This window comes from Accipiter gentilis, chromosome Z, assembly GCF_929443795.1.
Source record: "Accipiter gentilis chromosome Z, bAccGen1.1, whole genome shotgun sequence".
Taxonomy (NCBI): domain Eukaryota; kingdom Metazoa; phylum Chordata; class Aves; order Accipitriformes; family Accipitridae; genus Astur; species Astur gentilis.
The window spans coordinates 42353714-42497892 of NC_064919.1; the positions used below are offsets into that span (position 1 = coordinate 42353714).

Here is a 144179-nt window from a genome sequence, read left to right on the forward strand (position 1 = left end):
TACCCAGCTCTGCCAGCAGGGAATCAGGGAGCACTCTGTTATCAGTCTGTCTCCGGTGATAATCTCTGACACGGGGCAATTGAAAACGGTGGCAGGGAGTAGCCCTGTTAGACACTGAAGACTTCCACTGCAGCCTTAGGCATTGCAGCCTGCATCTGGGGAGGGAACATTTTACAACCGAGTCAATCAGTTGTGGTCACTTACCTTGCTTGAAACTCTTCTTCAACACCCATACAGGCAAAGTTTGACTCCTGTAGAAGACCATGAATGTAATCAGCTCATACAATAGGAAAGGCATTAAATTCTTATAACTAGATTATGGTGGAACAATTAAACCAACAGTAAAAATGCAAATTTGTCACAGTGAAGGAAGAACACGGTAAATAACCCCAACTGCAATGGAAGATCTTAAAATACATTTGTGTTGCACTAGACTTTCATATGATTCTGAGATTAAGGATACCAAGTAGCATGTGTTAAAAATCTCCAGTTGCAAACAAATCAAATCCAATTTTTGTGTCATACAGAAATGTATTCTTTTGCTATAGCACGTTTGAATCTACAGCCAAGAATGTCTAAAATATGCCACAAACATTTGGGCAAATAGGAGATGAGGTTAAAGTTGAAGCAAAATCATCCTCCCAGAAATCTGGCATGCGGTAAAGTCATGCTGGAATCATTTAAGTTTCTCTCATGTAGTAGTGGAGACACTTCGAATGGCAGAAGGACATCCAGTCCTGCAGATGTTCAGATAACAAATGTTTTCAAGGCACTTTGAAGATGAAGCACATAAATAAAAGGTTTCATTATTAGATATTAGGAAGAGTAATAAAAATAAATACCGTTCATGCTAAAGAACATCTGAAGGCTCTTTTATGAGACACAACATCGGGGTCTTTCCAAACTAGTGATTTATTTTTTCACATGACTTCTTTTCATTAGCAGAGTTCAGAAATTAATTTGAAAATTTCTGTTTCATTCAATCCAGCAGTGTCAAACATTTTTGCCAAAGAAAGACACAACTACTAAGACAGCGTAAAGAAGCTTGTAAAAAGCTACTAGACAGAGAAGTTTACTCAACCACTAGCAGCACTGATTGGATCCAGAGCCACAATAAAAATAGATAGACATTATATGCCCTTACCTTAAACCATCTCAAATACCACACAAAGGAAGGGGGGACAAAGGAGCAAAAGAGCGTACTGTAGAAAAACAAAGTGAAAGCCATAGACCTAACATCTCAATTTTGAACAGTTGTGTAGAAACATCTGGAAGTTGCAAATCTTGAAGAACCCAGCAGTCCCCTGGTCTCCTGTTTCACCCAAGCATGCCATATTTGGTCTCTATGAACTACAGAACAGGAACAAAAAGAAGTATAGCGTGTCAAATCTAGAGATTTGTTGGCTTCATTACAAAATAATCAATTTTCTGTGTGATGAATGAGAAATGTCCTACAAATTTGGGCTGTGAGAGCAGTGTACTGCAAAATTCCTTTGTTATATGGATAGGCATTGGAAGGGGATCTTACAGCCTGAGGCTTAGATCCGTAAGCGTGATCTTTCAGCCGTGTCCCTAAAGTTCTGTAAACTTATACTGTATCTAGTCAACCTTTTGCTTTTCCAGTGATGATTATATGTAATGACAATTTTGATGAATATATCCTCAAGAAGGGAAATACCAGTAAGATCATAGAAGTGCCTTTGAAGTAAAGAATATACTGAATGATAGCCATTAAAAATTTATGAGGTTTCCTTTACTGGTAGAAGACAAAGCTCTGTGGTATTTGATAGACCTGAAGTGAGACATACTGCCAATTTAAGTACCACTTACAAGAAATGATGAGAAAGCAACTCGTACTGTATTAGGAAAAGAATGTACAACCTTGTGCATAGTATGAGGCAATTTTTGTGAATGTTAATATTATCAGGGAAATCCTTTCATTCAAATAACAGACAGGACATCCTCACAAAGAAGAGCAGGGCAGGGAGTAGCGAGGTAGGAACAAAGCAGATGCTAAATAATTGCCAACCAGCTAAGTAAATGACCACTTACAGAACTGAGAACCAGAGAAGGTAAAACGGGCAATCCTAGGGAATGCAAAGGTTTTGATTTTCCTTGTGATTCTGGAGGGAGGGAGGGAGAGTGGGTGTGTCTGTGAACAATTGTGTCTCTTATTTCTCTAATTCGGAGAGATTACATGATGTAGAAAACCCACAAGTAGCTTTCTAGTGAAAGAGAAGCCTAGGAATATAAGGAATATTTCAGGAACCTCCAATTAGGGTTAGGTCCTGAAAAGCAAAGCTATTAGGGACAGCAGTATTTTGCATGTGTGGTGCACACATGTAGAACTAAAAATACACAATGAAGTTGCAGATTCAATTCTTTAAAATTAAGAACACCAGAACTTCCCCCGCCCATAAAATCTTCCTTGAGTTCACTTGCGTGTGTGCCGCAGGGTATGGTGAGGGCTTACAGACTGGGCTGCTAGTCATCAGCCTGTCCCATCCCCAATGTTCTGCATGTGCCTTCTGCATAATTCAGACACAACTTTGAAGACTGAAGTGTTAAGTTGCTTGCAGGTCTCTCTGTTTTCCTTCTTATTATAATACTTGTGTGCTTCACAGACTGCATTTATAACAAGCCTACGAAATGAGGAACTGGTATAAAAGATGGGAATTGAAGCACAAACAGATTAATGTCCAAGAGGCCCACCTCTTCTGGGTGCCTAAATTAAGGCTCTTAGGATTATTTTTTTTTCCAGACTTTTTGGCACTAGCAGGCACTTTACATTTTCCAGACACCACTTCCATTGACTTCCATGGCTCTTGTGAGTGCTCTGCAGTTCTGCAAGTGAGACCCCTGCAAACAGTGAGCAATTACCTGCTAAATTCTCGGCGATATGCTGCACATTAAATGTGTTAGAGAGAGAATTCAGTTGTCAGTGGCAGCATTTCACCAGCCGAGCTCTGCTTCATTCAGTAAATACCTTCCCGTTTCCTCAACAATGAAGGCTAAAAAAAAAAAGATAAAGTCTTTCATTAAAGGGTCCTGTCCCTTGTGCTACCACATTCAGTGTGCTGAATAGGCCCACTCAGATCGATGCCAGAAAGAGTGTCCCATGCAAACTGAAAGTAGCAGTTTTCTCCTATTATTCCAATGAGTTTCTTCTCTTTCGTAAAGAATTTCTAAAATCTCACTGAGGAAAAAGAGTCCAGTCATGATCTCGGCAGCATATCACCGAGAACTCCATATTGGAGTTCCCATTGGAAATCCTACTTAGCAATTTCAAACCTAAGCAAGGTAGTAGGATGTAGTCTGGAAAATATGGATCCCTGTATTCTTGTTTCCAGAGGAAAAAACATAAAATTAACTGGTTTATGGAAATCAGTTTTCTTGGTTTTGCCATTGTGTGCAGTTGAGTAAGAATGGATGATGGAATCGCTCCCCTCAAATCTTGTGTTCTTGATACAGAAAAATAATATGGAAAAACTCGCTGGCTTTTGGATACTAAGAATTTCTAATTATAATGAACATCTGAAGGCTATTTATGCATATGTTGCTCTGGCCAGTCTTGAAAGTATAAAGCACAGTGAAAGCTGTTTTAAGTTCCTGTACACTTAATGCACTAATAGCAAATGAAATTCAATGGTTGTGAAAGAAGCTAATGGTCCCTTTTGGCTTTAAACTCTATGAATCTATAAAAAAAGATATTAAAAAGTTACAGAAGCATTACTATCAATAAAATAAAATAAAATTTCCCCCTTAGTTGTATATGAGTACCTGGTTACGTATTTCAAAACCTTTTGATTCAGCATCTTCCTAAGACCTTGATGTGGCTTGGAGTGTAAAAGACCCACGATTCACAGGAACAATCATCTGAAAAAACAAGTGAGCTCCTCCAGCTTGTTTTCAACTAAAGAAGGCTACAAACAGTTGTTTCTGTATATGAGTCAAACTTTTTGCCATACCACACTACAGTTTAGCCAACATGGGGTCATATTAAATCTTGCCCCATCACATCAGACTATGCCATAAATTGACTGTCTCCAGGTTCTTGTCACTATTGCTGCCTCCTGCTTCCACTGGCAAACAACCAACACTTGCAACTTGATTGATAGCTTGAAGTGAATAATGTAACAGCTGGTGCCATAAATGACCACATTTCTCTGTCATTCTCATAACACCTTTACATGTAGTCCTAGAGCAAGATTTAGAAATTGGCTATTTGCAATAGGAGAAAATAATTTCCTACCCAGCAGCCCCTAGTAGCTGCTAAGTTCCTCTGTCAACACAAGCACAGTGACATTTGCTGATGTGGAAGACTGAAATGCAATGACAGGAAAGACCTTCCAGCACGTGGTATGCCTCTAGTCCATGTGGGAAAACGTACCATGGGTTTCTTGGACTTCGTGAAGTTTTGATCCAACACTGACACACCTGAAACTGGAGCTCCATTTTTATTTGGGTAGGAATTATTTTCTTTTCCTCTTCCTTTCTAAGCCCTTAGGCACTCTGGGCCATATTCACTGACACTGCATGCCTGTTACAGCCTCCAAATTCAAGAGCATAATGAGTGATTCAGACCAAAGCTTGAGCGGGGGGAAGGCAGTGAGATTCAGCACCTAATTTAGGCTTCATAGAAAGCTGTCTGGATATTCTGTACTTCAGTAGATCAGATGAATATCCTTTTGCCACCCTCTGCCAAAGAACGCAGCACTCCTGCACTTCACGAGTTTTAGCCTCAGCTTTTTACAACTACATGTGAACCTTACTGTAATAACACCCAAGAGAAAGAGATGGATTTCCCCTGTTTAAATTGCTCATAGCATCAAGATTTTTTAAATAGTCATCCCTCTAGGTTGTGACAGTCTAGCTGTGAAGTTAGAGGAAGCACGGAGGATATACCAAGCTCTGCTTTCACTCCTGTTTAATAACATGGTGATTATTGTTGCATCACGTAACAGTTGCAGAATTGCTACAAGATTTTCAGCCAGTTCTGTGCTGTCACCTGCAACCTGATGAATCCAAAATACCCTGGCATTGTCTTCCTGAAAGGCTCACATTGACCTGCATATTTTTTGAATTTGTTCCAATTTCCAGCAGTTTCTTCAAGGTTTGTTCGAACAAATAAGCATTTGCATTTGAGGCTGTTTCCCACAACAAAAGGACTCAGTCCCTGAATGTGGTCTTTGTGCTTTCTCTTTGACCCCAGTTATTTGTTGCACAGACGACATGCCGCTGTTGCAGTTCCCTGGCATCTGCAGTTACTGTCGCCACTAATCCACTAATTTCTAGTGCACATTTTAGGGCCATGCCAGCCAATCACTGCTTTTTGATTGCCTGCTTTTGCACACCACACAGTAACCAAGCCTGAAAAACAACATTGAAACTCTGGAGCTCTACATGGCTCCATTAATTTTCTTAATTGAATCAAGCAGTCAGAATTTCCTTTGTTTCACTCGTTCTCCATTTGGAGACATATTTTTTCACTAATAATACAGACGAACTACATAGATTCACCATGACCTTTAATAATTGTACTTAGTAAATACACAGCCTCGTGAAGATTAGCTTTTTACAGGCTATCTTGTCTGGCTTCTCAAGTGGGACACAGCAAGCATCAGCAGCCATTCAGATAATTTTAGAAAAGCTCCCATCAAATGTTTGTATGTCACTACACTATGCTTCAGTCTTCTGACCTGACAGCTTCCTGTATGTGCTGAAGAGTATATGCAAATTTTGATAAATACCTGCATTTGTGGCACTTTGATGACATATCTGCAGAACAACAGCACAGAGAAGGAATGAGAGGAAATTTTTCCACAGGAGACAGGCATGCTGGCGTGGTGTGGGATCGTTTGTTTTTCCACACAAGACTGGAAGCCTAGCCCTCCTGAAGTCAAAACGTGTTTTGCTGTAGATTACAGCTACAGATCTTGATTATTACAGCATTTTGCTTCCTTCAGTGTTTTTCTAGAATAAGGCTCAACAGAAGCAAATCCCATGACAGATGCATATCCTACCCCAGAGGCCTTACTTGAGATTTTGCTGCACCCAGTAATATTTGCCATACATGTTTAAATAGTACAAAGGACTTTGTGGGAGAAACTGGTCAACAAATATGTCAACTTAAATGTTAAAATAGCATTTGACATCAGGATGGTCTCTAGACGAGGCTCTTCCCTACACTGAAAGCTCCTGATAGTCATCTGAAAGAGAAAAGGAGAAGTAAATATAAGCATATTCTACAATTATCATATCATTAGGCACAGAGGAATTAAAAATTAGTTTGGGTTGGGTTCCAGCAAGCTGACCTCACTCCAAGTAGAAAACTGCCAATAGGGTGGTAATGGAGATATCCTGAGGAGACATTTCAATTGGGAGAGAACTAGCCATCAGGAATGGAGGCAAAGGGCCAGAATGAAGCTGAGGACCTGGGGGACATATGCTGTTAGTGTTGGATAAAGGGTATAGATGACTTTGGAACAGTAACTCAGGCCTTCACATAGCTGTACCAAGATGCCTGCCATGCTCTGAAGTTACAGAAAGGTACACTTTAAGCATTAAGAATATATTAATATTGAACAAAGCCACAATATTTCCTGAAAGCAGTTACTGCTTACAGACCATTATCTATCCTCTGCAGAAAATTGTCAACCTTTCTGTTTAGTGTTTTTCTCAGATTTAATACATGCATCCTGAAAAACACCCCCACCCACAGGGTCTGGGAATGAAGTAGAGAATACAGCAAACCCCTTGCAGTGAGTAGAGAAGCAGAAAGCAGAAAAAGCCAAGGAAGATGTGCTGTCTTGCGGGGATTTCAAAACCATGATTTAATTTTTTTTTTGGCATGAGGTAGTTATGCTTTTCAGTGAACATGAGAAGATTCAGGAGAAGAATTCTCAGCATTTAGGAGCCTTTAAATTATGGATAAATGTTATACATAGAATGCTGTATTCGCTTTTCCGCATTTCTCTCTCTCACTCACCCCTCTGGCACTTCTTCCTCAGAGCTTCTCACCTCAGTGGTTGAGAGGCATTTATTGCCAGGATCTTCTACCCCTATTTATTTGAGCAGAAGAAACATACCTTACCTCTACTGCCCAGAGAGAAGGAAAATCATGGAAGTGAAAAAAAGCTACAAAACCTCACTACTTAAAGGCCTTGCAAAATAGAAAAGAACTACCTGGCAAGAAAATAGAAGAGCAGGCAGTAATGCTTAAAATCCCTAGGTTACTGCTTCAGCCTGTGTATAAATTATCCCTCTAGAGGCCAGCAGAGTATCAAAAAACAGTTACCATGGACTAGACCATAAAACCACTGTAGACCCAACTCTTACCCAAATTATTAACACTTTAAACTTCTTCCAGCTGTCCAAAGGCTGCCTTTTGCATTGAGGCTGAACTGTCCTGCAATTATAGTAGGAACACAGGAAGCATGCCATAGTATTACCTTTATCATGGATCTAAATTCCTTACATGGGGTCATGGATGTTAGTAGACAGAGCTCACCAAAACAGATAACATTGCCTTCATTCATACAGGGAAGATCTGCTCATTTAAAGAGTGTGTTTGACATTAGTGCTTACTTAGGAGAAACAGTGTGTATTGCGGTCAGAGTCAAGAATGGGACTCTGCCATATGCTGGCATGGATTTGCTGTCTCTGAACTTTGTGTCTCACCATCTGTAAAATAGATACTGTAATACTTACAATGCACAGCTGACCTGGCAGAAACACCTCCTGCCCCATAGAAGTGATGGAAACATTAATTACTGTAATCAGTTACATGGAAAAGCTTCAGTAAAAAGTGCAATGGGAAGGCAAAGCAATGAGACATTTGGCAAATGAAATAGGTATACGCATGCCTTAGTATTTTTCTTCTAACGAGTGCACTTAGTATTTTTCTTCTAACGAGTGCACTAATCTAATGCTTTCACTTTGGGCAGGTCTTACTCTGAGGCTTGTTCCTGCAGCCCTCACACAGCCACATTCCCACAGAAGTTTGCTTGAGGAAGGCCTTGAGATTCAGCTTTGCGTGTTTTGTCTTGGTGCCAGGAAATATTATCCTTTTAATTAGCAGGTCCATTTCTTTGATAAGTGTTTAAGTGGCTTCACTGCAATTTCATCTCTTCAGTTGTCATCCAGCACCTGGGAGGTAAGAAAAAAGGAAGCAAGCACTGAATTTTTCCATCAGTTCTACAGAGGCATATTTCTGAGACACTGTACTTGTGTGGGTGGGCGGATGGATGGATAGACAGATGGAAAAGGGAGTTTCCTTTATGGGATTCCAATAATTGGTATGTGGTTTACATTCCATTCATCTGAAAGACTCTTATTTTAATCAGAAACAGGCCTGGGCTACTAAACTACCTCTAGTGTTCAAAACATGCCCCTGCTTTCAGCTGGTGACTTTTCTCACATGCATCTTTTCTTTGACACCCACAGCCCAAAGAGTAATGTGGTCATTTACCACCAAGAACCCAGTGTCAGGTCCTATAATAGCAGTTGGTTTAGAACACTCTTCCAGGCAGAGGTTTTCTGATTGCTAGCTTCACAAGCAGAAGCACTTTAAAGTGTGGTATTTGAAGTTGGCATTGATTTCTCGAAGAGGGTTTTGGTTTTGGTGTCTTTTTCCTAGGCTCATCCAACTCTGGAAAAGCCTTGTCTGGACAGTGTTGTGGAGGTCTGGCAGCACAGCTTGGTCTTAGTAGCAAGACGTTAGTACAGACAACTGCTGAGAAAAGCCCCATTTTCGGCAGCTGGACTTGCTGCTGTGCATTAAGCACAAATGAATGAGGGGCTAACACCTTGTCCAGAACTAGTCAGACTAAATAAATACCATCACAAGACAAATTTCAGCTTTGGAGCTAGTGAAAATGTAGAGAACTTCAATATCAACTGCTGCCATCCAAGAGCAGGGGAAACATACATACTGCATTGTTATGCTGTTATTCAGAACTCTCTCCGGACCATTTGTGATATGCCTGTAGTACACCTTAAAAATTTCTTCAAATCCCACCCTTCCCCATTAGCTAATTGTTCCGCTGTCCAGAGCTGTTTAGCCTCAACTTTTAATTATGCATGCCCCAACACATTTATCTGTTCTGGGCCTATGTTGACTAACCTGTGCACACACTTTGGAGATTTCCCTGACCACACAAAGTGCTTCATGTCACAACCCCCTCCAGTGCTCGCCCTTCAGCAGGTCTGTCAGCCAGCCCAGCGGGAGATCTGCTGCACGATGCTACACAACCTAAGAAAGGAAGAACAGTTTTGCAGCTCAGGTCTATGGCAGCCTGAGTCCATCACAGACTTTTTGCAGCATTTAACTGCCTTGTGCCTCAGTTTCCCCATGGGGAGAGGGTAACTAGGACAGGTGCAGATCAAACATCAAAGGGAAGGCTAAACTCGCCCCCTCCTTCCCGTATGGAAGATGTGGGCGGGGGGGAGGTCTGTGGCACTGGGCTGTGGACACAGACAAGAACTGCACAGCGTCACCAGTTCTTTCTGGCTCTGTGCATCCTGCAAAGACAACATGCAACATGGCTTTGGCAATTCATCAGTCTTCGGCCTGCACTAGGCAAGTAAGAATTGATAATGTCATGAAGGAAGCAAAACCATCAAATGCCTCTTCCTTCTCCTTTGTGATTCAACAGCCTTTTGGCAACATTCATTTTTCCTCTGTTTATTCAGAACGTGAGACCCTTGGGACCTAATTTAACATTGGCACTGGCAGGTGAGAAGTATTTGAAGTTGCGTTTTGGGTTGCAGAGACCTTGGCAAAATTTTCCATCTACAACCTGATGATTTCCTCTCTCATGCAACAGTGAAGCAGGAACCTCTTTCCTGGGGCAAACACCTTTAGCCCTGCACTCTGCTAGACCTCCGAGAGGTGTGGGTCCGCCCTGTGTTACCCAGGGCAAGACCATTGCTGCATACCTGTCACAGGATGCCTTAACCAAATTATGTTGCCGTGCTTTGCCCTGCCTGAGCTTTCACAGATCCTGATCTCTCAGGCTCCAAGATTTCTAAGATTCACTTTGAAAGAGATTCTTCCATCTTGATTTAGCTCAGAGCAGCAACAAAGTTAGTCCTGCAAAAACACGGGTTGGACAATTGGGGTGTTGGCTACATTGTTAATTTGGTGTAAATCTATCAAGATCAGTGATATTCTGATCACTGAACACTGGATTGAAAACCTAATTTGGAGTATTCAACCCTGTTCTGGCCAAATGATTTCCAATTAGGTGAATACTAACATTTTGTAAGGCTCCCTGGTTCTGTCCTGTCATTTGGGTTTCACCCACAGTTGCTAGTTTGGTTCATTAGCATCCTGACTGCATTCTGGAATTTTTTGTTGTTGTTGTTGGTTTTGGTTTTTGGTTTTGGTTTTTGGTTTTTTTTTTTTCTGCTGTGAAATAAACCGTAATTTACTTTTGATGCTAAGATTTAGCACAGAGCTAGCATTTGCTACAATAATGCTTTGCTGCTGAACGCCCATGATTTTCCAGGGTAGAACCATTTACTTATGGTGGACACCAACACAGCTTGATATAAGGAGTCTTTGGATTCATCTTTTTGGGGGTGACGATAATGAGCTTGCACCACATTTGATTAAAGGAAGGTGAAATGCTGAATAAACTATGACCAGCACACCGCACAGGACTCCTAGAAGCACAGTCAGTTTGTTTAATCATTCACCGGTGTTCTCTCTGGACTGATCAGACAGCACCTTCACACACCAAAAGCTATAATCCAGCCTTTAATGTTAATTAAGGTGTGATTGCTTAAACTTGTGGTTTTTTCCCCTTCTCTTCCTTTGGCTGGCCACAACTGTTCCAGTGTTGCTGAAAGTTATTCTGTTTAAATATTAAAAAATGCTTAGCTAAATAGGTTAGCTTATTTGCTTTTGCTGATAGTAGCAGTCCACCCACAGAGCCCTTTCAAATCTCTTCAGTGTTTTGGAAACTGGATAAGGGACTTATTCAGTGACGTGCAAGTTTTGCCTGAGCCAGGAATGAAGCGTGCATTTCATGAAATGAGAAATAACCTCAGACCACACACAGAGTGTAATTTCTGAACTCCGGTTTGGGCTCTCTTCCACTTGTCCCTCTGCACACATACACACACTTCTGCTAAAAAACAAGATGATGACTGACATCCCTAAATCCTTTAAGCATTCTTCTACAGCTAAGAGCAGAAGGAGGTTTTCAGAGCTTAGGTGGCTCATTATTAGCAACAAGCTGATGAAAAAATGGATTACTACAGTATGTGCATACCATGCTAAAGAGAAATAGCAAAAAGCCTATGCCATCTAAACACAGCTTTTGAGAGGAGAAACTGCTGATGCAAACATATTAAAGCTATTTTTATTGCACAGGGAGATGAGGAAAAGCCCTCCCCACAATTTTCCTAAAGAATAATGTTGATTCTGTGATTCCTTGTTTAGTTAAGCTAAAATCACCGAGTGTTTCAGATGTTATTTTCCATTATAATCCAGAGAAGTAAAACAGACAGATAAGTCTATTGCATATAAAAAAACTCACATCCTTTCCTCACCCAAGCATAGGAACTATGTTGAATGGCTTTGAGAAAAAACTACACACAGAATAGGCAAAGGGCAAACTTTTCCACAGCTGTTACTCCATTGCTTCAGTATCACCTCCAGAGCTTAATTCTCCACAGCCTTACAGTGAGCCAGTGCACTTAAAACACTGAGACATTGGCCAAGCTCCTGCTCAGGTCTCCTTAAATATTTCCTTTATGCTGGTCTAAAAGAAGTAGCTTCATTGTGCTCAACAGGTAAGGAGTTCTCCTGTGTTAAATTGTAGCACCTCTGCTGAACTGCCCCTGCAGAGCTTAAAATGAACAATCAAAGGTGCTTACAGACTCACTTCAGTACCTCAGTCATTGCTTTGTACCTGATCAGTAATACCATCATACAGCTGAGCCATTGATATCCACTCTAACATCCTCGATACTCTAGATCTGCTTATGCATACAAATGTACATGTACCATACACAGTGCTGAGTGCTGTTACTTCCACCAATAGTTAAGCTTGCTTAACACTTTCCATTATAGGACCCTGCTTTCAGTTGTTTATAACTTTGCCAAACTCTAAGTGCTCAAGCTGAAATTTTCCATGCTGAGTGCCTGTATCAGGCTGAATTTTTCTGGTAAGTTTCAACTAAATAGTACAGCTGTTCTGAATATGGGGTTAAAGGGGAGCAATCTCCCTTTTCCCCATGTTTTTCTTACAGCCATTTCAATGAGATCTTTTGCCTGCATGCTTTGGGAGAGATAATGGGTGTGGGAAAAGGGGTTACCTTACTGTAAGGGATCAGACTGTCAGGTTCATGCCCAGCAACAGCCTTCTGAAAACCTGCCAAACTTTGGCCAAGTTACAAAGTTCTAAAAACTGTGTTTTATCCATGCTCCATGTAATTCTGCTGGAGAGTAGCACCATGTATTTTCTGAACACGCCACTGAAACAGAAGAAAACCTTGACCTCACACACCTCCTCCATGTCCATCACCAGACTGTGCGTGCATCCTTCCCACAGATGAACTGAGCATCATCCCAGTTACAAAAGGATCTATAGGGCAGTTTGGGACTTCTCATGCAATTTCTGGTCCTGCCCCCCAGGAACTGCTGTGGCACCAGAACTGAGAGCTGAGTAATTCTGCCTGTTGCACCATCAATACCCGTTGATGGTGCCCACGCAGTACACCTGAGAAAGTTTGTTAGCTTGGAAACAAGCCAAAGAGCTTGGGGTAACAAGAAAGAAATGGAAAAGCAGAGCAGACTCCAAGAGACAGATGCAACATAGCCAGGGCGTAGTGATCCATTGTGTTAAATACATTGACAGACTGTAGAATGGAACCAAGAATTCACAAATGCCAGCACTCTTTTGTTTTCAACCAGTTTCTGTGACATCCACTAGCAGCTACATCCTTTCTTCCCCTAACTGGCTGGTGCACAGAAGAGATTGTAACCTACTGCTTCCTGCTACTAGCCACTCCAATCGGTCAAGTAATGGAAATTGTGATTCTAAGTGTTGATGACGGTCCATGTGGGAATCAATCACTGCCGAGTAACAGAATTCTTTTGCTTTTTGGTTTGGTTTTATCTGAAAGTTTTCAAAAAGCACACTGTCAAAACTGCGCTGGAAATTTGAAGTTATTAAACCACCCAAAAGTTAGGAAATGCCAGCATTACAAATGCTCAGGCAAACTGGTGTAAATGCATTATGGCATAGTCTTCAACTGTATGCTCACCAATACTCACTTTTTCCCAAGGACATCACGCTTCTTCTCTGCAAAGTACTTCACATTTCTGGAAAGAGCCCTTTATTTCTTTCCCTTTCAGATTTGGAGTTTTTCACTATGACTGTCCCAGCACAAAGCCAAGAATGAAGAAATTCCAGGTTGCAACCCAGATCAGCTGCAGCCTCTGCAGCTGTGAGGAGGCCACAGCTGCACAGTGGCTACTATCTCAACTCATCCAAACCAAGCTACTGGGTAGCTATAATCTTTTCTAGTTAATTCCCGGTTCCCTGCCTGAACAAAAACAAAAGGTAAAGCCAGACACATCACAGACTTCATCTGTTACCCTGTAATCCGTCAAAGCTAAAAATGGAAGTTCTCTGCTACCAGGAGGAACAGACTCACTGCAGTTTCCCAGCAGTTCTGAACACTCACTTCTTGCCTCTGAAGGAATGAAACAACAAAAGATAAACCAGTGACATCTTAAACTACAGTAACTCAGTTACAGAGGGTTTTATTGCTTGCTCTGACTCTTAAACACAAAGTCTTCCATTAAGATGACTCTTGGGATTTCCATGGTGAGGAAAGTAAAATAAAAATGTCTCATTCTATTTTTTTAAACTCCCTTAAACTTTCTAAAATTATTTTCTTACCATGATTTTTTTTTTCCAGATACATCATCCTCAAGACTACCAGGAGACAGCTGTCTCTTCTCATAGTAGAGGCTAAGACTTCATGTATGAGATGAAAAACTGTAACCACACTGAACCTACCACCGTGGTCTAAATACCTAACCATGCAGAGAAAACACTGCAGCATTGCAAAAAGGCCTAAACCTTTACCTTTCTTGAGGTAAGGGTGGCAGAACAGTTTGACATTCTGGACATCATGGTTGCCAGGTACAAACAGGTTCCATATCTTCTGCTTTTTCAGTCACTAGCTAGGATATTCCTCTCTTTACTGGTATTCACAAATGTTAATATGCAGAGAGCCTGAACCAAAGGGTAAAGGAAAGGATTAAAAACCCCCAACTTTAAACAGCTTGTGTCATTATTACTGAGGATTTTAACCTTTCCACTACATAAGCAATAGCAAGTCCAACCTTCCCCTTTAAGTGTCTTCCTACTGCTTCTATCTCTTTCAATGAAGTGGAATCTATGAAGAGAATCCCTTCAGACATATCCAGAAATGTTTCAAGAGAAATACCACAGTCTAGGCCAAGCGCATTTTCCTATTTAATTTCTTCTTCCTTGTTCATGTGTGCAGCTTACAAAGAATCAGAGAGATGAATGCCACTGAACTGACGTATTTCCTATGGATGCAAAAGTATGATTTTTCAGTGTTTTCTTAGCAGGCTAAGGTTTCTAAGTTTGAAGCAAGGTGCCATCAGATGGTAAATTACCCAATTATAAAAGTCTGATAGAACCACAAAATTCTAAATGACAAAATTTTTCTACATTCCCAAGGTTCAAACAACAGTATGTCAACTATGTAGGTAAAATGCCTGTTATTTGTTTTGCCACAGGCTTAAAATATCTATTTCATACAATCAGAATTTCCTTCCATGTAAGTTAAAAGCTGATTATATTGTACAGATAATCCACAATATAATTGTAATTTATGCTATACATATGTATGTTTTATATAACAGTATGTAATACATAGAATATATATATCATATACATAAGTATATATATCAGTGTATATATATAATATATTATCTACCTCTAATAATAAGGGCATGTAGTAATGTAAAGTAATAATGTCCATTACAGGGAACTTAGGTTCTGGTTTTTTCAAGTACTGCAAAGAGTGATATGTCAGAGACAGAACAGAACCTTAACATTTGATTAAAGAGAAAATACTCTCAATATTCCCTCCAAGTATAAGACTCTTAAATTAGAAGTCTTGTATTGTAATACAGCAATATATATAACCACAACTACAAAACAGTGGGGGGCAGAGAGAGAGGCAAGAGGAGCCTGAATTACTCTAGCTATGCTAGTACAGTATCTGCATGTAGAAGGACTAAGCCAGGTTCACATCCAAATCTACTGCAGAGGTGATGAGACCAAAGCACAAAAGAGAAGTTTTAAGAAAACAGCTTTCTCAGAGGTACTTATATTACATTCCCAATTAGATCATGGTATGAATTTGTTTTCTCTGCCATTGAATTATAAACCAGAACAACTAGAAACTGTGCTGGAACTTCCATCACAGCCTGAATCACAGAGAGGCCAGTGCTGCCGATGGTTGTGAGCATTTACCTCAAACAATATAAACAGACATCTGGTATTTGTTTTTAAAGTAATTGGCATAGAATGATTTTCAGGGTGATACAGGAGATCATGTTTACTTGAGCGTTCACTTGATGGAAACAACTTAATATCAAACCACAGGGGAAGAAAATCCCTTTAGTATAAACAGTTCTGTTGAAGTAAAACACAGACTCATTCTGAGTTGAGTCAGTATTTTAGCATCTGAGCTATCCCCACGACTTTGCCATTGTCTTTAATGGGTGCAGCATTAGGAATCGCGAATGTTGATATCAAATATACAACCAATGTTCAGCCATTGGAACATGCTACAACAGACTAGTGCAAATTCTAATGTAATACACTGTGTGTGTGCATTTTCAGAAAACAATGCTTTAGCGCAACAGACCTGCTCATGCTCCAGTTTGTGTTAAATTATGTGAGCAATCTCAATTCAATCACACTGCATGTAAACACATAGACACAAGGCCAAGTTCTGGCCACTCGATTCCGTTCTCTCAGCTCAAGCAAACTCAAAGAACAATTGAGATAATCTGTCCTCAAGTATCATGCATATACAACATACGTACATTCAATTATGTCTTTCATTTTAGAGCACAATCCTCCCTCGGTCTTTGATAAAGGAAATTCAGCTTTTTGGATGACAACTAAACAAAGGTTAGGATGCCAGGCAAACAACTCTGAAGCCCTCCAATCATCTTGTTTAGATGTACTTTCCTCCTCTTTCAGAGTTACCTGGCAGAATCACGTAAGAGACAGACTCATTTAACATCACAAGGATCCTCCTATGATCCACGTGTGATCTATAGGAAAACAGGCATACCTCTTAAATGCTCTGAATCACTGCCTACCTCTCTCATCTGCACATCTAGATGTCCAGTTCGGATAGCAGAAATTGAATTTCCTGAGTTACCTTAAGCCAGTTATCTACTTTTCAGGTGCCTTAATCAGGAATGTAGATGCTGGCATGAAGTCTACTTAGAAGGTCATTACTCTTTTTCTATAGGATGCACCAAGTCAAGATGTACTCAACCGGGGAATGTGCAAATGCAAGGACAAGAGTTTTCATAATAGTATTACCTCATTTGTTGCATAAGCTGGAAGGTATGCAATGAATAAAATATGCAGGGCACTGCAGGAATGGAAAAATATGTAGCAGCAAAGCCAGTTAAATGCTTCCGTGGAAGAACAGAATCCTCCTTCTGCTGTTAAGATTCCTAAGCAAGTAACTTAAACCATTGTTTTCATACATAGTGAATGTATTATCATCTTTGAATTATCCAGTGATACTTTGATTATGCTACTACCAATTTCCCTTCCCTCCTATTAAAGCTGCTTTCACTCACTGTGCTGAAGCCAAGGCACTGGCATCAGTCTGCCTTTCAGTGCTTGAAGTCACGACCTGCTAAAGCTGAGCAAATACATCCTTTCAAACTGCCTTAACACGTTGATGAAATGTTTGTATGTACACCCTGGCTTTCTCAAACATACTCATTATCTGAAATTATCCATTCTTCCTCCCCCAGACCAAATATGAAATCTGTGTACCACATGGCTACTCCCAAATGTAGTTATAAGCATAGCTCTAGTTTGCAAAACATACTTAAGAGCCGAACTACACTGCAAATCAGGCCCAGGACACACACAGTGTTTTTAACCAAGTCTAGTGACAGTTTTGTAAACAAGTTGCTGACAGAGCTGCATTTGTTAGCATAGGCAGGGTCAGATTTCTTGCTATATCACTGGCAACCTACTTTTTTTTCTAGTCAAAGAACTTCCATTGAAGGCAATGGGAACTACTGGTACCCCATTAGGTCACGGACCCAGAGCCAGACCCATAGGAACCCCACTGAGTAAAAGAACAAGGAAACTGCAATAAGGAACAGGAAAAACCCAGAAAGCCATTTTCAGCTGAAAGCAATGACAAAAAAGACACCCTTCTCTCCATGGCTGATTTATGTTGAGATCAGGTGACAACTACTATGAAGCTATTTCCTTATGCTAGGAGGCTGTTACAGTTTCCCTATACCCTTTGCCTCCCTGCAACCACGTAGGAACTTGCACGTGGAATCTGTATGAACTCCATTCTACCATAATCCTAAACACAGCATCCCCCAAAGCCTCCTTCATTTTTAAAGCCAAACAAAATGATAATCACAGCTTTCCAAGAAGACAAAACTGCTATCTCCTTTTAGTATTTGAAGGATATGCCTTCAAATATAGGTCAAATTCTTCGTTTTTTAATTTGTTCAGATTCTTTAATTCGTACAGACATCTTCTTCTTGGCAAAAATACTTTATACACAGATCCCCAGGGCGCTAAATTGCAGTATTTATGGCTTAGGTGATAGTCCCTAGTAAAATATGTTAAATTTACACAGGAAGCTACGGAGTGACATAAATCTTACTTTGAGACATCTTCCTGTAGCTCAATTCAATTGCAGATAAAAAAATGTATTTCCACAAATATATCATCCGTATTTGGCATACAGGTGAATAAAACATGCACTTTTATGGAGGTTTTGATTTATGTGGATCATCACCTTATAGATGAGAAACATAATTTTCTGATTACTTCAGGAAAATGATGATGGCTTTATATTTGGGAATCAGCCCTACAGTTCAGCCTTCTACCCATACAGTTCCACTGCTCTGAGGTTCTTCCAAAAGAAGTAAGATGAGAAATCTTACCTAAGTCAATCAGATTTTGCTCTCCCCAGTATCTACTGATTCAGACCGTGACTGACAAACTAGTGGTGGTCAGATGAAGCCTCTGTCTAGCACCCCAACACAAGCTGAAATCAACAAGGTTATTTAGCCCCTACTGGCCCACAGACTGAGAAGTTACCAGTCCCTCCATCTGGCCTAAAAAGAAAAGTCAGTTTTACCTATGCAACTTGTAACAGATATTTGTCTTTCCTATTCTTGGTGATGTCCAACATTGGCACTACACGACCCATTATACAACATTTACCTTTATAGAGTTTCCCTATTCTCTAACTTCAATTATCTCTGGTATAGCTTAAGCCACTTAACTCTTCCCTTTTTGCTGTGGACACAAAGGTACTATTCCCTTTCCCTATGCAGCAGACTTTTTACACATTTGATGACCATATTCTTTATCCCACCAAATCCTCTCTTCTTAGCTAAGCAGCAGTTTGCCTCTCTAAGCAGAAGAATGCTATTCTGTAAAGAAAATCAGTACTGACGCCACCAATAAAAGCCTTAATTTATTCTGTTTATTAACATCAAGAAGGGTGCAGATATAACCTGCCTTAAAGTTGACTTCCTTCAGCTGTACATAATTCAAATGTACCAAAACCTAACAGTTTATGGCTTTTTATTTTCTCAGTTGAGACTTTTTTTTAAAAAGCTGTTCCAATTGACTATCCTAAATGTCATTTGGGATCTTAAATACCATTGGGTATAATAAAGTGGTAACAGCATGGATTCAGGGCGAGAAAAACAGTTAGGGAACACATTTATCTTACTTATGCTAGCTGCCTGTAAAGAACAAGGCTTTTACTACTTTATCATGTATGTTAAATACTGAACTCCTTGTTCCAGGTAGTTAAGTCAGATTCCCCAGTTAGGTTTTTAGATGGCTTCCACTTACAATAAGCGCATAATGGTTAACACAGAGATAGAGCAAACCCTACAACAGCTTCCCATGACCTAAAGTAGAAGCTGCTCCAGATTAAATTTAAGCTTATTTTCCAATGGGCAGCCATCCAGACCACAAAAACTACCACCATTCACAGACTGCTGCTGTGCAGCTTCAGTGTCCAAGGTTTTAAAATTTCATAACATTTAGTCTTCACATAAAACAATTTATACAGTATACTCAATGTAAACCCCTACACTAATAGAGCATTACATCTGAGATTTCAAAGCTTACAAAAATCGAAGATTAGGGTTAAGGTTTCCAGAGCAACATGAAGCCCTGGCCTCTTTTGGTTATAAGGTACTCCTTCACATGATCCCATAGTATTGAGAAATGTGACAGACTATTTGGCAAATGAGGTATGGCATTGCTTATCTTATAAGCACTCCTCCAATCTGTGAAAAACAGTTTTCATTTGGAAATTTTATTACAGCCAGCATTTCAGGACTAAGATGCTAACTTGTCAGTACACAGAAACTCCTTATTCCATTCATACTGTATTGCATATTCTTAACAACTGACAAGGTGAACCACTCCGTTCTGAAATAATAGTAGTATTGGAATAAAGATGAGATCCAGCAGCTTTTTTTTTTGGCGCCCCGAGCACACCTTGGAAAGTATTTATTATGTTCTCAGAGATGTATAGATTTTTCTATGTTTTGCTTCCAAAATGCTGAACAGAACCCTGAGGTCATGTTCCTCACCATCTTAGGAGGAAGAACGAAGATGTTCTGTTACAAAAGTAGTTGAATGGGGTGCACAACTGGGTAAAAAACATTATCTACCATTCCATTTGATAACGCATGCATTTGATACACGCATCAGAGCAATTATGGTTGAACCTGATCCCAGTTTTACACTTCTTCATCCTGAAAGCTTGGGACTGCAAACCCACACAGCAGTAGCGAAGTGTTGGGCAAAACTAATGTCCAAAAAGCCCGACATAAAAATTATTTGCTCTGAAAGCTGAGTGCGAAGTAATAGTATAAAAATTTGATGTTATGAGAAGTGCTATGATCATAACCAGGCTCATTCCAACTCCGGTGTTGAGATTAAAGTAAAATGTGGAAGACACATGTAAATAATTTGCTTTGGCTGAAACACAGCAGCCAGAACAGGCACCCAGCAGCTGTCATGTTAAAGTCAGAGGAACACACAATACACAGCACTACAGAGAGAAATCTGCCTAAAAAGCAGAGGTGGCATGAAGCAGGGACTTCCACCAGTGCCTTCCTCAAGCATATACTGCTGTATAAACAGGCTCAAAGGGTAATGGAGTTAAATAACTTGTCAGGTATGATCAGGAACATGGATTCTCTGTGCTTTCAATGGTGGAGGGACCTGTGGTGCACACACCCAGTCTATTCGAGTCATTATTCCTTGAATTACAAGTCATCTGCATAGGTGAGGTAACGGTCTGACTTGAAACTGGATGGTTGGCTGAATCTTCGTAATTGTGACTGATCACTACAGGAATCCTCCAGGTGGCAATTTTGGATAACAATTCTCCCCTTCTACTCCACTCTCACAAGACCCCACCTGGACTACTGCACCCAGATCTGGGGTCCCCAGTACAAGGAAGACATGGATCTGCTAGAGCACGTTAAGAGGAGGGCCACAAAAATGTCAGAGGGATAGACTGAGAGAGTTGGGGTTGTTCAGCTTGGAGAAGAGAAGACTCCAGGGAGACCTTATTGCAGCCTTTCAGTACTTGAAGGGGTCTTAAAAGAAAGACTGAGAAAGATTTTTTACCAGGGCCTGCATGACAGGACAAGGGGTAATGGTTTTAAACTGAGAGAGGGTTAGATTTAGAACAGACATGAGAAGGACATTGTTTTTGTGATGAAGGTGGTGAGACACTGGAACAGGTTGCCCAGAGAAGTTGTGGATGCCCTGTTCTTGGAAGTGTTCAAGGCCAGGTTGGACGGGGCTTTGAGCAACCTGATCTAGTGAAAGATGTTCCTGCCCATGGCAGGACGGGTTAGCCTAGATGATCTTTGAACGTCCCTTTCAACTCAAACCATTCCTTGATTCTACGATCCCATGGTTCTTGAAATTCCCTCAGGCAGCTAACCTCTGTGCCTAGTCCAATTTGTGTACTTCAAATGTGGTAAGCAAAATCCTTGGTGAAATGTCCAAGACACTCAGGCTGTTCCTGCTGCAGAAACAATTAAAGCATCATAGCGGAGCAAACTGACATCGCACAACAAGAACTACAATTAAGTAAGCATAATATGAATGACAAACCTTTTGACTACCAGCAGAAGCTGAATTCAAGCTGCAATACACTCAACAGTAACGTTCAATGTTAACAGCAGACTAATTCAACAGAAGATTAGTTAATTTTATCACAAAGTTACCTAACTGTGATTTTAAGAGTATGGACAGCCTGAGGTTAAAAAAAAATGTATCCACACAAATGCCCACAAAATTGCTCATACTAAATATTCATGTTTTAAATAATTAAAGAAAAAAAAAATCAATCAACAATCTGCATGTTAATTGCATGATATTTCTAAGTGCACATGCAATAACAATAATGCACTCAAATTTTTTTCAGAATACAATACTCACAAAATTAAACTTGTTTCATTTCTTAAGCTGAGCAAGAAATAAGAGTTTTCCCAGTATAAACCATATTTGGGTTTTTTCCTATCAGATACTCAAATGTATGAAATAGAGACAACAGTGAATCTGAATTACTGAATGGCATTAGAATTTTCCTGAAATTCACTAGGAAAAAGTGTATTTTTAAAAAATTTTATTTTAAAAGACTATTGCCTCTCCTCTTCCCTTGCATAGAACAGTGAGTAACAGCAACACATTGGCCAGACCACATCATCTCACAAAGACATGATGAAAGTCCATAAAAATAAAAAATGGGAGATGAAAGTGCAATGAGAGACGAAATTTGATACCCAGCATCATTTAATGTGCTGTAGGTCTTGCACTGAAAAAGAGCAAACAAACAAAAATTCATGATTCTTCACATCAAACAAGCTGAGAAATTCACTGCCGTAAGATACTGAAGACAATTAGAAGTGCCACAGCTTCAAAGAGAGACTGAGCAAAATCACAGGGGAACAATAAAAAAGAAAGAGAAAAAAAAAAAAGAAAAAATTCAAAGGCTATTAGGCACAAAGATATCATCCCTGTCTCATGAAGTCCCTGAGTCTCTAGTAGCTCAGAAAATATGTGGAATATAATTGTCAAATCCGGTTAATATCATTATATTCTGCCAAGATGACTGAGGGTGTCTAAAGGTATGTAAAGGGGAAAAATTACTTACTAATGCTACTGAGTCTAGGAATATAATCAGAATTCAAGAAAACAAAGTGCAGTCAGAACATTCAAAAAAGTTTAATTTAAAATTAATATATCATAGCTTACAATACATAGTACATAAGCACCATTATACACATACGTACTATACAGATGTAATTACATATATATTCACATCTGTAAAATGTGTATCTGTATCATCATAAATATGAATTCATCACTTTGCTTTTAATTTCATGGAGGTATCACGTTTTGCTGCATACTGCTGAAGTTGTGGATATTCTAGCAGAACATTAAAATAATTACAACTCACATAAAAAACTTTCATTTTACTACATTACAAGATGTAGCAGTGGATGGTTCATCTGAATCATCTGGACTGTATTTTTTCCACAGAAAATTTTCATTTTTTTTCCAAAGAGAACTTTCACACACTTCTCTCTCTTCTGTCACTGGGGGATGAGGTGCTCTTTCACATAGCTTCTCTATGACTGTTATGTCCGTGAGCTTTCTGAGGCTCTCCTCATTCTTCTCATTCAGCATGTCCCAGAAATCTTTTGGTCTCTCCTTTGATTTTTCTGCTTGCCCTGAAGGGAATCTCCTTGGTGATTCTGTAGGCCCATTTCCATCATTTCTGAAGAGGTCATCGAGAATAGAGGTATCTCCAAGCAAGTCCACAAAAGACTTTTTCTTACAAGTCTGAGCTTTTCTCTCCCCATTTTCTGACTGAGACGGGGATCTTTTTCTTGGCAGCCGTGTTCCTTCCGAGTCCTGCTGTCCTTCACAACTTTTTACAGGCAGCACCTCAATTATTTCTGATTTACTGCTTAATGAGCCAGATGCCATAAAATCCTTGAATGCCTGACTGTTTCTCCTTTCGATATGTTGAGTAGCAACAGTGGGTGATTGTTTACATTTTGCATCAACACACACATCTTGCAAGTAGGAGTCATTGTGAAGCTGCTCTACTCCTCCTTTACAGCTCTGCTGGCTCTGTGTTTCCGTAGTTCCACTCAGACATAGGCCTTCAGCTGATGAAGATCTAGATCTTCCAAAATTAACAATGGCTTTTCTTTTTCTGGAGTGTGTTGTACCCAGTTCTCTTTCCTCATAGTCGTGTGAAGCTTGTTCTGATATTTCAACTGGGAAGAAAGACTCCATCTCTGGATGCTTGGAAATGTAGAATTCCTTCAACATCTTCTGCCTTGTTTCTGATGTAGCTTTTGCAATATGTTCTGCGAGTTCTTCCACTGATCTCATATTAAAGTGGGATACCATTTCCTCAAATTGCCTCCTGTAATTATCAAGAAGTAAAAATATGTTATTTTGATACTGTTAGCTAGAAAAAAAAGCAGCTTCCAAGCAATTAATTCAATTCACCTACTTCCCATATCCCAGAAAGTAATCACTAAAAGTAACTTCCTTATTAGGAGCATTGTTTGCTTTTATTAGCAAAGAGAAGGAAGAACGATGACCTTAGAAGAACTGAAGTGCCTTCTGAATCCCGGATTCCAGTGTAATTTCCTCAGTTTACGATCCAAAGGGTTACTGACTTTCAGCGTAGGTAAGCTATCACACCAAAGGACCAAATTTCAGAAGGTCTTTAGCTACCAAAAGGATGCAGATGGACTAATGGTTGAATGATGGTGGGTTTGTTGGTTTTTTGTTGTTTGGGGTTTTTTTTTTGTTTTTTTTTTTTTTTGTTTTTTTGGGGGGGGGGGGGGGGGGCGACGACAGGGGACAGACAGGCAGGAAGTAGTAGCTCAAACTCCTTTTAAAAGGCTTGATAAACAAGAGCTGGAGAAACACATTCACAGGAGGCAGAGACTGTCCCCTCCATCCTATCCAGTAAGCTATGGAATATTTGTTTCCACTAAGAGGCCAAGCTCTAACTAAAGGAGGTCCCCCTAATTGAGTTAGCCATAGTCTAGGGTCAGGTAACCTAACTGGAAGGCTGGAGAGGTGGGTTTATGCTACCTTGTCAGAGAAAGGACATGAAACATGTTGCCTTTCCTGTATGAGGGCTCCAATAAGCAGTGAGATTTAACCCTGTTTAGCCTCAAATACCACTTGACTGGCTAGCTCCAACTATACCCCTTGTGTGTGGTGGCTGCAGACAGCTTCCCACTCTCCCTTACAACTACAACACAAACTGAGGCACCTACTCATCCTCATTCATTGCACAGCATATCCAGATGTACTAAGTCTAACTGCAAGCCAGGTTTTAACATATGACCTGCTTAATGTTTAAGAGAGAATTTGCTTAAGCTTTTTGCTAGATAATGGCTTTAGGATCTTAGAATAACACCCTTAGTTATTTCATTGCCTTTGAAAATTTTACCTCAACAAATTATTGATAACTACGATTACAATTTTGAACATTTTTGGCATGAAGGGTTCTCTACCTGCCTCTTAAATATTTAGAATTTTCAGTATCTATAATAGTAAGCAAGTCTGGCACTTCAACAGTAACAGTTTGGACAGCTGAGGCCAGCTGGCTAATATGACAGATTCTGAACACTTACAGGTATTACCTAGATACCAACTCTGATATAGTAATTTAATTATCTCAAGGACAAATTGAAAGTATATACCAAATCCCAGTTCTATAGGTTTGCCTAGTTAGCTACAGCTTTCCACTTTCTAGTTCCACATACCATATGGCTATTGTTAATGAACTTCAATCTATATACCAATGGAATTTAAGTATTTGTATTAATAATAGCAACAGTTTGGGGAAAAAGGGAAAACAAGGAGATAGAAAAATTATTATCCTTCCAAAAATGAGGGGGGAAACAAAACGTTGAAAGAAATATTAAAAAATATTGAGCACCAAGTTAAAAAATAAACACAGAGTCCAATTTTTTTAATAGTCCTTCAGTGAAAGTAATGAGATCTGGGCAAAACCAGTAGCCAGTCAGAAGCTCACACTATAGAATTTGTTTCTATACAGTTTAAACATTGGTTTGTAGTACTTCATGATGCACATACCAGGAACACTCATGGTGATGACATCTGCACAGCTATGTAATATATGACACATTGAATCAACACATTAAAGTGATTTCTGGGTTCGGTTCATTTTCTTAATCAATTATGGTACTCTTTGTATAGTGTGAGTGTAAGTTTCTCATTAGTTCTGCTCTTGCCGTAGAAAATAATCAGTATTCCCTGAGTATGGTTGAAACGAAGACAAAAGCAACTGCCCAGAGGAAAGTTCATTTCAACCTTAGAATTTTATTTGCATCTGACCAAAACAGTCTTACCTGCGGATTCCTTTCGGTGTCTTTCCAATCAAGAAAGTGGTTGAACCTACTCTGTGTACTTTTTTGTTTTTCTGGGTCACAGGATGCATAACATACAGGTGATGTTGATTACTGTTTGCCAACATTTCTTGCCCTCTCTTAACAATGTTGTTCTCTGCTGTATTGTCTTCTGGGGTTTCTTCATTTTTCTAGTAAAATGAGACATGGAAATCATCAAAACAGCTGTGTCTCTGACATAATGATGAGTTCTATTGCACTCAATTCTGTCGCTCTTAGCTAGCACTCAATCTTGTGAATGTTAAGACTGGGACTGAAAGCTGCAGTGTAGACTCCCTATTCCATCACAAACATCCAGGGACACTGAACGCAAGTCTTGATTCTCTAAGAGTAAGGTGGGATATTTTTCCAAACAGGTTAATTGTGAGGCTAAATGAAAAATCTCTGTAAGTTCTCCAATGCAAAACCAGGGGTTATATAAATACCTAATCCTGTGCCACAGGACCCAAATCTCAGTTACAACCTCCAAATATTACTATAAAATAGAAAATGCCTGTGTCAATAGCTTACAGTCTTAATAGATACATAACAACTTCCTGGATTAATTTATAAAGATTAATGGCTAATTTGGATTCACTGCTTCCTGCTTGTTAATGTATTTTACACAATTCTTGCACAGTATTTATTCAGAACTCTTAGTCACTTTAGCAAAGTACTAAGTTTGAGTTACTTACTCAAAAAAAACCTATAAATAATCACAACACCAAATTCAATGACACCAAAGTTAAGGTATAAACATTTTTGTCAGTATCACAATCTCCAACACACACGCGCGCACACAATTACTCAGAATTGTAAAGATACTTTTGGAAGAGGTATCACTATATTAATGTATAAAGGAACAGGACAAAAAAGTTACACATTACGCTTTTGTTGTAATACTGGTAAGATTAAAAGCTAATGTTTTAATCAAATTCAAGAAGATTGTGCTACAGATCAACTCATCACGCATTGACAGTCAGTGTCTTGCACAAAAATATTATCCTATTTACACCTTAGTTATTTTTAAGAAACTCTCACAAGTTCTTATCAAAATCTTCCCTTTGCCAAAAGGCAAGCCAAGGGAAACATGAAAATTAAAGAACATGTTTGAAAAGCCAGGAAAAATGGAAAAAAACGAACTGGAAGAGCAACATTACTTTTTTTTTTTAAATGAGATCAGGGAAAGAATAACTGCTTAGTGATGTCCTCAGTCCCTCTACTAACACTGCTTTAGAGATGAAAACACAAACTGTGTTCACACCTTGTCATCTGCAGTTCAAAATTTGGTTTTGGATCTACAATGTTTCTTCCCAATGTGTTTCTATTTGATCCATGTCCACTTCCTTTATTTCCACAGGCTGTTCACAATGTTCTTCAACTTTAGGATCCCACATCTGTTCTCAATCCATTACTTTGGCAAGTAACCTCAAACTAGCATACAGAGAGAGATGTTAATATTAAGCAACCTACAGGCATAATTTTTCACTCTTTAAGCTAGATGCACAACTCCAAAGACTAAAATTTCACTGCACTATTAAAAGTTATAATACACAAAAGTGAAACCAGGGCCCCAATTAAGATAAAAACCTTATTCTCCCAATAATGTTATGATGATAGTAACAAAATTAAGATTGAATTAGCAGATGTTATCTACAGCATAAATATTCTACAGTTATCCTACTAATTCTGTATACATTTAAGATGTTCACAAATTTTATTTTATTATTATTTTTTTTTAAGATATGCAGGGATAATACAGATCTTTACTTGGGAAAGGTATTTTAAAAGAGGAAAACAATGCTAGTTTTAAAATATATGTATTTTGATAGAATTTTTGCATGAAAAATATTCATAGTATTCAGCTTGCACTAAGATAAGACCTAGTGTATGTGTCACTATCAGGAAATCAGGATTGTATAATTTAATTCAAGCAGGGATAACTTGCATAGAATACAAGCCTAACCATGTCAATGCCTGTCTTAAAGTATTTTAAAACACCCATATGTGTGCATCCATCTACCTCTTATTAAACAAGACCAAAGTATATGAGGCAGCAATACTTTGGTTTACACATCTATTCAAACACAGGAGATTAAAAATCTCTTTTGGAAAAAAGCCAAATGTTGTAAACACACTGAAAGTTGTAAAATTGCTTGTCTTTGCAGAATTAATGTAAAAAGTACTGCTAATTGCAAATAAACTCACAAATGGCATATTTAGTTCTGGAAGTACAAAACTTGTAAGTACATTGACCCACACTACCAAACCCAAAAGAACAACAGCAAAATACCACCATATACACACAAAGAGCTCCTCTTCTACCTAAATTAGCTGCTCAAAGTTTTTCCCTTAAGGTAGAAAAAGTTGTTATAAACAAGTTACCCCAGGAGCTTGCTGCAGCTAATGCCAGTAAAAGCCCATGGCCACAGTGAGTTACTACTGAAAACTTATCTCAGCTCTCTGGCGCAAAGCCAATTGGTTAAATGGCACCCAGTTAGGCTGAAACACAACAACTGGCTCTGTTGAACTTCTGAACATTTTTGAAATTTTGCCAACTTAAATCCAGCCCCCAACTCCGAAATCCAATAATATATTTTTAAAAAACGATAAACATTTTGTCAGTAAAACTAAAACACTTATTTTGGTTTTTCTTAAGACGTGTCCATGTTCGCTAAAGGTCAAATCTGAAGTTTGTTACTCTAAGCAACACATGGATGAGGCTCTGGGTAGAGAGAAAGTTTACACACATAGATGAAAATATTCCCTGTATCTTTCTACTAGCATTACCATTAAAAAAAGTGAAAACTTCAGTCAACATTCCAGCACTGTCTACATTCCACACTATTTTGCTTTCTTTTGAATTTGACTTAATCTATTAGTATCCCTAATTATCGCCTCTCATGGCTGCTTTCTTTCTGATTCTCTTCAATATTTGCCTTCTCACTCATCATTGAAATCTATTTCATGATGAAAATTTCCTTTTAACAGCTCTATTTGCTGCTCCTTAAGCACTGTCTCTACCAAACTATTTTGTATATGTTCCTATTATTTGCTTGTACATGAAATCCCATGTTGACTTTACAGCATTGGTCTTGTTCAGCTGAATTATCATGTATATCATACATGTAAGACAATCTCACAAAGCAAAACGGAAATTACTAGAATTTGATTCAGCTAGGAACCTCTGACTCTTGTTCTTATATTACTGATACCAGTGCATTTAATCTATTTATATTCTTGAATGTCAGACCCTTTATGAATTAATAAATCTTATGACCGAAAGAATGGAGTAATAAAGACAATAAAAATCCTTCCAACACAAGAAGTATTCTGTGCATTTGGAAGTGCACATTATCTTTGTATCTTATTTTTGTTTTATCTTTAATTTAAACAAAGTACTGTATATTAATAAATATACTGAAGTACAAGTGTTGCTGAACTTCTTGAAAGGAGATTGTTATGATACAAGATCTGATTATAATGCATTTGAATCATTATTGGAAAACTGGAAAGACAATAATGGTCAGTCCACAAGTAGAAAAAAAGAAAGGAGAATTAAGAACAAGTAAATTGTTTTTGTAAAAAAAAAAATCCAACTCTTTTGCCAAATAGCAAGTCCAGCTTTGCTTTATGCTTCAGCCACATAACTAGTGAAAAACTGTTAACCAATTTAACACAGGGAGGAAAAAAATAGTTAACTCAAATGGCACAAACAGCGAGACAAATTCTTTCTCCTGAAATTAAAATTCCATCCAGTACCTAAATAAGTAATAGCATATGTTTTTCTCACACTAAAATGTAAATACGCCTAAAAGTTTCAAATACCTGATTATGGGCAAGTTATTCTGAATGACAACTAAAATCACAGTACAGAAATCCAAAAGCATTCTTGCCAAACATTATACCATCACACATATACAGTGTGTTAAAACATATTCTTTATGTACTGCATAGTGTGTCTTCTGATAAGCCTTCCGAAATATGTGACACAAAGCTAAAGAAGTATGTAGTATAGAATACAGTATCTGTTACATGTATTTAAAAAGAATTTTTACAAAAAGATTGACAGCAATCATGAAAGCAGCTAGTGTTTACTAAATGTTTAACTACATTAAAGACAATATGCATTTGCAGTGCATGTTATGAAATATCCATTGTTCAAAGTGGAAAGGTTTCACTTAGACTTGACCACATACTTAGAGGCCGTCTGATAAGTTAAGTGCACCTATACTGAATAATCCCTAACACCATTGCACATTTCTGTATTCTTCACATTTTCTCCTTTCTCAAACTAGTACCTTGACAGGGGAAAAAAGGTGCAGCAAAATAACTCCTTCAACATCAAAGATAAAAAAAATTTCAATTCCGTTACTGAATTTAACATTTTTACTACTTTGTTCAACTTTGTGCACTTCCACTTTTGAAGAAAAACTTCACACAAAGTTCAAAAGAAATAACTTATTTTCAAAGGCATACATATAAGACAAAGATACAAGTTGTTTAGCAGAAGGCAACATTTTTTTTTATTCAAAAAATTACACGAGAAAAGGTTACACCACAGAAATTATCCCAGCAAAGGGAAAGAAATATATCTAATGAAAGTACAGTAAAATGAAACTGTGAAGTGTTACTGCGAACTAGGGAAAATAACATGTATAAGTGCAGCCACTCCTTCCCGTCTTACACTTGTTTTCTTATCCTACCCCTACTTCATTTACTGCACTTACTCTGACAAGGCTTTCCATATACTGCAACAGGATAGAAGAGGATTTATTACATAGTTGTGCAGAAAATAGTTTTTAAGGTATTCAGAAAACTCAGGGACTCTTACCACACATGAAAAAATACTTCAAAGAAAGCATTTAGCTTCACCCTTCACAGTTCAATTTAGTCTATGGGTTTTCAACATAAACATGTTACATTTTCCTACCACAGAAGATACTTCCCTCCATTCCTTCTTCTTTTGTTATGTATGTCTCTTATTCTTAAAAGTATGTATCAAGTTTGGGATACCAATAATGAGTTTCCATTTCTTTGAGTTACATATTATATACAGGCTGTAGTCAAGAGTCCAGCAAAAATGGTAGCATCTGCACATTTAGAGTCCCACACCAGTTCATATTTAAGGGTAATGCTCTTCAAGAAGAGCAAAACCATGCAGCTGAGCATCAAGCGAAAATTTAAGTGCCACAGTGCAGCAGTCACTTCTAGAGATTCCACCTAGAATCTGCAACAACTCTTGGATCTGTTTGCTTCACGTGACAATCTGTCTCCTGCTGCATAGTTAGAGAAGTTTTAAAAATAGTAGACACCTACCAAAACCAATCTTTGTCTAACTTTGACAGCACAAAACTTCAGTATCTGTTCTTCCTACAACAGGTATAAAGAGGTGGCTCTATGCTCTGGAGCAACAAATGCTAATCCACATATAGGCGTTCTTAGACACGACTGAGATGACTGGACACTTCAAGCCTCTGACTTCCCTCTTCCTCTCTTTAGCCCCTTCAAGAAAGGCAAAAGAACAATATTCATCTTTTTAAGTACAACAAGATGAAAATGTATAGGAGAGTAAGTGACCACAGGCTAGCAGTAAGCAGAGCTGTCTAACATTTGTGGCAATTCCTCAAGTCACCAGACTTAAAGAGAATAATGAACTTCCTTCAAAAGCCTGAATCTGAAGTTGAAAACACATTTGCATAATTATTCCTCAGCCACAGTTGTACTTTGTCTGAGCATCTTCCTCTCTTTTACTGCCTGACTACCAAAAGTATCACTATGGTAAGTATCTTGACAGATACTGACTTCCACTCAGCAATAAACCTCTCTGACTTCTCCACTCACAGCTGAAACAGTGTTAACAGGCTTTTCTCTTCAGGTATGCATGAAACAACTGCTGCCAGATATCCAGGATACTTTCCATTGCATAGTTTCATTGTTTGTTTTCATTTCTAAAACAAACAAAAAAGGCTGCCTCAAAACTCTAGCTGCCTTACAGTCACCCATACCATACAAAAGCATGAAACACGCTGAAATCAGTATGACTGTCCTCTTAAAACACAGCTTACAAGCAAACAACAAACCCTTATGCCATATTCTACTTTTATATTTTCCCACTCCCCTCAAAACCTGAAAAAACACTTGACTTTCCAGATATAGTGTAAGTTGCAGTGGGTTTTTGATGATTGTTATTATTTTGATGAGGTGATAATTACTGCATTCCAGTGAATTTATCTACCCAAATTACAGTTCTAAATGATTTCATCTAATCTTTTTTTGCTTTATAGTTTTCATTGTTTTTTTCCCTGGGTACTTTTCCCATAATATGTATGAATTACTATGACCCTTCTATATGTTTTTCTTGAACACATGTTATTCCTAGATATTGTTTTTATCTTACCTATGTTTTCTCTACTTGTCAGGACATATATAAGTACTCTGAAACGTTTGCTACCCAACTGCTCATTCTTGGTCTTGTTTCCTTTTCTCTTCTACATGTACACACGTCAAACAAGAATTTCTTCCTAAATTATTCTGCATGCCAAGGAAGACAAAGTCTAATAATGTCCACATAAAACTTCATGTACTTTCTCTAAAAATGAGGTCCACATGGTCAAGATAATAAAAAAAGTTATCAAACAATGAGACTGTCTCTACCTTCATGTGATTCTTAAATAAACCAGAATTACTTTTCTACTTACAGAGGACACACTACTGAACTTCAGAGGGTTATGGTGAGTTACACACTCCACAGTTTGAAATAAGCCTGAATCTTATCATATTCTAGAATGATTTCTGATGTGGACATTAATTTTTCCCTCTGAATTTAATTTCCTTAATTGAAAAGCAGTCTCACTCAGACTGAATTTGTCTACTGTTCTAACAAAATAGGATTGTAGAACGAGAATTAGAGGTAATGGTATAGCTAATGGTCAGTACCACAATTGCCTTAGAAAATTAAGCTAACCTATCTTAAAATTTTAGAATACTCTAGGACAACTGCATTTATAGTTGTACTTTCTGAACTAAACAAAGCTACTCAGCATATTAGCTATGAATACAAAGTTATCTAATATTTGATAGTATCACAGCAGACCAATAGCTGAAATATTCTTCAAGCTACGAAAACAGTTAAGACTTATTCTGGGTCTAAATTACTCATCCAAAAAACTCTGTCAACACTAAAAGACCAGTACTTAGCTATACCTGCTCATAAAAGTAAAGAAATTTTATCAGAGTAATATGCAGTTATTTTCCCCTGTTGTCATATCTAGCTTTTCTGCTTGTATAAACTGAGACCAAGGACATTCTGTAAACTCTAATCTTTTGCTTGGTAGCGAAGAACTGACTACTAAGTCAATTGAGGACGGATAGTGTTCCCTCTATTTTCCATCTACTTCTGAGTCTGTTTCTTCTCCAATCAGGTAACAGAGCAAGAATTTATCATTGGGAGCAGTTTTATTTAATTTGTTGACTCTTTAACAAAAATAATTCCTATAAGCCATATCACTTTCTTGCACCAAAAATCTGATCATCAATCAACAGTTATTACTACTGTTTAGAATGAGAGGAGATAATCAGCCTATCTCAGAATTCAAAGCTAAGATAATTGCTTACTCCAGCAGAAGCCTGTGGATTTGCACCTATCTTCTTTCACTCTCTCAACCCTCCATCAAACAGTAGCAAAACCAAAAGCCATGCACATACACCATAATGAAAATGCAACTACATGCTTCACAGAATGCCATATATGAACACACTGCATCTAAAAAATACAACTAAAAGCCATACTGAAATGGTTAATTCCATTGTAAACTGAAACACTAAACTCAATAAAGCAGCGTTACAGGCCAATCATTTGGGAACAATTATTTTAAAGCTGAACAGCATTTCCCACCCTAGAAGAGCAAGGATAATGGAATGTTATCTCCCAAAAGTCTAGTCTTTGTAAACAACTATCTAAACTTGTTGAATCTGAAAGCTGTGCAAACACGCTGCGATCAGAGTTACTATAACTGATAGAAAGTCTTTGTTTAAATAATCTACAAAATGTCAATGTAATACAAATAAGATAAAGAGGAGTTCTTAATGACACAACTTTTGTATTTACAGTATTCTCAACAGCACTTAAATCTGCATTGGAGATACAAAGGGCACATTTTTTCCGAGGCTGACAGCGTGCTTAGTTCTCTCATTTACACCACATTGCAATAACATAAAGAGGGGTTTACCATTAATCCAGGTTTTACTACAAAGAATCCCGTTATTTCTCTGTCAAACACTGGCAAGAGTGCCAAATGTCTGTCATCCAATTCAGAGGATTAAGTCTTCTTTTATAGTGTGATTCTTGTACGAATTTAAAAAAATACAGATATAGTTTCTTAGAGCTGGTCACAGTCTATATTTTGGCCTGAATTCATGCCGCAGAGGTTGAATATGACAGCTGGCAGGAAGCTGAGGGGAGAATACATCCTCCCCCTTTTCAGTCACCACATTTCTGTTGCCATAGTGATTAATCCTCAATTGAAAGGCTCTCTTTGTATATTTCTTTTCAGTAAAACTTTAAGTAAACTTAAGTTGAAAACATGCAGTTGACTGGGGAAAAAAAAAAAAAAAGAAAAAAAAGAGTCCATATATTCAACAGGTACAGTACAAGTTCTTGTGACTAACACTTTTCCACATATTAAAAAGTGCAAATTAGGGCTAATGTGGGACTTCATCAGTTTTTTAAATTATTTAGTTTGTCCTGCTCCCATTTTTTGTCTTTTTTGTGAAGCTTCCCAAGCCTTCTCCAAAGTCTTCCCCATGCTCCAACCCCCCACCCCAAGGTTCCTATTGAAGAAATACTACACAAATTCAGCTTTATAGAAACTAGAGAAAGCCTGTTCCAGACTTCTGTACTTGTGTAAAACTTTTCAGGTAGGCTGGTTTTGCTAATTAACACAAAAATTAATTAGGAAATTAATTAAGTAATACAGTAATTTAATTCAGAACAGACTAGAAATATTAGCAGAAGATATTTCACCTTGCCTCTGGGAGGCTTCTATTTCTTATGGTAGGTAAAAAAAAAAGCTTCACAAATAACAGTGCAAGTTATCCAAAAAACAAAGTAAGTAAAAAGCTGCACTGAAAATCAGCCAGGTTGCTTTGGAACTTGGAACCCACCAGAAAAAAAAGGATCAAAAAAAAAATCAAAACCTCTAAAAATAGTTAGTAGATGATTAAGGTCTTAGAGAAGTTGTTAACACTTCCATTTTTTCCCCCAAATTAATAATGTCAGAATAACTTTGAGCAAAATATCACATGAATTACTCGAGACATTTCCCCCCTCCCCCTTCCTGAAAGGCTGAAATAACTGTAGGTCTGCTCTGAAAATTATAGTCTGGCTTTGTAAGTCCACCATGTCCAGTCTACAGGTTCATTTCACATGTTTTCTTTTAGAAGTTTTTGTTTTCAATATCCTTCCTTCTGTAGCTACACAAGATAGTTGTTCTTTTTGGTTTTCAGCTACCTTCACAGACAGCGATGGGGTAAGAGACAATAATCTTCCACTTTTTTCATGAAAAAACAATGAATTTTTAATTAAGTCTATTTGCACACGTGTAAACAGACGACTTGAATTTAAACTAAAACACAGAACACAGATTACTCCATGTCATTAAATCAGGCTAAAACCAACAAAATAATGCAGGAAAAAAAAGTTATTTATTCTAGTAGGCTAACTTTTAGTATAATCATCTTCCCTTACACTTCTACACAAAAGACCAGAAAACCCTTCTTAGGAATAATCTTCTGTGAAATAGCATAGCAAGTGTGTTTTGTGGTCATATGCATAAGGAAGCAACAAAGGCCAGATGTAAGTAATTTTTACTGGAGTGGATCTCTGCCACACTAAGTGACATGCATTTTCTACCCTTAGGTGTTTACAATACTGAAGCCTGGTGTGATTCTCCCTGCATCATAGCATCACAGATCTGACCATAATTTCTGCCTTAACACTTATGACTTGCTATGAAAGATTACAAATAGCCAGAGATCTTAGACTGCAAAGAGCTATTTGACTGCTTTCTGAAATACTTAGGTTCTGTGATGTACAGTAACTTCCTAGAACTAAAGAAGTTGAGAAGTGTTATTAACCTATAATACAGTATGATCTGTATCTCCAAAATTTCTTCAGGAACAGCTGTCTGCCATGCTTCTGCATGGAACAGGCTCTTAAACACCTCTAATTATTGATACTTCAGTGCCTTCCACATAACCAGCACCACAGGAAACATCAGCTGTTTGAGGGAAGATTATCATGCTGTTATTATGTCCTTTCTTCTCAAAATCTACATAGATCTGACACTGCCAGTTGTGGTCAATGGTCAGAATACGGACAATCTTCAGATACAGGATAATACGTACAGTTCAGAAACTGCTGGTAGTAAGTTAAAATATTTTTACTGTAATTCTAAGTATACTACATTTAAGGTATATGAAGTATATAAATGTGCTATCTAAAAAAAATATAATAATTGTTAGTCTTTTTAAGTACCTTCCTGATTATACTTGCAAAATAAAGTATAAGCAGATCTCCACTGCTGTAGATGACTATTTATGAAAGCCCCCTCTATAACAAGACAAAGTATCTCTCTTCATTGAAAATGCTGCTCCAGCTCACTTAACAGCTACAGAATCTTCTTCTACCTTTATGCAATCCCATGGACTTCTGTGATAAAGGGAATATATTCCCCAAAACACAACTGATTTTCCTTTCTTCAGAATCATGTGATAAAAAAATCCTTTCACATTTCTTTGCTTCTACTACTGTCATATACAAACTACCTTCAGATAGTTATCTTTAATTCAGATGCTGGACAGGATTTATTTGACTAATGATATTCAACCAAAATATGGTTTATTCTCTTGCTTGTACAATTAATGCATACTTTATACTGTTACTACTTTTAGCTTTTATCTCACCTTTTATAGCTGATAAGTTGTAACAGAGCTTTCATGATATCCTACTTTATTTCTTGATGCCAGACTTCATATTCTGGTTGCTGTTACCTAACTGTATTTTCAATAGCCATAAAGAATTTATGGAAGGAAATACACACTAAACAAGCATTCAGTACCATAAACATGAACATTCTAGCTAAACTAGTCTGTCTGCACAATTCCTTTTAAAACGAACAAAAATACAGAGTATGACTGCATTCCCTACCACCTCTAGAGAAAGAAAAGTCAAAGGCTCTGCTGCAGTCTTGAAGCCAAATACCAGGACTGTTATGGAACCTGGAGCACAAAGCAAGCCAGAACAGAAAAGATAGTAGCAAGACCTATTTCTCACAAAAAGAACCAAGATTTTGTTCCCTTAGGCCTTTAAAGGTACAGAGCATAGCAGGTTAAAACAGTATGTTCTGTTACTTCAGAGAAAAGGAGGCTGGGATATATGAAAACCAGCACAGGTAACATTAAGGACAGATGGACTATTTATTACTGGATAAAAAGTACACTTGATTAAAACCTACAGTTTAAAAGGTTAAGAGATATTTGACTGAATTACATTAGTGCCAGCTGTCCAGATCCAATGCAGACCTTCTGAAGTCAAATTAAGGAAAGAAACTATCACCAAGACAAACACCTTTTCTTACCTCAAAGTTCAAATCTTACACTTTTAATAATCAATTTAAACCCAAACTTATTTATTCATTAGTTACTCATGTTCTTAAACAAGATGTTCTACACACCTTTAAAGCTCTCTTTTGAGGAACAAAACTCTCTGCCCCCACCGTTTCTACCTTGGCTCTCAAGGAACTTCTTCCCATGCAAACTCTCTCACTCTGAAGGAAGAGTCCTCACAGATTTTGCAGTCTGCTCCAGATTTAAGCAGTTTCTACAACTCAAGTGACTACATTAGTCTCCATGCTCCGGCAATAAAGGAAGGACTAATAAACCTAATTTATACTCCTTTTAGTACTACTAGTAGTAGTACTGCAGGGAGAAAACCAGGAAGAAGACTTTTTTTTTTTAATATTGCTTTCCAGCAACTTATTTTTGCTGTTACTCATATTCACCTAATTTCCATAAATTAGCTACTGAAACTAAAGAGCTTAACCTAGGATGCAAAAGTTCATTGGAATTTAGTGAAGCCAAATGTGATTAGGTGACTAGTCAACAGCAAGAAATCAACAAAATGTCAATGTTCTTAGAAGAGGTTGCCTTAACTGATTACTTTTGCATATTATTTATTATATTTTACTTATTGCTTATTACAACATTGGTTTTTATGCCTGTCATTCTAGGCTCACATGTAAGCAGGAAACAAAAATGTTTCACTCAGTCTTCAACCAAGATTTGTAGGACAAGCTGTATTTCCCAACTTACAACACATCAACTTCAGTGGAATACTTTGTTATTTTTTAAGTACTCTTGCATCCCTTTCCCAAATACATCAGTCATTTATTGAAAAATGTATTTAAACTTTAAGTCAGAAATGCATTATTATAGACAAATTGCAGAGTAAAACTGCAAAGCAGGAAGACAGAGTTGACATAGGTAAAAGGAACAGTGCAAAGGATATTTTACTTTTGTCCCAAATAGACCTATCTATGAAATGAAAAGAAGAGATGCCTCCCCCTCCTTTTTTTTTTTGATCCCTCCTACTTAGAGATAAGACAATTTGATTAAGTGTGCTTAAAAAGGGACAGAAATATTATCGGGGCATTATTCAGGAGCCTTCATGATGCTATCAAATAAAGCTTCAATATAAATACACTGTAAAAAAAGCTTCTAATTACGAATGTGATCATTGATAAGCAGAGCAAACAGAAACAGCTATACAGTTTCTGAGAACCAGTGTTAGACCAGTGATGCTAGAAAGTGACATCAGTGAGAAAATTTCAGCTGACAATTTTTTTCTTTAAATAACTATCAATTTATAATTAATATTCCAGTATTTAATACTATAATTTTATTTACCTAAAATAATGATGGAAATTTAAACTGTACAGCTGTATTTTTAATATTACACATAATGCTACTGTAATCTGCTGAAAAACTTTTTTATTAAACTTCACTTGAAATCAGGATTCTCTTTAAAACACAATTAGTTGCTTTGACAGCGAATGTCCTAACTTGAACTGATGGCAAATGAGTGAAAAATGACCAGCAAGGAATGATAGCCAGAAGCACAACGATGATGTTTTTCACAGAACACCTTCTAAAATAAAAATAAAATAATGAAGAAAGGAAAATAGTAGCAGTAACATTTTAAGTAGATCATATTTCAAAGTTGTCTATGAAGATCTGGCAGCTCTTTTAAGCAGAGCACAAAAAATTCAAAGCTCCGCATTTAAGAATAGGCAGCTATCTAGGGATTATTTCCAGATTAGTGCCTATACGTAAAAGAAAGAACAGGAAGCAAAGGCAGAGGCAGCCTTCTCCATAATTATTGATGTTTTTCTTCCTACTTAGATCTCCAGGAGGATTGACACTACTGTTGCTTCTGAGTGAAAAATAGATACCTTAGAAAAACTGACAAGTTAATCAAGAGAAGTTAATTTGTAATACTTGTAGTCACACAAACTCTAAACAATGAGATGTGAGTTACATGAACAAGACAAATGAACTCCCACAAACTAGTTTTGAACATAAGTGGATCAACAGACATTTACTCAAAGTAGTCTCTTCAAAGTTTTCTTTCATTTATATTTAGCTTTATAATGTTGTCATTGCCATTAAGTAAGTACCTTTCTACAGTATTCTTGAGTATTTTTGACCAACTTTTCTGTTAATAAGGGACATTCTTATGCAAATGTGTTAGAATTGAAAAGGCCTCACTTTTACTGGTTGGCCTGGTTTGATCTTCCCAGAGTAAAAATTCTTTGGCATCCCTGCTAATGGCTTAATTAAATACAGTACATCAACAACACTGGAAGAAACTCCTCTAGCCACCACGGATGTTCAACACCCCAGAACAACATAGTCTTATGTCTACAACTTCTATAGTGCTTGCTAACATGTCTGTAAAGACTAAACTGCACGTTTACCAATTACTTATTCTACGCTGTGGTTTATCTTAAAAATCAAGTCTAGGAAACTGCCAATGTTTATTACAAGGCAAACAACAAAGTGTCCAGATAACTAGAGTAGATTAAAACCACTATGTAATATGAACAAAAATCTGGAAGCTGTACCTGAATCTATTCCAGATTTGTATGTATTCCAAATGTAACTAAACAAGATGCACGACCAACAAAAAGCATAAAACATATCTGTTGCTGCAAATGAGTACCCACAGTAAACTCTAGTTTTACGTTTCAGACATTAAGCATGGAGAATTTAATGCATTGTAGCAACTGCATGTGTTCCCTCCCTACCCGCCCCCTCCAGAAAAATACCCCCAACCAACCTGTCTGCAAACTGATTTATGTTTGACTTTCTATGCTACAGAGATTCTGGCATGTACTGTGGCAACTGGATTTTTCTTAACTAGATCCAGGACAAACTTAAGTTTTTTCAAGCCTCAAACAGGGCAAACATGGCACAGAATTTGATTTCAAACACTCAATCTTTAATCTCACCATTTCTCTCACAGAAAAATCCCACAGAGGGTGCTGTGCTGCTTAATTCCCAACTCTCTCAGAGTTGGCCAATGTAGAAACTACCCCAAAAAACAAAACACAAATGTAATTTATTAGACCTCCATTTGAGCCTCCTCCTCCTCCCCCAGTGGCTTTGATCATTCACGGTGGCCATTAACAGAAAAACAAGTTTGTTAGAGCTTTTTAACATGAAAAATGAGGATAAAAAAAGAGCAAAAACAACATTTCCCAAACATTTCTCTTTACCTTGGCACTACAGACTGCTACATTAGCAGGGAGCTGGGAAAACTGCTTCAACTTAAATACATCTCGTACTGCCCACCGGCTCAAGCGATTCTCAGCCTTGCTGGATCCAACCACGTTCTGATTTGAATGAATATATGCCACTTCTTGAACACCATCTGATATATTAGGAGAAAGATACAATCAAAGATGTTGATTATTACAAAATCCTGAAGGTACACAGTTGCACTGAAAAAGGATATTCTAATTTTTAAAAGTTTTACATGAAAGTTGTAAGATTTGTTATGATTTCACTCAGCACCAGGTTTCTCAGCTCTATGAAATTAACAATTATACTTATTTAGATTTATCCAGACAGTTTAATACTGCTTCCATTTCAGTGTGTTTTTTTCAGATGGACAAAGAAGTTTGAAAGCATCTACAATTTAACGGCTGCAGTATTGTTTAAAGTCTCTAATAGAGTAAAATCCTCTCCATGGTATTTCAAACTCCCAGGTCATGTAGTTTTGTTGTTGGTTTTTTTTTCACAGAATCATAGAACGGTTTGGGTTGGAAGGGACCTTAAAGACCATCTAGGCCAACCCCCCCTGACATGGGCAGGGACACCTTCCACTAGACCAGGATGCTCAAAGCCCCATCCAACCTGGCTTTGAACACTTCCAGGGATGGAGCATCCACAGCCTCTCTGAGCAACCTGTGCTAGCACCTCACCACCCTCATAGTGAAGAATTTCTTCCTTATATCTAATACAAATCTACCCTCTTTTCTGTTTAAAGCCATTACCCCTTGTCCTATTACTACATGCCCTTGCAAAAAATCCCTCTCTGGCTTTCTTGCAGGCCCCCTTTAGGGACTGGAAGGCTGCTGTAATGTTGCCCTGGAGCCTTCTCTTCTCCAGGCTGAACCACCCCAGCCCTCTAAGCCTGCCTTCACAGAAGAGGTTCACCACCCTTCTGATCATCTTCATGGCCCTCCTCTGGACTTGTTCCAACAGGTCCATGTCCTTCTTATGTTGGCAGCCCCAGAGATGGACACAGTACTCCAGGCGGGGTCTCACCACACCGGAGTAGAAGGGTAGAATCACCTCCCTCAACTGCTGGTTATACTTCTTTTGATGCAGCCCAGGATGCAATTGGCTTTCTGGGCTGCAAACACACATTGCCGGGTCATGCTGAGCTTCTTGTCGACCAACACCCCCAAGTCCTTCTCCACAGGGCTGCTCTCAATCCACTTATCACTCAGCCTGTATTTATATACTTGAGATTGGCCCAACGCACGTGCAGGATCTTGTGTTTGGCCTTGTTGAACTTCATGATGTTTGCATGGGCCCATCTTTCAAGACTGTCAAGGTCCGTCTGGATGGCATCCCTTCCCTCCAGCACGTCAACTGCACCACACAGCTTGGTGTCGTTGGCAAACTTGCTGAGGATGCACACAACCCCACTGTCCATGTTGCTGACAAAGATGTTAAACAGAGCCAGTCCCAATACTGACCCCTGAGGAACGCCACTCATCACTGGTCTCCACCGGGACAAGCAGCCATTGACCATAACTCTGAGTGCGACCATCTAGCCAATTCCTTATTCACCGAGTGCTCCATCCATCAAAGCCACGTATCACCAATTTAGAGACAAGGATGTCGTGCGGGTCAGCAGCAAATGCTTTGCACAAGTCCACGTAGATGACGTCAGTTGCTCTTCCTTTATCCACCAACGCTGTAAGCCCGTCATAGAAGGCCACCAAATTTGCCCTTAGTGAAGCCATGCTGGCTGTCGCCAATCTCCTCCTTGGTTTCCATGTGCCTTAGCATAGTTTCCAGAAGGATCCACTCCATGATCTTGCGTGGCACAGAGGTGAGGACTGGCCTGCAGTCCCCCAGGTCTTCCTTTTTTTCCCCTTTAAAAATAGGCGTTATGTTTCCTCCTTTCCAGTTGGTGGAGCTTCTGCAGACTGCCAGAACTTCTCAGCTATGAAGGATAGTGGCTTAGCCACTTCATCTGCCAGCTCCCTCAGGACCCAGGGATGCATCTTATCAGGTCCCATGGACTTGTGCACTTTTGGGTTTCTTAGATGGTTTCGAACCTCATCTTCTCCTAGGGTGGGTAGTTCTTCATTCTCCCAGTCCCTGCCTTTGCCTTGTGTGACTTGTGCGGTGCAGCTAGAGCACTTGCTGGTCAAGACCAAGGCAAAAAAGTCATTGACTACCTCAGCCTTCTCCATGTCCCAGGTAACCACGTCTCCCATTTCCTTCCTGAGAGGGCCCACATTTTCCCTAGTCTTCCTTCTATTACCAATGTACCTATGGAAACTTTTCTTGTTGCTCTTGATGTCTCTGGCCAGAGTTAATTTTATCAGGGCTTTAGCTTTCCTATCTTGATCCCTGGCTGCCTGGACTATTTCTCTATATTCCTCCCACACTACCTGTCCTTGCTTCCATCCTCTGTAGGCTTCCTTTTTGCATTTGAGTTTATCCAGGAGGTCCTTGTTCATCTATGCAGCCCTTCTGGTGTTTTTGCCTGACTTCCTCTTTGTTAGGATGCATCACTCCTGAGCTTGGAGGAGGTTACCCTTGAATATTAACGAGCTTTCTTGGGTCCCACTTCCCTCCAGGGCTTTATCTCATGGTACTCCACCAAACAGATGTGCACAAGTCTTTAACAGCCCTGTCAAGACTTTCAAGGTTTTACAGGTCAAATATTTAGATTTGTGAATTCTTAATAAATCTTCAATCTTAGCATCTTTCAACAGACAGTAAGTGTTTAACAAAATACTTCAAAGCAGCCCATCAACCCAGAAGACAGGAAAGTAACACTAATAGGTAAAAAGAGAGGTAGACATTACTAAATAATTTAGCAAAGCATTTATTATTATCTTGTAACACAAACTGTATAGCAGGAAGAATTTAAAACCTGCCAACAATGACAAATTAAACATATGTTACTGCTTTAGTTGAAATAAAATCAAAGAAATTAAATTACCATAGTTACCTAAATATCTGTCCATTGATTCCACTTCTTCACATTCAAATTCAGGTTTACTTGCAGAAGTTCTTCGCACAGCATAATTGCCATTCTTCGTTTGTGCAAAAGAGGTATCTTGAATAGGATGAAGCATTTTAGACCCAAACTGAACTCTGCCTTTCTGGCTTTTACACTTACAGCTTTGCTTTCTGGCATGAACTTTCTCAACTGCTAAGTTATCTTCAGACGATGAAAATTCATCTATATTCTGAGAATCACTTTCCCTTCCTTTTCTATTGTGCTTCTTTGCTTCTAGCAGAGATGTGGAGATGTTACCTAGTCCGTTGCTACGGGCATGTCTATTTTTCCATTTTGGAATGCCTAAAGTTCTTAACTTTCTTGATTCAGAATTATGGCAAATTTCAATATCATCAGACTCATCACTTACGTCACTTTCATCTTTCAAATCTCTTGTGCTGTTCTTGATGTCTTCAGAAGACATGACTTTGCTGAAATTTGACTCAGTACTATGGCATCCAAATTGCCTACTGCCTCCCTTAAACACAAACCCATCTTTTTCCTTTGCTAACTCTTCACAATTTTCAGATGTTGATCTGTATATTTCAACTTTTTTAGTAAGCACTGGTTGCTGGCATGCTGGAACTTGGGTAGGAAAGATGACATCATCACCCTCTTCAGAACTGTCTTCAGTTTCCATGATTATATCACTTTGCTTTGAAATGCCTTGATCCTGACTTTCTCTGTCCCCTTCCTCCTCAGAGCATGACAAAGCAAGCCAGTCTGTACTACACGTATCTTGTTTATCAGTTCCACCTGGTGACTGAGCAGCTTTCCCATGCTTCAAAACAGGCAGATGGTTTTGACACAGTGATTTGTGAAAATCACTGTGCTTGCTATTTACATTTGTTCTTATAGACTGATCATCAGAACCTGAATGATGAGAAGTATAATCATTATACCCTTTGGTAGTTTCAATTTCTCTCTGCAACAACTTAGAGAATCCACACTGCATTAAGGAAAGCTGTCCCTTTGTTACCATTAAATTATCTGCATTGCAAGGCTTCCTTCTGTCACATTTTTTCACAGAAGTTTCCAGAATATCATCATCACTAAAGTCATCACAAAAATCCATTTCTTCTCTTTTTAATTGTGCCTGAATGCTTTGGGGATCTCCATCTTCTTTAGAGTCTGGTTGTTCATACTAAGAAGAAAAATAATTGATGGCAAAGGTATTTAAGACATAAATAGTATATGGAACACACCTAATTCCAAAGGAGTGTAAAAAAAAAAAGTGGATTTCTACTATGTTAATCAAAAAAATATACAAAACAGTATCATAATATACAAATAGAAAGCAAATGCAAAACAAATCATAAAAAGAAATTATATGAAAGTCTTCAGGAGAACAAAATTTTTAGCAGAACAACAATTAAAATAACAAAAATATTATGTATTTGAGAACATATGCTGCACACTGCTAAAACAACCTATGTCTTCACAATCCACACCCATATTTTTCTAGCTTATACTAATCTTGTTGCAACTTTTCATCCTTCAAAGGTAGTTTGAAAAGTGACTTCATGATTCAAACCTTAATACTGTGTAATGACATTCATAAAAAAATATTCTCACAGCAGCGGTCAACCTCCTTGTATATCGGGGCTAACACAGTTCAAAAGAGCTATGAGTACATAATATTCTGCATTAAAATTAGTTGATGTCTACTGTAATCAAACAAAAATTACACCCAGGCAACCTTAAAACATTCTGAAGATACAGAAGTCCAGAATACAGCTCCAAAACTGCCTACTACTAAGCCAAAATTACACCAACATGTAAGCGGAAAGTCAGAAGGGTGAATACTAAACTTTTGTACATGAAGTTTTAAAATTAATATATGAATCCTGATATCACCCTGCTTATCAAAAAGCATTTAACATAAGCTAAAAAAGTGACTGTTTGTCACTAAGTCCAATGTGAGATCATGACCATACAGTGACATATTAGCAATGTGATGTTATGACCAACACGATGGCACACTGATTTAAATTAATACTGACATCTACCCACAGAAATCTCCAAAAAGCATAATAGACAGTGGCTAATTTTCAGTACCATTCAGTGTGATTTAATCTAACAATATTTTCACGTTAGAAGCCATATTATAGACCTAACTATTCATTTCCCAAATCACTTGAACACAGTGTTTGGTCAAAAACATTCATAAAAATGCTCCCATAAAACCCAACCTTTTCAGAAAAAAAAATATAAAAATCAATCTTGTTCCACAAGGAAACTATTAGGTATATCATTAAAAAAAAGCAAAAAAAAAAAAAGAAATCCAGCACTGAACAGACCACTGATTTGGTGGGAATGACTGTACATAATGAGTACATTAACTAAATAGCCCGTGTCTTCCAGAGCGGTCCACAAAACCTGAAGCAAGCTTTCAATCCTCTAAACAAATTGTACTCCTTTCCACCATTCCCTAACCAAAATCTTCTAAACATCAGTAGGTGTCAGATTCTCAACCGAATTCTTAATTGGAAAGCTGTCATGTCATATATCGTGTCATATCATAAGGCTGTCACTCAAGACACTAGAGAGCAATGCTTCAGTAAACAATATTGCTCTGTAATAACAGCATGTTAGTAATACCTTCATTCAGACTGAGGATATTCAAGGTTGTAAACATCACAGAACACCATATAACCAGATGTTCAAAATATTCCATTTTAAATACAGAAATACAGACAGGATGACATTATCCAATGCTTTACAATATGTAAAACCAGGGGCAAGCAGACAACAAAAGATGGCAAGTGCAATATAGGGTATTATCAGCCTAATAACATACTGTCCACATTTGCCACTCTAGTATCAGGAACTAGAGGGACTGGCACGCTTTGGTCCATAGTCCAAAAAGACATCTCACCTTTTCTGAGCTGCATGGAGGAGTCTCTTCCTTTAGCCATGTAGTTGCTGTCATGACTCCTGCTTCTACTCGCCCTTCCCTCTAAAACAATCAAGAATGTATGTAATAAAAACTGTATCTGTTCAAGTTAATAAAGGCAAGCCCAGAAAAAAAATAAATAGTTTTTCTTTCTTTCTACAAAAGGTGTAAGCACTGGACATATAATAAGCAAGTCCAGACTAAGACTTACATTTTGGCAATACACTTACTGCTCTTTGATCTAACACGTAACCTGCAGGAAAAGTAACATACTGCATAAATTGGGAGGATCTTATACATACACTGTCTTAATAATTTTAAACTTTTCCAAAGCAGAATACCTGCTACAATATTCATATCCCATACCATGTTTTAATTTAATTTAGAGAAGATTTGAGCTTAATATCCCAAAGGTGTATGTTCTTACACCACATTACTCTTTTGGGTATGCTACCTTTATACGGCTATATCACACTCCTCAGCCTCTTCCTAGCATAGGCAAAATAACAAAATGAAGAGAAGGATGGAAAGAAACCTAGAATAAAGCTGCAATAAATTGCAAGATGCAAGTTAGCTGCAGAAAACATGCTGGATAAAAAAAGGTATAATACTGCATATACTTAAAATTCATTTGCACTATATGCTAAGGAATTGGGCCAACAGCCTTTTTGGAGTAACTAAGAAATGAATCTCAATATATGAAGTCTTAGTTATTTACTCCCACCCTGTAACATTTTTAAATACAGCATTATAAAATATATTTTATTTAACAGGTTTTGACATCTCAAAATGTACTATAAAAAGTTGCTGTGATCACAAAAAAAACATTTTTATGATCAGAATCCTGTCTTAAAAAGTCACTAAAAGGTATCTGTGCACAAAGCTGACAATATGTGAAAGTATCATAAAAATAACTTACAGCATTTTTATTAGGAAAAGAAATATATTAGCAAACTTTGATTTCCAGTATTTTTTGATTTAAGGAAATTTATCTGGTCTACATCAGAGTGAGAAATTACCATGCCTATTTCATTTAAGGCGCTACATAGACAGGTACTGCTTAAGTTTCACCATTCTTTTTTATAAGGTGTTTCCATACAAAATTATGACAAATATCTCATGAGGAAAGGAAAAATGTAAAGCTAATAGCCAAAAGCAAAAGGGTAGGACTTCACACCTCCAGGATGTCTTTGGTAAGACAGGACCCATGAGTCCTGAGTTTGAAAAGATTATGGATCCCAAAAAGCTCTCCTTGATGTTCCTTTGATCCTTGCACTGCCTCGAAATACCGCTTAGCATTTTCACTTCCAACCACCGCACAGTGAAGTTGCTAAAACAGAACAACACAAAAGATTTCAAAACTGTTTGCTCCAACAACATGTCAGAATTTCCTGGCATGCACATTGTATACACAGCTTTCGCTGGAGCAGGCAGAAATTCCTAAGGGAGGATATTTTGTTTTCATTTCCCTGGCAGATGTTGGTATAATAGATTGTGGTATAATACGAACCTGTTTGAGTTTACTGAATAAAAAAATAAAAATATTTCAAGTCTTTTACTTCACTGTTGTCCAATATCAGACACCTACTATACACACCACTGCCACTCTATATCTTGACTGCTCATCTTTCCTCGATACTAAATTCTTAGTATTTTTTCATAGTCCTTTGCATTGTATGCTTACTTGGTAAAGACTAAATAAAGCCACCTGATTACTCCTACTGCTTTCTTGAATTCAATTTTAATTATCATGCACTCTTGCTAAGTTGACTCAACAGAAGTGACTTCAAAATCTTCCAGGTAAAAAGGAAAGACAAGTAAATAGTTTGTCAGGGAGAATTAAAACATTTTTTAAGTCAGACAGGTTTAGCTGCATTCCAATGACTGCAAATTTTCAACGCTTACATAATTGGTCTATTTGACTTTAAGTGGAAGAAAGTCAAACCCATGGTTTTAAGGATACCAGACCTGTAATATTTTTGTAACTGTCTCTAAGCAGTTGGTAGTTCTTCAGTTCTACTCACTTCTAGTTCTAGCACTGAACAGGTATTTTCTTAGACAGCACACCCCTTGAATTATGTAGGCCAGTAACTATACAGTAAAGTTCTAGTTTAATTTTAGCTAAGCACAGTTTGCATCTTTCTTGAATTATGCATAGTATTTACAAAAGTATACTTTAGGATACATATATAACTTACTCGGTTTTCTATTATGTTAGAGTTCAGTTTTATTTACATCAGATTCTTCAATCACCTATGACTAGGTCAGACAATCAAACACCACTAACAGAAAAAATTCAGCAATTTTAAATTCAAATAGATCTCTCAGTAAGAATACACTACAAACATGACAAAGCATTTTCACATAAATTCATTTCATGAAAAGGATGGACGACAACATTTAGCTCTCTTGAGAGCACATTTGTAGAGTTCACCAAAAGCCATACGTCCACAGGCTCTCATGGTGTCTGAATTTTCAAGACGCAGAAAATGCATTTTCTTCAAAAATTACTGAAAGTTTCCTAACTGTGCTCAAGTGTCAATAGCAGGAAATGCAATCCAACTGTTAAGTAAAAAAAAAATAATATCCCAGATTTACAATTACTCTGTTTACTGCTTCCTAATCAACCTGAAAAACACAAGTCAACTTGAAAAAAAAACCACAAGAGCCTTTCAAGAAGTTTTATATGTGCCTTTTGGAAATCCAAACAGACAATATCCAGGTGGTCTTTATCTACAAGATCACCTATTCCAAAGACATCAATGAAGCATGACTCCCCTTCTTCAGGATTTTAGTGAATATAGTCAGCAGTACTCTGCTACTGCTCATTTTGTTAGCCTTTCTGAGACCTCTCCTACTGACGCTTGCTGTTGAAATGAATCCTCAAAAGTACTTTGCACAAGAAAAATTTTGGAACAGGATGCTCTCTAAGCTTTTCTGTGAATGTGGCTATAAAAAATAAATCAAGCAGGTTTTTTGGAGTGAACACTCCTTTAAACCTTGCTAAAGTCATGCCAATACAGCAGTACAATTCCTGCCTCTGATGTGTTCGAAAACTAAATTATTAGCTTTTATGTTTTGAGACCACTGTCACCCAAGAATAGTTTTTGGACTTACTGGGTTTTATATTTAACTTGCCTCATTAGTATATGATTTCAACTATTAATACAATGTCTTCTTCATTCTGAGCTTCTGACACAGTCTCTGAAAATTGCCCAAATACCTGTGAGGGCTTCAGCCCATCACCTACTTCTTTTAATTTCTTCTTAACAAGTTTCCACTTTTTTATTTAGGTAATTTTGTAAGAATTAAACAGGACTCTAACAGCTTTTTGGCTTCTACAAAGCACTGAATTTAAATCAGATAAGAGTCACTGTAACACTTTTGAAAGTAGCATTTTAAAGCAGGCCATACACGTTACTGAGAGCAGCTTAAGATTTGATCTTCCAGCTGCAGGTTTTCTGACTATCTGCTCTGTGAAATCAGATCATCTTAGAACCTTATTCTGATTTGTCACTTACTTAAATCTTAGGACAATAATGACAATCTGTATACTACTGCATTTCCCACTCAATCAGCCTCCAACCTGCTCCTTGTAAATAACCTAGCTACAAGAGACTGCTTGTCACTGAAGACTCATTACCAAATTTTTCCTATTTATGGTCAAAAATTCAAATTATTAGGTTAATTCACCAAATTTCATAAAGCTTTCTTTAATATATAGTATCATTTGCCCACTGAGGTGACCTACTTTGTCTTTTCTATGTGATGCGTTCTTCAGGACAACTGTATCTCCATGATTTTCTTCCTTTCTCCAAGTTTCTATGCCTATAATGTCAGTATCTTAACTCAAAATCAATCACCTTACTACTTTAACTTGCAACTTTTGTTGAGAAAAACATCTTCGTATTTCATCTAGTTTCTTATTATTCTGCAGCCAGCTCTTTGTTGTTCAAGTTTGCCTATTTTTTGTTTTAATTCCGATCTCACCAGGAAACAGTTGCTAGATTATGGGTTCCTCAAACCACACGCATTGCTCTTCCCAATCTTAGGTGTTTAAACCTATCATGCAAGTAGAAAAATTTGGAGAGAGCAAGTGTTTCAGGTTGAGTATTCTGGCAAGCAACATCACTTATCATCTTTGTAACAGCAGCAACTACAAGCTGTTTCGCCCTCCTTTTATAAGCAAGTTTTCACAGTCAGGAGAGTAACAATGCCTTCTTGCTTGTCTTCTATAGCACCAGCGAGATTTTTGCTCTACTTACTCCAACCTTTCATAAGAAAAAGCTGCCTGAATCAGACTGCTGCAGATACTAAATATAACTCTCGCAGATATATTTGACAAGTCTTTAAATAAAACACTTCTCTGTATAACCCGATTAATGTTAATTTCATAATTAAACTGTCAAAAGTTACAGAAAAACTTGAATAAAAATATAATTCTTTTTTGTTCTTCGACAATCACTAAATGATATATCGCTGCTTAATAAGTTAAGACAACAGCATGTATCATACAACCAAGGTAAACTACAATTTTGCTATAGGCTAGCTTAGCTTTCAGTCATTGAAACCACTAAAAACATCTCCCAATTTAAATAGTTTGTGAACTTTACCTGTTTATAAACTTGTCGCAAGTACATCATCTCCTCCACAGTTCCCAAGGATATCAATCTAAACACTTTAACAGCTTTGTATTGGCCAATCCTATAAGCTCTGCAAGGACAGTGGCATATTAAAAACCATTTTTAATCAAGAAAAAAGTAAGAGACAGCTCTTAGGGGTAGTAAAATAAATAAAAGCATTCCAATAAAACAGGAGTATTCTAAATGATTTATAACTTGGTTGTTTGATTATTTTTTTTTAATTTTACTTTTCCAAGTTTTCCTCAGTATTTTATTCCCTTTTCCTTTACCCTTAGTTTTCCATGCTTCTTCCCAGGCCTATCCAGCTGAAAAAGCTTCGTCCTCAGTTTGTATCACAAGGCCTGTCTCCGACCTCTCTTGAAAACACATCTTCCACATTTTTCTCAGGGGTTTTTTTCCCCTCTCTGAGTCCATCTGCTCTTGCACAAGATATCCTTCTATTTGCATTATATAGGAATTAGATCACAGATTACTTGGGGCAGCCTGTTCTTTCTTATCTTTATAAAGCACTTTGTAAGTAACAACATCATAAAAACAGCTAATGGACTGGCAGCGTTCTATCTAAATAGTAAATTCTGAGACTTCTAAATACTATATTCCAAAAATTCAAGACAGACTGAACCAATTTATAGAAATGTGATCTTACAAAGATTCTTTAAAGACAGTCCCTTTCAACAATACACATTTCAAACACATATTTCTCTAGAACAGGTGCACATAAACACCTCTCAGAAGTCAGAAAGACCCTTAAAATGGAATTACATAACTGGATGGGACAACAGAAACAAGTTTATTTCTGCTTGTGAAAATGTACAAATCTACTGGATTTTGAAGGTTTCCAATATTCTTTACTTCAGCTATTCAAAAGTCTGTCCTGAATTCCTAGAAAAACATCCTATGGTCAAAAAGCCTTAAAAGAAAAACCCAGATACCTGGACATATTCCAATGGCACTTCCATCAGAGATGGAAGTGAGTGCTGAAAAGACACTAATCTCCACAAGGGTGAAACAGAAAAGAAAATAAATGTTTTTCTTCAAGGATTCTGGAATTCAAAATATCACTTGAACTAGGGTCAACTACAACCTACTCTGTCCTGGCAAAGAAAGCAAAAATGCCATCCAGTGACACACACACACACACACACACATTCTCAAGATCACAAAAAGTTACAGTAACTATGGCTTTTTTTCCTGATGACCCCACCATAACAGTGCCACAAAAATAAAATGGAAAACAAGAAGTAAAATTCAGGGTTAAAAATAAGAACAAAGCTAAAATAATATAGCTGCACATTTATTACTGGTTTGTAGACAAGTCAGACTATGTAAAAAATTTCTTCCCTGAGGAAAATTTTAGTTGGACAATCAGATTACAGAATCAAAGCAAAAGAAGAGTACAACACAGATCAAGCTCTATACTTTGAGGGTGTACCTGTCAATAGCTTGGAGATCATTTGCTGGGTTCCATGTAGGATCAAACAGTATAACAACATTGGCACCAACAAAATTAAGACCCAGTCCACCAGCCCTAAAAAACAAAAATTAAAAAATAGAACTATTTGACAGTGAGAAAAACTTTTTTTTCAGTGTATTAGGTTCATATTGGCATATCCTTCCACAACATTAAAAAAAAAGAGCACAATAGAGATACTAAAAATAGTGGGGTACAGCTTTGTGTTACTGTTGTGTTAATAACCACCAAGTACTCAAATAACCACTGGTGTAAAATGCAGTCTTCTCACCTAAGTAGCAAGAAGATTACAAACTGTATGACTAGCTGAGTCACAACCAACTGCTATCACCTTGATATAGTAGAAGACCTGATTGCTACTTCATACCCACTGAGCCCTACAGAGACCAACTCCCCCAACAATTATACTGAAATACATGACCACTTTTATGCCAGCTAACATTACAGAAGCAGGAAAACTATAGCTGAAATAAAGAGTCTGCATTAGATTTTACTTCCTCTAATCCCACTACATAGTTTTGACAATAATGCTATGCCGCTTCCACTAAAATGGTCACAGTCTAGGGTAAGTCATATCTATCAGAATTAACAACTGTCACAAGTACATTTGTACAGTATGCAAGTCAACCGTTAAAAATGAAGTTGGCCACACAGCTGCCTATGAGCAACAATCATACCGGTCATTCCAAGGAAAAAAGTCGCTGTAAGAAAATTGTCTACTGTGAGGGTTAGGAGTCACACGAGTACCAGTTACATCATCTTAAAACATTCAACAGCTGTAGTCTGCTTTCAGGTAAAGCCTGCAAGCCAGTAAAGAATTTGAGCGTATGGCTAACCTGATGTACCTAACTAATGCCCTGCTGAATCCACAAAACTGCTCAGTTACTTGGAGTTTGGCATGTGCATAGCTGAATGATTTGATAGGAACAAAAATGAGGAATATACCACTTCTCATCCAGCTGCAAAAAAAGCAAATACTGAAAACTCTTTTCAACTGGCTCAACCAGCATTCCTACAAAAAGAGGCAAGTTCCTAAATAAGTACACACTAAATACTATTATTAACTTAACTATTAAAACAATTCTTCACATTAACATAGAAAGCACTAATTTCAAGTGTGGTTTTTTCCTGAATGAAGTACCATAAGAACAAAAGTCAATCCCATTTAATTTACCAAGCAGCTAGTTTAACAGATTACATTATATTCTACTTGTTTAAAGCAGTGGGAAAGGTTTCCAGAACTTTTCCGTGGGAAAAGTTTCCACGTATAAGAATGAATGAAGACAGAAACCAAAAGCTTATGGAGCCCCACTGCTTTTTGGTCTTCATGGAATCCTTGTCAATGTAAATACAGTTGTGGCCTCTTCCTTCCAGGTGTGGTGTGGTGTTCGGTTAGTTAAATCTGGAAAGGGAGAGGATGCGGGAACCTGCCAATATTAATGGAGGTTTCCGGAGGATGAGCGTTCTCAAAGTTTGAAATGCTGAATAAAAATCTTTGTATTTTTCAGAATACCTTACTGTATTTCAGAATTTTGGTGTATTTCTTTTTAGTGAGGACAGAATTCAGCCTCTCATCTTACCAAATCAACCCTGCAGTCAGACTGAAACGTTAAGTCAACATGTTTTTCCAAATACTTTCTCATAAAAAATTGCAATATTTGGAACTGAAATATGAATTAAACCTCAGTGCAAAGCCTTAGTGCAAGTAAAACAGATTGACCATAAAGATTAACTAAACAGGATACTTAGCTTTATAAAGATTTTACCTTTCCATATTTTTAGGTATGCCGCAAAAATTCAGATATTCCAAAACAGAAAAAGAATGGCTCCTATATCCTTCATAGGCAGAATGAATGCAGTAGTTAGTTTGCGCATTGTAAAGAATATCTTCCATTTTAACTCTCATTTCAACTAGCTGCTAGTCATTACTGCAAGATGGTCCATGCAAATTACTATAATATGGCTCAAATGAAGATCCCTGTATGAAAGGTCTCATAGCAGTTGTGTTACAAACAACAGTTTTCAAAAGATCACCTTACTTAAAACTGCACACTGTGTTAAATAAATGGCTTGTTTTTCTATCCTGCCACTGACAACTTAATACCTCCATGTTCAGAAGTTACATAACAGTATCACATTAGGAAAGTTTCCATGAAAGCTTTGACTATGTAATTCTATTTACTGAGGTAAGTTTTTTATAGTTAGTAAGTTCTGTTTGAGTGATATCTCGTAGCTGAGAGTTCTTTTCAATTTGATTGCATGCTCATTAAAAATTATTTGCAACACAGCTGTGAATTCGAGTTAAAAAAAGCTCTGTAAAAGTAGCGGACAGCAGTCCAGTAATTGAGAGTGCTGCAGGTAGAATGGAAGTGTATACTGTAATGTTTCATAATAAAAAACTGTCTAAAAATTTCTGTAACCATCATCTCTTCATCATCCAAGCTCTTCTCCTTACATTAAAAAAAAAACACAGAGATGCAGAAATAGATTTTAATTTATAATTATCCCAGAGGAATTAATCTAGAGAAAGACTAGCATGGAAAACCTGAAAACAGCAATTCAGCTTTAAAGGTAGGAATACTCACTGCTTTTACTTCTTCCAGAACACTATGATGGAACAGGACTATGTAGACTTCACTATTGTACATATACAGTTCCCCTTCTTCAGGCTAATCAGTGTCAATGGAGTTGCAAGCTCTGACATTCCTCTATCAAGTTACAGCAACTCCAGCAATTATTTTAATGTTTCTAAGCATGCCTCCAAATGCCCTTCTCTTCTTCCAAATAATCATATATTTTCCCAGCAACACCAGCACAGGACTGCAGTATTCTGAAACAGATTATACTTAATGAGCCTTAGCAGTTCCAACAGATGTATACTTATTTTTCCATAGAGCTCAAGGCTGAAATTCATGACATATACCTAATGGTTTGATGGAATTTACAAGCTCTGAAGAAATCAATCATATTTTGTCAACACCCATAAAATATATTTAAGCATATAGCTGTATTAGAGTCATAGCTATCTATAAAAGCATTATGGATAGCTATATGACTGTGTTTGATACCAACATTAACTGCAAAACCTGAGGTCAAGCTATACAGATAGACAGATTTTTATTTTTTATTTTATTGTTTAAGGCCCCATTTCTCAAAAAAACTCACCAACCAATTAAAATCAGGATTTCCAAATGTTTATGGGTGATACACAGGCAATTCCAGGCAGAAACAGCATTTTGCTGGTATAGAAAAAATGGAATATAAAACCAGGAACACTGTAAATTTAATAGTGAATTCGTCACCACTGTCTGCACTGTAACTCACTAATTTATAGATTTAGCTTCCTGTTTAAAGTTGTATGTTAACTGTGCCAGTGGAATATAATGGCAGATTCAAGATCACTATGCAGGGAATTCATCCTTTGCAGAATGTATTTCTGTAGCCAGAAGACTGTGCAAGTATTTTCAGCAAAAATCAACATTTGGCTCTCCAAGCAATGGGACTTTCAGAATACATACAAGTTGACTACACAGAACAGTTGGCCAAAAACTTTGCAAGAAAGTACAGACAGAAGAGTATGACCCAATTCTGTCAACTTACCATAATATACTGTAAAGTCCTAATGCCTGAAATCTGAGTAAGAGGAAAGATGCAGAGTAGAACTAGAATAAATCACTTTCTGATTTCCAAACAATTACCAAATTAAAGCTGCTTCCATTAGTGTATATCAAGCAAGAAAAAAGATCACTTCTTGTTAACTGTGATAAACTACACAAATAATTGTACCTTCTGTTTTGCTTATTAAATGCTAGTTATATTTACTGCAATTCCATCATTGTTCGTTCCTTCCATTCACTCAGTAAGATGAGAAACACTAAAAACAACAGAATCAAGACTTGCATCTCAAGCACCACCAGCCAGCACTGAAAGCTCACCAGTCTCTGTATTCACAAGCTTTCATAACAGAGGAGAAAGTCCATCTCTGTTTACCTGACCTTCATTTGTATTTCTATGTAAGTTAATGGAAAAGAACTGAAAAGGTTATGATCACACAACTAGACTGGTAGAAGCACAAACTAGAGAGTCTTTTCTTATGCTATGGATGCGGTAATTCCCTGCTGTCTTCAGAGACAAGGAACAGGGACTCACAAAGGTCTTAGGGACCTAGGGAAGCTGATGGCCAGATTCCACAGTTGATGGTGATTACAAAGTGACTGTATAGGCAAGAACAGGACTTTCATCAAGTTTCATGGAGTTTTCCTCTGGGCAGGAAGATTAAAGCTTCTCTTTGTTCCCTTTCTGCCCTTGCCTGGTAACAAACTTCATTCAAGATGAAACACAGAGTAGCCAGAATTAAAAATAAAGAAAAAAGAAAAAAAAAAAGTCCTCAATTTCATTAATTTTAGTTGAACATATTGCTCTATTTCGAAAGAATTCACTATCCATCAGAGATTGCTAAGCAGATCTAATAGGTAGATACATTTTTAAAAGACAATCAAGGATTGTTTGAAGTATTTTAAATAGACATATGCTAATTAACATGGTTAATAAATTACAGTAACACCAAGAGATAATTTTTCAGTTCAATATAGCATTTCAAGTTCACACTCACTTGCTAATTCTACTAGTACAGTACAAGAAATTGAGTTTGTCTACAATAAAAGGAAAGCTTTTTGTGGATATGACATAATAATAATAATGAGAATAATAATAATAATAACAACAACAACAATGTTTTAATAATAATGTTTAAAACCGGTTTCCTTGCTCCTACAGCAACTGGAAATTTAAAACTAGGATTCAGAAGACCCATTTGTTTCAGATCTTAGAAGTCCTCATAAAGCAGAGGAAAGGGGAAGGGAGGAATTCTCCAGATATTTTAAGAAGCTTCAGACCACAGCAGTGAGTCTGTGTTTATTAACAGACAAGAGAACAATTCACTTCCTTAAAAAAGTGATCCCTCACAAGGTCATCAATCAAAATGCAGAGTAACCTGTTCACTAAGCACTAGAAAGGCAGAATGAAACAGACTACAAGTTAAATTTTCTTACATTGTAGATACAAGACATATGTTAATTTCTTGAATGCTGTTGAACTCTCTTACAATTCTGATCCTATCTTCTGATTTTGTATTTCCATCAAGTCTTCGGTAATCTAGCCCAGTTGCCATACAGTATTGTTCCAGCACATCTAGCAACTGGGTGGAAAAATAAAATAAAATAAAAATTAAGTGCTTACTATCATCTTTTTAATTAAACATAATCACAGAGGCCATGTTTCCCAAATATATTTGCAATAGACCAAGCATTGAAAATGAGAGTAGATCTTCACCATTTTGGTATTAACATCCTTGACTCTCGTTAGCTGTGATTCTACAGCACTCAAGGTGATTAATGTTGATCTGCTGTGGTCTCACTCAGTCCTCCAACCCTGGCTGCCTGTCCCTTCTCTAAGTGATGCTGAATCAGTTCAACCCAATAAGCTAGCAGACAACTTTTAACAGTTTCCTACCATCTTAGCAAATTACATTACTTGAAATACAGTAAATGAGCACCAGAGCCAGCACAGAAACACACTGTTATGCACAGTTGGAGTTCAGAGGGATGGAGTGAAAGACTACAGTAACCAGCAGTCGGTCTGGTCTTGAACACCCTGAAGGACAGCCTAAGAGACATGAGCATTTTACTACAGCATCTAAATATTAAACTTGCAGACTTCCTTAAAGCCACAAAATTATTAAATATTTAAGACTCTGACCTGTCATTCACACTGTTTTTTAACACTTTTTAGTCCTATCATTACAAATATTTAAGTAAAGAAAACCATACTACAGATTGCACCATTTCAGGAAACACATTATTCCCTAACAAGAAAATCAAGGAGCAAGTCCCTTAAAAGTGAAATGCACATACACCTCTAGCTCCAATTAAACACTGTTTTAAGTTCAAACCAACTAGTTTAGCAAGTCTCAGGGTATAAGTTTCATCACTGCTGATGGTCAAAAACCAGCAGAACAGAGGAAATTTAACTACTTTCAGTGCTAACACAAAGTATGGTACTTCCATCATAATTTGCTGTGACACTGCTCTAACTCAAGACATACCAGCTGAACTCAGTATGAGCTATCTACACCTGAAGTAATACAAGAATTTTAAAAAGCTCTAAGGAAGGCAGAGTGTTACATTTGTTTTGCTGTCACCATTTTTATCAAGAGATAACATAAGGTTTCAATATACTTCTGGAGTACAGCACACTGTCCTCATCATTATTTCCCATAGTACAGAGAGAAAGGAAATGTGGTTGACAGCTGTCATCTCAGTGCTTTACAATTCAGAACTCACTGCTGCAGTTAATTGATAAAAATCATACAGAGCTCACCTTTGTAGAAAAGGAGAAAAGAAGAACTTTATCCTTGGTTTTTTGGAAGTGATTTAAAAGCTGCTGAAGGACCTGTAAATGAACCACAGAATACAAATGAAGAGGTTTTATCTACAGGTCATCTCACACACACTTACTTGTGTTTTCAACCTTTAAACAGGCTACACTGTAATTAATTGTTTGTAAAACCAAACAGAGGCATAACACAAAACATTACTAACATAATGAATGTGCCAAAGGTAATGGAGATGCTGGACCTATGCATTTTTCAGTGATCTACATGGAAATCCTGCTGTAAAAAGGCAATCATATCACTAATGGGTAAATTCAGAAGCTATTTATGTCAGGGCAACAAAATATTACTTATCTCATGCACTAGCTCACCTTGTGAATTTTTGCACTTAACAAATGCACAGAACTGCCCTGAAAACATGAAGGTCTGTTTTAAGTTTTCTGTACTACATCTGAGTTCAGAACTTCTTGGAGCTTGTCTTCTTAAAATAATCAGTGAGATCTATGCCCCTCCCCGCTCCCACTCTCATCTGTTGCTCTGTTTACAGTAGGATCCAGCTTCCCAGCCTCTGCACAGACCCTGAAATGCCAATAATCCGCCCACACACAATGTTCTTCTGGTGGGGAAGCAAATAATCCAGACCCTTGTGTATAATAGTGATACTGTTATTTTCAACAGGAGCATGTCCACATCTGGCAATGGCAGCTCCAGAGTACCACGCAGAAGCAACACACAAAGAGGAAGAAGGAATTTTCTGTACCATGTCTGTTGCTTTCTCCCAATATATGGGCAATAAACATTTTAAAATTTATATTTATTCAGTGATAAACAAACAGTTAATCAACACTGATTTCAGTAAAAGCCTAACAAATCTTTGATAACCAAATAATGATGAATATTTATATTAATTTTACAGTTCTGGATAGTGTCTAGAATATAAAATAGTAATTATACATCACTTACAAGCCCTTTTGTATATGTTAGCCAGCCAGTTATAAGTGAAAACAAAGTAGAAACAAGATAATCCTTGCCTGGTTTCATTGTACAAGAACATATAAACCAGGATTTATTTTACTGAGAAAAAATCCGCATCAGGTAATTTAGCAAGAGCTAAATGACTTATATTTGCATTTCATTTAGCCACATTAAGAAAAAGAAACAGAAGAAAAACAGTGACATGCTTTTAAAGTAGAAGGAGTTTCACTACTGTATTATTGTTTTTATTATTAAAGTACAGGTCAAATAATTAATTTCCTATCGGAGAACAAACAAACAAATCCACCCAGTTTGTTTAAATAAAATGGATCAGTGTCATGCCCACTGAGATTTCAGATATTCTAGAGTAAAGAACAGCTCTGACAAACAGGGAAAAGTAACAAATGATTTTGCACCAAAGAGAAATAAATTCTGTGCTTGCGCACCAGAGTATTATCCTGAAAGCTGTTGGTCTGAAAAAGAAATACTTCTTCATACCCAAGCAAAAGTTACATGCACTTTGTAAGAGTCCACATGGATTCAAATGCCTATCTCCCCCTTACTACACATTGTGAGTTGCCTGACTGATGAAATATTTACCTCTCACATTTGAGAATACCTTGTTTGTATACAGATGCCTAAGTTACCCTACGGTGTTTTTAAACCTTCAAAACCATGCCTGCCTGGGTTAGGTTTATGTTTAATGGCAGAAATTACTATTATTTGCAAGGTGCTCTGATAGACTTCCATTTTCCCACTGAACTAATAATATGCAAGGCAAAAATAAATAAATCAATCCAGGAGATGTGTATTAAGAACAGTATTCCAAAACTGCACAAATGGATGTCTGTGGAAATATTACATGTGTAGTTTAAAAAAATAATTAAAAAATTATTTCAAGTACCCAGACATTTAATAGCCCTTTTCAATTAGAAAGCATATAGAGTCTCTCTGAGCAGACAAGGTAGTAATGAGAATTACTGCAGGTTTTTAAAACTACCCTCATTCATCTTGACTTTTTTTCCAAGCAGTCCCCAATACTTCTGTATGGAAAGTCTGCAATCTTTGTGTTTCAAAAGCAATGGAATCATTTGTCCTTGCACTTTGCAGGTCAACACTGTCTTACTTCATGATAGAAAAATGGTGGTTTCCAAACAAGGCAGCACACTCCTTTCATTTCAATTCTCAAATATTCAACTATTTCAAGTTAAAAATCTAGGCATGAAATTCACCTTGCAATAGAAAGTGTAAGCAAGTCTTCTGAAAACTGTATGTTCTGCAGTATGATTGAAAATGAGGGGATAATTCCACAAAAAAAAGCTGAAGCTTAGATCACGTTACTGCATTATTACCTATTTTCCACTGTAACAAGAACATATTGAGTCATAGGTGTACCATCAATGCTTGTATGTGTACATTTGGATTACAGGGACTGTTTCTTCCAGGCTCTTGTTACATTCTTAAATTCAGACAGAAGACCTGAGGTAGTACATTGTAAATGCTACAGCTTGCAAAACACACAGAGATGACTGCAGCCACAGCACAAGGTAGGACTTGAACACTAATATGCCATTCTCTCACACTTACATTCAAGCAATTCTAGTTTTACTGGTGGTGTAGACATATTCCATAATACAAAAAAAGTACGTTTCCCTGTGTTTTTTATCTCTGCTTGGTGAGAGAACAGAAGATACTTTAAGTTGATAGGTTAACCTTTTCAGCTCTGCAAAACAGTTAAAACTGCTTAGCTCTTAAACTTCATAGACAAAACCCAGCACCCTGAATAAATTCAAATAAATGCCACAAACTTTTCCTTTGCAAATATGCTCATCTACAAAAGAATAATCACCTGTGTCAAAACTTCTGAGTAGCCTGTAATTTAAAGGATTAGATAATACCTATTCAGTCTATACTAGCAGATGAAAGTTACAGAAGTATTTCAATTAGCTCCTAGAATTTATTTATAGAACAGAAAATGTGAAGACTACAGTGGTACATGGCTATGAAAAACATTTTACTATCATTTGTTCATTTACTTCCAAACAAACATGTTAAAAATATAAAAAGTAGTTTTCAAGCTTTAGTATCTGTTGGCTCTCCTCTGATTACTTTCTGATGGTAAGAGGACCTTCTATATTTAAATACCTTCTGAATGACTTTGCTTCCAGAGCATAAAAATCAAAATCATACCAAACAGCTTTTTTTAAAAAAAAAAATTCAGAATAGAAAACCAAAAAGTTAGACAGTATTTTCTCACAGGGCAAACCTCCAATGCAATCAGCAGAAAAACAAAAAAAACCCTAAAACAACCGAACCACCACAACACCAGACATATATGAAGTGATTTTTTGCATCACAATTATTCTGAAGACAAAATTAATGGGACTCAAAAACCACCTTATTTTTCAATGATGACTACTTGGCCCACTACATAAAAATCCTCCTTCTAGGCACAGAGATGTCACTACACAATCCAGAATATTCTGTTTACACTAAGATGTATTTAATGAACTGACCCAAAATTCAAGTTCCCCTCAAAACAGAAAGCAGGCCAATTTCTCTCAATGTAAGCAATTCTATCAATAATTCTTAGATAAATTGGGTCCAGTTTGCAAGGGACTGAAACATACTGTAGATTTCTAAAACAAAGCATCACATATACAAAACCAGAAGTCATCAATAGTGGAAAAATATTCTGTAAGTCTACTGGGCTGTCAAAAATGCAGCATTTGAAAATGCTTCTATTCTCCAATTCATAAGGTAAAAAACAAATCAAACAAGCAGAACCCCTCATAATAACATAAGATCAGAATTTCTTTGGTTGGAGGAAAGAAAGGTCCATATTGCTTTGTACCTTTGCCTACTACTACTGCAGTGTTGTGTCTGATCTGACTTTTTAAAAAGGTCAGAGTAATAGAATGTTCTGTGAAAGACTTACAGCAATTTTTTTTTTATTTCCTTTCTTAGTTTTCTACAGAAATTTATATTGCACTTACCCTCTCATCTACCAAACATACTGAAGAAATATTTTTCAATATAACCATTACTTCAAAAACACAAGATTGGATTTTAAAATCCATTTCTGCACTTTTTTTAAAAAATGGAAAATCTCCACACCTAGGCTTTTCTCAGGAATATGTGCTTATTTAGGGTTTGGGTTTTCTCTTTTGGGGGGGGACTTGTGGATTTCTTCATCTTGCTTTGGTTTTGTGTGGGGTTTTTTAAATTACCTACAACCTATATTAAAAAATACCTTGAAATATAGGAATATTGATCAGTATAGACTGATAACAAGCTAAAAGATCAAAAATTAAATAAAAAGCATAATATATCAGGAAAGTTTCTAGTGAGATAGAATGAAGATGAACATTAGATGATTCACTAACAACAAAAAAAACACAGGAGTTATGATCATGCCAGTAGCTCACTATTTTTAATCACATATTTCTCATCTCTTTCTACTTATGTTTGTGCAAATTATCCAGAAATGTAAATTGGCCTGGCACTTATCTACTGGTAGCTCAGAGACTGATCTTTCTAACTGTGTGAACCTCCTCAACATCAAAAGTAAACATTCAACCTGGCTGACATCTCATCAGTGTCAAGCCATCAGCACAAGCTCAGTATACTTAAGATGATCACAGCCTCTGCTCTCTCGCCACCTCAGTTATGCTCTTAGTCTGGCACTGCAATAGCAGAACCTTCTTCCTTACTACCCAAGGCCACTGCACAGAAGCATGAGAAGAGCCTTACTGCTACCAGCCAAGGTTACACCCAACCCACACAGCCACAGCCAGCTGCACCCCTGAGAAGACACTGCAGTCTATGTAGTCCCAGAAGCAACTCAGACTTATGGCCACAGTTTGCAACAGATTCCTCCCAATAGACAGTTCTGTAAGGAGCAGGCTTTAAAGGCACATAATTTTGGAACCTCTCTCTTAACTAAGGCATTTTTGCTTGCCTGTGTTGTTCACTACTGTCTCAGAAAACACATAATGAAAATGTTTTAAGGCGGTGCTGGAGTGAAGTATGCAATAGCCCCAAGAGACAAATTTCTAGAGAAAGGAAAACTAGTTTTAACCAGTAAAAGAAGAGCTTCATAAGCACCACTAAATATTGTGGACTTCGTTTTTACAGGTATGTATTAAATATTTGCTGGTAGCTAATTTAACAATAAAGTTGACTTTCATGAGATAATTAAGTATATATAACAAAGCTAATAAGCAGGCCTCTCACATGTAGGTAATAACAGAAAAGAAAGATGTTGCTTTCATAATAACAGATCAATAAAGTGATAACAATCATTTCTGTTAAAAAAACACAGCCCTGCCTCTGCCTCCCTGCCAGTCCCAACCAGCAACTGTGAATATCCAGGTTTATAAAGAGCAAAAATATAGTACACTCCATTCTGCATAGCTTCTCACCCTTCAGTTACTCTCAGCACAGGAACTCTCCTAAACTAGTATGGTTTTCTTTTGCATGAGCTACATTACACATCTTTTTCAGCTATTCATCCTGTTCCCCTCCAAAATCAGAGAAAGGCACAGTTTCTGATGTAAGGAGTTTTACAGGTTTACACTTAACATGTTTATTTTGTTCATCTTAGTGTGGCTCCTATTAGCTTCCTTTGATATCCAAAGGGTTAGAAAAAACAGTAAGCACTCAGTACATCTTCACCAGGTCCATGCTACTCATGATTGTGTAGGTCCCTCTCAAATCCATCCTAAGACATTTTTTCCAGGCTGGAGAGTCCCAGCCTACTTGGCTTCTTTTGTCCCACAGTACTGATCACCTTTGTGGCCCTCCTCTGAGCTCTTCAACATCTAACATATGCTTTTTGAGAGAAGGGACTGGAACTACCCACAATACTGAAGGTGTGCACAAATCATTAAGTCCATATTGATTCTGGTTTCCTCTCTTTTACTTTCCCAAATATTTCCGACTGCCACCAAGTTGATGGTTCATGGAACTACCTGTCATAATACTATGACCCCAACCCCCTTGACTGTAAGGGCCATTTCCGTGCCTATCACTGAATATGTGAAGCTAACATCTTAAGATATCTTTGCATCACAGATTATTCTTATCCAGTCTTTGCTCATAGGCACCCTATCCATGACAGGAGACACCTGCTGTGGTACCACCACCATAAACAGAATGATTAAAAAACCACAACTATTAGGTGTACATTTTCTTATATCCACATACTACAGCAGCAGATCTACTACTAATAACATATTTTTCTTCTAAAGTGCAGGGTTACCTTCATTTTTCCACTGTACTTTGGATCTGAAATTGTTTCAAAGGCTGCATCTTTGCTTAACTGCACAAAATCTGGAAAACTGGAAAATACCTGGCTGCACACCCGTTTGATATGTGCTTCCTGGAAGAAAAGCAGAAAGTTTGAATAGGCATTAAAAATTAGAGCTACATTGGATACCACTAAGCCATACAAGGAGTTAAACAGGTTGAAACAAGTGATCTGCTGAAGTAACTCAAGCAGAAAGAGTTACATGGTTTTATTCAGTTCACTACAGAAGTTCTGGATAAAACATCTCCTGGGTGTTTTGGTTTGCTTAATTAAAAAAAGAAAGAAGAAAAAGAAAAGAAAAAGAGGATCTTAATCTGAAACTGTGGATTCTAGTTACTAGAGATGCCCAAAATTTGTTCTCTAGGGCAGAGACTGAAATAGGACTGGCCAGAAGTGTCAGTATCAAGAACTCTCTTGGGTTGAGGTTTGCATTACCCAACAGTTGTGTACCAGTATTTCTCTTGACCCTCTGGCATGATAAGCTAATACGGGAATTACATATTGTCCCACCAATATGACCAAAAACATTAAGGGAAATGCATTTAAACTGTTCAAAAGCCATGTAAAGCTCCACTGCTAGAATTTGGGTAGCTCTGAACCCACACACTTCAAGCCTACTTTTCCAGAGAAAAAGAAAATATCTAATCTCTCACCTAAGAATAACACATGTGATGGACTTTAGTATTACAGGTAAGAAATAGTACAAAATATCAGAGTCTTCACTAGATTTTGGAGAGGTTAATAATTATGTATGCTGTAAAAGACAGTAAGTCTCAAAATACTTATATATTGTTATTTCCATAGCTATTTAAACTCTCCAATGTTGCTATAATAAAAAGTACATATACAATATACAAAGAAACCCACTGAAAACATTTGGGTATATAGTGCATGTAAGGCCCTGGACACTAATAGTAACATTACCTAAAAAGCAAAACTGCTTTAATGGAACAAACTTGCCAAAATTAGCTAGGCTTTTCTCATTTCCATTCCTTTGTGACTTCTGAGAGGTAGTGGTAACACCCCTAAATCCCTTTGCTCATCCTCGGATCTTAAGGTTCACACACAGGCACTTTTAAAAACTCTGCTGTTTGTGGGTCTTGTTACTTGCCACAGTAATAAGATAAGCTGATACTGTTCTCTTGTATTAGTAGATAATGCCAACATGTTTCTCATTCATTAAAGAAGCTCAACTCTGAATATAAAGTACTAGAGAAAAAAACTCCCACACATTCTAATTGCCTATTATTTATTTCTTTGCACAAAGATAATTCCTCCTACTAGGCACTTGTCATAAATGGAACAGAAATGGCACTCCTAGAAATCACTAAAAATTACTCTCCCTCCTAAAGTTCGCCAATGTTTCTATAGCCCTTATTTTCAGATATGCATCAACTAAATGAACTTACTGTTGTGTAACATCTCAATCTATAAGGGCTGCAGTCTGAATTACTGAATGGAAAACAAATTTTGCAAGATATCTTAATTTCAGTTAGTTAAGACTTAAAAATGAGGCCAGAAGCAATTTTCATTCAAGAGTTTTCATCACATTTTCCATAAGTCCATTTTTTAGATACTTCTAAAACTAACCTGCTGCTTGCTAGTGTTGTCTGTCTGCAGCAGTGCAGCATGATTTGCAACTTTCTGTAGGATTGTCAGGTAACTGAAGCACAGTGACTTAATTGTTTCACCATAAGCATTTGCCTACAAAAAAAAGAAAGAATGTTTATGCAAACAAATATTCCTGAAAATAAAAAATAATGTAAAAAATGCTATTCTTACAAGGTTTAATGCATTAGCAATTCTAAGTAGTACTATAACCGATCCCAAAGAGATGCATACTGTATTTTTAACAAAAATGCAGCATGGTTTTTTTTCCTCAGCTTTGTGATCCTATTAATAGAAAACATCTTCTCAAAAAGAAAAAAAGAACCAACAACTATGTTCATAGCTTACTAAATATTTCAGATACCACGATATCTACAGAAATTGCTAAGATAACCAAGAATTCCTGAGCAGACAGAAAGACAGTAACTTCAAAATCATCACAGAGTGGTTTGGGTAGGCTTTGGGTAACCTTGACCTGCTGGTTATGCTTCTTTTGATGCAGCCCAGGATGCAATTGGCTTTCTGGGCTGCAAACACACATTGCCGGGTCATGCTGAGCTTCTTGTCGACCAACACCCCCAAGTCCTTCTCCACAGGGCTGCTCTCAATCCACTTATCACTCAGCCTGTATTTATATACTTGGGATTGGCCCAACGCACGTGCAGGATCTTGTGTTTGGCCTTGTTGAACTTCATGATGTTTGCATGGGCCCATCTTTCAAGACTGTCAAGGTCCGTCTGGATGGCATCCCTTCCCTCCAGCACGTCAACTGCACCACACAGCTTGGTGTCGTTGGCAAACTTGCTGAGGATGCGCACAACCCCACTGTCCATGTTGCTGACAAAGATGTTAAACAGAGCCGGTCCCAATACTGACCCCTGAGGAACGCCACTCATCACTGGTCTCCACCGGGACAAGCAGCCATTGACCATAACTCTGAGTGTGACCATCTAGCCAATTCCTTATTCACCGAGTGCTCCATCCATCAAAGCCACGTATCACCAATTTAGAGACAAGGATGTCGTGCGGGACAGCAGCAAATGCTTTGCACAAGTCCACGTAGATGACGTCAGTTGCTCTTCCTTTATCCACCAACGCTGTAAGCCCGTCATAGAAGGCCACCAAATTTGCCCTTAGTGAAGCCATGCTGGCTGTCACCAATCTCCTCCTTGGTTTCCATGTGCCTTAGCATAGTTTCCAGAAGGATCCACTCCATGATCTTGCGTGGCACAGAGGTGAGGACTGGCCTGCAGTCCCCCAGGTCTTCCTTTTTTCCCCCTTTTTAAAAATAGGTGTTATGTTTCCTCCTTTCCAGTTGGTGGAGCTTCTGCAGACTGCCAGAACTTCTCAGCTATGAAGGACAGTGGCTTAGCCACTTCATCTGCCAGCTCCCTCAGGACCCAGGGATGCATCTTATCAGGTCCCATGGACTTGTGCACTTTTGAGTTTCTTAGATGGTTTCGAACCTCATCTTCTCCTAGGGTGGGTAGTTCTTCATTCTCCCAGTCCCTGCCTTTGCTTTCTGTGACTTGTGCGGTGCGGCTGGAGCACTTGCCAGTGATTTAAATGTAAATCACATCAAGAACCGTTTGAATGACTTCTTATCCTACAACAGTTAACTTTATACATTTTTGCAGTTAACTTTATACATTTTTGCTGTAGAGAATAGTAAAGCTTTATAAACATCTCAAGTAACGTATGTCAAACAACTTCAAAAGTTCTACAATGCAGCAGCAGCAACGGCATCAGCTATTTTTCTGGTTATGGTTGGCTGATTCGACCAATATTCATTTCCGTTTCCCTTCTCAAGTTACTAAATTTCACGGTTAACTTTGAAATAAGACAGTCCATAAGAGCACTTAAGCATCTGCAGGCCTGTCTACTGCCCTTTGTGAATCAAGTAAAACAGCATTTTACTTTTTGTACAAAACATCACAAGAAACAGAAGCCTGCAGAGAACTCATGCTAGTATCCATGGAATATTAAACAGGCTGAGAGGGGGATTGTTTTTAAAGAAAGATGCAGAAGACTGAACAAGCTACATCATTTGGAGAAAAAACCCAAACCACTACACAAGAATCAAAACAGGATAGAACGAAAATAGGGAGAAGCAAGTATGACACATATGCTTCTAAAAGTTTAATAGAAGACGTACTTCCTTTGAGCCTACTGAATGATGTGGGTGAAACAAATACAAAGCTAGACTAATCGAGTGTTAAAGAAGTCCAGAGAAGATAGAAGCAATCTGCAAAGCTTTTACTAGTGAACAAAAGTTCTGCTTGTGCTCGATGGCTACTGTTCTCCCTTCAATGAAGCAAAGCAAAGTGCATGTTTAGTGCCGCAGAAAGGCACAATCCAACTGCAGTTATAACACAAGCAAAGCCCACATGACCTGCTGGGTCCAGGATGCCAGGATTTGCAGCTTCTGCATGGACCACCTGAGACGCATGGGAGCAGAGCGCCTGACATACTGAACATCCCAATGCAATACCCTTGCCAACATAAACTATATCACAGGTGCACTCACTAATACAACACATCCAGAATCTACTGCATAAATAACAACCACTTGCTCAGGGCATGCGAAGCAGCTTTGCTGTAATCCCAAAGAACCTAATTTAATCACACTTGCGACGCAGCCACCTGTCCAGTTTCCAGTCAGGATCTCCCAAACAGATGGCCTATGACCATGCAGACATTTCAATCAGCTCTTCATTGGCAGAGTCTCTTGAGAAAACCAGAAAGGCTACATTCTACAATCCAAACAGTGCAAGTTCTTACTTTGTAACAACAGTTCTTCCTTTTACGGCCGCTGTTGCAGCTACAAGGCTCTCCTGCTCTTAGTACTAAGTTTACATCCTCTGTCTGTAGCACAGCCTGGTACACTGCTTTCTGGAACTCAGTCAGTGAACAGTACACCATCTGTCAAAGAGAACCCAAAAAACACAACTATGTGCAGTATACAATGAAAAGCCAAACAGCACTGCATCAAATAACACAAATGAGGGAACATCAAAAATAAAAGTAGAAAACAAGAGTGTATTTGCCTAAATGGTTACAGGAAACACCCAATGAAAAAATGTGGATCTTGACACCAAAATAGAATGAAATTTTAGCCAAAATGTATGTATACTTATTTTATTGCCTCGCAAAATTCTACAAAAAATATTAACATCAAGCTACAAGAATTTGCCGTTAGATTTCTATAAACCTTTCGATCTGGCTTTTCTGGGGGTATAGGAAGAAGAGGGAAAAAACGAGAGAAATAAATGGATAATTGTAATTACAGATTCCCCTCTGCTTTGCCAGCTGCTTAATTTATGCTTTCTTTCCTCTTTTTAGGCACTAGCTGTTGTAGGGCACTACCAAAGGCAGGACAAACACAGTAAGCAACAGGAAGGCAAGGATCTACACAGTGCTATGGCCAAAACTCTTATCCCTCTTCTTAGCGACCATGGGTGGCATCTCCATGACATCTTTAGTCTTAAACAGCAGGAGACAGAAATCCCAAGATCATTCCTCAACCTAGGCCACCCACACAGCAGCAGCACCATGCTGAGCTATAATAATACAGCAGTAACTTGAACATATACTCACATTAACAAGAGAATGAAAAGAATAAAACCTGCTAGATTTAGAAAAGCTATTGACTGACGTTTGTGTTAATCTTTCCTTCCAAAGACAGTTTAGATAACATTATTATACACTGAGAATGAAGAACAATACCAAGTTTTGAAAACAAAACCAGCTGCAAACTTACATGTTTGCCTACTTGGGAAGAAAGCACAATATATGTAACGAGAATTTATCAGAACGCTTACCTATAGTCATAAAGTATTATCACTTCATATAATGTTTACATTAGCACTGGATGGCCAGGATTACAGACCTATCAACAATCAGCTTTAGGTTTGGGGGTTTACTTTTATTTAGTGACCTAAAATGAAGGAGTTAAAAAATAAAAGCATACTGTTCCATGCATAAAGTGTCAAGCTGCAAATTCAGCAGTCCTACATAGACTTTCAAGAGATCTGCATACATTGCATTGGGTTTGCATGGATAAGTACAAAAGTCCACATAAAATACATGTGTAAATCACTAGTCAGAAGTCTAGCTGAGCATTTTCATGCTTGATTAACTCCATTTCAACATGCAATCATAGTAATTATGTGAACAAAGCACACTACTGCTTGTGCATTTTTTCCAAGGCTCTGGATCTTCTTAAGTTTTTAAGTCCAAAAGAAAACCATAAACTACTACAGGCATGATGAAAGAGAGAAAATACAACGAGAACAAAAAAGAATAGATATATTCATTAGCACTGTATTTGAAATGTGCAGGCACTCTTACTCTGTCTTCCTTTTTTGGCAACTGATCACTGATAAGCGCTTTTGTACGTCTCAGAAACCAGCCAGACATTTTTCTTGCTAGCTTCATCATGGCCTTACGACCTGTTGCTAGCTCTCTTTTAGTTGCAGTGTGCCTCTGGCCATGCTCCACTGGATCAGAAAATTTCTTCTTGAAATGTACTCTGCTACCCAAAAGTCCTGGTACGGCCCTATTAAAAAACAAAGGGGGCTGGTCGGTGTGTGAAGAAATAACACCATTTTCTTTGCTCCAAGGCAGTCTATCCTTTTCCATGGATTAAAAGCACACCATAAATTGCTTCTGGCTAACAGAAGGAGATCTTCAATTAACAATCACTAGAGAAATTAATAAAAATTATGTATATAAATAGAAACACACACTACTTCCAGACACACCATTTTGTCATTTACTTTCTGTGACCCTCAAATATTAAGAGATTCCCCTTAGGAAAAGGGTTGCCATCTCCAGAAAAAAGAAAGCTCAGCAGACTAACAGAAGTCACAAATATACAGAACCTTTAAACCACAAGGCTGCTACTGTTCAGGGGCCTAACTGGAAGCTAAGCAGTCATGTTTTCAATTTTTACTGTTTTTGTTAAAATCATGTTATCCAGATATCACAATTTACTAAATAAAATCTTAAGAAACTCAATAGCAAAAAGAATTTAGTAATCATTAGCAGCACTACATATTGGAACAATCTATTAACAACATCAGCACAGTTCAAATGGACCAGATGCAACACTAAGCTTACTGTTAAAGTACTTCTTTCCTGGTATTTCAATTCAACATGCATATCCCTTGTATCTAAGGTATGTTTGCTTTTGTTCCTCCTCCAGCAAGTCTTCTATGTTTAGATTTATATCTAGGGTTACTTCCACCCCTCCCTGTCCATTAAAAATTTTCCTGGACAAGAATGTTGCTTTGCAAATATGCACACTTGTGCATTTTGAAAAACAGCAAAATATTATTACTTTCATCTTCCAAGTCAGTCAGAATGACCTGCACATATTGGACAGAGCAAAGGCACAATGTTGTTCAAAGTTGTGTAATAACTGTCCATCTACTGTGTGGAGGGAGGACAGAAGAAGAAAAAAACAGTGTCCTTAGAAAAGGAAGGTAAACAAGGAGGGGGGGAAGAAAGTAATTTTAACTGTTTCTCAAATTCCCCAAAGAAGCTATATAAGAGGAGGTCCAAATGTATTAAATAACTGTAAAATTCATACCAGGAGCTTATGTCCATAGATGTATTGGAAAAACATACTTACATTCTCACAAAATGTTGCGTTTTTTTAGGGGGAGGGCTGTGGTTTGTTGTTGTTTGACTCTATCCCAGCAGCTCTATCCCAGTCCCACTGCATGGTTAACATAGAGGTGCTTGACCATAAAAAAAGATATTTTATTTACCAGTCCATAACACACCAAAGTTCCTTCATATTGTTTTGAAGAATGGTTCCAGTAAGACCTATGCGAACACTGCATTTTAATGACTTCATGGTTTGAGTTATTTGAGCCTTTGGATTCTTGATTCTATGTGCTTCATCCACTATCACAGCAGACCATGCTATACTGCAGATCAACAAGAAATATTTTATTAACTGAAACTACTTATTCCCTCATCCCACATACACATTAAAAGTGAAATCAGACACACAAGTAGCTGTGATTATTATAAGACTCTGTTACTTTTTTATTTTTCTGTTTTACATTGTATTATACTACTCAGTTTCTTCATATTCTGTTTAGTAAATTCAATTGCCATAGTTAAATATAATGGCTAAACTACACAGTCAAATAAATAAACTACTGATAACCGTACGAACTGCTTTCTGTGAAGAATGCAGCTTCAATCTCTGGAGCAATCAATCCATTAAATCGCAGCAGCACTAATTCCACTCATACATAAGATTTAGAAAAATTAAATAAATCTCCGAAGCTAAACTACTGAAACATGCTTAACACAGGTATGCTTCATTTTCTCAACAAAATCTTTCCAGTATAACTATAAGTAGACTGAAATAATTTCAATCTGTGTGGTTTCCTACATGAATGCATCACTAAACTTCTTTAATATCTATATGATACCAATATGGCAGGGAAGTTTTAATATTTTGTGATTCTGTGACTAGGAGGAACATATCTAGAAGCAGGGACTGAAAGGTACTTTGCAGCTAAGTTCAAGCATAAAACTTGGAGGTAGAATGACCTGTATACTGTTTAAGTCATCAAGTCCCCAGGAAGAGATGTATTAGCTTTATAAGATTGCTAAACTATATATATATGAATGAGTATTTCAGAACACAGTCATATGTACTTTGATGATACTTCAAGCAGCAAAAAGCTGAAACAGACATGTTTAGAGGGAAACCTCCCTCCTGAGCAGGCTGCATTTAGTTCACTAATCTGAAGGCTGATCTTGTGGCATTTTTGATGCCTGCTAAATACATTCATTCATATCCGAGTCCCTTACATTCCTAAAATCTGCTAAAAAATTGGGAGTTTCTGAAAGGAGCCTAACAGATGAACACATGCTAGCTCCTTCAACTTAATCTCTCATTATGCTGATTTACATGCATAACTGAGCCTATGTATTCTTATTAGTGATAATTAAGACCAGTTTTGGCTGCCAATCCATCATTCTAGCTAAGCAAGACACATAGCCTCTTCCAGTGTCAACATTATAGGCCCATCCAGTCACACGTTGTGCAGAAACAGTTTAGTTAATCTGTATGCTGAAGCAATGTATTTGCAAGCAGTCAGTCACATATCAGATCTGTTCTGCACACCCACCTATTTCCTGACCACTGCCTATTCAATGACCAAAATTGAAGAGTTCCTCAAGAAAGACAACAGCAGGAGTTAGTTCTTTTTCAGACCTGAGCACAGAGACAGATGGAGATCTGACTGTTTTGTCCTGGTGGTCTGGACAGCCATCACCACTCTGGAGCCTGGAGCTTTCCCAACACATAAAATGACAAGATCTGCAGATTCACTGACAACACCAGCTACTAAGGGCAGGCTGCTACTACTGGCTATTCACACAACTTGTACCCTACTTCCAAGATAACATAAGGAAAGAGGACCACTAGGATCAGATGAGAGGCCAAGTACTCCTGAACATTGCAAAACAAAAGGCAAAGCTCTCCAGTTTGAAAATGCTGACAGCTATGGAGCAAATAAAGCAAGATTTCTAATACAATCTGCTGTCAGAAAAACCTCGATTCTGCTAAGTCCCTCAGTGTATTTAAAACTACATATACACACACGTCTTATATCTCAGAGTTTTTAGGACTCAAGAATTTCATCAAGCTGGTGAAAAGTGCAAATAACAAGGAAAATACCTTTTGATTGCTAAATACCTTTTTAGCAAATACCTTTGCTAAAAATTCCAGATTTTTCTTCTTCTTACACTGTACTAAAAGATAGAAATAACTTCTGCATATCTTTTAGCTACCACTGGTTTTCAGACAGGCAATTCCTGCACCTTTTAGAGAACATTTCATGAATGGATTAACAGCAAAGACTAGCTTTATGAAAACTATTCAAATGCTTACTTCTCCAAAGCATCCCACTACAAAGATAGTAGAGGGTAAACTCCCCAAAGATAGTTAAATAGGTTTCTCCTCTTCAGCCCAATGAGTCATTGGATTTAGCAGTAAATACATTGCACAGAAAGAATAAGTACTTGTAAATACCAGTGCAAAATTATACAGTTAAAATTCTGCATGTAGAGAAAGACATTAAAATAATTACCTGTTAAATTCATCCAAATACAGGCGAAGCATCTCAAACGTTGTAAGGGCAACTTCACATTTCCCTTGCTTGATACGACTCAAGTCATCATCTTTTTTACTGCCATGTAGGACAGAGACCTTGAAGTACCCCCATGTGTCCAACTCATCCTTCCAGTTGTACAGCACTGAAAGAGGGGCCACTATGAGGAAAGTCTGAAAACAAATAGATGTTACAGTATTACTGGAAAAACTATAACACAGGACTTTCTCAATAAGGAAAAATCAAAATGTTGAGATTTATTTTACTGCCTAGAGCAGTCTGAACTCTTTAATTCTGTCACTTCAAAGCATAATATAGGAAATACTTGAACAGCCAACATAAATTCAAAAGTAATCATTTTACTCAGAGTATGTAAATAGTACAGAAGAAAAATACTGTATCACTAAAAAAAAAATTACCAAAGTAGTGCTACTTACTCAAATTATACTCTAACAACTGCAATAAGACATAAGATACTATCACTTTTCTTTGTTGTAGCATCTGTATCTGTACACCATAAAATGCTTTACAGATGGAGAAAACAAAAGAATGAAGAGGGTAAGCAGCTTCCACCAATTCACAAGACTCATCATCATACAACTTCAAAACAGAAAGGCATGAAAAGGGTTTAGAACTTTAAGACAGCTCATACAACTCATTTAATATCATAGAATACTAAAATCAGTGAGGTGGGAAGGGACCTCAGGAAGTTTCTAGTCCAACTTTCTGGTCAACACAGGGGCAACACTGAATTCAGACCAGGTCATTTAGGGCTTTCCCAATTCAGGTCTTCCAAACCTCCCAAGGATAAGGGCGGTCTACAACCTCTCTCTGTGACCTGTTCCAATACTTGATTGTCCACTAAGTGAAATTCTTCTTCTCTTATTCCCAGTCAGAAGCATTCCTGTTTTTTTCATACAAAGTGCTATCCCTTCACCTCTTCCTCTCTGTATTTCCCAAGGAACCTGTATCCATTATTCACAGAGCTATAGTCATATGAATCATTCTGCCTGTCAAATATTCCAATTATTCCAATAAAATAAAAGTAGCAATGGAAAATATAAATTGCATGGGTCCTGTGATAGGTAAAAATGAAATGAACTTCAGATTTCTCTCATTCACACAGAACTTTTACATGCACCTTTATTTGCTGTAGCTGTATTTGATTACCTAGATTGTCAGTCAGACTTACTTCTGACATTATACACAGTCTTTCAAGAAAATATGTGAGGTCACAAGAATATTAGCAATAAATTTTCCAAACATATGCATTTGCCTTAATTATTTAAATAACACAATACCACGAAACTATAATTTTCTACTCACCGACACAAGCTTTTCAAAGTACTCTAGCCACTAATCTCATTCAGGTATTTCCAAATGTTTTGTGCTAGTGCAGACCAACAGCATTAACAGATCAGACAATAACAGCTAGATAATGTATTATGACAGTCTGGAAAACTGAAGGCTTCCCTAACATTACTAGGGAGGCCATGAACTCCTAATCTACCTAAGTAGCTGAATTTTAAAAATGAATATACATAAAGTCCTGAAGCAAACAAACAAACAAAAAATATCCAAGTATTGCCTTTTACCAAAATCCTTAAGCTTGTATCACTAAAAGCTGTACCTTCTTGGGGTTACACTTTGATTCTTTTTTCATTGTCCTCCGCAAAAATTCTGGCATATTATTTTCAATATCCTCACGTGTTCCCTTTTTGTGCAACACTGCAGCCAGAAATGAAATTACCTTGAGAAAGAAAACAATTCTCAGTGATTATGTACAAAATGCAAACAGAAATTGAGTGAGTTCCATTGAAAATAAACATTTAGGACAAAATCCTGGACAGGATTCAGTAAGGTGGTTTGGGGAGGGGATTGGGGTTTTGTTTGTTTCAAATCTATCTCAGTTTCTAAAATGGGAAGCCCTTCCCTTGGAGATTCCTGAATTCATGATAAGAGGAATTAACTGTGCTATTTTACTCTTTCATCCTCTCAAGTGGAAAAGTCCCAAAAATACAAAAGAGACTATGAATGAGCCAGGAAAAACTAGAGATGAGGCATGACTTGCAATTCTCCATTTTCAGAAGGACACTTGAATCTTAGTGAGAAAACAGAAGGAAGAGATACTTGCTAACTATACTCCCAATGCTACTTCTGCAACTACGGAAGAAGAACTTTAAACTAGAGGTTCTATTTTCACTAATATGTTGTTTTCTGTATGCCCCATTCCTTCCAATTCCTGTTGCTAGCTTCAAAAGCAGTTCCTTCTGTTGTGTTGGGGCTATATTCTGTCATCTGCCTCAAACAAGTCAAGGTGATTTCGCTGACTATGAGACGACACTTATTATAATATACCACAGCAAGGACAAACATCCCAGCATAGGCTACTCCAAGCTGCTCCCGTGGTAATCCAAACCAGGAAGAAGGCACAGAGATACCTGGCCAGAACATGCAAATCCATAAAACCCACTTGGGCTAAATGGTATCCATGGGGCTAAGCAGCAGCAAGGAGGTGCATCATCAGAGAGGTGCCCTTCTTTTGAAAACAGGCCCCTTTTACTCAGAGCAACCAGCTCCAGACACTTCCTTTTGCAGCTGCTGCACATCTGCTCATAGCAGGGCAGAGGTAAAGCTGTCAGCTGTTTATTTCTGAAAAAGAGGAAATTTCCAGAGCTTTCTCCCCCTAATGATGGTGAGGAAAGAGCCAGCAGGAGTGCAGAAGTGCAGGAAAAATACCTGAGAAGAGTAAAGGTAGACAAGCAGAAGAGAGAGGAAACACATCACATATGGGGCCACAGAGTGGGAAAGAGGTATGCAGAAGAAAATCAAACACTTTTAAGCATAAGATTTCATATAAACTGACGCTAAGAGGAACTGCAAGTTTGCACATTGTTTGGCTTTAATTTTTTTTTAAAACCTTTTGAGAATCAGAATAAAATTCAACCGAACATAAAATCTCCATGTGCCTTCCAGATCCTCCATCTCTGGAAGAATAATGCATCACAAATTTGTAACAATAGCAAAGGCTGTAAAAGGGCAACTCTTATGAGAAACCTTTGGTTCTTGCAGATAAAGCAGGAAGCCACCAAAAGGCCTTGACAGGAAACTAACTTACTGCAATCACATTAAGAAACAACATTATTCTACTTGCCTCCACCTCAATTTCAGTTTGAAATGAAAGAGCCGTACAGTCAGGCCAACTTAAGCAAAAATCAGTTCAGAATTACAAAGAACATTAAAATCCAAAAGTTTACTAGGAAAGTCTTTATCTCATAAATCATCCTGTAATTTAGAAACAATAAGGTTCAGCCAACTGACAAGCATAAAACAAGTTTTCTATAAGACTAAATCAGTTCCTTGATGAATTTTAACTAATATTTCTTCTATCTTTTTTAAACAAGTCCCTTTTACCTCATATCCACTGAACTGCCTTTCCCATACTGAACTTGAAGAACATAAATACTCTGTTTTATAAAAAAAACCACAAGATATTCTTCAAAACCTCTACCCTTCTTCTGCAAACTTGACACTATGATTAAAAGAAATAACTAATAGATGTGAATTCCACACAGGAACACACTGTTGCTGTGTGATAAACATGACCAGATCACTACAGAATCAGCTCCAAGATTCAAAAAATACAAGAGATGCAAGCAAGGCAACTCAATTTTTCCCCCCTACAGTTTACTACTATCTTATACAGATGCTTCTTACTATATTAAATCAGATTATTTGCAGTTCTGAGTAGAAGCAAACTTCCATAACTACCAAATTCTTAAACAGCCATGGACAAGAAACATGGCCAAGCTTAGGTAAAACACAAGGTAAATGGATGTTTAGTTTTAATAAACATCTGTTAAAAGATCAGCAGCAGCTACACAAATCCATGATGCATCTCTAAATGCTCTATCCAAAGAAGTTTTGCCAGTTTAGTTTACTCGCTCTTCTTGTGAAGTTTGCTACAGAACAATACTTCTTTGCACTGAAGGGTGTCTGTCAACATTCTCCTAAATAGAAGGGCAATAGATGCTACAGCCAGTATTTGTCAGTGAAGGAATGAGCTTGTATTTGACACATGGAGGAAGAAAAGACAGGGGTACAAAGACTAGCCACCATAGGATTCAAGCTGCTAACTTAAAAACAGACAGATTAAAGAGAATTTTCAAACATAAAAACACCCTAATTTTAGTAAAATAAATAAATCGTTTGGGCCACACTGATTCAAAGCATAATGGAAAAATCCAGCTATACTTTGTCCTTTCATCAACCCGAGTCATATTTCCAAAAGAGTGATAAAAATAACATGGAACATCTAAGCACTTTTTGCAGAGATGGGAGTAAATGTGTCTGCTTCTTCTCGTTCCCAGCACGGTTAAACTAGTTGCTTTCAAGAAAAAAGGAAAAAGACATTTAAAGAGCTACAGTCAGATAAGTGCTGTAAGTACTTTCAGCATACTCCAGTGCAAATTATTTTCATGATGCACAGGTAGCAATCCTCAAAGGAAATTCAACATAAAATGAATACTAACATTTTAACTACTGTAATTACCCATGCTTACACTAAAAGGGGCCACAACCCAGTTTTGTGGCCTGTCAGGAGTGAATCTTAAATCAGCAATGGCTCCTGGCTCTAAGTGCTGTCCTGGATAGTCACATCCTGCCTCCTCGAACTCCACAATAACAAAGGGAGATTAAGCTCCACTGAGGTATCTTTTCTTAAACACATTATTTTTAAAAAAGATTTACAACTCACAGAAAACACACTGCCAAAAAAATTATCTATTCTCTCACTGTAACAATCAAAAAGAATACCTGTATTGTCTTTCCAAGGCCCATATCATCTCCAAGAATACAGCCCCTTTTATTAGCATAGTGTCCATACAGAAATAGGGCTCCTTCCCTTTGATAATCACACAGGTATCTGTTAATTGTATATGGGATAAAATCACCGTTGTCAGATAATTTAAAAGCAACTGCAGGCGTGGGAAGATTTCGGTCAGGAAAATAAGGCTTTTCCAGATCACCATCATCAAATACTAAGCTTTTCCAGGGTCCTCTACTGGCTTTGACTCTACAAAGTTCAGTTATTAGTATTTTCCTTTCTTCAGACTCCAAGAATGATACAACAGCAAATGATTTTCCATTCTTGTCCTTTTCAATAGAGGATACTGTTCCTTCATGAAGTTTCCCATCTTCAAGAAGAGGGGCAAGGCATTTCTCCCCAATATGCCAATTATCTATAAAAAAAACCCAAACACACATAGTGATAAACTGTCCACATGTATAAAGTATTTCATTTTGTCACACTAATAAAACACTGAATATAAATTTTTTTGACAAAATGCATACATCTTAAGATAAAATATTTATTGAAGGTAGCAATTACTGTTCAGAACCAAATCCCGAGCTAGACATAGAATTACAGTTTGCTGAAACACTGCTATTTTATAAGTGTCTGAAAGAATATATGAAAAAAATCTGATATGAAAGCCAAATTCTGATACATTAAGTTGTTACACAGTGGCTTCACACAGGCAAACGCTGATGCCTGCAGGTTTAGAGCAGGGCCATGAAGATGATCAGAGGGCTGGAGAACCTCTCCTATGAAGACAGGCTGAGACAGCTGGGGTTGTTTAGCCTGGAGCAGATAAGGCTCCAGAGAGACCTTATAGCAGCCTTCCAGTTCCTAAAGGGGGCCTGCAAGAAAGCTGGAGAGGGGCTTTTTACACGGGCATACAGTGATAGGACAATGCTTAATGGCTTTAAACTGAAAGAGGGTAGATTTGTATTAGATATAAGGAGGAAATTCTTCACTATGAGGGTGGTGAGGCATTGGAACAGGTTGCCCAGAGAGGCTGTGGATGCTCCATCCCTGGAAGTGTTCAAGGCCAGGTTGGATGGGGCTTTGAGCAACTTGGTCTAGTGGAAGGTGTCCCTGCGCATGGCAGGGGGGTTGGCCTAGATGGCCTTCAAGGTCCCTTCCAACCCAAACTGTTCTGCGATTAATGTCTAATTAACAGACCATGTGACCTGGTCAAAAGGCCTTCTGTATAGACACACTTCTGATCTACCTGAATCTAGTACTGTAGTGTTAGTAAATTGTTTATAATTATATTCACATAGGAAAACTTCACCTTTCTCCTAACAAAGTCTGGAACACGTAAAAAACCAAAAACTTATGTTTAGAAAAAACAGAAGTGTATTTTAAGTATATACAGTAGCATATCACTTGCCTATATTGTTCATCAAAGTGGCTAATTATTCAGTAAACTGTTTACATAGCTGTCAGGTCTGGAGGTGTTAAAATCTGTTCCTCTATGTGGTCTCACTATAGCCTTAGTACAGCATACCATACATTAACAACAGAGATAACTGAACTGCTTCATTTTCAGCTATCTCATTTTTACAGTTCAGGCAGAAAGATGATTTTTAAATGGTATGTACACTGCTAACAGAGAAAGGGAAAGAACAGCAGTGTATCAGAGTCCAAAGAATTCCCATTGTACTGACAATGAAAAACCTAACAAAGTGCCTCTATCAGAAAAACCAAGGCGCTCAAAGTTCATAGCAGAAAGAGAAAGACCTTGTAAATAACAGTTGCACACAAATTTTCCAGATCTGAACTGAGGAAGTGTTGCCATTTTCAGTTTTTGGAAACAATTTCCAACCTTCCCCTTCAGCCATCACTGACACATGATTAATTTCAGAACTTTTATTGTTTCTTATCTATTTGTTGGAACAAGTTCTGCTAATTCTGACAAAGTCATTATCGGTAGCAGTGAGAGGCACCTAAGGATTTTATGGTAAGGAGCAAGACACAGAGAATCTTGCATCAGAGAAAGTATTCATACTTATGATCAGTGGTAGTACACCATTCTGGGTGCATCAACCCAGTTACTTTTCAGAGGTAAGGAAAAGAAAAGAGGAAGTCCTGAAGGCAAGAAACTCCAGCTTTCCCCATTTTTATGTCTCTGAAAAAAACTCACGGAGAAGATAGGTTCTTCTCACCAGTTCCTGAGCTCCTGGACATGTATGCTCACAGGATTATTCTCCACAACGTATTAGTTAAATCAGCCATAACTAGACTTCATTTTTAAAAATTAATTCAATTGTATACACTAAAAGAAAACAAAAACATCCATGTAGCCCACTGTTGTGCAACCAGCTGTGGCCGTACATTGATATCCAGGTAACAATAAAAATAGCACAAGCATACAGAATACCTCTCTTCTAAAATTCTTTGGCCTTAAAGTTTTCTTTTAGCTACAGAGATTTCCTGGGCCAGGTGTAGTTTGTCAGTTTAGCAAACCCCAGTGGACTTCTGTCTTTCAAGTAGCTCCATTCCCCTTCAACACATGCATATTTCTTGCATTCGGTGTCTTCTGACTACAGATTTTGCAGGTCTGCTCTCTAATACCTGTCAAGCTTTTGCCTGCTATGAACTTGGATCCCACAACCTAAACTGATGGCCCATTAGTTCTTATACTAACAAGATCATAAAATACAACCTCTCTGTTAGACTCATCATTTTGCAGATCTCTTTCATAATGCCTCCCATCATTCTTAATTGAGAAGTTCAGCCTCAACGCCCTGTGACTTGTACATAAGCTGCTCCATACCTTCAGCCATTCCTGCTGAACTTCACAGAGACTTGAAGCTGAAATGTATCTTTTTGAGGCAAAGGACGAAGTATAGACAGCGTCTTCAACAAACCATATGTAACTAATCTCTTAAGCTTTGAGGCATTTGTACTATCTCTGACACAAAAATGCAAAAAAATGTGCACATGAACTCCCAGTAGCACCTAAGTCTTTGAGCATTTTCTCAAAAAGAAGCAAGACTGAAAAAATGAAACCAGATATATAGAGCACCCTGTTAAATATGCAAAACAAAGTTTAAAATCAGAGAGCATTTCTGTCATTACTTTCTTTTTCAGTAATATCTGAAGTGACATGTGACAGTTGTTTAGAGACTCTCAAGTTAAAACTATGACTTAAGATGACAGTGCCTTCAACTAAGCATTTACTTGAGTTTAATGAGTTGCACACAACTTGTCAGAGTTAGAGTTCCAGGTACAAACTAGAACAAATTGCACTGAGGAATAGTTTCAGTATTACCAAACTCCAAACCTAGTGAGAAACAAGGAACAGGATGAGAAAAAGGGCACAAGAAGAAATGCAATGGTATTAAGGACACCATTGCTACAAAACCCCAGAAAATAATGCTGTACAAGCCAAAGCAAGAATTGCTACTTTTAACTAGCCTGAATCACTAAATTCTTGGGTTTTGAACCAGAACTATGATTTATGTAGGGTACTATCTTTAAAAGATTGTCCAGTATGGCTTCCTACTATTGATGGGTACAATACACTTGCCATCAATGAAGAAAGCTGATATTTAAGATGCCTGCCTACACTTACCCCTTGTACCACAGATGAAAAAATTGTGCCGTTATACATATTAACCATACGACATCATGCTGATAATGGCCTATTGTCACACACTAGCTCCTTTAAACAACTACTCAAATAAAAAAAATAAAAAAAGCTAAACTATCACGAATGCCCTCTAACTATTGAGGTTTGACCACTTAATGTAGCGTGGAAAGGGGTTTTTTTACACTCCAGTAAGTGACTGTAAAAGCAAAATTCAAGAATACTATAAAGTAAGAGCATCGCCCTTCTTAAATTATAAAGCTCAACTATAAAGTTGGTAAACAAAAGAGGCTAAAAGCCCCCAAATGTTCTCTCCCAAAAGAAAAGAAAGCAGGATGTTTTGAGTTCCCTTAACCACAGATTTCCACTTGTTGCAAGAAACAAAACGTACGCTTGTAACCAGAACCGCTTTAAACAAGTCTCATCACTTAACGTTTCTAAAACACATATGCCACCGCGCCTCGCAGGTCCAAGCACCTCATCTTTGCCGTTAGGCGAGGCCTGGCAGCACTGCGGCATAGAGGTGTGCCCACGGGGCAGCGCCGGCCGGCCGCCCCACGGGCGCACTCCTCCCCACGGCGAATGTGCGGGAGCGCCCGCCGTGGATCGCCAAGCACCTCGTAACTTCCCACACCTGCTCTCGTTTTCCACCTGAGCAAACGTGAACAAGCGTCTGAACGTCGCTCTGGAAAGATACACGGAAGACGCTTACCTGGGACATCATCACACATTTTTAACTTTTGGCCGTGCAGAGCCCAGCAGAGCCCGTGGGCGCAGGCACCCGGCGGCAGGTGGGGACCAGAAGCCGGCCGGGCCGCCGCTCCCGGGGCCTACCGCCACGGCAGAGGGGCGCGGGCCGCTCTAGCGCCCACCCCCCTTCCCTGGAGGCCGCACGCTCCCCCGGGCGAGTCACAGGCGGGCAGAGGGGCTGAGGAAACCCAGGGGCCGCCCAGCAGTCACCCGCCGGGCGCCTCACAGCGTGTCAGGGAAGGAGACCGTCGCTCGCCCCCCTCCCCGCGCCGCTGCCGGCCCCGGTAACGGCCGGCCGGCCGGCCTCACTGCCCCCCACCCCGGGGTGCCGGGCAGACGCCGCGCCCGGGGCCTAGGCCTAGGCCTGGGCCTGGGCCCCCGGCCCCTTCATCCCCTCGTCTGTCGCTCCGCTCCGCCCCGCCGCGAGCGCGGTAGGCTCGGCCACAACCGGACCACAGGGGTCGGGGGGGGGGGGGGGGGGGGGGGGGGGGGGCGCAACTCTCGCGAGAAGAGCGGCGCGGCGGGACCTCGTTCTTAAAGGAACCGGCGGTAAGGTGGGGGGGGGGGGGGGGGGGGAGAAATGGGGAAGTATCGCGATGTTTGCTGGCGGGCGGGAGGGGAGGGGCGCGGCGTGGTGCCCCGCGGCGGCGGGGTGGTGCCGTGCGCAGCGCCGCGGAGGCTGAGGGCGTCCTCGGCCGGCACCCGGCGGGCGGCGTTCTGCGGTGCCGTGGCTCGGAGGGCTCTTGGACTGAGGGCGGCCGCCCTGGGTGCTGGGAGGGAGGGCCCAGCGCAGGGCCGGCAGTAAGTTGGGTCCGCGTTACGCGACCCAGATGAAGCGGCCTGTGGCACAGAAACGCGCCGAGGTGCAGCGTGGTGCGTGTGGTGGCGTCGTTGTAGGGACCTGTGACTGGGGAAAGGTGCGGCGTTGCCCCTGAGCGTAGCCCATGAGCAGAGCGTTAACTACGCCGGCTGGAACGATTTGGCCCATGCTACCTCTGTGGTAACTGAGTTTCCTCCTAGTGCAGCCCTTGTTCGTAGCAAAACCTGTAAAGGAGGAGGGGGTCTAAAGTTATTGTTTTGTGAAGAAGCTGCGCAGCTAAAGGAAGCAGGGAAAACGGCTGGTGCAATGGAAGGTGCAACTGGTGCCCTGGCAGAGCTCGGCCTTGCAGCTGGGGCGGTAGAGGGGAGTTAGCCGGGGAGAAGCGATTGGAGCATGGTAAGAAACGAATGTGCAGCAAGACCTAGCATTTGGGGAGAAGGCTTCAGTGAGAGACGCCCACTTGCTACAACAGCTCCGCTTCTGCCCTTTTTCAGAAGACCTTAACTGGGTACGGTAACGCTTTGCACATTGCGAAATCGGTAACAACGATCGATCAACAAACCATCAGTAACAACCAAAAATTTAGCCCCACCGAGACAACTATCCAGATTGCCTCATATCTCAGTAGCAATTTAATAGAATGTTATGTGAAGGGCATGACTTCCCAGATACTTGCTATTACTTGGACAAAAGGCTTTCACGTGCATTTAATAGCTCAATGCTAAGTAGTTTCACTTACAAAAGTTAAGCGTATATGTGTAAATACCATGCAAGATCTATTTTAAAAGCAACTTTGTTTACTTTTTTAATGCAGAAGACATCAGTTGTGTATGAATCTCTCGTTGTTTCTAATTATATTGTAACTTCAATCATTGTAATGATACGTTAAGGAGGGATTAAGCATTACAGGAAAAAAACCAGGATCCTTTCGGCATATGCAGTAAAATTCTGCACAATGAAGATGGATAGTCAGACTGGCTAATCAAAGTTCTACATCCTCCAGTTTTTCAAAAACAAGGCAAGGCAATAAATTTTCTAGTATTTGGGTCTCCGTGCTCTTTCTGCGTGCAGCTAAACTGCAGGCAGATATCTGCCTGCTGTAAGAGTAATGAAGACTTATGCAACCTGGAGCAGCATTAAGTTGCTTCTTTAAGTTGTCTGCTATGAGCCAGAATTTTGTTCTAACATTAGTTAATGAAAGTTGGATGGTGTTTGGCCAGCCAGTTATATTAGACTAACGGGAAAATAGCAAGCATGAAAGCACTAATACAGTTGCTGCAACAATAAACTACATGAATATCAGGCACCACATGATGGGGGAGGTTGTTCAAAAATAAAACTAATAATATAGTACCAGTAAATGACATTGTTTTAAAAATATAGATGTAGTCATGCAGTTAACTGCGTTCTTTCCAAAGGAGCATGAGAAGAACTATCATGAAAACAGGGCGGCATTTCAGATTTTAAAAATCTGGCAAAATAAACACAATGTAACTTTACCATGACCTCACGTACACCTCAGCCCTCAGAGCATCGCGTCTTAGAAAAATCAGCAAGAATATAGGCTCTGATGCTAAGGCAAGCTTTTAAACTGGATCATGTTTGAAGATAAAGGTGTGTTTATACAACAGAGTGTTTATTTAATGAATACTATATTGCATTTGATTCTTCTTGAGATATTTCTGCTTAATAAGGATTCTTCCATGCAGAGTACAGCTGTTATTTTACAGTCACAAATACAGTATTATGACTTCACAATAGAAGGAAATAAGAAACAGATTAAAGTCTTCCTTAAACACTTCAATTTTTCTAATAAACAGGCAGTAAAATTCCGCCTACGCTCCAGGGATCCCATTCTGCTTTTATATTAGTGGTAAGACCTCAGTGACTTAGCTGGAAACAGTCTTGCACCTGAAAATCCCAATGAAGTCACTAGGATGAGTCTCTGTTACAGTTAGGTACACTCTTGAAGCTCTTCCCTTCAGGAGGGAGAGTAAAGGGAGGAATGTACCCTTAACAGGAATGGTTGTTTAGCTTTATGTCAACAGGTAGGTTTCCTCTTGCCATTAAAATTCCTCTTGCAAATTATACACAGTTTCTGTATCTTTACTCCACTTTGGGGGGGGAAGCTAGAAAACAAGCTGGCCCACTGAGATTAGGACTTCTTTCATGCAGTACCCTTAAAGGACCAGGCCCATAATGAAAAAGTTTTCAGAGGCCAGATAATTCTTTAGCTCTGTCATGTATTATTTTTCAAATATAAAAGTCCTTCTTTCAGGAGTCTTCCTAGCACAAGTTCGAAGTTATTTGCTAGGATGTCAAAAACGTCTCACACCGTGTTTCTTCAGGGAAAGATTTGTGAAAGGATTTCATTTTGAAAAGCTGTTGCCATTACTGAAAAGTTGAATATATCCAAACCCCATATTAAAATTTGAACTTTGCTCATACTTGACTTAGTTTGGATTTCATAAGAGAAGTGTTAGGCTTAGATAACAACCAAAATGAATAGGGTAATGGGGATAAGGACTTTTTAAATATGTGCTATATCCCTGAAAGCATTTCACATGTAACATTGTGGCCTTCCTGTTCACTCTTCTTTGACGGAGAGAGGAGATAAATTAACTGATGTGCATCTAAAAAGAGCAGCTTAGTTACATTTGCAGCATCCTCCATGTCAGTATGTTTGAAAACAAAGCAAGCTAGTGATTTTCAGATGCACTCAGTATTTGCAAGTCTTAACTGAAAACCACGGGAAGTACAGGCACCTAGAATTTTTGAAAATGTAAGTCAGTTTTTTAATTCTATACTAGAAGAAAGAGGAGGTGGCTCAGTTCACTAGTATTAATTAAGCATGGCAGCATTAAAAGTGCTACAAAGAGGAATTCTGTAATGTGATATGCACTGAATTAACGTTTTGGAAGGCCTTTTTTCTCTCTAGCAGTTCAGTTGACACAGTATTTTCCACATTACTTAATAAAAGTATTCAAGAAGCTCTCAGAGTTCGTGGAAATGAGCCTAACTGGGTGCTCTGAAGTGTCTGTACACTGCTGTACAAAACAATGAAGAGGTGTTAGAACCCTTGTGTGCAGCTGCAGGGCTACAGTCTCCTTGGGATCACAGATATGTGGTGGGATAGCTCACAGGACTGAGTGCTGCTGTGGGCAGATACGGGCTGTTCAGGAAGGACAGGCCAGGGCAGTGGGGAGCAGAACTAGCATTTTATGTGAGAGCAGCAGGGATACATGTGGCTCTGTCAGGTCAATAGTGACCATGAGATGGTAGAGTCCAGGATCTTGAGAGAAGGGAACAAGGAAAGTAGCAGGATCATAAAGCTGGTCTTTGGGAGTTCAGAGTCATGCCTGCCCAATCCATTAGCCTTCTACAATGAAATGACTGGCATGGTGGACTAGGGGAGAGCAGTGTATATTGTCTATCTTGACTTCAGCAAGGCTTTCACCGCTTTGTCCCATAAAAGTCTATGTACACCCTGATGAAGTATGGACCAGATAAATGGGCAGTGTAGTTGATTGAAAACTGGCTGAACTTCTGGGCTTAAATGACTGTTATCAGCAGCACAAAGTCCAGCTGCAGTCCTATTACTAGTGGAGTATTCTGGGATCTGACACTGGGGCCAGTATTGGCCATTACATTAATGACTTGGATGGTGGGACAGAGTGCATCTTCAGCAAGTTTACAGATGATACACAACTGGGAGGAATGGTTGACAGACTGGGTGCTTGTACTGCCATCTGAGAAGGAGTGCAACAGGCTGGAGAAATGGGCAGGTCGGAATCTCATGAAGTTCAACGAAGTCCTAGACGGGGGATGGAATAACCCTGTGCAGCAGCGTAGGCTGGAGATCAATTAGTTGGAAGGGAACTTTGCAGAAAAAGGACTTCTGGGACAGCAAGTCGGCCATGAGCCAGCAGTGGACCCCTGCAGCACAGAAGGCCAACAGCATCTTGGGCGATGCTAGGAAGAGCATTGCCCTTCAGATCAAGGAAGATGATCCTTCCCCTCTGTTCAGCCCAGGTGAGACCACATCTGAAGTGCTGTGTCCAGCTTTTGACTTCCCACAAGAAAGACATGGATATACTGGAGAAGGTCCAAGGCCATAAAGATTAAGAGTTTGGAGCATCTGCCAGAAGAGGCCGAGAGGTGGGATTGTGTACCTTCAAGAAGAGGAGTCTCAGGAGAGATTTTGTCAGTGTGCACAAATACCTGATCAAGGGTATAAAGAGGATGGAGCCATACTTTTCTCAGTGGTGCCCAAGGCAAGAGGCAATGGGTGCAAATTGAAACAGGAAATTCCATTTAAGGATAAGGAAAAACTATTCAGCTGTGGGGTTGGCCAGTTTGCTTAGAGAGGTTGTGGAATCCCCATACTTGGAGATGCTCAAAACTCATCTGGACACATGCAACCTAAGCAACCTGCTCTAGATGACCCTACTTTGAATAGGGGAGGTTGGACTGGATGTTCTCTAGAGCCTTCCATCCTCAGCCATTCTGTGGTTCTTTGAAGAAGTCTGTAGGACAAACTTGAGGTCTGGCTAACTGCTTATGCTGTCGATTATTTAAAAATTAAGAGCTGTAGATACCACGCAGACTGCTTAGCCAGAATCCAGTTTGTCCTGAGGCCCAGTGCCAAAAGACGTGGCACCAATTCTTACCTAGCTATATGCATATCTCCAACCTCATCTTCCAGTTATTCTTAATGACTCATAAGATCATCAAGTCATTCTTCTCTTTTGTATCCTCAATGATAAAATAAAAGCCTGAAAATGCTAACTAAGGGTGTCTGGAAGTGCTGTGCAACACTTAAATGTGTGCACAACACATAAAAAATAGATAACACCTTGAGAGTTTAACTCAATAAATCAGATGCCCCTTGTATTGTTAACTCATTCTCTCTCAAAAAGATTCTGGCCAGTCCTAAATCTTACTAACTCTTAGAAGCCAGGGTAGTATAATTCTTATAACCTGCTGCAAAATTGTCCTTTAAAGTTTGTCTGCCAGATGATGTGTTACTCAGCTTGAATAAACCTGGGAGACTGATTCTGCAAGTGTTACAAAGTATTGATTCATTTCCTTTGAGTCTCTGGTTAGAGGGTGACTTGAGGAAAATGTAAAGTTTTGTCCTTAAATAAATATTTTATATAAATGGATCATGTCAGCAACACTCAGATTTCATGATTACCTGGAGTGGGAACTGGATAATGAGACTTGTCAGCTCCACTGGATTTGTAGCAGGTATTTGTGTAGAGCAGTTTTGAATGTTTCAGAAAAATATGTGAACATTTGAAAGGCTTGTGGACCAGTCTCAGTTATGCTCTGGGTCTGGTTAAACCAAATCAGCATAATTGTTCTTCAGAGGATCTTTTATTATGTGTTACACATTTCACTTTACAAATAAAAATTATTTCAGAAATGGAACAGAGCTTTCCATTAGGAGTAGTAGTCATAGAAATGGTTTATGGAGATTACAGTTGAGTTTGGTTCCCGTAATCCGTTTTTTCCTTGAGGAAAAAATAAAAAGTATTTGCTTCCTCAGGTTTGATTTCACCTTTTTGAGTTTTGATTGACAGCAAAGCATGAAGGGAAGGACTTATAAGCAATGCACACACAGAGCAAAAAAGACTAAAACTGGAAAGACAGAGGTTTTTATTTTATTTTTTGTGGGGGGTAACATGGCAAGGTGTCCTCAAGAGATAAGACAGACATCATTTAAAGCCTCCTAAGCAGATGAGATGCAAATGTAGTCTGGTGTGGGAGACTGGGACATGCAACTTTCATAACAAAACCCACAAAACCTGGAATACACAATCCTTGTAAACAGCCACCTGACTTAATCATCAAGTCAAACCTAGACAAAGCATCTCTAATCAAATGAAACTGTAAGGTCATCTTGGAAATGTGGTGCCAGCTGTGAATTGCAAGGCTGCTATGATGATCCAAAAATAAAGAAAAAAGTGTATGTAGTTACCCTCTTAAAAATAAAACTTTTTTTCCTTTCTGACCTGTTTTATGCAATTTACCTCATTAATTGTGTGAGTCATAACCTCAATGTGTTATACTTTTGAGGAAATGTGCAGAGGCATACACACAAGAAAAAAAGCGTATTGGGAGGCAACTCTGAAGCTCCATTAAAAGATATGACTCCTGTTTAAACAAAAAAATCCTATTCCCAGTACTGTGAGTAGAATGCAATGTTTTATACAAGTTATTTCATGTGCTATGTCTACAAGAAATCTAGCAAAATAGGGTAGCTTGATGAAGTGGCAGTTTTTAGGGAAATATTTATAGCTGTGTACAAATATGTTTAAGATGTAAACTGGAGCTACGCAAGCTAAACTGGGGGCTTGTCAAACAATTCACCAGTCAGTTCCCCTAAAGCATGTAAGAATGCTGCATGTTCATGTGGGAAGGCAGGGATATTTTTGCTCCTGGGGGATTTTTCCCCAACTCTGAAGTCAGTTAACCTCTTTTACTAGGAGGATCAGACTGCCTTTGGTGCCAGAAACCACAAACGTCTGGGACCAGTATGTCAGAGATTATTTCTGCTGAATCAGCTCTCAATATAACAAATGTATTAAACCAGTAACCCAAGCACAGAGACATTTCATAACACAATGGGAACTGCACTGCAAAGTATATCTCTTTAGACAAATTCTGAGCCTCTGCCCAATGTTCACTGTTGCATAAAAAAAATACAAAACCTTTTGTGACACCAGCAGCAGATTACAATACCAGTAAAACTACTGGTAGACATTTTCAAGTCTTTGCTTATGAATAAAATGGAAGATTAAATTAAAATAGGAGAAATACCATGATATGATTTCTAAAGCATCAAATGAATTATTAAGCCAGTTATATTACAAGTTAATTTAATTTAAAGGAATCATCAGAAATTCATTTTATATTAAAAAGTAAGTTGCCATGCATGCCTTTTACTTAGTTAATATAACTTCAAATTGTTGTCAGGTATCTGATCAGTCTAATAGGTAACATCTCTGTTAGTTTTATTCAAAACAATTTATTGGTTTGTACACATACATGTACATGCATATGCTGTGCCACTGGCCTGCAAACAAACTTGAAACCCATTCCTAGTTTGTAATTAAGGCAGTCCGAATTCAAGTATCAACAATTAAAACCTAATAAAACCACAAAATAGCAAACTTGATTCATACACCATAATAGTGAAATCTTACTGTCCAAATGAAACATACATAGCTTCCTCATCTGTAAGCAAATTCTCAGTTACTTTGAACTGCACTGTTCTCTTTTTTTCTGATTCACCTTATCCAGTAAATTCTGAGTTGATGCTACATCTTTTTCAAGATGTAGCATATAGAATATGTTACTTATAAACCACAGAAAGAAAGAATATAGCTTACAAAAGGAATGACTGTTAAAAACATACCTGTTCTTTCTAGCTTTAGTTTATCTCAAAGCCAGGCAGTAGGTGTCCTTATAAAAAATTATTGAAACCAAAAAACCCAAAATAGTCAGTCTTACTCTGGGGTTGGATCCCTACCCTAATGGGTTATTTTTTCTTATTTTAAACAGAACAGGTTGGTTTGTTGGGGTTTTTTGGTATTATTTGCTATTAAATTAGTTCTAAAATACTGGTTTTGCTAGTGCCTTTTAAGGAACGTGGCCAAAGAAGGGCAGCATTTATTGGGGTTTGGAAGAATACTTTTGTTTCTGAGGATGATTGATTGCTGATTTTAAGTAGACTTGTAATCAAGTTAGTTTCACTGCTGCAGGGCAGCACTGAGCAATGGACCAACCTTCTTCAGCATGGTGCTTTCTTATGCTGACTGCTTTATTTTCCCCACTAAAACCGAAGAAGATTCATGCCTAAAGTATAGTAAGTAAATAAAGCCAAAAGGAAAAAAAAAAAAGCCAGAGAGAAAGACAAACATATATAGCATTCAATTGCTTGTGCTTTCTGTACAAGCCTACCAGGGTCTTCCCACTACATTCAAGTTTACTGCTAGTCCAGAGCTTACCAGCCTTTTTTCAAATTCAGCTGTCCCTTCTGGTCAGTCCTAGGGGCTGATTCTCTCCATGTGGGTCTTCGGTTGTAAGTATAAGGCCCAAGTAACTGACTCCCTAGGCCAATTGTCAAATGTAGTCCATTGACTTTCACCAAAAAAATAAAAGGACATGCTAAGAATCCAAACCTGCAGTCATAGGTATAATTAAAAGGGAAAAAACTAGCTGAAAAAATGTTCCCAAGAGCATTCTTACCACAACCAGTCACTCATATTGCATATCTTTTTTTTTTTTTCTTAAAGATATTAACCCAGCTCTGTATGTGTAGGTGGGAGGGAATAATTATGTCTTAATGACAGATGTGCTGTTGTTAAGACTTCACTGATGTTTATCATCTGACTACTACAAGTACTGGAGCCATAAAAATAAATGGAGTAGCAGCAGCCACCACAGAAAAGGAGGCAGAGGAGAGATCTTCTAAGCCAAATTGTTGAGGTTCTGTGTCTCCTACATGATATGAATAATGGTTGCATTCATTGGCATTCGTGTAATGTTTTCTTAGAATACTTCAGGCAAAATATAGAAAGATCAAAAAATCTCAATTAGTAGGTGGCTGTATTCATTTATTCTTGTATGTATATCAAGTTAATACAGATAGTACAAAGTAGCACAATCAAGTTAGTTTTCTACAGAATCTCGGGTGTTCATTTACAACAGAATATCTGTATATATATATACAGAAGACAAAAAAACCTAAGTGCTTAAACTTTTGCTTAATGCACATTTTCTGATCAGTACCATCCTTTCACAACAAAGACAGTAAAACAAATTCTTTTAGCTGAGTGGACTTAAGCCTTAGCTTAAATGCTTTTCTAAAACAGAATGAGATTAGTCAATACATAATGCTAGGACAATTGAGAGCCTAGGTTATTATGTCATCTCAGAAAGACCACGGAATGCAGAGAGAATTCCACCTTGTTTCTAAAAAACCACATAATCTTGATTCCTTTAAAAAAAAAAAAAGAAGAAAAAAAAGAAAAAAAAAAGAAAAAAAAAAAAAAAAGAAGGCTACTATTAACTCTTGTGAAGTAATAGGTTGTTTTGACAATGTCATTATTCAGATTTATGGGTGTATCTTTCAGCTTCACTCAAGACCTAATTCTCCCCAGTCACTCTAAAGGCTCGAGGACTAGTGATTGCTGGAATCCTCCATGGATTACCCCTGATCCTCAAGAACATGAGAGCAATTCCCAATTAACTTCCAAATACATTTATGTAAACTGTGTATCCCGCCTCGGAAAGAATAATCCACTACATTCACATATAAACAGAACCTTTAAATATGCAACAGATGTTCCATTTTTTGAAAAGCTCTTGAATTCATTGACAGGCCTTTGGCTAAACTGATGAATTAATTTGTTCGGGGTGGATTTCATAAATCCTCTAATAATTCTTACCCTTACACATCTTGACTTGATTTCTGAGATCTACAGCATGTGTTTTAAATGTTTCAACCTTTACTACTTTAATCAGGTAACATTTATTTCAGGGCTGGATGATGATCGGTCATTGAAAGATATACTTGGCTAGGACATAAAATCCAATTTGTCAGTTAAACAAAGCTCCACATCTGAAGTAAGAAGAAATCAGTCTGTATTACTGGATCCCTGAAATGCTTAGTGGTTTTGATGTCACTCTCCCTTTCAAGAATATATAGTGCTGGCTGCTAAGTATTGCTGGATGCATTGCTGGTATGCGGAAACCACACTTACCATGCTTATGTACAAACGATTTCTTGGGGCATTTTGAATGTAAGCTTTACCTCTATACTGAGATTTATTTATATCATTATAAGCTATTTTTCTTTAGTATCTAGAGGCTAGATACCAATTTAAACAGCAATGAAATCAGTCTGAAAAACAAATTTTGTCTAAGCTGTTTGCTTTGTAGAGGTCTTCAACTTCGTTAATGCCCCTGATGTAATGTACTAAATTATATAAAATAATTTAAGGGTTTTTTAATCAACAGATGTGTTTGTTAGAGTAGAATAAAATGTGGAGGTAAAACTGTATTAGAAAGACTTTTGTCTTCCATTGCTAGACAACTAACATGCCAGCCACCCACTCAGTAAGCCTTCATGTATTTTCTTACTATAATGGGACATTCAGAGGTCCAGCAGACTACAGTCTCTAAGACGTGATACAAATATATTACATTTATAATGTTTTTACTTCTGGTGAAAGCCATAAACACAGCAAATGGCTGCTTTTTGCCCCTTCCATGATGTTTGCTCCTAAGTCTAGGTTTAGCTAGATTTAGAAGTCTGAGTACATCAGTGCTGACTGTAGGTTACTAGTCCCCATCTGTATGAATCCACAGAATTATTTGAGATGCTGATGTCCATTCTGTAGTGTTTGATGCTTTTTTGCTCTGATGCATTTCTAAATGAACTCTACTGCATCAAGAAAGCTGATGGACTTGTGAAAGAATTGCAGGATTAGACAGTACATAGCAAAAACAGACCTGCCCATCTGAAGTCAGCCTTCAAAAATGAACTGAATTCTAGTTAAAATCCAACTAGGTGGTTTACATTTATTTGAAAGAGGTCTGCTATTAAAGTTTCTTAATCTGGGCCAGTTATGTATATATGCTTTTCATATCTGTAATGTGAAAATGCTGTTCATGAAGTGGAACTACATTTCATGAAAGAAAAAATAGTTGAAAAATGAAAATTATGCTTACCATCTTGTATTTATTCATTTTTCCAAGCTATTCTTGAAACAGGAGACTTAACAAAGCTGATTTTTTGTCTTTGATATATTCACCAGGTTCCTTCTTGCCAGTTCCTCCATAGGCCATAACAATCTCAGCTATCAGTTGAGTAGTTAACTAGCAGAGGCCAAGCAAAATGTGTACTAGTTGCCTCCCATCTGCCTTTCCTTTGACAATGACACTCATATTGACCTCTCTACCCAGATGACAAATTTGATTAAATTTTAAAAATGTAATTATAACAGAGATATTTAGGAGATGGATAATCCCTTTTTAGAAAGATTTAAAACTTGACTGGACAAAATGCGGAGCTTCTAACTTGAAATTAGGCTTCTAGCTTGAAATTAGTTTCTAACTTGAAATTCTTCAAGCTTCTAACTTGAAATTCTAACTTGAAATAAGTCCTGCTTTCAGTAAGAGGTTGGATATATGATTACCCAAAACCTCTTTTGACTAGCTTTGTCAAAGATCCTGTGATTCTGTCTCCCTTTAGTTGAAATTGGCCCAAAGATTTGGGGATTACTGGAGGAGACTAGTAGATTATATAATCACATGTTCTTTGCAAAGTCATATGGAAGATTACAATACATATGATGCAATAACCAAGAAAAGATCCAAAGTACAGAGTGCACATGGCTGAATATTAGTTCGTCCTGTGAACTGCCGTGCAGCTTGTACTGGAACAACCAGAATTCATTGTTATTATAGGTCCTTTAAAGGTTATGATCTGGAGAAGTCAGTCAAAATCTCGTGTACAGTTTTTTTCATACGTCATATTTGGCACTCTATTCCCACTTCATAAATTATGAGGAATGATTATTCCTAAGAAATGAAGTGCTTTCATCTTATTCACTAGACAGGATTTCCTGCAGGGTAAATCTAGATCACATTATTCTCAGGGATCAGGATTGACGCTAATGTGCTACTCACATTGCAATAAGAAAGCAACAGATCTTGTGCCTTTGAGTTGCTCACCAGAAACAAACCTAGCCACTGAGGAAAATGCTAGAGGAATTTTCAAATTGTTGCCAGACACTCTAGCTTACAAATGCCAAACAAAGTGCAGTATGTTATAGAAACAACTATGTGATTACCCAATTCTCCACTTTGCTGTATTACCAACTTTGGAACATACTAGTGCAAAATACGTGGCAGCATAAACCTACAACTGAAAACCAAATATACCGTGAACTGCATGAAGTTGTTGCTAATTAATTTTCTTCAAATACTTTAATAGTAACAATACCTTCTGTCACAGCATCTCTGATACCTAATCAGTAACATACTGCAGCATATACTGAGGGCAATGAAGTATTTCACAGCTAAGCAATCAAATAGGAGGAGTTTGAGTGAAAGGCTTGCCCCAGAGAAAAAAGAATTTTTGCAGTAGCCAGGAATAAAGTGTCTTTTGATTCTTAGTTTCTCATTTCTAAACTCCAAATTTGCACTGCTAAACTTAAATTTTAAGATCAACTTTTAGTGGTAGTGTGTTGTTTTCTACTAAAAAATTGAGTTTCATACAGAAGTCAAAGGACCCTAAACTCAGCTGCAAGCTTAGCTGCAGAAATACAAAATATACAAATCTGCGGTGAAACAGCATCATTCATGCCAAGAAAACAATCTTATATAAACACAGAAGTCACTCTCCTATATCAACTAAAGTGGGTGTGGCCATTTCTATAAGATAACCAGAAAAGATGATATTGCTCAGTGCTTGACGCTGCACTCTTTGTTTTGGGATGAATGTGCCTCTAAGATAAGAAAATGGAGTACAGTTTTACTTAGTTTACATACCATTTTGGATTAAAATACGCCACCAAACCTAGGTGGTGTCATCTGACAGAGGCATTTTCATTTGGCAAAAACAGCTAGTCTACATGTATACTGAAAACTTCTCCCAGTATTGTAATAGAAGTAATATGATTTCTAACAATACATTTTGACTAAGAAATTACTTAATTAATTTGTTTAGGTAAATAGGGTAAGTTATTCCCCCCAAAGTACTCTCTTGACAGTGTGGGTGGCATTTAAATTAGAAGAGTCCCCACGTGTGGCTATATTATAGTAATTATACCAGGAAATGTATTCTTCAGCTTGTCTACAATAACCTAGCTTTAAATTAGCTAATCTGGATATCAAGTAGCAGTTCAGCCACATCAGAAAAGAGCTTAGTAAGGGTGGGCTTTTGTATTTTTTCCAGTAGGCTTTGCAGCCTGTGTTGTGCTCTGTCTTGTTGAAATGATACTGTTAACTGCACCCAAGCAAGCCAGTTTAAAGATATCTTAGATTAATCAGTGTCCAGTCATAGATGAAACTCTTAGATGAGTATGTAATACATACCTAGTTTATTGATATTGCTGTGTGTTTACTTTCAGTTGCATCATAGGTGTGGCCTCATGGAGTGAATTAAGGCCCAGGCATTTAGACAGGGAGAAAAGACTTGTCAATGTGGCTAGTTCCTACAGAACTCCTATTTTTCCCTGAGGAAAAAAAAAATAAAAATTATTCTAATTGAACAATCATAACTGGCTGCCACTTTCAAACATTGCCTTGACATTGGAGTTGACTTAAGAAAAATGCTTAAGGCATAGGAACTAAACTTTGAAAAGTCTTCCAGTCACATTACAATCCTGTATTTTATAGAGAGGCTTTTTCTAACTTCTGAGTGATATAAAACAGTTCATTTAACTGGGATGAAGACATGGGTTATGATCTCTCTTTCTTTTTCTTTCTCGCCTTCCCTTTCACCTGTTTTCCTTCTGACTTCAGGAGGGATTCAAAGGACCAGAGGGGAGCTAGAATTAGAGACTTAGTTTGTAGACTGGAGGCTTTCAAAAACAGGTACAAGAAATCCCAGAGCTGAGAGACATATTCATATGTATATTTGCTGACTCACAAAATTATTTATGTGCAAGCTTCCTACAGATGGAGCTATAATGCAGTTTGTAAGGGCCTGTTTTCTTTCACAGCAGATAAAGGGATGGCATCTCCACAAGTGGGCTTCTTGTTTAGATGTCTTGTGTTTCCAATTTACTTGTCTTTTAGTGAATAAGTATTTTTCAGAAAAGGTTAGTTTAAAAGGTACAGCTTCTACTAGGTCGAGTTTTATGCCAAAAAAAAAAAAAAAAAAGGCTTTTGAGGTTGATGAGCTTCATTTTATTCCCATTTAAAGCTAGTGCATTTAGCTTATTTCCTTCAATCCTTTCTTCAATATAACAATTAATACAGAAGGAGAAAAAAAAATTAAGAACATATTTGAAGAAAACAGACAAAGACACAGGCTTAGTGTCATTGCTGTATCATTCGACTCTTGTTGAATGCCTTCTGCTATTTTGCCTTTTCTGTTATCTGCCTTTACTGTAGGCTTTTCGGACCAAAGCCTTTTTCTCCACACGTGATGTTATGTGAATAGTATTGAAAAGCCTTTGTTTTAGAAAAAGGACAAATGGCTGCTATTTGATTTTTCTTGCTTTCCTCCAGAGGGTTAAAGAGACATCTTACATTGTGTCCTTCAGACTCCTCAGATACTTTATCCCTAAATATTCATACTTTCTGATCTTCTGTTGTGCCACTTACCTAGCAAACACCAAGTAGGACAGTGCCTGGGCTGGCACCATGGACAGAGGCCCCCCGTGAAGTGGCTGGAGTTGTAGACAGTACATTCCTGCCAAATCTTACTCACGTATGTAAGTGAAACAATTTATTTGGTTAGGTTAACTGAATTAGCTGCACTGGTAGATTTTGAGGGTGGATAATTCTTCTCTCAAAACTGGAAAAAACAGCAATTCCTCTTCTACGGAATACCTGTAATTTGGGGGAGTTTCAAATTGACAACTGGTAGCTGAAAAATTCCGCAGTTGTATTCCCTACCACATAAACTGATAATAACAGTACCCACATGAATCTATAGTCTAATCCTGTAGCATGACACTGGCAGGCCACTTTTTGGTACTGGTCTTCTGCCCTCCAAAATACATTTTCAGCTTTGTGCAGTGTTCTCCATTGCTACATCTAATAAATACATACAGCTCTAGCCCTAGGAGGACACAATCCAGATGTGGATTCTCCTTGTGTGGCGGGGGGGGGGCTTCCATTTTTATTTTTCTCATGAGAATTAGATTGGAGCTAGAAGATATTTCCTGTCCCCAAAGGACACTATAATTCAAACACAGCTTCCAGAATTTCAGCAATGCATTGTAATTAACCATTCTCACTGACCTGAAAAAAGAGAATAAGGTGGGGGGGGGGGGGGGGGGAGGGGTGTCCTAAAATTATTATTATTATCCGTTTCATGTTCAACAGTTTGTCACACATCTATAGCTGCAGACTCCTTGCTAACACACTGAGATTTCGTAGTCACATACAGCCCTACATCAGCCACACTTGCAAAACTTGTGCAAGTGGGTTCTTAAGACGAGGTAGAGACAAGGCACTCAGCCCTGAAACAAAGCACTGCATCCTAACACAGTGCCACTTGCTAAAGCTTTTTGCATATGAATGTAGGCTTCTTTTGCTTAGTGTTGGCTGCTGTGAGATTATATTTTTTTCCATCCTATGCAAAATACAAGCAAAAAATCCTCTGCCAGAGGCCCTAGGAGTCCATTTTGTGGGACTGCTAGTTTTGCCTAAAACCTAGGGGCTGAGGAGAGATTCAGGAATGGAAAAGAGATTCTTGCTGGTCAAGAATATAGGCATGAGGCCTCCAGAATAGCAGGGAGAATAACTTCTAGTTGAATTTATGATCCATAGTGGTGGTAAAGTTAGGCTGCAGTCCCCGCACTGTGTTTTATAGTAAGTGCTTCTGTATTACCACAGAAGATGATCTGTTTGTGGCCAATGTCTGTTTATCTGGCACTCTCCAAACAATGGAAATGCTTCCTGTCTGGCGAGGTAGGCCTTAAAAGTGACCCCTTTGACTAAAACTAACAAAAATGCTGCTCAGTGGACCTCATAAGAACCAATTGCATGTATGGGCTTATTAGTCTTGCACTCATGGAGCAAAATAGAATAACACTTGGAAATATGAACGGAACATGGAAATAATTTTCTGTGTAAAACAAGCTCTTCAAGATGTGAATCACAAAATACCTGAATATCTGAATCCCAAGTAGTCCTTGATTGAGAGATTCCATTGATAATTATAAGTTTGTATAATGATGACTTTAGGAAATTTCAGGTACCGAGAAGACAAAGCCCGTTTCCTATATTCTATCCCATATATCATGAGTTAAGCCAGTTCTTCATTTTGATCATACACTAAAGTTTGCACTTGTTGCCAACACCAGTGAGCCTTCTCTGACAGATATTATCAAGAGTATGAACCAAAGATAATTTGGTGGTAAAAAATTTATGTATTTTGCTTCTTGAAAGGCAGCTTGTGTTGGTAACAGGTCCTTTTCTATGTAAATGATATTAAAATTTTATTCCCCAGGGACATGGTCCTAAGGTAGAACTGAAGGCATACTCAAAAAACAAAAACTGATGCTATCTCCCAACTAAACTGAAAGTTGCCCAGAAAAAAAAGTTTATTATGCAATTGAGATGTTGGCTTTAAAGTTCCTTGTATTTTGTTTAAGGAAGACTTTTTTCTGTATTACAGTAATGCCTGAATATGATGAAGGAAACTCTCTGCCTTTCCTTCTCCTTGCTGCTTGAGGCACTGTTATTTATCATTTCAGAGTTGTACCTTTCAAGTTCATAGGAAGTCCACACAACCTTAATCTTGTAAGGGCTAGTGAATCAGACTGGGTGGTGAGACTGTAGGCCCTGTCTTGACATTGGACTATGTAGTGGACAGTTTATTTCTGAATACTTGTAGGAAACACACTAAAGATTGTAAGCTCCTACGACAGTAGAGGCAGGCTATACAAAGGGAGGATACTAAACTGGGTAATAGAAGAATTGAAACACAAGGAGCAGGTTGTGTGCAGCTTCTGTGTACTTCATACTCTTTTTCTTACTTTGGTTGGGGAAAATGGCTGCAGTCTTCCCCAGGATCCTGACACTGCTATCTAAGTCTCCTATGGGTACTACTTGTAAAGTTTACACTGTGTATAAACTAGCTGGAAGGTTGAGCGCTCTGAAAAAGTAGTCTGCCACAAAACTAAAGTAGCTGTCGGAAGAAGGAGAATGATCTGCTGTGCCAGATTCAGGCCCAAGGATTAATTACTTCTCCCCTTGCTGACCTCTCTAAAATTTAGCACATCCTTGGTCCCTGCAATCTACCAAAGAGTTTGTTTCCTTTTTAACTAGAGGGAACTAATATGCTATCATCATATCAGTTTACCACAGTCTGACTATTACATCTTGCAATTCTAACTGCTGTAGACTTTTGTGTCTCAGTTTGCATTTTGTTCCCTAAACTATTTAGGTCTAACACCTTATATCTGTATATACAGCTCCTAGTATAGAGGGCTTGAAGCTGCTCTGTACTATTAAAATACAAAATTAAAAGCAGCCTGAGAATATCTGATAATGGATAACATTTGGTTTCAGCATTGTTCCAGTTCTTCATGGCTTCCTCAGTAGCTGAGGAGGATTCTTATCTAAAACTTATTGGAAGTCATAGGACCAACTTCTACTGTTTTCAGTTAGGTGTATTTCATTAGAAACTGTATCAGGCCCTAGACCCAAACAGTTACAATCCATTGGCTGTACACATTTATAAAGATGTGCATTCAAGTATTACAGATAAAGATTTGTTTTCAGATTAGAAACTTAAGGCGTACAGATTATTTCTGCATCAAATAACTCATCTTTCCTATTCTGTGCCACATAGCCTCCAGAAGAATCCAACTCAGCAGCCAAAAGAAATCACTCTACACTTGCTTGATATTTAACACCAGCATTTGGGAGGGCAACTTAGGTGTCGAGTGAGAGGAAATGGCAACACCCCATTTAGCTAGAGTGCACCATCCGATCTTATATCTCTTTTCTGCTTCTTGTCAAGCAAGTTCTCAATTTTGGTTTGAAATGTCTGCTTCTTTTCCTTCATAAACAACTCCCACTTGGAAGGTGGAGTGCTGAAGTGCAAGCCTAGGCTCAAGAAGAAAGCTTCCTATCCTCGGTGAGTTAACATGGAGAGCATCCAAGTACAGGAAGATAAGGAGAAAAGGCTTGAAAGCAATCCTCCAATGGATCTATGCCACATTAGTCTTGTGAAAGATACTAGATGATAAACAAACCATGAAAATGGGTGGAAAGGAAAAGTGGGAGCTAAAATCAAAAGCTTTATCTGGAACAGAAGGTACATGCAATGCAAGATGTAGAGGTCACTCAGACATGAATGTTCTTTAAATCCTACTTTCCTTTTAGTCTGATATAGAAATAAAATGATGGGGTTTTATATTAACCGTATTTTAAACCAACAACCAAGCAGCAGAAAAAAAGAATAACAGCATAATTCAAGCCCATGTTCCCTTTTTTCTTTCCCTAGATAAAAATTCTGCCTTTGGCATGGCATAATTTCCATTTCAGCATATTCTTCTGATATTTCCTGTTCCTGCCTGCTTCTTAAGGGTGAACTTGCACATTTAAAATATTTATTGATTTCAGACTGTCTCCACAAACTTCAGTGTCTTTTAGAATAACAACTGAACATGCTGTCTGTCTCTGAAATATAGCCTCTTAATTGGATATGGGACCATTAATTCTAGGGAAGGAAAGAGTTTGAATCATTAAGTACATAATATCCAATTGTAGGGTAATCCTATCATATATGGGCTGCAAAGGTTGCATTGTTAGCCACAGAAAGCATGGAAGGCTGAAGACAAGATCTGCTTCCAGGAGGGATGTATGACTGAAGAAAAGAAAGCATAAACCTGGGTTATTTCAATGTTATTTCAATGTAGTTTCTAGGACCTCTCTTGGGAACACAGACTAGAAGCAGAGATAAACTTCTCCAGAGAAACCCCCTCAGTACACTGCATGAACACCACCAGATCACAGAAAGCAAAAGCTTCATATGTAGTCTTTCCTTGACTGTGCTTAGAACTTAGAACTAAGTATATAGGTCAGGAAGTCCATATCGCATCCAGCTAATGAAATTGAATAAAATATTCAGTAAGTATCAGATAATTAGATACTCTTGACTGCATTTTGGTCAGAAAGCCATAGCAGCCATGGCAAGTCTTGGAAAAAAAAAAAAAAAGAAAAAAAAAAAAAAAAAAGAAAGGTGACAAAGGTGATAGGTCCTTTAATTATCATAACTGTTCAAAATGTACTGTTTCAGTCTCATTTAAAAAGTGCTGTCTGTGATGGCACAATATTTGCAATATATAAAAAGGATGTTGTAAATGTGTAAATTGTAACAGGGCATTGCACTCCAAGTACTGGTGAGGTGCTGCTTCTATCTGTACAAAATCATTCTTTGGCTAAGAATACCCCAAACACTTTATTCACTGTGAAAGTTTGTTTGGTTGGGTTTTTTCTATATAGATTCACAGAATGCTTGAGAAGAAGCTGTTCTGTTACTAAGACTGAGTAACTTTACGATATATTATGATTCATAATTACATCACATATAGGAAGCAGCCAACCAACACTAGAAGACTTTAACTTAAATCTCTGGCCATGTTCTGTTATTTGAAAGAAGTGTGTGTCATGTGTGGAAGTAGGATAGCTTCGCAAAAACTTTTAATAGTAACGTTGCTGGTTTCTCAGAACTTGTTCTTACAATTGCAATACTTCCTGCTACTGTACCCAAGTTGTCATTACAGAGTTGTCCACCAATAGCATATGAGGCATTCAACTGCATTTAAGAATCAACAGTGACATAATCCTGTGATCTGCAGTGGAGCTGGCACAGCCAATATATAGGAAGTCTTTCAGTAAGTGTCCTGGTTTCAGCTGGGATAGAGTTAACTGTCTTCCTAGGTAGCTGGTACAGTGCTGTTTTGAGTTCAGTATGCGAAGAATGTTGATAACACACTGATGTTTTCAGTTGTTGCTCAGTCGCGTTTAGACTAAAGTCAAGGATTTTTCACCTTCTCATGCCCAGCCAGCGAGAAAGCTGGAGGGGCACAAGAAGTTGGCACAGGACACAGCCAGGGCAGCTGACCCAAACTGGCCAACGGTGTATTCCATACCATGGGATGTCACATCCAGTATAGGAACTGGCGGGAGTGGGGGCAGGGAATCGCCGCTCGGGGACTGACAGGGTGTCAGTGGTGAGCAATTGTACATCTGCGCATCATTTGTACATTCCAATCCTTTCATTATTGCTGTTGTCATTTTATTAGTGTTATCTTTACCATTATTAGTTTCTTCTTTTCTGTTCTATTAAACCGTTCTTATCTCAACCCACGAGTTTTACTTCTTTTTCCTGATTTTCTCCCCCATCCCACTGGATGGGAGGGGGGAGTGAGCAGGTGGCTGCGTGGTGCTTAGTTGCTGGCTGGGGTTAAACCACAACAGTAAGCAGCAAAATAAACAAACAAAAAGATCTATACAATGGAGATTTCTTTTTTGTGACACATATTAAGTTGGATATGGAAGGTACTGACAGCCTGAAGCACTATTTTACATAATAAACATGGATAGTAAAACTTGAGCTGTTAGGGCAAATGAGCACAGTTGTGTCAACAAGTGCTAGTACAGGAGGATCTTACTGTGTGGTAGAACTGAGTTTTGTGCTGCCAGTTTTGTGCTGCCAGAGTTTTGGCATATAGTTAGAGCTTCCCAGACCACCTTTATGTGTTAGTTCTAACTTATGGTAGGATTCAAACAGCAAGCAGCAATGACAGTATCAGAAAATCTTACCAGATTGTTGCCTTTGTATACCTACCCTGTGAACCCCGTACTCTTACCTGTTAGAGCTTTCCTGTCTATATCTCAGCTAACACCACGATGAAAGCTGTTTGTTCTAATTACTGCCACATGTCTATCTTTGTAATTTCCTTGGTACAATGAAGTATTTGGAATACTTATTCCTCCATCCCTTCTTGCACATTCCCCTGTATGTTTGTATATATAGTATAGGTGCAATCTATACACTTTAAGATACTTCTTGAAATTATTTGCATCAAAATCTGTGGTGTGAGCCAATGCAAGATGATGTAGTCTTCATTTTCACTTCTGGTAGAAACATCTTTTCCTTTTAGAAAAAAGGCATCCCATCTTTATTTTTCTTGAATTAGGCATTCCAAGGTTCAGATAACTCTAGTGGGATTTGTCTCCCTTACATAAGAGATATACGGTGAGCCTCAAGAAGTCTTCATTAGCTTTGGAGCGGCTTAGACCAGTATAAAGCCTTGTGGAGGATTCAAAGGGAGAAGTCTAGCACTGGTTGGGGTTTTTTTTTTTGCTTTGAGAATGGGAAGAAGAGAGGTTTTTTTAATCTGTTACTGTGGGAGTAAAAGCAGTGGCTGAGTGCCAGGACCTAAGGAAGATTGCTCCCTGTGGAAAGGTAGAGTTTGATAGGAGATGATTACTTATTTAGCTGCCAAAAATCAATTTAGGCTTGCCTGAACCTGGGAAGGATAGAAACATTTGTAGAGTCTATTGGCAGTGAAGAGTCTAATGAAAGTCTGGGTCTAAAAGTAGGGAAAGGGTTTGGGGTTTTGTGCTTATTTTGGACTAGGAGTATCTAAGAAGGGACAGAATTTTGTATGACCCCATAAGAGAGCTGTTCTGGAGGCCAGATGTATAAGCTGAAAGATCAAGAAGAAAAAAGGAGTTCTCACAATGACCTGCCAAGAGTGACAGTACAGTAAAAACATTTGTACGCTTCTTCATTGTCACTTTAGAGTGCTGTGCATACCTATCCCAGCTGTGTGTGAGTGACATTTAATGAGAGGGATCATCAGGATGATGATTTCATTTTTCTTTTTACTACATGGATCTGATAAACATGGAAGAAATCTAAACCCTTGGATACAGAAATATGCCATGAAGAATTTTTCTGCATTGTATATGCTCCATATGCCTTCTTATGCTCAAATGCACATTCTTGAATTCATTATTCTTTAAAAACTATCGATTATGTACTTATTTGATCATCCAACAAGATGGGTCTCTTCTGTGACTATTCATGCTAGAATCTTTCCCATCTATTAAGAACCACACACTAGGGAATAAAAAGATTGCTTTTCAAAATTTTACACAAGTAAAATTCTCCATTATGTCTCAATATGTTAACTGAATATACAGTGGAAATATTTATGCTTTATATTGACCAAGAATGGTGACTTGTCCTGTGCTTTCAAGTTTAATTTTTTAAAGTGTTTAATCATTATTAAGCCTAGTGTTTCAGTATTATTCCTAGTGCCTAATGCTGTAATAGATTGTCAACACAGTCCTCAGCTTCATGTCAGATCTGCCACTTTTAGTAGGAAACTGATGTGAATTCTGTTTTCACCTACATTGGTGAGTAATGTTACGGGATTGAATTTACCACCATTGCTTTGTTCTGTCTTTCTTAAAACATGTTGTCACACAAAATCCAAAGTCATTAGAAACATTTTATTAGCAGTGATGCCGTTTCCCTGGGGTGGGAGAGTGGACAACTGACTCTAATTGCTAAACAACTGCCCAATGCTCCAGGCAGGACATATTGCCTAAAACCCCCTTACCTATCTACAGTAGAAGAACTAAGGTTTCAAGAGCAAAAACCATTTGAAACAAGGCTATACTTCCAAAAATTTTAAGATGTTGCTCTGTCAGAGCCAAGGACTGCAGTTTGGTTCAGTTTGCATACAAAAATGGCAGGCAAGTCAGGCAGAGTTAAAGTTGAAAGTAAAGCCAAAAACACATCTAAAATATGTAAATGCATGAGTAAGGACATCTAAAAATAAGATACACATTGGGTGGTAAATCAGACTTCCAGCATGATGTCTTACGATTATTTTTACTGTTTGCACAAAAATTAGTTGGCCATCCTGAACAAGTTTTAATATTGTCAGAAACATAAACAATTCCTAAGGAAAAATAAAAAAAGATATGCGCTATAAAAATACTAAAAATTGGTAAGAAGCAAAGCTTATTATGTACTTTATATAAAAACTACTGTGTTATCTAAACAGTAATGAAAATACAAGTCATATTCTTTCTTTAAATAGAGTTAAAGTTACACATTGTTTTTTCATGACTAGTATTTTCTTTGTTTACTGAGTGGATCTGAAAGACAGACAAAAGGAATGCTATAGCATTCCGTTATAATGACCATGCATTCATGAAGTATGTGCACTTTAAAAGTTGAACCTTTAATTGTAAAAAGTGTGGTCTAGATTTTTGACAGAGAGAGCATAAACTGCTTTATATTTTATTTCTCTGCTCAGTGGTGATAAGATGGTAGTGAAATGAATATTAACATAAGTCCTTTGGAGACAATATGAACTATGTAGTACTGTCAGGAATTTTGTAAATAATGATCTTCTCAAATTCCTGGCTACAAATTCATGAGAAGGTAACAGGAATAACATGAATGGAGACTAAATTATTGTCCAAGATTCAAGTAATTCCAGTAGATACTGATCTAAATACCCATTAACACTCACATGAGGCACTCAGGCCTTCTTTGTCATATCAACAGAGCATTCTTAATTCGAAATTAAATTCCCACCAAAAAATGATCCAGCAATGTGTCTCAGAAAAGAGCATCTTAACTTCATTCAGTTTATCTGTCTCCAAAAGGAAGCAATTATACTGATCTACCTTAGCACTGTGAAATTAAATCATTACCAGTTGAAGCTTTTTGTTCTAAAGTAGTCTGAAATCTTTTGACATGAGATGTTATTACTCTATTAAAATCGTGCTTATTCATCTTCAGTTTATACAACCAAAATTTTAACCTGGAAATCAATACTCAACTTGCTTTCATTAACATGAAAGGTTTTCACACTTTTCCAAACTACTGGATGTATTTTCCCCTGTTGCTGATGAGGGAGAAGTTATCATTGATGACAGTTCAAATTGCCAGGTTTTAAATTAAATCTGCCATTGCTTTCGGCTATGGTGGGAGCTTTTTGTATCACCGATAATGTAAAGGTCACAGTAGGCTTTCTTTATTAGCAAAATAGCTCCTTTTGTGTTAAACATTGTCCAGAGTCTCCAAAAAGAGGAAGTCAAGTTTAGCCTTAATTCCATACAAAAGAAACTCCTAGGCACGTTTAAAAATCCTGAACATTGAACATCTAATTTCTGTGATTCTATTCTGAAAAGATTTTCCACATTACAGAGTTTGATGGGGCTAGACCTATTTCATCAAATACTGAACATGTCATTAAAGTAGTCAAGCATTAGGTGAGAAATACAAAACTTTGATTACAGGATGGGGTCCTATGTATAACAGATAGATTTTTTTTTAATCACTTAATTTTTTGCATGATACAAAAGGGAATTGGAAAGAAGGAATCTCTGGTAAGCACCATGAAAACATAAAAGAAGGTGTTTCAAGAAATAGATTTGAGACCATTCCAAGTCCAGATTTAATTGCAGTCTCATCTTTCTGTCCACCTTATCATTAAGAACTTTTCTTTCTTGTCCTCATGTATACAGACATTTAGGATTAAAAGAATAATTGCATGTGATCTTACATTTGTGGCATGAAGTGTTGTTTCTAATGCTGAGGAATTTTATTTTCCCCACCTTGTGACGTGTGGGGAAGCTGCAGCTGCAGACTGCTAGTTAACATAAATAGTATCAGTGTTAAATCCTAGGTTCTCCAGGCTGCTGAAGGAGTGGGTAGTGTTGTCCAGAAGGGGGCATGACTAGGATGTCTAACAAAGATGTTCACTTGGAGCCTACTGCCCGCAGTGCTCTCACGGAACACCAAAAACCCCTCCACAGTGATGAATTGCCCCCTCTGGCATAGGAGGGTTGGCTGATGTTAGGAAGTGCAAATTACACCTCCCTGTGGCAGCTTGTCTAAATCTGAACCTTTAATTGTAATTAAGTGATGAATACATTCCCTTCATTTTTGTTTTGTTTTGATAAATTCAGCTCTGATAAAGGTGACATATTAATTGCACTGGGGAATGAAGTCATTGAAGCTGGTTGAGAAATGGTTCAAAAAGTATTTAATTAACTTTTTTTTTTTTCCTTGAATTATCTAAAAAACATTTCAGCTAGGTCTAAAAATCACGGCTTCATAGCAGCAGGAGAGCCTTTCCCTTCTACCCACATCCAGATATCTGTACCACACCTGGAAATGCTATTTGTGTAATACAGACAGCACAAGGTACGGGTTTTTTTCTATGCTCTATAGGACAAGGATCTCAAAAATATTTCAGTATGGTCAGACAGATGTTCATGTGGAAATCTCTCCTCCTGATGATTCACAGGATTTTTCCTGTTCTTTAAAAGAAGAGATAAAAATCTCAGAATGTTTACAAAAGCAAATTGAAATGACCAGCAAATATATACTCATGTCTGTGGCACTTTACTTGGACCAATAGTTGTGAATGGTGTGTTGCAGAAAGCTCCTCTCTACAGTCATTGTTTGTTTAAGTTTCTTTCCCCTGAAAGCTTGAGAAGAGGACAGTCTAGCAAAGTTCTGGTGGCCACCTCCAGGGCCCTCTCTGGAACAAGAAGATGGCATGCAGGCAGGGTGCTGCTTCCCTTTGCTCATCTACCCCAGAAGAGGTGTCATCCCCCCTCTGTTCCCAAATGGGGAGGGGAGATTGAGGATCATTAAAAGAAGCTGCCATATCCTAATCGCTAGACTTTAACTTATTATTGTATCTTTTGGGGGCTTCTCTGCTGCATAAACTAAGCAAAGAAGGAGAGTAAGGAGGTAAATCATGATTTAGAAATTGTTACAGAGCATCTTCTGGTCTTCTAGTATTACTCCACAGAGGTTGCCTTTCGTATAGGAACACTTTAACCAGGAGAAACATATTAGGATAAGCAAGGGAACATCTAGCAAATTATACCAGAGGTGATAAATAATGTGATAATTGATTATATGTGTCCATTTTATTCCATGAGCCTAACATGAAGAGGCAGCTTTGTGCAATGCAGTAGAGTCCTTTGTCACACAAAGTAATGGTTGCCACCAAGTTAATGCTTTGTATAATACAGAATTCTAGTTCAACATATGAAGTTTAGATAAGTGACAAAGGATCAAATCTTTTATGACCAAACATTTCTGCTAGTGTGTATTTTCCATCTTATCTACTCCATTTCTTTTTTTTGAGCAAGTTGTTTTTATTGGACTATGAGTAGCAAATTCCTACAATTTTATAGCCGTGTGACATTGTTGTCATTGCTTTTAGCACAGGAAATGGTACATCTGTTAGTAAAGAGACCAGAAGAACTCTCCCATGAGTCACCAAAAAGCATTTGCCAAAACTAATTAAACTAATGCCAAATATGACAAGTCAGTTTAAGACCTGTAACAATTTACAGTACACTGACTTTGCGGGAAAGGGGTAGACTATGGGGATGAAGGTAGTGGGAGGTTAGGGTAAGGATCTGAAGTATAATTTCACGGAAGAGGTAAAGCTCTCTTGTCTGATTTTTTTTTCAATATTATTCACCTACCTATAAGCTAGCCCAAGAACCATTTTCAGAGCCCTTGTTTTCCAGTTTTATTCATTTACCCTTAAATTGCAATTAACGGAAAAACTTTTCATTCTGTTTGAACTCACATTTTATATTTCTCCAGGTATGAAATTCTAATTATTATTCTAGATGAGAACTGTTTTAAAATAAAATTTGATTTATCCTTGTATGTAACATTTGCTAGGAGTTTCACTAAATTTTATGGGACTGTCATGAGAATCTGCTAAAGAGATGCTTTGATCTTGATTTTCTTAAGGAAATTCAGAATTAAATACAGAGTTCTTTTAAGTATTAAGCTAAAGAATACACCAAGAAAAGCAATGTAAGTTTTGATAATAAAGACTGCAGAACTTTTTTTTTTTTTTCCATTATGCCTGCAAAAGCAAAATATTACATGTCTAGCTAAGGCCTGCAGTCTGATTTTAATTTCAGAAAAGCATGTAAACAATGCATCAAGAAAGCTAAAATATCAATAATAATGAACCTGATTTCTGCAAGCAGTTGTATATAATACTTAAGAAAATTACTCCTTTTGAACTAAATAAATAGTCTACATATTGTATGCTTACAGTTTCAGAAATGAGATTTTTTTCCATTTGTATAGCAAATATAATTATTAAAATGCAGCTATAAGAGTATTGTAGAATTATTTCACCTAGATGAGCCATTAGATTTATTTTCTATTCTTAAAGGCATTATTGTATGGTTACAGTTTTTGGACCACGATGCATTGTGGAAGTAACAAAGCACCCAAGGAGCAGAGATGGGTTTTCTGGAGACAATACTAAGGCCCTATCACACTTGACTTTTTTAGTTGACAAAAGACCCTCCAACAAAACTAGCTTGCATCATCTACCACCCCAAGTCTCATATCAAAAGAGTGTGGAGAATTGAGCCCGTTTTTATCTTACCTTGCATTTGTCTCCAATGTCTGTTCTAACTGCCAAACTTTGTGTTGTCAGGGCTATGAACTCTTTCCTTTCTCACTTTTCTGCAACAAAAGTATTACTTTCAGTGATATTTTAGCCCACCAAGCTAATACTAACCATCAGAAATCCCTTTAGTAATATATATTCTATTCCATTCTTGCATAATTCTATTGACACTTCAGTGGTTTGTCACTCTCCACCTTTGTTTCAGAATACTTTTGTGTCCTCAGCCTTCCTGTTCATGTTGATATATCTGCTAAATTAGCTTGAGCGAGTCCAAACAATTATTATGAACTAATTTCTTCCCTCTTTCCAACCTAGTTTAAAACCAGTGTAGCAAGTCCTACTTGTTTCAAATCTGGGAGTTTGTACTTTTCACTCAAATGAGGAATTTGTGATATCTGAAAAAGTTCTTTTCAGAAAAAAAATTCCAAGCTCTCATCACCATTGCCATGAGCTGTTGATCAGTCTTCAGCACTAATCATGTGATGAATTTCTGGTGCAAGTAGGTGGCATTTGCGGTTATCTCTCTAGCACCCTGAAAAATTTTTCGCTAAGTTTTCCATAACTTCTCACCCTGCTGCAGCTCTGTCCTGCACACAGATTTCCTGTTTATAAAGTTAACATTTTCTGATAATTTAGGATATTTAGTGTTCCTAAATTAATATCTAATCCCATTATGTGGAAGCATGTCATGCTACTTTGATTAACTAAATTGAACCTTCTGTAGCCCAAAGTTCCCTGGCATGGACTCAGTGATCAAGATCTCCTTAATCTTCTTGGTGGTTCCTGATTATTCTTCTCTGATAGGAACTCCTGGTCCTAACATCTCCTGTTTGGATTAGTATGGTCATCTTAACCAGGACTAAATGATGATGCTCATTTAAAAGATATAGCTAGCTCAAAATAGAAAACCTTTTCTATGACATGCAAACTACTTAGAAACCTACAGTAATACTGCTGTAGACATAACTGTTCACATACACATTAAGTTCACTGTATGGAGGTTAGAAATTCTTAATGTCTGAGCATTGGTTTCTGAAACTGTTCCTTTTTCTAACCCCATAACTTGATGATGCACTTGTTCTTCATTCTTTTGTTACCAAAAGTACTCCAAACTCACTGATTCTGGGAACATAGGATACAGATCATCCATTCCCTGAATTTCTCCTGACAGGTGTGATAAATTAGTTCTGGTTTTATAGCACTGGGATTCCCCATTTTAAGGAAAGGATAATCCTGCCCACTGGAATTTATTTTTTAAATAAGCAAAACTATAGGGAAAGAAAATAAGGCAGATAATTACTTTACTTGTAGTTAAAGCTACAATATGAACTGATTCTCCATCTAGTTGCAAAAATAGAATATTTTGGTCAAGGTCAAAGATAAAAATCTCCTGTAGTAAGAGATAGAACATTATGTAAATGAGGAAATGCAATATTTTATGCAGAAATAAAAACATACTCTAATTGGAGACTGAGACTAAATGTTATTCTTCTCTGACATAGACATAATTTGGCTTATGTTTTTCTTGTAAATAGAAGAGGACTGCAAGATTTCCTTAGAATTCATTGTGAGGTGTAGATAGCAGAGTGACTTCAGAAGACACACTTATCAATCACACCACCCTTACAGCTTTTACAAAGTAAAAAAACATGGTAGTCAGGCAAAGTCCCTGGTGACAGGAAAAAGGGAAACATCATAACCATTTTTAAAAAGGGTAAAAAGGAAAAGCCTGGGAACTATCAACCAGTCATCCTTATCTCTGTACCCTGTATCTGTAAGATAATGGAGCAGATCCTACTGGAAGCTATGTCAAGGCATATCGATGATAGGGATGTGATTAGAGACAAGCAACATTGGCTTCACAAAGGGAAAATAATGCCTCACTGATCTAGTGGCCTTCTAAGATGGAGTGAGTGCACTGGTGGATAAGGGAAGAGCAACTGATGTAATCTATCTTGACTTCTGTAATGCCTTTGACACAGTCCCACACAACATCCTTGACACTAAATTGGAGAGATATAGATTTGATGGATGGACTATTTGATGGCTAAGGAATTGGCTAGCCACATCCAAAGAGTTGTGGTCAATGGCTCAATGTCTGAATGGAGATCAGTAACAAGTGGTGTCCCTTGGGGGTCTGTACTGGGCTCAGTGTCTTTATTAATGCTATAGGCAGTGGGATTGGGTGCACTCTAAGCAAGTTTGTAGATGACACCAAGCTGAGTGCTGCAGTTGATAACGCTTGAGGAAAGGGATGCCATCCAGAGGGACCTTGACAGGCTTAAGGGATGGGCCAAAGTAAACCTCATGAAGTTCAACAAGGCCAAGTGCAAGGTCCTGCACCTGGGTCAGGGCAATCCCTACCATCAATACAGACTGGGTGATGAAGGGATTGAGAGCAGCCCTGAGGAGAAGGACTTAGGGATATTGCTAGATGAAAAATTACATATGAGCTGGCAATGCGCACTTGCAGCCCAGAAAGCCAACCGTATCCTGGGCTGCATCAAAAAGGTGCATGGCCAGCAGGTCAAGGGAGGTGAGTCTGCCCCTCAACTCCACTGTGGTGAGACCCCACTTGGGGTACAGTGTCCAGATCTGGAGTCTCCAGCCCTGGGGTCTCCAGCACAAGAAAGACATGGACCTGTTAGAGTAGATCCAGAGGAAAATGGTCAGAGGGATGGAACACCTCTCCTGTGAAGAAAGGCTGAGAGAGTTGGGGTTGTTCAGCTTGGAGAAGAGAAAACTCCAGGGAGACCTTATTGCAGCCTTTCAGTACTTGAAGGGGTCTTAAAAGAAAGGCTGAGAAAGACTTTTTACCAGGGCCTGCATGACAGGACAAGGGGTAATGGTTTTAAACTGAGAGAGGGTTAGATTTAGAACAGACATGAGAAGGACATTGTTTTTGTGATGAAGGTGGTGAGACACTGGAACAGGTTGCCCAGAGAAGTTGTGGATGCCCTGTTCTTAGAAGTGTTCAAGGCCAGGTTGGACGGGGCTTTGAGCAACCTGATCTAGTGAAAGATGTCTCTGCCCATGGCAGGGGGGTTGGCCTAGATGACCTTTGAAGGTCTCTTCCAACCCAAACCATTCCATGATTTTATGATTCTATCTAGAAGTATAGCACATTATAGCAAGCAATTTTACGTATTAAGGGCTCATTTAAGAAATTAATGCCTTACTACTAACTTTATACAATATTAGGCAGAAATCAATTGGTAATCCACAAATTGGAGTACTATTTGATATATGATGACTTTTAGGAGTGAGATTTTTACTGGGGAGAAAAACAGTACTTGTGGAATGGAGAGCCTAGGTGATTTTGTAAATATACAAAAAGCCTTTTAAATAGTTTTGGTAGAATCATGCTCCTCTCAACACAAGAAGTATAAAATAAAGACATAGTATAAAATTAGGACTAAAGGCAGGGGAAAACCAAGCAGTTCATTTGAAGAGTGAGACACTTCTATTTGTAATTCTGTGTTAGACGTGAATTAAGGTGTACTGATTATATCTAGATAAAACTGTTTATAACATTTATATATGTTAATACTTCAAGTGTATACTACTTGTTAAAAAACATAAACACACATGGGTGAAGTCTAGCCTGTTATGCCTGTAAAACCAGAGGAAGTCCACTGACTTCATTAGAGTTTTTTGGTACTATATCTTACAACTGAAAGTAGGATTTGGCTCAATGTATTTTTCAAAGAAAAAAATTTAAAATAATAACATCTGTGTTAGAAGCCGTGTAAGTTCTTGTATCATCCTGTTCTTTTTCTTCCGAATGAAAGAAAGCGTAATAAATAAAATGCTATAAAAATGCATAGAATAAAAAAAAAATAAATTATGATAAAAAAGCAGAGGCTATTTTCTTACTATCAGCTTTCAAAAAAATTCCCAAAGAGCATGTTAAAATGAATTAATTCTCCAGTGAATGCTGTTCTTTGTCATAACAAGAAAACAAAAAAATTACAAAACACATACCAACTTTCAAAATAAGGTTGTGATTTAGCAGAACAAAACCAAAGCTTTTGGTATTGTATTTGTTTATTTGCTTTGGCACTAGCGTAATTTTTCGATTGTGCTTCAAATACTCAGTTTTGCCCATATCTATTTCTTGCTAGTTTAGTTGGGTTTGGAAAATAGGAAATCTCTTGAAAACAGGTTTTGGATAAAATTGAATAGTAAACATAACTGTCTGTGAAAACCAGCTATCAGATGGACATTAATCTGCTTTTTTTGTAGTCCAGCATCATACTTGAAAGAAAAACAGAAATACAGAAGTTTAGGGCTTTTTTTGCTCTAGTTGTTCTGTTTTCTCTATTCCAGACCAATTTAAAGCTTCTAAAGTCCTCTATTATGGAACAAACTATACTCAAAAGAAATAGAAAAGGTTGTAGGACTTCTACAACTGTGATACTACTGTGTCCTGAAGAGAGAGGTTGAATTCTACATCTTGTTCCATAAAGATTTTTTTAATTCACCAAATGAAAAGACTTAAGTTTCTGAGCCCCTTGTAAATAGACCCTTTTGACTGCATAAGCTGAAGTTTTCCTTTAACTTTTTTTCAGTTATGCTTAAATGTTAAAAGCTCTTGTGCTTTCTTTGGCAGGGATAATGAAGGGGTATAGATTCATAAATGGAAAAGAGATGCTTACTGGAGTTTTCTCGGCAGTGGTGTGGGATCAGAGAAATCAGCTATACATCTAACACGCTTGTTAAATTCTGCAGTACATCATGATGAATCATCCTGACAAATCTCTGAAATCCTTAAATTTGACCTTGTCTTTGTTGCTGTGATTATGGAGAGAGGATCTTTTATACTGCAGGAGACATGCAGGCTCCCCACTCCCCCCCAGGAAAAGCATTTTCAAAGTACGATCATGTAAGCTGTGTCACCAGCTAGAGAGAAGCAAAAGCCACACCCACGTTCTTTTAAAAGCTTTTTTCCCCCTCACAGAATTTTTTTGTTTTTAACAATAGTCAAAGAAAATAAAATCTCAATTGAAAACAGAAGTCAGAAGCCTCCCTGCTTTCACCAGCCAGAGCAGGAAAGGGAGGAAAAAACACCCATTCTCCAAAGCTCCCCACCTCCATTTTCTAATACAAGCACAGCCACGGAAGAGCCAGACTGCAGTCTTTTCTATGCAGCTTTTTTTCTTTGATGTGATGCCAGTTGATAAGCTATTGTGCAGTTAGAAAAAGCTGTAGTGGGTCAGAAACCCAGCTGTAGTGGGTTCAGAACAAGCAGAGATGGGGAACACCTAGACTTGATCGATTTTTGAGGAATCAGCAGGGCTGGAGGTTAGTGAGTTGTTTACTCAAGGAAATATTTCACGTTCTGCCTCTTTTGGTGACACATTTTTGAGGTAGCACCTTGTGAAAGGTTTGAAACCCTACCATTATGCCTGGGTCTAAAAAGTGCACTACAAGTGCAGGTCTGTGTTTAAAGGAAGAAAAATCTAACTAATTCCAAAGAAACTGTAGTCATCAGGCACTAGGAATTTCCCATCAGAGGTAGAAAAGGGGGTTGGATCATCAAAGCCATGGGAAGATGCAGACATGTTCTGGAAGTCCAGGAAGAGAATAAGTGAGATCATGCAAAACACTGAGAACAGAAGAAGCATGAGGGTTATACTGAAAGTTACTGGTGTTTCTAAAACTAAATATTTTGCACAGTAACCTGGCCATATATTTCTATAAAGTACCTTGTTAATGTGCTGTTATGTTAGTGTTAGAATTTGCCAAGAAAATCTGTCTGTATGTTTCCTTACTTAGGAACCCAATAGGGTATATTTTCCAAGTGCTTTATTTTAGCAATGTAGTTGCAAAGACTTATCTGATAGTGGAAATGGGCACCTGAAAATATTTTTCATTTCTACTGCAAGCTCACACCAGCGTCACATAAAACAGCAAAAAAGATACTACTAAGGCTTTGGAATACTTAGAGCAATCTCTAATCGCTTGTTTCTGAGCATCTACCTGTAAACTTGAGGAGCAATGTATATACAGAGACAAGACAAGAGAGCAAAAGCAGAACTGAGATATGCCAAAGAGCTGGGATTATTCAAGGAGAAGAGGCTGCCAAAGATTTTGAGTTAAGATTTTTTAAGGCAACAGGCTTCTTTAAATCCCATTGTACTGAAGAAATATTGAAATAAGGCTGAATAATTTTAAATTAACTTTTAATTTTGTTTTGCATGTAAGTTGCAGTGAGACAGATGTAGACATCTCCAGCTGAAAATAAAACTTTGTTTATGCTAGTTCACAGCTTTGATTAGATGATTACTATGAAGTCTCCTATAATCTTCAGTTCAGAACAAAATGCTTTTCGGTTTTTTGGTGATGTCTGTGAAAGCAAATCCGATTTTGGAATCCTAAAATATTCTGTACCCTTACATTTAATCATAGTGTCTGAATATTTTGCATTAACCCCCCTAAAAGGTAGCATGCAGTAGTTCAAATCCAGAAACTAGAAGAAATACAGTATTTTGAGCCAGGTTCAAAATCAAAACATAAAGTCTGTACAGACGGTATTGGTGAAACCGCGCTATGTTATAAGCCTGCAGACCTGGAAGTTGGCCTGGCATTCTGGTGAGGGACTGAACTCTGTAGACCAATTTGAAAATTTGCCTTTATATGGAAGAGCAAACCAACCTTACTGTTGCTAGCCTAGCGTGTCTTTTGTTGGTGTTTGGCACCTCAGATTTTACATACTTGCAAGCACCCCAGGAAAGCAAATTTTTGAAAACCTAAAGAGTTTAATTTTGAAGGACAAACAAAACAGGATTCATTCACATAATATTTAGTGTGCAGAAATGCAACAAAGCTCAAAGCAGAGATCACCAGTTAAGATTGAAGAGGGTAATGACAGGCAGTTGACATCCCAGCCAGTGTCAAATGTATCAGGAAGCCTGCTTCCCATGAAACAGCAATGCCGAGACAACTGATGACAAAAATTATTTTTCTCCTCAAATGATCATGTTGCAAAGTGTTGACCTGAATTGGGGCACTCCTCTTTGTTCTGCACTGGGATGGAAACATTGAAAATGTATTTACAACTGAACTACGGCTCATTATACAGTGACCTCGTACAGAGACCTTTTGTTTAGCAGCAGAGACAAAGTGAGCATGCCAGCCAGGGAGTATAACTGCCTGCTTCTTCTGTCTGTGCATGAAAGGCTATTGAGTCTCCTTGGGCTACAGACAAGATACAGTCACATCTGAAATTGGGTGGAATGCCATCGATGTGAGTGAATATCCCACAGAAGAGTCTGCTAGGCTCAGACATGCTATGCTCAGTTAATTCCTGAGGTCACACTAACATAAAAACGCTCATGAAATGCTCATTTCACAATGCTCCTCCCGTCTTGTTCTCTCTCCCATTTTCCCTTGCCCTGTCCCAGTTTTTTGGCATTGGCTAATGGGAAGCACAGGGGAGAGGAACTGCAGTGAGTATGGTACCTGGGTTGTATTGATAAACACAGGAACACTTCTTGAAAGATCAGTTCTTTTCAATGTCTTACTGCAGAACAGATAGTAGACCTTCCTTCTGTTCTTCTTCCGTAAGGTGACCTTTTGGGGGAAGGGAAATTCTTATTAACAGGTGTTAAATGCATGACTTTTAACATTTTTTTACTGTTGAGTTCATTTCATGGCTCCCATCCTCAAACTTACCTAATTCTTACTTCATGTTCTGGTTCTCTTCTGGGTGGTTGGCACCCACCACCACCTGGGGCCACAGCAAATGCTTTTATCTTTACACCTATTAGTGATCTTGTAATAAGCTTAAAAAAATATTGAATTTATCCTTGGAATGGATTTCCAGAAGGAATTCCTTTCAAGTGAATGGTTTTATTTTAGCCGAGTGCTTCCTCTTTCAGCATAACTCATTGTGTTCTCCTATTTAGTTAGTGTTTTCCACCTCTTAAAATTCTGATATTAATCATATACCATTTCATTTCTGATATGCCATCATACCAAATGTCTTACTAGATCTGGATTAATTAAATCTACCACCTTTTCTACTTTAGAAATAATGGTTTTCTCATTAAAAGATAAACACTGAGTTAGCCTAGTCTCCTTAAATATAAACTAATGCTGGTTAAGCTAGACAGTTTGAAATGCAAACAACTAGCTCTGCCTGCTAGTTTTCAAAGTCCCTGATTCTGCAAATGCTTATGTATAGATCGAACTGCAAAAGTGGTCTCACATATGACAGGGTTGCTCATGGGAGAATACTTCTGGTGAAAGTTAAGTATCTGTGTAAATTCTTGCCAGTGTCAGGACCAAAATCATATTGGTGAAACTTCAAGATGTGGCCATTGACCCTGACCAAAAAAAAAAAAAAAAGTAAATAGAAGTAACTGCTAAAATGAACAGAGATGGATCTGTTTAAAGTGCAAGTGAGAAGAGGCCTATAGAATAATTCTAAGGTGTTAAAAGTGAGACAGATACAAGTTTGGCTCAGGCTCCCTAGGCTTTTTAAAATCCAGATTTGGTGTGTAGTATGGTGAACAGGATGCTTAGTATGGCCCCTCTCCCATTCCCTGCCTCTAAAAGCTGAACCAGAATGCTTGCTTTCAATTAGAATTCCTACCTGTTCCATGAATTTATCTTACCTGTGCCCATTTTTAGGCCCCCTCTAGGTTCTTCTTCCATAAATTGCCATAACTGAAGTCTGCATAGAGCTAAACTTGCAATCTGTAAAAGAAAATAATGGTCTTTGCTACTGAAAATCAGACATTTCTGGCATAGAGGTATTTCCAACTTTTTCCTAAAGAAATGTGTTCCAGAGGGATGCATTAGTAATTTTGAGAATTATTCAAGTTTTAAAACATTCTTGTAGAGTTCTTTGCAATAAAAAATATTTTTACCTGTCATAAATTATCAGAAGCATAAAGTGTATATAGATATATTGTTAAAGATTGGTTGGTTTTTTTTACTGACACCATTGTCCTAACCTATTAAGCCAGGTCATTAGTACTGGGACATTGACCTTCACTATGCAGAAGTGACACAAATCACCTAGAAGTGTAAGATGTGCCTCCAGAAAGGGGCTTTCAAAAGGCTAGAAGTCGGAACTTTTTTCTGTTCCCTGGCTGGAGATTTCACTACCTACACTTTTAGCCAGCAGTTATGACAAGCTTTCTGAGTACCTTACTGTACTAAGGAGTTGTTTCCCATGACTGAGTTTTCTTGTCTTTTGGCAATATCTGACATCCATTTAAATAAAATAAGCCAATTTCATATGTCATTTATGCAGAAATTGCACCAAGAAAGACAACCTTTTTCTGACCTTGCTCCTGACTCCTTAGAAATTAAGTGCAGTAAAAATTGGATCTCACTAAATGAGACAATTACTTCATCATTTTTGCTGCTAATGCTGTTACAAGCATACTTCAAGGGAATTTCTTGTGGGCTTTAACAAACTGTTCTATGGGCATAAGATTTCTGAAGGAAGGAGAGCATATTCCTGAACCATAAACCATGAATGTCTGTCTGTTCTCAGAGAAGGCAAAGAGGGGTACAAATGAATGCAAGCTTTTCTTTCTGAAGATGCTACCCTTTGTATTGGCAGTGCCTTTGTACTCTGGGAAGTCAAAATCTTAAGATTTTGATAAGCAATCAGAGGAATCAAGTTCTCTTTCCATATCCATCTCATTCTGCACATCTCCCTCTTCAGACCCCCAACTGGAGTACCAGAGGCAACACAATTTTAAGTACTGGTTGACTTCTTCTAAATTACCACACTACCAAATACTTGCTTGGCTTAGTCTTTCTGTTAAAAATGGCTCAATGTTTTTGAAGTTACAGCATCTCTTTGAAATCTTTTGCTAAATGCCAGTTTTCTGGTATTAACACCTGTCACCATTTTTGTTTTCTAAATAACATGTAATGTCTGTTAACCCAGACTAAAATTTGTAAAACATTAGAAGTATGGAATAAAACTCAAAACATTTATTAAAAATTTGAAGTGTTAGTGAGTACTTTAATTATCTATAAAAACTACAGATCTTCTGCCTTTTTTTCAGAGCTCTGAAGTGGCTGCTTTGAAGAACACACATCAGATGACCTATGTTTGTGCCCATGCCCACGGGAAAGTGTATATGGAGAAGAAAAAAGCACTTCTGAGAACAATTCTGAGTGCCCTCCAGTTGAAAATAGAGAAAAAGCTAGAGAAGTCTGGAGTATTAGTAGCAATAATAATTAAATGAGCTGATAGAGTCCCAGAGTGAAGGGAGCTCTCAGTCACAAATCAGATCCGGTATTAAGGTCTAGAGTAAAGATCCCTTGGAGTAGTAACCATTCTCTGAAAAGTATGGAGAAAAACAAAATACACATGTATAATGCACTCATTCAAGTCAAATTAGCATGAGTTTTGATTATTTGGTGTTCTCTAAAGTGTGTTGCTGTTATCTGCTAGATTAAATGATACATAAATTTCTTCTATGAAACAGGTGCAGCTGTGCTTTTATCAGTGACCAATTTCCCATGCACCAAAACCAGAACCTCCTATTCTAAATCTCTGCTAGCTTGAAAAGTTAAATTGTTCACTTAAATAATTGCATTCTGGAGTGGATTGACCCTGGCCAGCAGCTAAGCTAAGCTTTGGTTAGTTTGAGTCAGCTGTCCGGATTCCATCGCCTTCCAACTTCTTGCCCACCCCTGGCCTATTTGCTGGGAGGGCAGAGAGGGAAAAAGAAAAAGCCTTGATGCTGTGCAAGCACTGCTTAGCAACAACCAAGGCACTGATGTCTTATCAACAGTTTTAGCCACAATTTCAAAACATGGCACCTATGAAGAAAGTTAACTCCATCCCAGCCAGTCCCAGTACACATTCCTAACTACACAAGCTTACTTATAGTGAATAAGCGCAGTAAAAATAATGACAGGTAGGGAAGGTGATGGCACAGGAAGAAGAACAGGGGTCTAACTTGTACTTAATTTTGCTTCCTGTGTGCCTTCCTGAATCCCTGAGCTGTGTTCTCTTAGCGGGAATTTAGACATTGCACGAAGTGCCTAACTGTAGGCATTGATGAACATTTCATGCAACTCCTTTTCAAAAACTGAGTTGGAGTTTCTCAGCCTCCTTTTAAAAAATAAACTGTCCTAGGCTTCCGGCAATGTGAAACAGCATATAATTCAGTGTGAATTCCTGAGCTACCTTGGAACTACCTTGTGGATCAACACAATGTGGCTCAGCACTGTGCAAGGGGCTTTGTATGAGCAAGCTCTTGAGGTTGCCAACTCAAGCTGCAAAAGCAGTACGGTGCAGGTAACATCATACTCAATGATGCTGAGACTCCCATCACAAGCATATAAAAGTCAGAAAAGCAAATAACTTGCTTGCCACTTCTTAAAGCAAAAGCCAGTGCAATTATAACTTCTATGTGTCAGAATGGTGCCTGTCAGAAAATAGTAGTGGATGACAGTTATGCCCCTGTTTTTTGTAAATTGTCATTTGCAATGAAGAACCCATAGTAATTTCTTCTTCTTTGCTTGTGCCATATAACTACCATTGGATAAGCAATCAATCAATACCTATAGCACAAGAAATTTCTCCTTATATCCGTACTGAAAGCAAAGTAGATCGAGGATAGTTTCTTAGTTCATATAACCATCCTCTACTTTTGTCCACCTGTGTGGGTTCTTTTCATCTATGAGGGGGGAAAAAGCGAAAGAATTTGAGAATTTATTTGAATTTATGTAATAAAAATAAGTCCCAGAACAGCCAGAGGTCTACCACTCATCTCTAGCCAAGGATTTCAGAGCTACTGGTGTGCCTGCTGGGTACGTGACTCCTGGTGCTATGGTGTTGCCTCAGAAAGTGGCACTTCCATTTCAGCCGAAGTGGTATGGATGTATTAAAGGAGCATGACAAGACGAGAGAAGTGGAAAAGCTTAAAGATAAGAATTTTGATAGATATGCTTCAGTTGCCAGCTCTTGCCTATGAGGTTGGACCCCTGTATACAGTTGATGCTCTTCAAAAAATTTATAAAGTGCATTCCACAGTAAGGGGAAATGGGTGGGTTGGTTCACTTGCCAACAATGAAATACAGGTATTTGTAGGGTGGAGTGAAGCTGCTATTTAACAGTGCATGAGGTGCTACACAACCTTTTGGTCAGGGTGGGAAGAATGCAGTAACAATTTGAAAGCACAGAGGAAATGACAGACTATAATTACTCACTGCAAGCAGGAAAATGTGGCTAGTGCCACACCTCTTGCACAAAGCAGTAAGAGTCCTTTACTAAAGCATTTTGTTGTTATTGTCTTGAGAGCAAAAAGCTGAGTAGCATAACATTGAGGAGGTAGCTCAGTACTTACTCAGTGGTTGCAAATGGAGGAGCAATGAATTACCTGCCATTACAGTTCCAGACTGGTGACAGTACAAAGGGAGGCTGTACTGCAGGGAGGAATCTGCTGCCCAGGCTACACTGGCAGGTGCAGCATAACACTTAGGTTAAACAGCAAAAATGACCTTTCATTATGCTGCATTTTCTACAACTGCAGCTACTACTCATCAGCTGTAATGGTGTAGTATAACAGATTACAAACCTGTGGTATAAACACAAGTTAGTGCTACCTGCTGAATAATCAGCACCACTTCTATCCAATATTTTTTACATGGATGGATGATAGAAAACATCTAACTTTATTCTCCAGAGGGGCTGTACTTTGTCTTGAAATACAGCTGTAGGAAAACTCTATGTGTGTAAACCACTAAACTGTACTGCATATAACACCAAAATTATAAACACCTGCAGGACTATTTTGCAGAACACCTACTGTAAATGTAGCAAAGATATTTTTAAGAATTTTAATAAATGGCATGAAAAAACTCTAAAATTGGCATCTTAGGTTTCTAAATTCATTGTGAATCAATAACTTCATATCATATTTACTTACATTAAATATAAAAAGAGTTATTTTGAAACACAGTAGTTAAGCTTGTATATGAGCCTATAATAAAAAAATTTAAATCAAAAGTAAGAAAGTTTTGATGGTGCAGTGTCCAGAAAAGGCTACAGGTTACTCTGACAGATTACACTGTCTTTTTATTTCCTTTCCACAAGATTACATTTTTCCATTGAAACTCATAAATGGGGTTCTGAGAGATTTAATTACCTCTGACTTTTAAAATTGCTGAGTTACTTCTCTGGCGTACTTTCAAAGATAAAAGGATTTAGAACTGGAACTAAGCGCACTCAAGTTTCAGATGATGACTCCACTATGTTAGTTTTATTTTCATTATTAAACTGTTTACATCAATGACTGGGAAATAATTACCAGGGTGCCTTTCCTTCACAATTTCCCAAACAGTAAGGGATATTTAACTTGCCAAAGGCAAGATAAAAAAAACATGCAGTCCCAGTCTGCTTCTTCATGCACCAGCTCTCCTCTCACAGGTGTGCTTCCCTGATTCTCTGTGGTAAAATTTCTTGATCTTTGTAAGTGGAAAAAGAATGCCTGAAATAAAGGTGCTAAGTGTCATCAGTCTGAAGGTACACAGACATAGACCACTTTAAATGTAGATGGATAAGTACATCCTGTGTTACAAAACAATTGAGAGAAAAGGGGAAGTCTGGGATCCACTGAGGTAAATGGTGAAGGGATGTAGGTTTCCACCAAAAGCGTTGGTTCAATTTCACCAGCAGGTATTGTGATCTACTGCGTATCTGTATTGTACTGGGAGGTGGAAGTACTGGTACCAGTTTCTAAGACGACTGTGCATCCTTTACGTTTTCTCAATTTTTTTCCTCGCTCACAAAAGTAAGTGCTGTGTGCAGAGTTTGATGTAGTAGTAAAATATGACAAGCACCCAGCTTTGGAAGGAGGAAGAACTTGTGGTACCTGGCCATGTGCTTAATCATTTCAAAGCAGCTTTGAGGTTGAAAGAATCTGAGCAATCTGCCTTCCCAAGCCATATAGGCTAATGGAAAGCCATTGGACCAGGAAGACTCTCAAATCCTTATGAAAATCATTTATCTTCCTTCTACCACAGTTTCCTTAGCAGAATAATGGGGATTAAAACACTTACCACTTTTTGTGATAATGAAACTAAAAGAAAGACAGTGTTCAAATACTATGTATTGTACTCTGGAACAGGAATTGGGTTTGTGGACTACTCCCACTAAGGTGGATAACAATTATCTCAGATTCCAAGATGGAAAAAAATAATTTTCAGTATTCTAACAGTGAAGTAGAAGCATTATTTTGCCAGTGAACTTTATATGCCAGCAACATCTTGATTAAAATTTTTAAAAGTATTCTAAAGTCTAAAAACAGCTGTATGACTATTAGAGCATTGACCCAAGGCTTTACAGTGAAGTATAAAACTGCTTGCACTGGTAGTTAAATGAACTCTGTAGATTGCTAGCTGCAAGCATGCATGAGAAAGAAAGAAATCAAACAAATCAATTCCAAAGTTTTATAGCAATCCTGTTAAGAGGGTGGTTCTGTGAGCTATTAGTTTGCGATGGTTTTGTTTCATGTCTCTCTTATTTGTTCAGAAGGAACAGTTTAATGGGATAGAAAAATACAGTGTTTTCATGGCCCATGAAGCAGAGGTCCTCTGTCACTCTGTAAGAAGTACAGCTTCTGAGGAATGAGAAAATTAAACCTGTGAAAAGTGCTGGAGAAGAGCAGCACAAGCAAGGGAGATAAAGTAAACGGGGTAGCAATAGCGTGCAGGAGGGATGAACATGGATGGAAGAGCAGCTTCGGTGAGTCTTCGTGTAGTGGGGAAGGAGTTTGAAGTGGTTGCTGTATGAGACAAAGAGCAGTAGTGTTCTTCCAGTGCCTTCTTCCTCTCTTCTCGGCTCCACTGTGCCAGTGCGGTAACACAAGGGGAGCAGCTAAACTGCAGAGGAGGTTCACCGAGGGCCAGGGTGGATGCATTTAAAGGAAGAATGGAGAAATAGCTATTTTAATTCTGCTTAGCTGCAGCAGGGAGATGTTTTCTACACAGGCAGAGAGGGTGGTTTAGAGAGCCTTCAGGGTAAATGGCAGTCAGTATTCACACAGGCCACACACAGGGGTCGTGCACACATATGCACACAAACACTTGCGAAAACAAATCCTTTGCAGAGGCTGTCTCGGCAAACATCTTAAAAATATGCATTTCACCCCCCCCGTGCCGAAGGATGCTTTAGGACCTTTATGATTGTTGTTCAGGCAGCACAGCAGACTGTGTCAAGAAACACAGCATGTAAAACAGAGAAAGAGGTGGAACAAAATGGAAAGCACAAACTTTACGTTAGAAATAAACATAGAATATGCTTGCTGCATACGCAAAATGTTCCTTGGACAGGTGGGCTTTCAGGCATTTCAAGACAAGGAGGACATATCTCTGCTTATTTCAGTTTTTCCATGCAAATGTAGTAGTGTGTCATCATTAACTCTACCCAGCAAGCCTTAAGCTAGACACACATTTTTTGTCTGTCTATGCTATAACTAGAAAATGAAGTAAAGCTGAACAGCCTAGTGCTATGTTGGTTGCGTATGAGGCAAGTAAAACCAACTGCAAGACGGAAAGTCCCACAACATTTAAATCAAGGTACTATTTAAGAGCCCAATCACTTTTATTTGTAAAATGGTATTTTTCTTTTTGGCTCTTGTGACCAAATGCTTTACCGGAGTTACCTGAAATAAGACACACAAGGAAGTATTAGTCTGTACTACTCTTCTCATGCAATCTGGAAATCAGTAACTGTGGGTTAAGTAGGACACAAGCTTTGTGTGTCTTCTGTATATAACCCCCTGTCTACTGTCCCTCTGCTCTCTCGTTGTTTTGAACCTGCGACCGCATGCTCCATAGTCAGCACTTAGGGAAAACCAATAAAGAATTTGTCAATAAAATGCATCTTTTTCTTTTCCAGAACATTCTTCCTGAGAGCCCACACCCAGCTCCGGCCCACATGGGATTTTGTGCCTGAAGCAGAGAGCCCTTTCCAAACCAGAGCAGCCCACAGCCTCACTGGAGACCAGGTGGCAGAGCGCTTGGCACAGGGACATCAGCCCAAGTTTCCCACCTTCCAAGTAAGGGGAAGAGCTATTGGTTATTCAAGATGGGTCTGGTACAACTAATAAGCAGGAGATACTAGTAATGCCAGGACTTTAATCTTGTTTCCATACCTCAGTTCAATACCAAAACTTCTGAGCATGTGTTCTTGCACTATTTTTCCCCTTTACCATTATTTAATTTAGATCAAATCTATATCACTCTTTAAACAAAAATTTGCCTGTGGAAATATTGCCGAACTAAGAGATTTAAGGATGTTACCTTTTCGTTCTAACAGTTTGTTGTTGCTGGTGCTGGAGAATGAATCAAAGACTGTACGGCAAAGTGGTCACCAAGTGAGGGTTCACTGCCTGGCTCCCATGCCCCCGGACAGCTGGGGGTGAGTGGTGTTCCCTGCTCCCAGAGGTGATGGAGTCCTGTGAGGGCTGGAAGGTGATCAGGAGGTTAAACCAGAGCCTATTAAAGCAGAGTGGTCATTATAATGCTGTACCTACTTGAGGAGATGGTTGAATTCTGGGAAAAATTGCAGATCTGGGTGTCATCTGCTGAAAAAAACCCCAACAAAACAGGGAAGACTAGTTTAGGTAGCTGGTTGCAATAAGGAGACAGGAAACTACTTCTGTTCAAGCTAAAGAAACAAAAAGTTGAACTATGTGGAACTCCAGAACTGTTCATGATCACTTCACAGCTATCTTGTGGAAATCAAAGGCCAGATTTACTTTCTGTATCTCTTCCCTGTGCTGTAGGTACAGGAAGAATCAGTCTTATAAATAAGCATTCATCCTATACTGTCTGCGTAAATAGGTTGTGCCATTGTTTAGTTCATACACATTTAAAAAAGGAAAAGAAAAACTACTCAGATTGAAATTCCTGAAAGAGATATGATTTTAGAGGGGGAGAGAAAGATGTACTTGATGTACATGTGATATATGTACTTAATTTTTTTGCCTCATGATACAAGCAGGCAAACTTTGCTAAATTATTATCAACGGAGAATTAGTGTTAGAGACAAGAACAGACCATGCAAGAAGGTGTCACTACCGGTCTGGAGTAACTCATAGCAAATGCAGTTATTCCTCAAATGTGGAGCCAGTTACATGCTTTTACTACAGTGGTTTGCAGTGCTCAGTCTGAAAGGCCATAGTAAGCAGTTCACTGCCAGTCTGCTCAACCAGTAATGTATTAATAGTAATGCATCAGTTCTTCCTGGCCATTCAGATGACCAGAGAGCTTCAACCTTGACAGTGATGGACTGTTCCCAACCACCTAAAGAATAACAAGAAAACATGCGAACAGTTGATTTTCTTTAAAGTTCATGATGTCTGTATTCTTTCTGAATGCAATTAATGCCCAAAGAGTGTGTAAGACACTACTCCGTTATTTGGTATCCTTTCTGAGTGAATCCAGTAGAGTATCTCCTTGAATGGAATCCATATAACAATTAAAGATTAGAGTGTGATATGCGAAGGGGTTGGATACACTGCCAATGTAACTATATCTTACTTTTAAATTAGTGAGGGTTGACGTTCCCCTTTTTGTTTACGAGCAATACACTGCAGGTAATGGCAGAGCGTCTCTCCACCTAGCTCTCACTTTGCTGAGCTGGATCCTAGGAAGGTCTGAAAGAGAAATTAAGTCATAGTATTCCTCCTCCACAATAATATCCACATAGTTTTGGGTAATGAAAAGCTTTCTGTACTCCTTAACCCATCTTAAACAGACTACACAATTGTTTCCATGACATAATGAGCTTCAGTGACTGCTATCCTGGCCTGGATTCAAGCTGATGATCTGCATCTGTCTATTTCCAATTCACAGCTATAAAAGTTCATTGTTTGTTATCAATTCTTTTCTGCAACTGCATGCTCAAGGACACAGACTTGCATCCAGGTTTGCATATGAAAAATTCTGGACATCCAAAGGATATTTGTTCTGTTTTGGGTTGGGGTTTGGCTTTTTTTTCCCCCTTGCTTTAGCTGTTGCTGCACACACTAATGAGAAATTAAGTTGTTTGAGCAGTAAGAATCTGCCTAATTGCTTAACAAAATAAGTGCAAAACTTTGCCTAGGTGTCAGAAACTTCATTCAGTTTCCAAGCTCCCTTCCCTCTGACTCTTATCAGGTTATACTGAAATCTGTGTGGGTTCAGCACTTGCTGCCTGAGTGCTCTTGAAGTAAAATTCCAGAGCTTCACCAAAGCCACAGAGGATATACTCACCATAAATGTTTCATAGTGGATATTTAAAGTTATTGCAATAAATCAGGGATAGTAAGAAGTAGGAGAAGCTCCTTCACTAGAGATCAGCGGGGAAGAGGATGGCTAGGGCAGCCTGAGGGAAAAAGCCTCTTGTTTAGTAAAAGAAGAAAAAATGTCAAATTTGTTGATTCTTTACAAATGGCATAATGATGCAATGCATTCTGAAGGCTATGAGATTCATGATCAAATTAGAGAAACACTTTCAAAACACAGTCAGTCATCAGTGCAAGTAGAAGATACCCTTCTTACTAAGGGTCATGGGGTTGAAGCTAGTGGAAGAAGCAGCAAGAAGGGAGAGGCAGTGGATACAAGGAGGCAGAACATTGCTCAAAGTTCAGATAAGAGCCACCTTTAAAATAAATTTAAAAAAAAGTTTGCCAAACAATTGTTTTTAAAGTTCTCTTTTTAAAGTTCTGAAATTTTCAGTTTGTTTCCTCAAAATATATTGCCTCATACAACTGAATGTGTTCTGTTAGAAACGTATGAAATATTTGCAATGAAAGTAACAGGTTTCAGCAGTTTTCACACTTCATTTCTGCCTGTAAATGAGCCTATCTTGCCAAAAACATTGTTTTATTTTGTGAATGTTTTAAAAGGGGCTTTGCTAATGGAAAAATATCTCCTTTCCAGGAAAACTGATGTTCATCTGAACAGAAAGTACTGCTGAAATTGGAAAGGTTAGCATGGCACAAGAGCTTTATCCGGGAGAATTAGTAAGAGCCTCTTGTGATCTCTGCAGGCACAAAGTCTTAAACTTTCATTCCTCAGCTAATTATTGCAAACCAGAAATTGTCCACACTGAAAAGCAGTATTATCAGCATTGCAAAACAATGTAACTTACAGAATTGCTGCAATAATTTGGACCCAAGTCCACCTAGCCCCACAGACAGTCTTGAAAAGTGTCTGGTATATTTATGGTGAGGATAGCGTGACTGTTCCTACCATACATTGCCCAGCCTTCAGTAACCAGTGTTTGAGACTTTTATATCTTAAGCCTCCAAGTTCCACAACTTGGAGGTGTGGAGAAAGTCGGTACTTCTTCTGTTAGTGTTAAATCTGTGTATGATAATTTCACTGCATGTTCCTGTTACTAATTTCATTAGATCCTTCTTTATGCCTCTTCAGTACAGTAATAATTTCATCAACCTCTGTCATTCCTTTCCCCTTCCTTCTTCCTGCCTCAATCCTCACTTCCCAAACTGAAGAATCATTTTTACTCATCTTTTCCTGTATGACCACTGTTTTATACTGCTCTTCATTCTGTTACCCTTCTCTGTTTGTTTGTTGTGGTTTTTTTCTTATTCTGCAATAGTCTTTTTGAGATAGCAGTACCAAAGCTGCACAAAATTGTCAAATCTGGATACATAGTAGATTTCTATAGCGTAATACTTCTTGTTTCGTCTGGATGATGCTCTGAGAGTAAAACTTGAGAATTTAATTCCTAATTAAATTGTCAAGCAGTCATCACAAATAAATGCACTCTTCAAACACTGTGCAGTGCTCCAACAGTGAGTGGCTGTTTGGTAGATATTAGTACCAGTACTCACGCTTTGCCTAAGGAATGAAAAACAAATTCTTGTAGCTGATAACATGGAACAGTAAGGAATACTTTCAGTGCTAAATTGCACTAACCTTGACAGTTTGTCACTGGACGTCTGCAGAGTTGTGTTACTACAAATTACAGCTTTCATAAGATTTCCAGGTGAGAATAGTTTTATCACATATAGAACGATAACTTGGGGGGGCTGAAATTCCAAAACTGATGCAGTAAGCAATTTATGGAAAATTTTTCAACATAATTTTTACCAGTTGTAATTGTCAAGAGTTTATAGTAGATGCCTCTATATCACAAACGAGCTTTTGACTAGTATATTTATAATATCAGACTTTCTCTATTTTTTAAAATATAATCTTAATAATAAATGACTGTTACATGCAAGAATTCACACCCCTGACAATTTACACCAAAATCAAGAAGAGGCCAGTACATATGAATACAATTTCAAGCATAAGTTCACTGAAAACATAAACTAAAATTCTGTCAATTTTTTCTTAAATGAGATATGCAAAGCTGAAAGGGCTTTTTCTTCTCTCTTGGAAATCAGTCAGTTATGACCTTTGGTCTTAAGTACCAAATAGGAACAGATTTAAGTCATGGGGAAATAACGCTGATATTCACAACATATTCAACATAATCCTAATGAATGCTTTTTTGACATCACATATCATACCAAATATCAAGTTCTAGAAGAGACTGATCACAAATAATTTTCATTCAGATTAGCAGTGACAGAGGAACTACTTCTGAAATAAGTTCTAAAGAAAATGCATTTAAACAATAATGTAGGAAATATATAGCTGTAATTGCATCTGGAGGTACTTTCCTCTTCTACATATTCACCTGAATCATACATATAAAATATGTTTTCCACGTAGTTTTAGTCAATTTAATCTAATAGTCTGGGCAAGGTTACCTTTTTATTTTTTTAAGATTAATTTTATTGACGTCACTAGAGATAGATATATCAGAATTTCCACACTGAGTGAACATCTGTGAAGGCTATGAAATGACTGAACACGGTAGGCACCCTTATGGATTTTTTGTAAACTAAACCAAGCTTTCACACTTAGGCAGCAGACTGGGGTAAAAATGAAGCAGAAAAGGCAAGGAAAAGATAGCATTATCTTTGACATGATCTGTTAAACAAGAAATAACACCTGCCTGCATTCTCCTTTATCCCCCCAACACACATATCCCCCACCCCAAAACAGCAACTGTGACATCCTGTAACTTGAAACCAATAGTTTAAAGAAGTTTAGTGTCGTGTAAATTACAGTCTGCTACACAAATAATTTGCACTGAAATGTTTATCAGCTCTCTGACATAGCTGCTTCCATTTATAGCTTATAAACTGTTTTTTACTGGTTCCTTCACATCTGATAACGTGGCGTGAGAACAGGTGGTGAAAATGTTAGGCAATTATGAAAGCCTCTGTTTGCATGTGTGTGGTCTCTTGGTTTGCAAGGCCACTGACCACATACGAAGGCATTGTAAAAGTCTCAAAGTTAGATTATCAGCCTCCGTTGTTGAGTGCTGCCCTAACTGCAGCTGGAGTCTTTCTGGACTGTAAACAGCTTTGTTGAAGGGTTAAAAGTTCAGAATTATCAAAACCTATGTTTAAGAGCAAAATTTACTCAAAGTAAATCACAAAATAATTTTAAATCTTACTGTGTAAGTAGTGTGGCTGGGTAACTGTCCAGTATTCCAGTGTAAGGTGGGTTTCTTAGTAAGGCTCAGAGTGATATGCTGGCCAAGGCAGGAGCAGTTATTTTTGTTGCATGTTACTGTTGTGCCTTTAGAGAATTTGCAGCAAACCCTGCTGGAGTAAGTTGACTGTCCAGAGATAAATTAGTAAGAGTTGTTTCATTTTCTTTGCAAGGAGGGATAAAACCCTTCTGCAATTTTGTCATGAAAATATCCTCCAGGAGAATCCTTGCAAGTTCTTTTTACTCAATTAAAAAATATCTACCTTTAGCAGCAGAATACAGTCTAATTCAAGATTCAGATTTTTATTTTAGCAAAACAAGAATAAGGTGTTGTGATTCGTAATCTCTGATCAAGAAAAGACCAAACCAATGGTAAAATCTTGCAAATCATTATTTACAGGTATAAAGCCTTTTAGCCAGAGTAAAGGCTTTTTGTAATTTGAAATGCTTTCAAATTTTAATGCCATTATTGCTAAGAACTTGTTTGCCTTGGAAGGTATAAGTGTTGCAGGACTGTTTCTCGCCAGTAGGTATAGTCCAGCTCAGAGTATTTTTCACTATTCTCCTGCATTTGGATGTGACAGGTGCCATTTGCCGTTATACAGAAACTAAAATAACTTCAAGTATTTGCCCTACAGCCACAATAGGGATGCACATGTTGGGTCTCAGCAGCCATTAAAATAATCTTTGTAGAACTGAAAGGAACAAAGAAGAAATAGAGAGGGTATTCTACAGATGGTGCAGTCTTGCATTAGTCCTTCCATCACTGTATTCCTTCCCAACACATCTGTATTTATCCAGGTCCCCCTCCCATTTAGTGTGCAGTCATAACCTCCAGAAAAAGAACATGCACTCTAGTCCAGGATTTTAAGTACAATGGGGTCTCTTCCATCTACAATGCATATACTTTCAAGAGGAATTCAACAACAGGTCTATGCAGTTTATTTTATCAAAATGCCCCCAGCACGTTTCCAGTACTGTTGGCTGAGTTGGGAAAAGGGTAGCAGTTCTGTATATGAAGAGTTCATGAACCATAATCATTTTGAAAGAAGCATGTATCAGAAAGGTTAACTGCTTGGCCTTTGCAGAATTCCTTTGGGATCCAGTAAAATACAATATACCCTGAGATCATTGTACTCAAGTTCCTAAGGACTAATTTTGCTTTTTGCATTTTCCTTTCTTGCAATTTTGGTTGCAAATAGTCCTGAAAGTCAGTCAGTGTATGACAATAAACATCATTGTGTGTTCCTGTTGATAATTTCTAAAATTCCAGACAAGAAGGACATGCCTGCTGCTCACATTTAAATATTTCGGAATTACTGCAAATATCAGTTCTCGGCTGTTTGGCCATGAAGTTATTTATAACAAGCTAACTCTTTCTGCAGACTCATTTTTTGTTACATCTGTATCCCAGTATCAGCTAGGTATGTTCCTCTATGTGTCTGAGTTTGCGAAAGTGGACTTGTCCAAATAAAGAGAGAGGTTTTTGAATGGACTATGGTTGTGTACTTGACAAGAATTTTTTCAATTTATACTGTTCTGACACGTTCAGCATGAGATTATATTAGAGTTTTAGCTTGCCCTTTCAAAATGCATTTTAGGAAAAAAAGCTATTTTTCATATTCATATTGTTACTGACACAAAAATGTGTTGTATTTTGTTTCATACCCATGTCAAACAGTGTCTGTGAAAAATATTTCAAGATTGTGAAATCACATGTCCAGAAATTAGTAAGTGGCAGAATTCAAGTAGTCTGTCAACTCCAAGTTGTGTCCCTTTGGGAATCTTTTGAAAAGTTGTTAAGAAAACAATCATTTATTTTTCCAGCAGAGCCTCAACTTCAGCAGTGCACACAACAGATATTATTCAGTGAATGCAACACCTGGTGAGAATCTCAGAAGTCCCCAGCACTTAATGCTAACAAAATCCCATTTCATTTCCATTCTCTATTATTTGCATGCTGGAAACATTTTTTCATTGAAGCTTTTCTTAAGAAATTTCAAACTGCAGTGAACACTAGAATGGGAAACTTTAGTTAAAATTAATAATCACTGTCAGGAAATGATAGAAAACAGATGATTATAACAGAAAGTGGTAGGCTACGTCTGCTGCTTGTGCTATCATCACAGCAGTAATTGTGTGTTCTTAAAGGATCAAATTCATTAATACAATTTAAGATAACTGATACAATGAACCATGGTGGCTTTGCAATGCAGGTTGTAGTTGTAGAGAATGCCTGTGACAGTTCACACTGAAAAGGTGTCCCTGTTCAGAAAGGTAGAGGAAAAAAGTAGAGACAAATGCAGCCTAACCTAAGCCCCTTTTCCTCCCTGCTGCTGGGGATTATGTGTGCTGAAGGCTCCAGGCACTTGCAGAAAACAGGGAAGTTAAAACAGAGATTTTCAAAGGCCTGATGTTAGATGAGTGTGTCTACCTAAGGGTTCCTGTGCAGTAAGACTGTGGGTGACACATGGACATACTGTGCCACTGATCTTCCTAGTAACTTTCCTCATGACCTTTCTGCCATGACTTTTCTGCTTACTTTGATACCCAGTTTTGGAAAAGCTGAAATATAAACCAGAAGTGTTTATATTGACATGTACTTCTATCTACAATGATTTATTTTTCAAGTTTTCACTGTTATGCAGCATAACCTGTTAAGTCAATGGTATAAATGGTAACTGATTTCTTAATATTAAATACAAAATTTTCTGCAGACACCTTAGCTAACACTGAAACTTGGCCAAGTAAGATGGTCTGTAAATACAGGAAAAAAAAAACCAAAGAGAGGCAGCACTTTCAGCAAAGTTACAACATCAAGATAAGAAGAAAAAAGTTATTGAGATCTTCTGCTTGCTTTTTACCTTTCAAGCATTGGGCTACATTTGGACTAAGTTTTCAAGCTTTCTTTGAAATTATGGGCAATAACGTTTATAAATGAAGCAGAGGATTGTCACATACTTGCAAGCTACTGAGAGCTGGGACAGAAAAAGAGCTCCAATACCGTGAAGCTTGCAATGCAGTGCAAATGTTCTTTAAGCTCAGCTGTCATCCCTCACGTTGTGGCTACATGATTGTAAAAATTGCTTCAAAATCTCCATGAGTATGTATGTGTTTAAGCACTAAGAACTGGTGGAGTGCATATGGAAAACAGACAAATTGAGATGTATTTGATATGGAACAGATTGTATGGTAACTAGTGAGGGCATTATAGGTTTAGATTTCCTAAAGAGAGGCTTCTTTGGGGGGTGGAAACAAAAGAAAACAAAACCAACGAACCAACAACAACAAACCTCCCTGCAGTAAAGAAACCAAGCTCCGTTTTTCTTTTCCACCTATAGGACCTCACTCATGGGATGAGTAGTAGGATGTTTCATGTGTAGCCATAGTGTATAGCCAAGTTTGTCCTCAAAGCTGCACTGGTATACGTTGCCCTCTAGAAAATAATGGTGTGGAACTGGTTTCTATGGAGATCCCAGCTTGCATCAGAAGATCATTATAAAAATGTTGTATGGTATTCAGAAAATTACAGTGATCTATAGGAGGAAGGAGAGGGTTATTGGGTGTTTGGGCTGTTTTTTTCCTTTCCTTTTCTTTTTGAGCCAGTTCTATCATCTGCTTCAGAACTTCAGCTTGGGAAATGAAGCCTAGCCATAGTTTACATAACTGTATAAATAATGTCAGCTGTAGAAGCATTCACACAACGTTGACAGCAATGGATAAAAATACATAAAAACTCCATTGCTCAAACATTGCCTTTTAAGTACACTAAATCAATGAGCTTAAGTTCTCTGAAACACTGAGTTGAAATATGAATGTTTATAAAATATGGGGCTCCCAAGCAGATGGGCTAAGGGCTGCTTGGCAATTTGCATGTAAAAGCAAAAATTTCCCAAATGGCCACTGTTCTGGATCCTTTTACATTTAAGCTGCAAACTGGCAATCCCATGATCCAGGTCTGTAGAACTGCTAACCTATCACAACTTCACATGAGGTTAGTGGGAACTGCAAAGCTTTACCATTTTCGAAAACCAAGATCAAATGCCACACATTAGTTACCCAGAAATATATAACTGCTTAATCCCTTTTGCCTTTTTGTTGTAGAATTGTCATTGATAATGAAGTTTGTTAAACTTCATTTTCTGTTTTATTAACATTAAGGGAAATATGAGAATTCCTTCTGAAATTTGAACTGCTGGTATATTGACAGCAAGCAATGACTGGAGAACATTTGCAATCTTGGTCATTCATGTGTACTTTTAAGTTGTGTGCTATTATGAAAAATTAGATGTACAAAGTGCTTTTTCACTGTCTGGTCTTTTTTTCCTCCATGCACAGGCCTCTGTTCTATAAAGGCTGTCAGGCACAATGCAGGTTACTTCAGAAAATTAAAGGAGGGACTACGTGTCTGGCTAGCTGGCAGTCTTGTCTGCTCTGCTGCTTCTTTACAGCCCAGGAGCTGAGTTTACCAGAACGGCCGTGGTGTTTCTATTGCTGTCCACTAAAACATTTGGAGTTGGTCAGCATGGTGAAAATAGGAATTAGCCAACAAGCTACATTTAAGGAATTTACACATGGTCAGGCCTCATAATACAGTATTTGCTTTTGTGTGAAAGCTTGGGACTCTGTCAGACTCATAAGACCTGAGATCACAAGTATTATGAGGACAGTCAAACACAAAGCATCACGGCTGAAACTCCTCCTACTCCCCTACATCATTAAAGAGCAAAAATCAACAACAGAATTGAAATTGCAAGTAGCTATACATTAAAATAAATATCTCATGCCCAATTTTACAACTCATTCCTTCAGCTTTACCAGGGTCTTCTATTCATAACATATTGTTCTAACAGATGGATAAAATCAAACTGAATTCTTACAGATCAATAAGGCTTTATTTAAGCATTTTTTTCAAAAAGCAGAGAAAACGATAAATGATTAGCAACACTCAAAGATCTACTCTTCAACTAAGTACCTATCATCACATAGTTTGTGATACAGGTTAAATATTTGCCTCCTAATTTGGCATCTTATTTACATAAGACTGCTTTTCTCAAATAATTACCCTTTACTGATATCACTGATAGTTACAAATGGGATGCAGTCATGGAATGCAGTGTATCTCAGTGCAGGGGGAGTTTAAGATTTACTTTCTGTAATCTTATGAAATAATGCCTACATTATGTTAGTGCTCTTCCCCATTCTCTGCCTTATCTCAGCCATGCGTTCCTGGCCATCTAAATACTCACCAGAAATGTAAGTGGAGCAGATCTTGTTTCCAATGACTGACATTTTTATTTGTATGAATTTACAGGGGTTTTCTGTTTAGCCCGCTAATGGACAGAATTATGGAGATCCTTTTTAACGCTTGTTCATGCCAAAAGATTACACATAGAGACAGATGAAGCAGCTCTTTCCATTTTCTGCTACCAATCTAATATACTTCCTATCTGTATAAAATTCACTTTGTAGTATTTTTCCTTTTTTTTTCATTTACGGCTGTTTATGAAACATTTAGTTCACAACTATATTGAAATAAAGCAGAATTGTTGAGAGTTTTGAATAAAGAGACTCTGCAGAAGGCTGTTCATTCCCCGATGCGCAGGAATATATGTCTTCCTCGTCTGGCCCAGTGTTCAGTTTTACAGTTAAATGTACTGACAGATCTCAAGGTAAGAAAGGACTATTTTGCTCATTTAGTCTCACACTGCAGCTATTGCAGACCAGAGCACTTTTTTCACATTTTATCAAGGCCCAGATCCACAATTATTTCTTTACATAGTGGGAGCTAAGCAACCTGAAAAACTTGTGGGAAGCCTTTAGATTTTATTGGAAATTAGTTTTGCCTAAACCATGAGGTGCTATTGACAGTAGATTTGATCTGCTACATTGAACTTGAATTTCAAGAACAGAACACAAGGCAAAGGTGCAAAGACCAAAAGGTTTCCATTAGGTAATAATAATAAGATTCAGAACTATCCACAGTTCAAGTCTGATTGCATGGAGAGTGACTGGACGTTTTTATCACCAACTGTACAAGCAGAGAATTGGCAGATTCCATCTAACCTCAAAGAAAAGCTGCAAAAAAGCCCCAACTAGCAACTTCACCAGGTTTTAGCAGAGTAGCTATCAGATGTCTGGGAAAATAATTCCTCAGTTTTTAAATGATCTACGCAAAAAAATGGATTGAAGTGTTTTGGCTGGACAGTTTGACTTGGCTTTTTGTTTGCTCTGGAGACAAGCAAGATTACATCATATAAGATACTCAGTTTCTCACAGTCTTGGGATCAAATTTATATGAAAAGTTAAAATGGAAAAAAAATTAAGAACAGCCCCTCACTGAAGTTTGCATTAACAAGCCAAACCAACCAACTAACCAAAACCAAACCAAACCAAACCAAAACAACAAAAAACCCACCTTAAATTTTCTTCATTTTGGGGAAGGTCTTTTCTTCAACCAATAAAAGTTTTTATTATTTTGAGACTCAAGAGTTTGCAGGAAACAGAATGCTAAGTCAGCAATGCACACCAAGCAAGTCTCATAAACAGTAGTTCAGCACAGGATAATAACAGAGCTGGACAAGAAGCTGTGTTTTCCCTTTTTCAAAATTTTAAAAAAAGAACAATTCTCATGTCACAATAGGGCAAACAAAGATTATGCACATTTTTTCAGGAACTTCAGGTGTTTTCCATGAAAACAGAATAAAAAAACCCAGAGTTTTTTACACCAGAACAGCTGCTTAGCCCAGGAAACTTGAACAGAGCCAACGTTCAAATTCTCATCTGAACCAGCCAGAATAGGCTGGTTTACCACATTGTAGGTGAGTCTCCTGAACATTTTTGTTCAGTAGTGCATTTCTGTGTGACTTGAAATTCCTCTTTTTGTTGTCAAAATGGTCATATATTTGAAAGTTTCATGATTTGTAATTTTTTAAGACAAAACAGCTCATCTGAAAACATCTGACTAGTTCTAATGAATGTATGTTTTATCTGAAGTTTTCAATCTATTGATTGATGTCTGTTGAGTCTTAATATTTTTAATGTCCTTTCATTGGGTATCCTGTTCATGTTAAAGGATCCCGTAGATTAGTTACAAAGCTTGTACTCCAGTGCTCCAGTCATTTCAATTGGTTTTAGTCAAATTAAAATGTAGTTTTAGCCAGTATTAAAATTGGTATATCTAATTTGGCTTAAGTCTGTATGTGAACAAGTCCTTTTATAGTAAGCGGAAAAGTGCTATTATTTCACCAATTTTCTATTTTATCCTGAAATCTAAAATAAATTTTAATGCAGTTTCTTTTCGGAACTATGCAAGTTCTGTAGAGTCATTAGGCATTTGAATTAAGGGGTTATATGAAAAGGCCTTATCATTCAATTCATTAACTTCAGGAGGGGGAGGCTCTATCTTCTGTTTATATTCAAGGAAATGAATGTCAAAGACTGCCATGTGTGTGGTGTAAATAAGAAAGGCCACCAGTGGAGAGTTTCCATTTTTGTGATGAGAACATAAAAGTCAGTTGCTTCTGTTCCAGAGATGATATTTTCCTTAGACATCTGCTCTGTTTGCAAAAAGGAGGCAAAACATCTTTTGTTATTGATTTGCAGACTGAGAGTGTTTGGACATCAATTAAGTTTAAGCCTATTGAAAGTCCTTCTGTAAACTTTCATGTTTTAATGATAGACTGAACAGTTCTTTTTAAAAATACAATTTAGATGAGAGACAGAGGGAATAAAGCAAACAGAGGGTGTGGGTTATCATGAGAATAATTACAGTACATCTCAGATGCATTTTGCTTCTTGTCATTAATTTTCCTAGACTGTAATTCTGCTATGAAAACTTTGCCATGAGGAATTATATCCTGCTATTCTAAAGTCTTAACCACAGAAGAATGCAATTTTTATGTATGTTTACTGGGGGGAAAAAAAGATCATGAATCTGAGCATTCACAGTGGCCAAAGGCGACAGGATTCTAAAGGAATTAATTTAAGGGATTTTGCCTGCTACATTCCTCTTAACATCTTCAAGACAAGTTCCTCATTCTTTGGAATAACTTCTGGATGAATAAAAGCAAGGCCAGGGCTGAATATTAGAACTTTTGTTACAATTATGTGGCTCAAATTGTTTTGAAAATGAAGCAAAAAGCATTATATTCAGTTATTATATATTTATCCTACACCACCTTCATTCAAATAACCTATAGAGAAAATAATTTTTCTGTACAATATGTTTTAATCTCTGAACTCATGCTTAGTGGCTAAATGGTCATGATTTACAAGGAAGTGTAGATGCTGGCTTGTGGTTTTTTTGAACACAGACTTTTCTCTAACGTACAAGAATGAGTGGTCATCCAAGACATGTAAGCAATACTTAATAAGAATACTTGAATTTCAACTCTTTACTCAATCAGCCATCATAAAAACAAAAGCACCAGTTCAGATTTTTTTCGATGCTGTGAGAATATTCTCTGCAGCCATACCTAACTCTACTGTCAGTATCAGGACTACAAGTAACTTTAATAGCAGTTGTGTAACCAGTATGTTCTCCATGTCCCTGTTATTAATTCCATAAGTAACATAGAGATCAGTCTGGCTCTTTCATTACTTGAATTTCTTGAACCTTTGAACAATAAGTGTCAGGTACTATGAAAATAAATGGGTTTATTCTAATATCATCATTGCAATTGTTAAGGGGCAACATAATCTAGACTCAAGATCTTTAAAATTTCCCTCTTTGCACTTGACACAATTCTTTATGTTGTTATGATACACAAAGAAATCCATTACACTATAGAGAATAATGATAGATGAAACTATCTGAAAAAGATTATTTAATTCCAAGGTATTTTATTCTGGTCCTATTTCCTAATGTAAATGGTTGAATTGAGTAAGGGAACACAAAATACAGAGGGAAGGCCCCTTAAAAAAATACATAGTAAAACATTTGACATTGCAAAAAGGGAATGTGCTAGAATTAAAAATAAAATAGGGGCTCTGGGACAATGACTGCTGATGCCCTGACAACTGCTTCTGTTTTCTAATTTTGTGTGTATAAGCATAAGGTGTAGCCCACTTGGTATTTGCAACTCAACAGAAAGTTGAAATTTGTATATTTTTATGCTGTGATGAACCCATGGCAATGTAATTGTGATAGGAAATTAGAAATATGTTCTGCTAAACTATCTGGCCTAAACAAAGACAGCTACATCAATAGATGGCCTGCTGCAGTAAACTCACAGCTACGTGTTTAAAAGAAACAATTTGTTTGACATCTTTAAAATTGATGAATATTACTTAAGAAAAACAAAAAAAGCTAAGAATGTCCTGCTTAACAAGCATATAGAAAACACTTGCATACTCTTTTTAATGTGTCTTGTGGATGTCTTTCAAAAAAGCAGCAGAAAAATATTTTAACCTTGTTTTCTTTACAGGAGAAAATTAGTTTTGTTTTCTGTTGAGACTAGAGCACTCTCACAACTCACTGTACACAAATCACACATAAAATTCTTCACTTCACCATTACTATGAACCAGATTTCTCCTTCAGTTGCAAGTCACTTTCTAAATTCAGAAAGTAAATAACACTTTATATCAATATGAATCTGATCCTAAAATTTTGGGAAGATCCTACAGTTATACTTGGGTACTTTATCTTGGCAAGAGGGTTTCAGTGTCTAAAGAGATTGGTAAGCAAAATTGTTATAAATGGTTCCCACTATAATACTAAATAAACACCACTGACTTTTTGCCATTTTTCATCTTGTACGGGCTTTTTATAACTTGAAAAGTCATTTCTTGTAGCAGTGAATACATCAGTGTACACTGACACACTTTAAGTATTTCATTGAAGTTGAAGCCACTTAATTTGATAATAAATTTCATCAATTGAGAAACACATCCTGCCTTTCTGGATGTATGATTGCAAGATATGCAAAACAAGAAATAAATAGTCCATGGATTAAATTAATATTATTCTGCTCATAAAACTACCATACAGACTTCCCCTTAGAAAACTCTCCTTTTCTAAAATAACAAAGCCACCTGAATTTTCTCTGCAAAATGGCATGCAAACAGACGTATTTGCATTGCACATAAAATAGGTGGTAAATGTATATGGATTTTCTGAATTTCCCAAGATTTTTACCACTGATTAAACTGGTACTGGCTCTACAGTGCTAGACAGCAAGGTGAATAGATAACCCTTTGCCTTATGCAACAATAAATTGTTACCTGATGTCTAACTATAGAATGTATTATTATTATTAATGACAGTGCAGATGATACAATATTCTGCTGTGAAGCTGTCAAGTTGTTTTGCAA

At 37.9% G+C, this 144179-nt stretch overlaps 1 protein-coding gene across 12 annotated transcripts; it reads right to left on the reverse strand.

The window, feature by feature from the left end:
• Positions 1 to 8109: 8109 nt before the first annotated feature.
• Positions 8110 to 84530, reverse strand: ERCC6L2 (ERCC excision repair 6 like 2). Of its 12 annotated transcripts, XR_007505153.1 has the most exons (20): positions 84248 to 84530; positions 79913 to 80337; positions 76728 to 76847; positions 75077 to 75270; positions 72731 to 72892; positions 71307 to 71514; positions 69738 to 69878; positions 66939 to 67052; positions 65301 to 65420; positions 59050 to 59121; positions 57723 to 57868; positions 52633 to 52728; positions 51171 to 51270; positions 47735 to 47887; positions 46540 to 46620; positions 43611 to 44805; positions 40627 to 40781; positions 34021 to 34384; positions 27054 to 27223; positions 25860 to 25941 (listed from the first exon to the last, which is right to left on the reverse strand). XR_007505153.1 is itself a non-coding variant. In XM_049796238.1 (19 exons), the coding sequence occupies exons 1-19, from the start codon at positions 84264 to 84266 to the stop codon at positions 22812 to 22814; spliced, it is 4659 nt and encodes a 1552-aa protein (XP_049652195.1). In that variant the 5' UTR covers positions 84267 to 84530; the 3' UTR covers positions 22563 to 22811. The 12 variants fall into 12 exon arrangements, 10 of the variants coding, with proteins under 10 accessions (XP_049652198.1, XP_049652195.1, XP_049652197.1 ...); XM_049796238.1 differs by lacking the exons at positions 27054 to 27223; positions 34021 to 34384 and adding an exon at positions 22563 to 23781 and having other exon boundaries at positions 25754 to 25941; XR_007505152.1 differs by lacking the exon at positions 34021 to 34384.
• Positions 84531 to 144179: the final 59649 nt, after the last annotated feature.

Bases quoted from the DNA above. Each gene is read 5' to 3' on its own strand.
- ERCC6L2 (XM_049796238.1), bottom strand. The intron at 71,515-72,730 runs GTAAATAAAATA...GTTTTTTAATAG, and splicing joins CTTTGGTGTGTTATGGACTG to GGCCGTACCAGGACTTTTGG. The intron at 59,122-65,300 runs GTAACCCTGCAC...GTTCATTTACAG, and splicing joins AGTACAGTGGAAAAATGAAG to GTCCTTCAGCAGCTTTTAAA.